Source organism: Indicator indicator, chromosome 2 (assembly GCF_027791375.1).
Source record: "Indicator indicator isolate 239-I01 chromosome 2, UM_Iind_1.1, whole genome shotgun sequence".
In the NCBI taxonomy this organism is placed as follows: Eukaryota; Metazoa; Chordata; class Aves; order Piciformes; family Indicatoridae; genus Indicator; species Indicator indicator.
Window position 1 is genome coordinate 61,827,938 of NC_072011.1, and position 105,032 is coordinate 61,932,969.

General features: G+C 45.7%; 1 protein-coding gene across 1 annotated transcript; it reads right to left on the reverse strand.

Moving 5' to 3' along the window:
* Positions 1–2,606: 2,606 nt before the first annotated feature.
* Positions 2,607–63,485, reverse strand: XDH (xanthine dehydrogenase). The gene is made up of 37 exons (XM_054397471.1): positions 63,432–63,485; positions 55,149–55,206; positions 52,255–52,351; positions 50,429–50,537; positions 48,612–48,738; positions 47,317–47,378; positions 46,934–47,002; positions 45,144–45,212; positions 44,692–44,778; positions 43,528–43,669; positions 42,621–42,713; positions 41,507–41,658; positions 40,466–40,559; positions 39,537–39,646; positions 36,277–36,461; positions 34,787–34,961; positions 34,257–34,346; positions 33,427–33,596; positions 28,153–28,276; positions 27,002–27,121; positions 23,936–24,032; positions 22,019–22,143; positions 21,176–21,309; positions 18,784–18,871; positions 18,151–18,237; positions 16,812–17,003; positions 15,579–15,724; positions 14,893–14,974; positions 13,652–13,747; positions 11,915–12,043; positions 10,091–10,165; positions 9,242–9,294; positions 8,328–8,442; positions 6,180–6,245; positions 5,513–5,701; positions 3,810–3,977; positions 2,607–2,657 (listed from the first exon to the last, which is right to left on the reverse strand). The coding sequence occupies exons 1-37, from the start codon at positions 63,483–63,485 to the stop codon at positions 2,607–2,609; spliced, it is 4,080 nt and encodes a 1,359-aa protein (XP_054253446.1).
* Between the last annotated feature and the right edge of the window lie 41,547 nt (positions 63,486–105,032).

The window sequence follows — 105,032 nt, forward strand, 5'->3', positions numbered from 1 at the left end:
TCTGAATGAGCATGTCCAGTGATCCCATGAGAGGGGGATGCAGCAGAACCAGTGCTGACACCAGTGTAGCTCACAGAGCTTGTATTGTGCATCCCTCCTGTCTTGGGTTTAAGGAGCAAGACAGAAGCTCTTTTACGCCTCCCAAAAGGGCCGAAAGAAAACGGTCCACACAGGATTGGAAAGAATTGGGAATTTAAATGGAAGGACAATTCACAATTAATACAACAGTACAAAAACCTGCCAAAAAAAAAAACAACCAAAACCCCAAAACATAAAACCACCCAACAATTCATATTCAGCCCAGCTCTCCAGTCTGGGTTTCTCAAAAAACAAACAAACAAACAAAACAAAACAAATAAAACAAACAAAAAAAAAAAAAACCAAAACAAAAAACCCACCCACCAAAACCAAACAAAACTCACCAGATCATCACCTTCCCAAAACCTTCCCCCAAACCAGGCCAAAACCCAGGCCTCCAATGCCCCTAAGGCCTCCAATCCAATGCCCCCTCCCCTCATCATACCTCCCTATACCTCCCTACCCAGGCCTTGAATGATGCAGTAAGAAAAATCAGAACTTGCCTGCACCAGGCCCCACTCCCCCACAATGCAAGAGAGAGAACAGGGAGAGGACAAGGGGACGAACAGCTTGTGCTGTTCCTTTATAAAGGGGAGATAAAGATATGATATTACGGGATGGAATAACATAATCTCCTGTGTCCCACCCACTGGGCTGGACTGTTCAGCTCCTTGTGCCCTCTGGTACTCTGGAGGAACCATCTGCATGGTTAGGACATAGTCCACAACCTATCACACCTCCCTAGACATCCAAGAACATGAGCACACAGGCTCCAATGGCTGCTCCTGCACACAAGTGGTCACATTTTCTCCTCCAAGAGGCTTTCCACATATTGCCAGCTTTCAGAAGGAAACAACAAAGCCCTCTTGCCCAGTACCTCGGAGCTTCAGAAATACCAATATCATCTTTCAATTAATAACAGCAAGCCCAGCAGGCACAGAATGCTCTCTGCAGCTCACATACACAAATGCCCTTCTTCAGGATGGTAGAACCATGATGTTTTTCAGGTGAGAAATACATCTACACATTTCCAAGCTGTATAACCCTGGAGTGTTTCAATAAGGTATTTCAGACTTGGTTGGACTTGATGATCTCCAAGGTCTTTTCCAACCTGCTTAATTCTGTGACTCTTTAAGTCCTGAGATGAAGCCCAGTTTCAAGCAGTTTGTATGTGAGCACAATCTTTTTTTTTATATATATAAGGCAATGGAGTTACATCCTCTTGCACCATATTTTTTTATTTACTTTGATGGCCCTAGGAGTGCAAAAAAAAAATAGGGGGAAAAAAAAAAAGGACCTTTTCATAGAGCTGTGGGCCAGAGAAACAGATAAAAGTTTGCACATGATGAACAGGTACAGTACATGGCTGACATCACCTAGAGATAACAACATGATGCTGCAGTGTTAAAACCTGACAGTGACAAAAACCTGCTCAGCATTAAATCCCACAGGAGAAATGCCTTCAGCTCAGAAGACATGAGGTCATTGCATGGTCAGCATTCTTTTCAGACAAGCAGTCCCTGTGGCAAAACAAGCCCAATTCTCTAACATTCAGAGCTGTCTGGAGAAGGCAAGGCTGTGGTGCGACAGCAAAGCATCAGCCCTAGAGGGCACACAGAGCCAACTAATGCCCAGCTGTGCCCATCCTCCCCTGTCCCTACCTGCACTGGGATGAATTGCCAAGGGAACCACAATGATGAACTGCCTGTTACTCCAAGGTCTCCTCTTTAGAAGATGGGGAAAGGTGTGGAGAGGTGGGGTGGGAAAAGGCAGCATCAGACAAAGCAGCATCTTGCTGGAAGTCCTCTTGGTACCTCTGGTTTTTATGTTTAACCAGAGAAGACAACTAAGAATTCATTCAAGCCCTGGTGCAGACCAAGCAATCATCATCATTTAACTCGGGGTCAGTCAGGAGGTTTGTCACATTGTAGGGTTTTCCTCTGAAACACTTTTGTCACATGGCTAAGGCCATCTTTGTTAGCCCACATCAAAAGTCCTCCTCATCTTCCTCTGGTGTGTATCTGGCTTGGTGTGCAGAAGGGACACAGCATAGTCCAGCCCTCAGTGCCTCTCATGCCTTCCCCCATCTCAGCTAGAGGACTGTTTGGTTAGGTTCAATGCATGTAAGTCCTTCTTGGCACAGCACCACAAGATGATCCATCATTCCTCCACAGCAGAAAAGGAAAAGAAGCAACCAGCCTGCCAGTTCCCATTGGCTGGTGACAAGCATGTCTCCCATCCTTGCAGCAATTTTAAAGGAAAGCTGGAAGATTTTGCTCAGTTACACCTGGATACCACCACCCTCCACTTACTCTTCATTTGAATTTACATCACAGCAGCAATTCCCTCTCCTAGAGAAAACAATGATTGGACAATTAAATATGAAAGCTCCACGAATCAATGGGTGAGCCACATGAACACAGACACTCCCTCTCTGTACATTTTTTTCCATTGCAGTCCTAGTGGCTTGGGGACCTTCTGATGTAAGCTGAGTTTCCTGAGGAGAGTTTGCTCCTCAAACTTCCCTTTTACACACGCACACACCATGGCTTAAAGGTCCCTGGCTCAGCAGAAGGGCACTGTAGAGAGAAGGGGGGAAACATCAGTTAGCAAGAACAAAACTAGAAATGGGTAGATTCAGATTGGATGTCAGGAAGAAATTCTTCATCAGGAGGGTGGTGAGACACTGGAACAGGTTGCCCAGGGAGATGGTAGAAGCCTCATCCCTGGAGGTTTTTAAGGCCAGGCTGGATGTGGCTGTGAGCAACCTGATGTAGTGTGAGGTGTCCCTGCCCATGGCAGTGGGGTTGGAGTGAGATGATCCTTGAGGTCCCTTCCAACCCTGACAGTTCTATGATTCTATGATTCTAACTGAAGGTCCTAGCCTGGGTTCACAGTGCCCCACCATGTTCCTTCTGAGGTGGGTGATTTGGCACCCTTGAAGATCTGAGCTCATGGCTCTTCATTTATCTGCTGGAAGGCCTGATGGATGTGCAGTGTGTGCAAATTCTCAAAACCATGCCCCACTCCTCCTCCCCAGGCAGTGGTTAAGGTGTTAGGTGAGAAGGGCTGAGGTACCCAGGTTTTGCTGCTAACCACAGCTGGGTTCCAGTTGACAAAGCCTGGAGGATGCCCACATGGACAGGCAGCTGTGGTTTTTAAGTCACACAGGAATCAGCAGGACTCTCTGTAAGGACCCACTTCTGTGCAGCACTGTCACAGCACTGAGGAACCCATGGAGAGAGTGAAAGGTTTGACTGCTTCACTACTTCCTATCAAGCCCACAGCCATGAAGGAGACTACTGTGGCCTTAACATTTAGGAGATGAAAGCATTTTCTCTCCATCCCTCCCTCCCTGAGGGTCACCACTAAATCACAGGGTGGATCTGCAAGGTCAGTGGTGGTGATTCCCTGAGATGATAGGAGCGTTAGGCCAACAAGATAGTGCCTTTGTTCAACAGGCAGCACTTGGAGGATGGAGGGATGAGCAGCGACTTCATGGCAGCCCCTCCTGCAGTGGGAGCCCTAGCAGTGTGGGCCTGTAGGTTTGCCTCTCGTTTGGGGGCATGTTAGAGGAAGGATAACACTCATAAAATCAAAACATCTGCTTAAGCAGGGCCACAGCCTCCCCATCCTGCTCTAGACCCAGACCTGGGCCACTGTGGCCAGCACACAGGCTCCCTGGGGTGGAGGCTGGCTAGGGAGCAGGCTGTGAGAGCAGGAGCTGTTACCATTTTGGTGAAGGTGTCCACACAAGCATTGCGGATCCTCTCGGGGGTAGCAGGGCTGTCCAGCCTGAAGGGTTCAGTCACACCAGAGTCCTGCCTTGCTGCATAGATGGCATCTTTGATGGCATAAAACACTGAGGCAGACAGGAACAGAGGTGGCTCTCCCACAGCCTAGACAGAGCAACAAGCAAAGAGTGAGGCTGGAGCCCAAAACAGTCCTGGCCCTGGAAAGGCTTAAAGAGGTTAACAGAAAGCTGAGCAAGCCCTGTGAGAGAACTGGGAATTGTTTGTGTTCCTGGAAATTGTTTGCATTCCCCATTCCTTCTTCTTTGCAACTTCTCAGCGAGGAAACACAACTCTAAAACAGACTCCAGTTTCCCAGGTGTGAACAGTGAGGAAAGCCTGAGGTAAAACAACCTCCAGCCTAGACACAGCAACAAGCAAAGAGTGAGGCTGGAGCCCAAAACAGTCCTGGCCCTGGAAAGTCTTAATGAGGCTAACAGAAAGCTGAGCAAGCCCTGTGAGAGAACTGGGAATTGTTGGCATTCCCCATTCCTTGTTCTTTGTAACTTCTCAGTGAGGAAACACAACTCTAAAACAGACTCCAGTTTGCCAGGTGTGAACAGTGAGGAAAGCCTGAGGTGAAACAACCTCCAGCCAGTCTAAGAAGAAACAGCAGGAAAACACAAGCTGTCTGACATAGTGAGGCTGTTATGGAGGAGAAAGGGACCAACCCATTCCCATAACCTTTTGAGTGGTGCTGGAATTGCAGCGAGGGGAATTCAGAGAAGGCAGTGGTGAGCTGTCTGGGCAGAGAGCATGATGCACCATCACTGGAGGTCCCTGCAAACCAGCAGGAATGCCTTCCTCAGGGATGACACAAGTATTATCCTGTCCTGAGGTCCCTGGCAGCCCCTTTTTTCTTAATTCTGTCATCAGCACTAATCATCAAAAAGTTCTCCTCATTTACAAAGATGCCTCTGTGGATGGAAGGGAAATGGAGATTGTAAAGAGGCTGGCCAGACATACTCAGAAAAGGGTGTTGGCTGTTGAATCATAATCACTGATGCTGTCCTCACAAACAGCACTGACTGCAGTGGAAGCAGCTGAAGGACAAGTGGACCTTTAAGGGTGACAGGAGCACTGTGAAACAGTAAAGAAAGTGAGACGTGAAAATTCAGGCACAAGGTCTTTATACATCAGATGTGGGGAAATGGCACTGCTGGAAAGGTGAAGCACTGCAGCATGATGCCCAGGCAGGAGGGCATCAGCCCTGGAATAGTTCAAAAAAAGAGTAGGTGTGGCACTTGAAGACATGGTCTAGTGGTCATGGAGATGCTGGGTAGAAGGTTGGACTTGATGATCTTAGAGTGATTCTATGGTTCTGTTAAATGTTATCTGGTGCCAGCAAGGGCAACCAGGGAGCTGACACACAGAGGGAGGTTGGCACTTTCAGCAGAACTGCCACAGCAAAACCACTTCAGTTCTCTCTAGTGGACACTCGGGGCAGCAATACAGGGGTTGGTTTGGTTCTTCCTAGCTGCAAAGGATAGTAGATATATTTCTGGTAAGTAATGAGGAAATATCCTGACCCCAGAATGAAGCCAGCAGAAAAAAAAGATGAATTATTTAGACACAGGCATCATTATCACATTCAGCTATACAGAACTAGAGAGCAGTGAGAGCTGCAGGTCTCCCAGGCATACCTTGGATGAATAAACTGCCTTGCTGTTTGGGCAGTCACGCAGAAGGGACACATAGAATTCCGTTGGGATGTCTCCAAAAGCTGGGATCTTGTACATGCCAGGCCCTCGAGTGTACAAGTTCCCTTCAGGAGAGTAGCGCAGCTCCTCCATGGTGAACAGCCCAAGGCCTTGGACAAACGCTCCTTCTATCTACAAACACACCCAAACAAGGTTACACCCAGGGGTTTGTTGTTCTTCCTCTTCCCTGCACAAGAATAAACATGGATGATTTTGCCCTCCCCTCCTGATTTCACAGAATCACAGAACTGTCAGGGTTGGAAGGGACCTCAAGGATCATCCAGTTCCACCCCGCCCTGCCATGGGCAGGGACACCTCACACTAGAGCAGGTCGCTCACAGCCACATCCAGCCTGGCCTTAAAAACCTCCAGGGATGAGGCTTCCACCACCTCCCTGGGCAACCTGTTCCAGTGTCTCACCACCCTCACAGTGAAGAATTTCTTCCTAACATCCAGTCTGAATCTACCCACTTCTAGTTTTGCTCCATTCCCCCAAGCCCTATCACTACCCAACATCCTAAAAGCTCCCTCCCCAGCTTTCTTGTAGGCTCTCTTCAGCTACTGGAAAGCCCTCCCAACCCCTAACATTCTGTGAAACAGCAACACTTACCTGTCCTATATCTATGGCTGGGTTCAGACTGGTACCAACATCCATAACAATGTCCGTTCGAACGTTCTGAGGGGCAGAAATAAGGAACAGATCAGCACAGAACACTGAAACTGGCACACCATGGGCTTGGAGGAGGAGGAGTAATGCAGCCAACCACTACCCTCACTTGGCCAGTGTTCAACAACCTATTTCAGCTCAACTCTTCATACTGATTTACAATCTGAGTTCATCCCAGCAGTAAATCAAAAGAACTCACTGCAGTTTTCCCTAGGGATCTAACAGACCAAACTTCTATTAGCTCCAAGCTGCTGGTATAACCAACTAGGCCACATCCTGATGGTTTCCTTTCTTTTTATTCCTTTTCCTTTCCATTTTATTCTTTTCCTTTCCTTTTTTTTCTTTTCCGTTCACTTTTTATTCTTTTCCTTTCCTTTTTATTCCTTTTCCTTTCCTTTTTATTCTATCTTTCCTTTTTTATTCCCTTTTCCTATTTCTTTTTATACCTTTCCTTTCCTTTTTATTCCTTTTCCTTTCTTTTTATTCTTTTCTTTCCTTTTTTTTCCTTTACCTTTTTTTATTTTTTTCTTTCTTTTTATTCCTTTTCCTTCCTTTTTATTCCTTTTTCTTCCTTGTTATTCTTTTCCTTTCCTTCTTATTCTTTCCTTTCTTTTATTCCTTTTCTTTCCTTTTTATTCCGTTTCCTTCCTTGTTATTCCTTATCCTTTCTTTTTCTTCTTTTCCTTTCCTTTTTATTCCTTTTCTTCCTTTTTTACCTTTTCTTTCCTTTTTATTCCTTTTCTTTCCTTATTATTCCTTTTCCTTTCTTTTTTTCCTTTTCCTTTCCTTTTAATCCTTTTTTTTTTTAATTCCTTTATCCTTTCCTTTTTATTCCTTTTCCTTTCCTTTTTATTCCTTTTCCTTTCCTTTTTATTCCTTTTCCTTTCCTTTTATTCTTTTCTTTCCTTTTTATTCCTTTTCCTTTCTTTTTATTCCTTTTCCCTTTCTTTTTATTCTTTTCCTTTCTTTTTCTCCTTTTTCCTTTCCTTTTTTCTTTTCCTTTCTTTTTATTCCTTTTCCTTTCCTTTTTATTCCTTTTCCTTTCCTTTTTATTCCTTTTCTTTCCTTTTTATTCCTTTTCCTTTCCTTTTTTATCCTTTTTCCTTTCCCTTTTTATTCTTTTCTTTCCTTTTTATTCTTTTCCTTTCCTTTTTATTCCTTTTCCTTTCCTTTTATTCCTTTTCCTTTCCTTTTTATTCCTTTTCCTTTCCTTTTTATTCCTTTTCCTTTCCTTTTTATTCCTTTTCCTTCTTTTTATTCTTTTCCTTTCTTTTTTATTCCTTTTCCTTCCTTTTATTCCTTTTCCTTTCCTTTTTTATTCTTTTCCTTTCCTTTTTATTCCTTTTCCTTTCCTTTTTTACTTCCTTTTCTTTCTTTTATTCTTTTCCTTTCCTTTTTTCCTTTTCGTTCTTTTATATTCTCTTTTCTTTCCTTTTTTCCTTTTCTTTCTTTTTTTTCCTTTTCCTTTCCTTTTTTCCTTGTCCTTTCTTTTTTATTCTTTTCCTTTCCTTTTTTCTTTCTTTCTTTTTTATTCCTTTTACTTTCTTTTTTCCTTTTTTTCTTTTTTATTCCTTTTTCCTTTCCTTTTTTCTTTTCCTTTCTTTTTATTCCTTTTCCTTTCCTTTTTTCCTTTTCCTTTCTTTTTTATTCCTTTTCCTTTCCTTTTTTCTTTTCCTTTCTTTTTATTCCTTTTCCTTTCCTTTTCCCTTTCCTTTTTTTCTTTTCCTTTCCTTTTATTCTTTTCCTTTCCCTTTCCTTTTCTCTTTCTAAAAGTGCTATTTTTAATGATTAACTCAATTCCAGTAAGTTTCTGTTCTTTTCTGCTAACACAGTGCTGCTATCTCATACTTAAGCCAACCCAGTATCTCCTCCAATCATTCACTAAGCCTCCTAATATCCCTGCAGGGCAGATAATTATCATTTTATTGTGCTTTATGGATTGTTGCACTGTAAACAGAGGAATTAAGAAACTTACTGAAGGTCACACCAGACCAATGGCAGAGCTGAGAACAGGCTGACACCCACCACTTGTTTGTGAGTGTTTCCTTGCCTTGAACACAGAGGACAATTTCAGCTGCTGTCCCTCCTCACCTTGTGGTCACCTGTCAGGCAATCTATCTCGACCTCGGAGCAGGCCACACCATAGCTGAAGTAGCAGAATGGTTTCCCTTCGTTCTTCTCAAAGTCATAGCCAAGGTCAGGAATTCTTGATACAAAGGAAAACAAAACCAGGTTTGTTTCCATGAACACTCAAAATGAACACAAACACATCCCAGCTCACAGACCCCTGTGACTGAGTCGCTTTCGTTTCCTTCCTTCCACTGAGCCCTTGAGGCAATGTAAAGTGTAAACAGCTGTCAACAGAAATCTGCTAAAGCTCCTCCGTGTTCCAAAGCCTCACTGGAACTACCAAACTATTTTGGCCATCTCTGTTTTTCCCAGGAATGTCAGGGCTTCTGATGACTGTTGTCTGGAATATTGTGTACAGTTCTGGGCTTCCCACTTCAAGAGGGACAGGAAAATGCTTGAGAGAATTTGAGACACAAGGATGAGTCAAGGAATAGAAGAACTGCCTTGTGAGGAAAGCTGAGGCAAGGAACAGTGGATACAAACTTGAACAAAGAAGGTTTCACCTCAACATGAGGAGAAGCTTCTTACAGTGAGCGTGATGGAACACTGGAACAGGCTGCCCAGAGAGGTTGTGGAATCTCCTTTGTAGACTTTCAAAACCCACCTGGATGCATTCCTGTGTGGACTACCCTAGATGATCCTGCTTTGGCAAGGGGGTTGGACCTGATGATCTCTGGATCCCCTTCCAACCTCTAATGTTCTATGATTCTGTGATGATTCTAACCTCAACTCAACATTTCTAGGTGGGGAAAGGAATGCAGCCCTAAGTCAGTGAGAAGGGGATAAGGGGTTGTAAATCCTCCCAGAATTTTTCTGGGTGCCAAATCCATGCCATAGAGTAAGAGCTGTGCTCTGCAGTATGGCTACTCACTCACCTATAAAACCCTGTGGCCGACAGGCTGACACAGTCCTCATATGCAGCTTTGATCTGGCAAGGTAAAACAAGAGTTTGAAAACATTAACTGTCCAACTAGTCCCTGAAAAATAGCTGCCCAAGACAGATTTCCAGGAGAACAGGAACAGAGGGTGTCCAGTGACAGACACCTGGCACACTACCCAGCCCCAGCAGTGCCAAGGGAAACATCGTGATGCAGCTGCTACCCCAAACTGCCCAGTCAGCAGTGACCAGGAACACTGGCAGAGGGGTAAGACTTGCTCTTGTTTGCTCAGCTTTCAGCTACAAGTTAGACTTTCAGAGACAAAGGTTAAACTGACAGTCATCTTGGCTTCAGTGAGGCATGAGGAAATCCTCTCCTGACTTCCAAATGAAGAGAAGAACTTGGGTCTGAAAATGGCCTGAGAGCCTTAGAGCAAACCAGTCTCTCATTACTGAGGGGGCAGAGATGCTGCAGCCAAGTAGCATTACAAGAGGTGGATGGCAGCTCAACAAAGAGTCATCTTTGTCACAGAAGCCCTTCATTTTAAGTCAGTTTTCTTCCTGCCCAAGACTGTAGGCTGACTAGAAGGACATAAGGAACCAATCCAGACTTTTATTTGGTCAAGTTTGTCATAGGTAGGTCCCAGGATCTGGAGAAATTTCAGTATCAAACTCATAAATTATGTTTTGCTTACTTCCCTTGCTGGGTTTTTGTTTCAGCTCTGCTCTCAGAACTTTGTTAGTGAGATGCAGAAGGTCTGAAGGGTACAGCTGCATACAGGGTGTCCCAGTAAAGACAGTCTCTGATCATGCCCACTTGTCTCATGACAGATAACAACCGGCTTACCCAGTCTTCCCAGGATCCTTTGGGATTAGACTGTTGGATTGGCTCAAGCCTTTTTAAGATAGTCTGGCAAGCATGCTAAAAACAAAGAGAGAGAGAAGCAACATTTTAAGGTTTGCAAAGTCAGTTGATAGTATTGAGAGCCCTGTAAGAGTCTCAAAGAACCTTCTCTTTAAATCAGTGTTGCCTTCAGGACTTCGGCATAGTATAAAGAGGAACAAAGTTCACTAACAGAGGTCTTGCTATATAGGAAGAAATCTTGACTACAAAGGATCTGAAAGCAGATTGACTATGTTGATAGCAGAAGGGAATCACAAATACAGTACAGAACTTTCCAGACCATGACACACAACCTCAGAAATCCACCCATTGATACAGGAACTTTATCTGCACTGAGTCATAGCAGGACTGCTTGGCATATCTAGAAAGACGATCCCATCACACTGAAAAAAAAAAAATTAATATTCTTGCCAGTAATCAACCTCCTCAAACAAGCTCTGCAGAGACTAAAAACAGCCTGATGTTTTTACTTCTCAGGGGGCATTTCCCTTTGTCTTCAAACCTGAGGATCACCACTACTAAATGACTCATTTTCAGTCACATACCTTGCAAAGGCATGCATTGGTGACTCCACCAGGGCATAGAATTGTGACCATGTCATTGCTACAGAAGGATGATTTGCTCTCAGTGTATCTACACTTCAAGGTCTTTGGTGCTGGAGCACAGCCCACAAACCATCTGCTATTAATACTTGCAGCACAGCACATTTGTTATATAATCAGAGAGCTGTTTGGGCTGGAAAAGTCTTCTATGGTCCTTGAGTCCAGCCATCAACCTAACACCATCTCCCCAGGTGCCATATCCACACATTTCTTGAACACCTCCAGGGATGATGACTCCACCACCTCCCGGGCAGCCTGTTCCAATGCCTGACCACTCTTGCAGCAAAGACATTTTCCCTAATCTCCAACCTAAACCTCCCCTGGCACAACTTAAGCCCAATTCCTCTCATTCTATCACTAGTTAACTGGGAGCAGAGACCAATGCCAGCCTCACTCCAAACTCCTTTCAGGGAGTTGTAGAGAGCAATGAGGTCTCCCCTCAGCCTTCTCTTCTCCACACTAAACAATCTCAGTTCCCTCAGCTGCTCCTCACCAGCCCTGTTCTCCAGACCCTTCACCAGCTGTGTTGCCCTTCCCTGGACCTGCTCCAGCACCTCAATGTCTTTCTTGCAGTGGGGGGCCCAAAACTGCACCCAGTATTTGAGGTGCAGCCTCACCAGCACCCAGTACAGGGGCACAATCACTGCCCTGCTCCTGCTGGCCACACTATTCCTGATCCAGGCCAGGATGCTGGTGGCCTTCTTGGCCACCTGAGCACACACTGGCTCACATTCAGTCACCTCTCAAGGAGCACGCCCAGGTCCTTTTCCTGCCAGGCAACTTTCCAGCCACTCTGCCCCAAGCCTGTAGCGCTGCATGGGATTGGTGTGAGCCAAGGGCAGGACAAGGGCACATTAATTACTAAGAAGCTACTTATTTAAATGGATGTTTTGTTCTGTTAATTTGGAGCAATCACAAGCACTCCATGTTGGAACTACAAAAGGACTGAAGGAGCACTTCAGTCAGCTTGAAAACAAACATGGTCATTCATCTTCTAACACCAGCAGTGGTTATGGCAGATAAAAGAGCTCTGAGTCATTCTTAGCCTTGGAACTGCCTTTTGATGGCCATGTTTTCCTTGAGCAATAGATAAATTCCCATCAACCTGTCACGTTGTGGAGCCCCAGCTCACAGCCCCCTAGTTGGAGTAACTTGGTTTCCATACATGCACGGCCATGCCGTTGATGTCGGCGCTGACGGACGCAGCTGTGGGGGAGGTGTTTGGGACGGTGTTTGTGCTGGTCTCACTGATGTAAATCTTGGAGGTGGGGACTCCCAGGGATCTGCTAGCCACCTGCAGAGCAAAGGGAAACAGGTAGTAAGCAGCTCTTCTTATACATGGGCATTATCACAGAATCACAGAACGTTAGGGGCTGGAAGGGACCTCCAGAGATCATCCAGTCCAACCCTCCTGCCAGAGCAGGAGCACCGAGGGCAGCTCACACAGGAACACATCCAGGCAGGTCTTGAATATCTCCAGAGAGGGAGACTCCACAACCCCCTTGGGCAGCCTGTTCCAGTGCCACCCTCACAGTGAACTAATTCTTCCTCCTGTTTCCATGGAACTTCCTCTGCCTCAGCTTCCACTCATTGCCCCTTGTGCTGTCATTGCGCATCGCTGAGCAGAGCCTGGCTCCATCCTCTTGGCACTCACCCTTTATGCATTTATAAACATGAATGAGGTCACTCCTTAGTCTCTCTGGTCCAAGCTGAAGAGCCCCAGCTCCCTCAGTCTCTCTTCATAATTATCATTCATTGCTTATACTGCTGGGATCTGCACTGCAACCTCCACCCTCATTTCCATCCTAAATTTAACTTTTCTTGCAGGCTCAGCTGATGTGGTGGCTGAGAGCTAGCCAGAACATTGGTACACTTGCCCTTCACAGCTTGAGTGTGTGTGAGGCACATATACATTGCCACTGAGCTACTGTCAGGCTAGAATCATAGAAGTCATAGAATCATAGAAGTCATAGAATCATAGAAGTCATAGAATCATAGAATCATTAAGGTTGGAAAAGACCCCCAAGATCATCCAGTCCAACCATCAACCCAACACCACCATGGCTGCTAAACCATGCCCCAAAGTGCCACCTCCACAGGTTTCTTGAAGACCTCTGGGGATGATGACTCCACCACCTCCCTGGGCAGCCTGTTCCAATGCCTGGCCACTCTTGCAGCAAAGAAATTTTCCCTAATCTCCAACCTAAACCTCCCCTGGCACAACTTAAGCCCAATTCCTCTCATCCTATCAGTGGTTACCTGGGAGAAGAGGCTAACACCAGTCTCACTCCAATCTCCTTTCAGGTAGAGAGCAATGAGTTCTTCCCTCAGCCTTCTCTTCACCAGGCTAAACAACCCCAGCTCCCTCAGCCACCATGCCCTAACCAAACCCCCTCACCAGGCTCACTGCTCTTCTCTGGCCACCCTCCAGGCCCTCAATGTTCTCTCTCAACAGTTACAAGAATCAGAGAATGAAGAGTGCTATTAGGCTTTCCTTTCATTTCCCTGCCAAAGCAATGTTGTTCCCTTAGGCTTTCTTAACTACAAAGGTGTTAGCATAGGCAGAAAAATGTTTACAACAGGATTAATTTTTGTACAAAATAGGTGTGAACTGTGGTTTTATGGGATGAGATTATATAGCCAGAGTAGCTATATTGCAAGTATGACCTGCATTATCTACATAATAAGGGTGAAGATGAAGAAGAATCTAATTCTCACACTCAGTTGTGATAATTCCCTTGAAATGTAGCACTGCTGCTAAAACAATTAAGGGGAATTAGGCAGGATTTGTTCCCTGGGCATGCACACAGAGGAAGTGTCAAGCTTCCTGAGGCACTTTGCAGACTGAGTGTAATTTTCCTGGAAGGATGTCTCATTCCTTGAAGCCCAAGCTCATTATTACCTGAATCATTTTGGTGTGAAGCCCTTGACCCATCTCGGTCCCACCGTGTGTGATTAACACAGATCCATCTGTATACACGTGGACCAGAGCTCCAGCCTGTAAGAGTCAGCATTAATCCCAGAGTCATCACAAATGAACTGCTGAAGTACTTAAAAGATTTCAGTCGCAAACGACAGAGATAAATCATTTGGAAGCAGACCAGTGTGGTTCTTTGATGGAATTGAGGCCACCTCGTTTACACTTGAGGTGAGTTTGGTTTAAGTCTCATCAGCTCACTTAGGAAATTCTAATGACAGAACAAACCTCAGATTGTATTTTCAGCTCAGAAAGCAAGTGAAGAAACCCAGACCTGGCCCTGTGAAAACGATGCAGCCTTCACCTTGTCGTGGCTTAACGAGCAGCCAGATTGCTCTTTTGCACCAACAGGGGCAGAAGAAAACCAAAATCTCTCACACAAAGGATTGGAAAATTTAAATGGAAAGGCGATGCACAACTACATACAACAGGACAAAGCATATGATACACAAAGATCCATAGCCTGGGTTTAACACAGAAGCTCATTAAGCCAAAGCTTCACACAAACCTCCCTTGAAACCAGGCTAACAAAACCCAAACCTTCCTGCCCCCCTCACCATTGTGATGCAGCACAAAATTCAGCTAGGCAACTCCAGGTCCCAATTAGACAGCTCCAGGCCTAATTGGCAGCGTTGCCAAGGCTGACACCAGACCTTACTCCCCCACCAAGAGAGATGAGAGCCTGGGCGTCCTTCCCGGGAGGAGAGAGGGAGGGAAAAGAGAAGGGAATTGATTTTGCAGCCAGATTGATATGGATGCAGGCCTTATGGGTATGAAATACATCTTCCAGTCCACCTCCTGGACACTCTGGCCCTTCTGGAGGTCTGTGACTTTGTGGTTCTTGGAGGCACCCACAGCCTCAAACTGCCACACAGCTGAACTTGGCTACCACCACTGGCAAGTCAGACATGGGAACAGCGTTTTGGCTGTGGAGAAAGAGGGACTAGGCAGGGAAATGGACAGAACACAGTACCATGGAAACACAGCTGCACTGAGGTGTCTGTGGGACACTCTAAAATGTGGTGTTGCTCATTTTGGTGTGAAAAAAAAAGGAGGCTCTCTCTTAACTATTTCACTCCTTCTCTGAAAAGCCCCAGTTCGGCTCAAATGGGGGAGGCAGCACAGATCTAACTTCCCAGCTGAAAGGATGAAGGACACTCACAGACCTGGTTGAGAAATGGGACAGTGAAACTGATGCCAAATTTGGTAGGAGTGATGCACATCCCTCTCTTCTTCCAGCGATTTTGCCTGCAAGGAGAGAACATGATTCATATGCCCATGAAGATTTCATCACAACTCAGTTCTTTCCCTCTGACAGCTTGGGAGTCAAAGCAGATATGAAATACCTGAGTGGGATACAGATGGAGTTAATCAGTAGATTTTATGAAAGGCTGCTTTTGTTTATGGGTCCCAACATGAAGAAATCCAACCTGAACACACTCCCTCAGGCATTATGAAAGCAATTATCTGCACTATTAACTATTCAGTTGCATATACAAGGAAACTGGGGGGGGGGAAATAAAGACTCTAAGGTGGTGTAAAGCCTCAACAAATTGTCTTGGCAGTCATTTGAAAAGGCTAGGTAGCCTTAAGAGCTTTCCTTTTCCTTTTCCTTTTCCTTTTCCTTTTCCTTTCACAAACCATGTCATGCTAGGTCTGATCCCTGCCTTATTTAAGCTATCAGCTCACTGATGGAAAGAAGGAATTCATGAAGGAATTTCAAAAGGAGACATTTTTAGAAGTCACTCTGCAGCTATAAGGTCTGACTTCACATCACTCAAGTTGCTAAGAGAACTTCACAAGTTAGCAGGCAACAAGTGCACTAGTGCCAAGACAGCTCCAGAACACCTACTTGTTGAATTCTTCAATCAGTTTCTTCCTGTCATGATAGCGGGAGCTTAACAAGCACTCATCCCAGCATCTTCGTAGAGTAAATCCCTCCAGCTTTTGGTTAAAATGAGTCAGGTCTCCTTCATGGTAGAGATTGAGCTTCCTCACCTTCCCAGAGAGACACAGACAGGACATGCCAAGTTTAGTGCTTCAGAATAGGTCTTTGCAATGGATGACATCAAAAGTATGTCGAGTCCCAGTTTTATTTCTCTGCTTACTCCACAGAGCAACAGAATTAACAGACACATATCCATGGGCCACAAAGATGAGGGCCACAAAGATGATCCAAGGGCTGGAACACCTCTGCTATGAGGATAGGCTGAGCAAGCTGGGGGTGTTCTGCCTGGACAAGACTCCAGGAGGACCTTAGAGCTGCCTTCCAATACTTGAAGGGATACTACAGGAGGGCTGCAGTGGGACTTTTCGTACCAGTGTCTAGAGACAGGACAAGAGGGAATGGTTTTAAGGTGAGGGAGAGTAGGTTTAGACTGGATCTTAGAAAGAAGTTCTTCAGTATAAGGGTGGTGAGACTCTGGAACAGGTTGCCCAGGGAGGTTGTGGATGCCTCCTCCCCGAGGGTGCTCAAGGCCAGGTTGGATGAGGCCTTGAGCAGCCGAGTCTAGTTGAGAGGCATCCCTGCCGACGGTGTGGAAGTTGGAGGTCTCTTCCAACATAAGTCATCCTATGATTCTATGGTTTATGGGAAAATGGAGCTAAGACATCAAGGCTGGGGATTTTCAAGAGAGATTGGGAATTAAGCACATTGTTAGTAAGATTAAGAGTGGTCAGGCATTGGAATGGGTTGCCCAGGAAGGTTGTTGAGTCACCAAGCCTGGGTGTGTTTAAAGGTGGTTTGGATGTGGTGCTTGGGGATATGGTTTAGGGCTGAACTTTGTAGAGTAGGGTTATTGGTTGGACTTGGTGATGCTGAGGGTCTTTTCCAACCTGAATGTTTCTGTGATTCAGGCATCTGGTGCCTTTTTAATTTTATTTATACCTATCTGTAGTGGGTTGAAAAAAATCCCCCCACCATTAAAACTACCATGCTATCCTTTAAGCAGGAGTTACTCATGGAGGCTACTGTGGGAGTTCAATGAAGCAGAAGGTAACCCATGCTATAACATGGCTGTCATGTCCAGTTCCCAGAGCTTGTTCAAGGATAGCAGCACCCTGAAAAGTGTGGGTGGAACTGTACCTCCTCAGGCGGCAGGCCACACTTCCGAGCGATGTCGCTCATCCAGCACTCAGCAATCATCATTCCCTGCGGCCCCCCAAAGCCACGGAAAGCTGTGTTGGAAGGCAGGTTGGTCTTGCAAACAAAGCCTGTGCTGCTGACATTAGGGATATTGTAGGAGTTATCCAAATGTAAGAGGGCTCTGTCCAAAACCTGGCGAAGAGAAGGAGTGGAGATGGATGCTTTTTACATCACTCACATATCAGACTTCTCCCCAGCTGCCCAGGCCAGGCTGGAAAGCTCTGAAGCTGATTTGCAATCAGCACTTCCTTGCACCACAGCCAACACTGCCGGGTGAGCACTGAGGTGCAGCCAGTAATCCCCCATTTGCAAGGCAGTGTTCAGTGGTATCCTCCTGAGGGACAGGACAATAAGCACTCTCCTATTAACAGGAAGGATCTGGACATGCTGGAGCAATGTCCAGAGAAGGGCCATGAGGATGATCAGAGGGCTGGAGCTCTTCTCCTATGAGGACAGACTGAGAGAGTTGGGATTGTTCAGTCTGGAGAAGAGAAGGCTCCAAGGAGACCTTAGTGTGGCCTTCCAGTATCTGAAGGGGCTACAGGAAAGCTGCTGAGGGACTTCTCAGGGTGTCAGGTAGAGATAGGACTAGGGGGAATGGAACAAAACCAGAAATGGGTAGATTCAGATTGGATGTTAGGAAGAAGTTTTTCATCATGAGGGTGGTGAGACACTGGAAGAGGTTGCCCAGGGAGGTGGTGGAAGCCTCATCCCTGGAGGTTTTTCATACCAGGTTGGATGTGGCTGTGAGCAACCTGATGTAGTGTGAGGTGTCCCTGCCCATGGCAGGGGGGTTGGAGCTAGATGATCCTTGAGGTCCCTTCCAACCGTAACAATTCTATGATTCTATGATTCTTGTCTTAGTGCTTGTGAACCCAGGCTTCAACCAAGCTTAACAAGCTTGTTGATTTAGGCACTCTGCCGTCATCAACCTGTTGACTTAGCCTTCCTCAAAACTGGGAAACTCTCAGTCATCCTGCATTGTGCAACCAGTTTCCCATCACAGCCCTCTGTAGCGCAAAGCGAAATCTCTTGACCTTTTTTGCCTAATCCAGGTTATTGCATTATTAATAGGAATTAAGTGACACATGTCGAGGCAGGTCACTTGGCTCAGAAGGCAATTGTAGAAGATGCAAAAAAACCATCAAGGTCTGTTTTGAGTCACATTGGAGAGCAGGATGTGCAAAAAATGCTGTAGGCAACAGCTCTCTGGAGTCAGAGCAAAAGGTTGCACAGGTAAATGTCTTTGCCTAGTTAGCCATCAGAAAATTTTACTTACACCGTAAGAGAGGTCTACAGAGTTGCCCCCATTGCAGTAGTATGACACCTCCAGACTCTTGACTTTCCCATTCTTCATGAAACCAACCTGGCAAGACAGACTCCTCAGTAATCAGTTTTCTATCAAATGTTCTGTTTAATGCTTCCCTCCCAAAGCTGAATGGCCTTCAGAGAGGGCAAAAAGCTGCCTGTCCTCTGCTGCAGCATAGCACAAGCACAGGCAGCACTGAGGAAGTAAAGTGCCATTCGTGCACCTTGGTGTTCCCTACTTGTGACAGCTACATCTTCCTGAAGAGGTTGTAGCTTTGAAAAGCAGAGGAAGTTGGATGGGGATGGAAGAGAAATGAGAGTTAAGGAAACAGTGGCACAAGACTAAAGAAGTGAGGGAGCATCTAAGAGCAATTCAACTGCCTAGAGGGGCAGTCTCAGTTCCAAGGGAAAGAGAAGTATTTGTGCTGAGGTCACAAGGAGGGAACCATGCAAACCAAAGAACTTTTGCAAGACTTTAACACCTGGCCCGATCCATTTGCAGGAGGGAAGATCAGCAGTTAAACAACAGTGATTTTTTTCAGGGTATTTGTGTTTCAGGTGACAACACTGAGGCACCATGCACCCATTTCCTCTGTTTGCCTACCTTGTACCTCCCCAGGAAGGGATGTCTCCCACCACTTATCAGCATGTCCTCATCTCGATCCAGCATACACCTGACTGGGCGCCCAGTTCTGTCGAAGGACACATTGATCAGGCAACACCACAGTTCCTACACAGAGCAAGCCACTCCTCCTCTTTTTGGTGGGCATTGGCTTTCCAGACTGACAATGGAGAGTTAGGGGTAAGGTGCTTGGTTTATATATCTTTCTCTTAAGAAAATGGCAAGAATGAGCAAAAAAATATTTAAGATCTTAGAAGTTGGGACCTGTTTGTGACAACTCTCGCAGAGACTCAGATATTAAAAAGGATAGAATCACAGAACCATAGAATTGTTAGGGATTGGAAAGGACCCTTTAAAGATCACCTAAGGCAGGCACATAGGAACACATCCAGGTGGGTTTTGAAAGTCTGCAGAGCAGGAAACTCCACAGCCTCTCTGAGCAGCCTGCCCCAGTGCTTTGTCACTCTCAATGTAAAGAAGTTGCTCATGTTGAGGTTGAACCTCCTGTGTTCCAGCTGTACCTGTTGTTGCTTGTCCTATCACTGGGCACCACCAAAAAGAGCTTAGCACCTTCATCTTGACACCCATCCCTCAGATATTGATAGACAGATCCCCTCTCAGCCTTCTCTTCTCCAGACTAAATACCCCCAGGGCTCCTCAGTCTTTTTTCACAGGAGAGTTTCTTACAGAGATAGATACTAACAACTGAGCAATCACTGTTTTCCAAGCTATTTTTCAGGGCATCCCCTTGTAATAGAGAATGAGATGTGAATTATGTAATCATGCTAAGTACAGTACTAACTAACCTTCAATTTCGCCTTGAGTCAAGGAGGAGAGGAGGAGTTGATCTTCAATTTCTAGCAATTCTGCCTTCCTAGTGCCTCACTTTGGGTGGTAAAACTATCTAAGGAATGCCATAGATGTTATTTCATAACCTCTGGGATATAAAATAGTGATTTGGCTGGCAAAGATCAAGAGAAGAAAATGCACATGTATTACTGATTAGTTAGAGAAAGGAGGTGGTTTGCTCACAATAGGGCAAACTAAGCTGCTTTAAGTACAGGAGATTAATTCTGGCTGCTTTCTCCCAGAGGTATTTTATCAAAATGGGCCTCTGCTGCAAGATGCATCCAGCACTGCCAGCAGCTTTTAGGGGTTTGCAAAGTATGAGTTTCTGTTCAGTGGCCTGCCACCTTTCCTAAGATGCTATAGAGATTTTAATCTCTTTTTTTTTTTTTTGTTTTTTTCTCCTGGGTATATTAGTACAGCTTCTTTGCATTGCTGTTTCTAGAAATCGTGAGAAACAGCTACCAGGAAAGGTGAGGGATCAGTGAGAGGGATATTAAAATCTAATCATAATGAATTACATCATCCCATCATTAATTAATAGACTCATAGAATCTCTGCCCTGGTGAGACCACACCTGCAATACTGTGTCCAATTTTGGGCTCCCCTCTTCAAGAGAGACAGGAATCTGCTGGAGAGAGTCCAATGGAGAGCCATGAGGATGATTAGGGGACTTGAGCATCTTCCCTGTGAAGAGAGACTGAGAGCCCTGAGGCTGTTTAGTCTGGAGAGGAGAAGACTGAGAGGAGATCTGATCAATGTCTATCAATATCTGAGGGATGGGTGTCAAGTGGAGGGGGCCAGGCTCTTTTTGGTGGTGCACAGTAGTAAGACAAGAAACAACAGATACAAATTTGAACAGAGAAGGTTTCACCTCAACAGGAGAAACTTCTCTACAGTGAGGGTGACAGAGCACTGGACCAGGCTGCCCAGAGAGGTTGTGGAGTCTCCTCTCTGGAGACTTTCAAAACCCACCTGGATGCATCCCTGTGCAGACTACCCTACGTGATCCTGCTTTTGGCAGGGGGGTTGGACTTGATGGTCTCTGGAGATCCCTTCCAACCTCTAATGTTCTGTGATTCTAAGGAAAAAATCCAAGGAAGAGCAGGGAAATATTGGTGCAAAGCTGGTGTAGTAGAGTTTTGAGCAAGCAAGAGACTCTCATACCTCTATTATACAAACCAAGTGTGGCTAGTGCGGAATTTTTAAAGGATGTGGGGTGCAGGGCAGAGGCAGATGATTTGAGATAGGAGAGCTGCCAGAGAGCAACAAAGGAGCAGCAAAGTAAAAGGGTTTTCCCCTCTTTCCTACTAAAAGCTGACACTCCCACATAAGCCTAGCCCCTCTGAGCATGTTCAATTCCTCCTACCAGCTAAAAGCCCATTAGACATCTCTTTTGAGAAATCCCAGGCTTGCTATAAGCTGTACAGTAACTAGGCATGAGTCTTGAACGTGTTCCACAGCAAATGGGGCTCCAGAAAGAGGCAGTCTGAAAGGAAAAAGCCCTGTGCCCCACACCCAGACTTACTTGAAGGCTGAGACAGCCACTGCAGTTGTCAAAATTGTGCTCCTAGTCTCTTTCCCTCCAAAACCTCCTCCCATTCTTTTCACTCGAACCACAATCCGGTTTGAAGGGACTCCCAGTGCATTAGCAGTGAACTCCTACAGCAAAAGAGAGCAGCAGAACATCTGCAGAGCTCAGCTGGGTGTTAGGAACCAGGTTATCAGCACATGGCCTTCCTGCAACCACTGCAACAGTGCAAATACTCTGTAGTGGTGCAGGTTTTATTGGTTCTGCAATTGAAACCATGGAGCCCAGTATTTCACCTCCAGTGTGGGAAGACACACAGTGGTTCAGGAGGCAGCACCAGATTCAGGAAGAGACTGACAGGAGAAGAAGCCACCAAAGACATAGGTCTCCTTTAGCATAGGGTCTGATGTTGGTATCACTCCATCCATTCTGCTCACCTTTGGACAGTCTTGGTGAGGCAGTAAATAGGTCAAAGACCACCCATAGTGCCAGTGGCCTCTCTCACAAGAGGTCAGGTTTGGTATACACAGTCAGTGTTCACACTGCCTCTCTTTTTGACCTGCCATTCAACAGCCATGTCTGCTGAGCAGCTGGCACCCTCTCCAGAAAGGGTTAAGGACAAAATCCCTGGTGGCAAAGATGTGCCACCAACAGAAACATCTCTGTCACCCAGAAGCAGATTCAGGACACCAGTTGGATGGGTATGAACTATAGATCCCATCCCTAACTCTAAACCTTTTTAAATCAAGAGAAGGTAGGACCAGTCATAGAAAAAGCATTTATCTGGTCTGAAACTGAGAAACTAAATGCCTTTTAGCTATCAGGGCACAGATATGGTACCTGTGTCTTCGCTGGGTTTTGGGTTGACACAAAGAGCTCCATCTCACCATCTTCCCCTTTTGGCACAGCCAGAGTACTGTGAGTTTCCAGATAGAAATGCTCCTGGCCTCCAAGGTACATCTCTCCTAGAAAAGTGAAAGAGGTGACACAGAGGTAGGGTGGCCCTGGTGTTAGAAGGTGACTCACATTATGTGCTGCCTGCAAGCTGCTGCCCAGCTGAGATGTGTTAAATGACAACACTTTGCACTGCCCAGCACTGAATATCCCTAGATAAGGTCTCCTTGGAGCCTTCTCCTCTCCAGACTGAATAGTCCCAACTCTCTCGGTCTGTCTCCATAGGAGGGATGGAGCAAGAGGAGTGTGGGCAGCAGGGCAAGAGAGAGAATTCTGCCTCTTGATTATGCTCTGTTGAAACCCCACCTTGAGTACTGCATCCAATTCTGATGTCCTCATCATAAGAAGGACATAGCGCTCTCAGACCAGGTCCAGAGCAGGGCCATAAGATGATCCAAGGGCTGGAGCACCTCTGCTATAAGCATAGGCTGAGGGAGCTGAGGTTGTTCAGCCCAGAGAAGAGAAGACTCCAAGGGAACCTTTGAGCTGCATTCCAACACCTGAAGAGATCCTACAGGAAGGCTGGAGAGGGACTTTTCATAATGGTGATTAGCAATAGGACAAGGAGGAATGGTTTGAAGCTGAGGGAGAGCAGGGTTAGACTGGATCTGAGAAAGAAGTTCTTCAATACAAGACTCTGGAACAGGTTGCCCAGGGAGGTTGTGGATGCCTCCTCCCTAGAAGTGTTCAAGGCCAGGTTGGATGAGGCCTTGAGCAGCTGTGTCCGGTCAAGAGGCATCCCTGGCCATGGCAGGGGGTTGGAGTAGATGAACTCTGAGGTCCCTTCCATCCTGAGCCATTCTATAAGGAAGCTAACAAGATTTATGGCACCTTTGAAGTGCCAGTTGAGGAATGCATATCAAAAGATAACAACTGAGAGATCTGGAATTAGGAATTTTGGTTAATTAACTACCCCCTTCCCCTCTGGGGAGGTAAAGGGGGAATGCTTCTCTGTGATCTTTGAGCATTATCCCTTCACACCAGGCTTTGTGTCTGTACCTGACTTCATTTCCTTCTCTGTTCTGTAAGAGGGGTACAACATTCTCTTACCAATAAATACATAGTTCCCCAAAGCTCTGGTTTTTGAAACTCTTCCTCCCAGGAGCTACTGATCAGTGAAACATACACCAAGCAATGATATGGATCTGACAGATATTCCAGTTCACAGCTCTGGCACTGTCCCTTCCTAACTCCCAGAGGTTTTAAACAGTTGTTGATAATTGCTATGGTTATCTATGTCTCTGCAAACTGCTTGGAAGATTTCAATTGAAAGAAAACAAGCAACACACCAAAAAACCCCAAAGAAACCCAAAACCCAAGCAACCCCAAAGGCAGACCAACAATCAATGTTGAGAAAGCGTTACAGGGCAGTGCCACATTCTTCATGACACCCACAGCCACCAGTGTTGGTGGATCTGGTTTTCAGATGCCCCATTTTCATAATATACAGTACTATCCCAGCTTAAAGGAAACTGACTCTATATAAGATTCAGCCAAGGCTAGGTCTGGATAGGGAAAAACTTCTTCATGGACACATTTCAATTTGGAGAATAGTTGCTTGAGAAAAATGTGTCCTTACAGGGCAAAGCTGGGAGCATCCAAGTCTGTTTGATACTGAAATTATACATAAGTAGCTCATGAAAGATGTAAACAGTTGGCTGAAACTTAATGTGAAGTCAATTCAGTCCCACAAGCCTTACTTTCATCAGTTCAGTGTCTTATGCATGAAAAGGAAGCTGCTAGCTTGACTTCTTTTGTCACAAACTATCCTATTTTAAAAGAGGCATAAATGCTCATGCTCACCTTCCAAAACGTGATCAGATTCTTCAAATCCTTTCTTCACATCTCCCTTCTTAATCCTCTTTATAGGCTTAAAAAAGGATTGTTTCTCAGTAGCTTCCTAGGAGACAAAGTCATACAGTGAAATGTTTGTGGAAGCAGAGAGCAAACAAAGCTTCCTCTGACAGAAGCAGAAATACCCAAGAGAAGTAACACAAGAATTTATCAAACACTAACAATGATAACAGACAAATGACTTCACTCAAGGCCATACAAAGTGATTTTTGGCAACACAGCAATCTCATTATAAACACCAAAGCTGGACAATCTCAGATTGCTCTGTGACCCATTTTACATTACAGACCCAGAACTTCGAGGTCTGTAGCCACAGCTGTGACTTGCAACTTACATGAACTGTGGTCTGTGCACAGAAGGGGGAGGAAAAGAAAAAAAAAAGGAAAGAAGAAAAAGGAGGAAAAAAAAGGGAAAGGAGGGAAAAAAGGGAAAGGAGGGAAAAAAGGGAAAGGAGGGAAAAAAGGGAAAGGAGTCAAAAAGGGAAAGGAGTCAAAAAGGGAAAGGAGTCAAAAAGGGAAAGGAGGAAAAAAGGGAAAGGAGAAAAAAAGGGAAAGAAAAAAAGGGAAAGAAAAAAAGGGAAAGAAAAAAAGGGAAAGAAAAAAAGGGAAAGAAAAAAGGGAAAGGAAAAAAAGGGAAAGGGAAAAAAGGGAAAGGGAAAAAAGGGAAAGGGAAAAAAGGGAAAGGGAAAAAAGGGAAAGGGAAAAAAGGGAAAGGAAAATAAAAGGGAAAGGAAAAAAAAAAAAGAAAAGGGAAAAAAAAAAAAAAGGAAAAAGGAAAAAAGACCAGAAGGAGAAAACTAAATCTGTCAGAGAAGAGGAGAACTTCTGCAGAAATCACTTGCTTCTGATCTAATGCACAATAATCTTTCTTGGGAATGTTTTAGAAATGCATTTCACTTTTGCCAAAGTAGAAGCTTTCCATAATGAATAAACAAGCCACATGGTGATCAAACAACAACGACAACAAACAACTTTAAGGGCATGCACATTTTTGGCTCCACTCTCAGCTTCCCTGGTTGAATAAAAACCTCAAAGCCTCAAAAAAGGCAAAGTTCTCACACATCATTTGTGAAGCCACAAACCATGCAAAGAACACAGAGCCTCTGCCCTCAGATGACAGCACCAATATCAGTCTGGACTAGACAAGGCACAGCCTCCTCATACTTGCTGGATACAATTCACACTGCACAACACATGGGATGAAACACCGACCAGCAAACAAATGAATCTGCCTTGCATGCTTCTCATTTTTTCCCATTAAGAACAGCTTCATAGCTGAGTCGTAGAACCAAAGAATGGTTTGGGGACCGTAAAGATCATCTAGTTCCAACCCCCCAACCTTCCACTAGCCCAGGTTGCTCAAACCCTCATCCAGCCTGGCCTTGAACACCTCCAGGGAGGGGGCATCCATAATCTCCCTGGGCAACCTGTTCCAGTGTCTCACCACCCTCACTGAAAAGAATTTCTTAGCAATCTCCAGTCTCAATCCTCCTCAAGCTTCAGTCCATTTCCTCTCATCCTGTCACTACAAGCCCTTGTGGAAAGTCCCTCCCCAGCTTTCTTCTAGGTCCCCTTCAGGTTCTGGAAGGCTGCTCTAAGGTCTCCCTGGAGCCTTTTCTTCTCCAGGCTGAACAGCCCCAGCTCTTGTAGCCTGTTTCCATAGGGGAAGTTCTCCAGCCCTCTGATCATCTTTGTGGCCTCTTCTGCCCCCACTCCAGCAGTTTCATGTCCTTTTTGTGCTGGGGGCACCAGAACTGGACACAGTGCTCCAGGTGGGGTCTCAGCAGAGCAGAGTGCCTCACTGTCAAGAATTTTTTCCTAATTTCCAGTCTAAATCTGCCCTCCTCAAGCTTCAGTCCATTCCCCCTCATCCTTGTAAAAGGTTCTTTGTAAGGAAGTCCTTGTGAGAGATGTGAATCCTGCACTGGGTACTGTCATTTGCCTTTGTTCTCACATAAGGCAATTGTGTCACCAAGCCTTCTGGTTAAAATTAAAAAGGCATGAAATGATCACCAATTGTTGGCATTGATTTCTTCAGCTTCGAGAAAAGCCACTTAAAGGCTGTGTCCATACAGTCAGTGGAAAGGTTCAGAGTTGGAGAGTGAACTGAAAAGTAATTTCATCAGCTTAGAAACTAGACAAGAGGTCTGCAGAAAAGTAATGCAGTGGCACAGCTCAAAGAGGCTTTTTTACAACTTGTTACTGAGTGTTATAAACCAGAGAGTGAAGAATGATGAACAATGAAGGCAGTGGGATCATACCAGAGAATATTGACAGCACACTCTGGGTAAGAATGTAAGTGACAGCAACCTTGTTAATTTAAACAAATTTGAGGCAATGTATCTATCAAGGCTTAGTTTGTTTGGTTTAGCTTTAAATAGCACAGAAGAAATTAATGAACTCCCAATAAGTACCACATCAAATACACAGAATCATAGAATTGTTAGGGTTGAAAGGGACCTCAAGGATCATCCAGTTCCAACCCCCCTGCCATGGGCAGGGACACCTCACACCAGAGCAGGTTGCTCACAGCCACATCCAGCCTGCCCTTCAAAACCTCCAGGGATGAGGCTTCTACCACCTCCCTGGGCAACCTGTTCCAGTGTCTCACAACCCTCATGGGGAAGAATTTCTTCCTAACATCCAATCTGAATCTACCCCTTCCTATTTTTGCTCCATTCCCCCTAGTCCTACCACTCCCTGACACCCTAAAAAGTCCCTCCCCAGCTTTCTTCTAGGCACCCTTCAGATACTGGGAGGCCACAATAAGGTCTCCTCAGAGCCTTCTCTTCTCCAGACTGAACACCACCAACTCTCTCAGCCTGTCCCCACAGGAGAGGTGCTCCAGCCCTCTGATCAAGTTCTATACAAATCATTCCTTTGTTCCATATCCTGCTGGACCTCTAAAGACTAATAGCACCTGTAGCTAAATAACCTCCTCCTGTGTGAGAAGGGAAGTTAGCAAGACATCAGAGAGTCCCAACCTAACTGCAGAAGTAGATCTGAGGCATCTTACCTGAATTGTGACAATAGGTTTGAGCTCTTCATACTTAATCTTCACAGCTCTAGCTGCTCTTCTGGAATGTTCTTGTGTGTCTGCAAGAACTGCACCAATGATATGGCCAACACAAGTGACCTACAGGCAAGATTAGGACCCATCATCATCATCATTTGGTGTGTGTATCTATGTGCTGAGAGGCTCTTGATAATTCTCATCACCTATTCCTTTTGTGCAGTTTTTCATCTGTTTGTTCAGACCAGTCTGCTTAAAACCAATCAAGGGAAGACTATGACAAATAACTTTGGGCAGTAACTGAGTGAGGGAGCCTGTCCCAATGACCTGCAGCTAGGAGGGGGATAGTGTAAATAAGCCAGGGCAGAGGGGCATGGGGCAAAGATTCAGAGGATTTTAGGGGTTGGAAGGGACCTCTGGAGATTGTTGAGTCCAACCCCCTTGCCAGAGCAGGACCACAGAATCTAGCACAGGTCATACAACCTCTCTGGGGAGCCTGTTCCAGTGCTCTGTGACCCTCACAGTGAAGAAGTTCCTCCTCACAGAAGGTGGAACCTCCTGTGCTGTAGCTTACATCCATTGCCTCTTGTCCTATCATAGGGTGCAATTGAGAAGAGGCTTGCCCCTCCCTCTTGACCCCCAGCCCTCAGGTATTTATAAACATTTATTAAATCTCCTCTCAGTCTTCTTTTCTCTAGACTAAAAAGCCCCAGTCTCACCAGGGCAGAGTAGAGGGGGAGGAGAACCTCCCTGGATCTGCTGGACACACTCCTCTTAATGCACCCCAGGATCCCACTGGCCTTCCTGGCCACAAGGGCACATTGCTGACCCATGGAGAACTTCTTATCCACCAGGACTCCCAGGTCCTTCTCCACAGGGCTGCTCTCCAGCAGATCACCTCCTAACCTGTATTGCTGCAGTTTATTATTCCTTCTCAGATGTAGGACTCTGCACTTATCCTTGTTGAACCTCATGTCACTGATGAAGGAACTCAGGCCTTATTGAATTTGGCAACAAGATTTCTCTTGACTCGAGTGCAGTTGGGATTTATCTCTGTGTTAGGTAGAGGATTTCACTAGGCAATAGGAGAAATCTTATCTCCTGAGCTGTCTGATTGGAAAAAAAAAAAAAAAGGAGCTATTTTAAGCACATACCACATCCTCAGCAAAGACAGTCTCATCATTAGCAATGCCAGTGATGTTACTGCCAGGAACATCCTCAGCTGAGACAAAACACACAAAGCCAGGAACGCTCTGGGCCTCAGAAGCATCGACAGAACTAAAGAGAGAAAGGAGGAAAGGCAGTGTCAGTATTTCTCATTTTGCTTTTGGTCAGTGTGTATGAGATACCAACACATTTTCATGGTTCCCTGGATCTGGCTGTGCAAAAGAGGAGCAGTTTGTTACAAGAATGTGAGCCTCCCCTGAAAGGAGGTTGTAGCCAGGAGGGGGTTGGTCTCTTCTCCCAGGCAACCAGTACCAGAACAAGGGGACAGAGTCTCAAGCTGCACCAGGGGAGGTTTAGGCTTGAGGTGAGGAGAAAGTTCTTCACAGAAAGAGTAATTGGCCAGTGGAATGTGCTGCCCAGGGAGGTGGTGGAGTCACTGTCCCTGGAGGTGTGGTGGTTTTAAGACTGTCTTTTTAATTTTTCTTTACAAAAAAAACTTGGCTGTGGCACTTGGAGCCATGGTTTTGTTGTCAGGAGGTGTTAGGTACTGGGTAATAGGTGGGACTTGATGATCTCTGAGGTCTTTTCCAGCCTGACTGAATCTGTGATTCTGTGAGCCCAAGGCAGAAAGGGCAACAAATTAGACTAAAACCATCTGGGATCTGACTCCTGACTGGTGGTCTGATCACCACTCCGCTTCTTTGGACTATATGGTGTCATATACCTTTTATCTTTTTACATATCTGAACTTGGACCAATCACCACATGTACTAAAGATCCCTCAGCACCCTTTGGTGTTAGTGATGTGTCCACTGTCACCTTAGGTGCCATGATTTCTCACAGATTCACAGAATGCATCAGGTGGGAAGGGATCCTCAAAGGTCATCTTGTCCAACACCCTTGCACTCAGCAGCGACACCTCCAACTAGATCAGGCTGCCCAGGGACACATCAAAGCTGATTTTGAATGTCTCCAGGGATGGGGCCTCAACCACTACTGTTCCAATATTTCACCACTCTCACTGTGCAGAACTTCCTCCTGATGTCCAACCTAAATCTCCCCTGCTCCAGTTTCAAACCATTGACCATCATCCACTACAAGCCCTTCTAAACAGTCCTTCCCCAGCCTTCCTGTAGGTCCCCTTCAGGTACTGGAAAGCTGCTGTAAGGTCTCCCTGGAGCCTTCTGTTCTCCAGGCTGAACATCTCCAACTCTCTCAGCCTGTCCTCACAGGAGAGGTGCTCCAGCCCTCTGATTATTTTTGTGGCCCTCCTCTGGACATGCTCCAGCACGTCCATATCTCTCTTATGTTGAGAGCCCCATACCTGCACACAGTATTGCAGGAGAGGTCTCACCAAAGCAGAGAGGCAGAATCACCTCTCTTGATCTGCTGGCCACACTTCTTTTCATGCAGCCCAGGCTGCCATTGTCTTTCCAGGCGCAAACTCCCTGCCTGTTGACAAACATGAAACTGTACTGCAGACATAGAATCACAGAATTGTTAGGGTTGGAAGGGACCTCAAGGATCATCTAGTGATGTATCTGCTGTGGGTTCACCCTTGTCTGTCACCCTGTAAGTCAGGGAGAACTTGATGAATATCAATCACAAGAAAGCTGCTGGGTGTTTAAAAGGACACTAATGATGTTCCCAAAACCAAAAAGGTTCATGAAAGGTTTTCTTTAGTAGTCAGTGAAAAGGGTATTTAACTAAAGTGTTGTCTGCTTGACTCATACACAGATTTAAAATAAGATAACAAGCAGGCCAGAAAGTAACTTAAAAAGTGCAATATAGTTTAATTTTTATGCAGAGCACTTCATAAGAGACACTGGAACAGGTTGCCCAGGGAGGTAGTAGAAGCTCCATCCCTGGAGCGTTTTTAAGGCCAGGCTGGATGTGGCTGTGAACAACCTGATGTAGTGTGAGGTGCCCCTGTCCATGGCAGGGGTCTTGGAACTAGATGATCCTTGAGGTTCCTTCCAACCCTAACAATTCTATGATTCTATGATAAGATATTGCAGAAGATTGTCAAACTCCTTTTGCAGTATTGTGGACAGTGGCTCTGCAAGTGGCTTGCTTCACAAGGGGGCTGTTGGGAGCAGCAGAGCTGTGGCTTTGTTTTTGCTAGCTGAATGATTTCTTGTCTTCTGTATATTGCTGCAATGTTTTCAGCATGCTTGTTTAGATTCCTGAAACCCCAATACAAACTGTTCCTGAAAGTGGCTGTTACAGACCTGTTTAAAAAGACCTTAAATGTATGGATGATCTTTCCCTCTTGAACTCTTAGAGAGCAGGAACTGAAGACAATGGTGGTGTTCCTTGGAATGTTCACTTCCCCATGTTTCTGCAGTGCTGCCTCAGAAACACTCCCCTGACAGCTTCTCTTAGTCAGAAATAGAGGCAGATGACTTCTAATTGGCACTTGGTGGCCAAAACCAGACTCATGTGAAGTGCAAGTTCTGAGAGCCAGATGTTGACTGCCAAAATCACAGACTGAGATACTTCCTCTGTGGCAGAACACAAGCTCACAGCTTGAAACCTGAGTGCACACCACAAATGCGAGAGAATTTGTACAGCAACCTCTAGAAAATCACAGACTCAACCAGGTTGGAAGAGATCTCCAACATCATCAATTCCAACCAATCACCCAACCCTAACTAATCAACCAGACCGTGGCACTAAGTGTCTCATTCAGTCTTTTCCTAAACACCTCCAGGGACCTCGACCCCACCACCTCTCTGGGCAGCACATTCCAGTGGCCAATCTCTCTTTCTGTGAAGAACTTCTTTCTAAAATCAAGCCTAAACTTCCCCCTGCACAGCTTCAGACTGTGTCCTCTTGTTCTGCTGCTGGTTACCTGGGAGAAGAGACCAACCCCCACCTGGCTACAACCTCCCTTCAGGTAGTTGTAGAGAGCAATGAGGTCACCCCTGAGCCTCCTCTTCTCCAGGCTAAACACCCCCAGCTCCCTCAGCCTCTCCTCACAGGGCTGTGCTCCAGACCCCTCACCAGCCTTGTTGCCCTTCTCTGGACACATTTGACTAACTCAACATCTTTCTTGAATTGAATACTGCACACTGTGGTCATCAGCACAGATCTGATACTTCCTCTGTGTCCCCATCTTCACTGGCAGCAGTAAGAATGCCCAGGAGTTTGCAGCACTCATCAATGGCCATCTTGCAACACCTACAATTTAATGATGATGACAGAACAGTTTCTTTCACAATCTGGGAGTCAACTACTACATCTGTGCATCCATCACCAGCATGCTGCCCATCTCTTGTGTCAAACCACTGTGGGAAACCTCTGGACAGGAAGCCTAACTGGGCAGGAAGTATTGCCTAAGGAACAAACAGCACATCACAAGGGTATCGAGGGTGATAGGAGGAGATGCCATGCAGAGCATGACCACATCAAAGAAGCTGAGGGCAGCTGAGAGCCTGCAGAACCACCACAACATAGGCACAGCCACCACAATGTAGGCACAACTGCATTGCTGTGGGGGATCAGTCAGCCTCACAATACAACAGCATTAAAACTCACAAGCAGAATGTGGCTGGCATTAGCTGCCAGGAGAGGTGCTTTGGAGCTGGTTAGTCTCTATTGTTATGAGTGATGTCACCAGCCACGCCTTGCATGGACAAGATGTTTCCAGAGATGGATGCACCTCCAAACACTGACCTACCCACCCTGCTACAGCCAAGCATAGACAGGTCTGCACCTAATAGCTGCAGCTAACTCACACAGGACTGCTATGCAGAGGGCCTGAGGGTAGCCAGTGCAAGTAGCACCTAAATCTTAGGGCAGACAGGAATCATTGAAACTCAGAATCTTTTCTGGATCCTAACACAGGCAGTAGATTCATAGATTCATAGAATTGTTAGGGTTGAAAGGGACCTCAAGGATCATCCAGTTCCAACCCCCCTGCCATGGGCAGGGACACCTCACACTACATCAGCTTGCTCACAGCCACATCCAGCCTGGCCTTAAAAACCTCCAGGGATGAGGCTTCCACCACCTCGCTGGGCAACCTGTTCCAGTGTCTCACCACCCTCATGGGGAAGAATTTCTTCCTAACATCCAATCTGAATCTACCCTTTTCTAGTTTTGCTCCATTCCCCCCAGTCCTATCACTCCCTGACACCCTAAAAAGTCCCTCCCCAGCTTTCTTGTAGCCCCTTTCAGATACTGGAAGGCCACAATAAAGTCTCCTCAGAGCCTTCTCTTCTCCAGACTGACTAGCCCCAACTCTCTCAGTCTGTCCCCATAGCAGAGGAGCTCCAGCCCTCTGATCATCCTCGTGGCCCTTCTCTGGACATGTTCCTGCATGTCCAGATCCTTCCTGTAATAGGGGCTCCAGAATTGGACACAGTACTCCAGCTTTGGTTAGTGGTTAAAATGACATCTCCTCAGATATTGGAGTGCTCTCCTACTCTTCTCCTTTTGAATCCTGTGTGAGTATAGGAGGTGGGACATGCACAAAGGGCTGTGGGCTTTATGCTTCAGCAGAGCTCCATATTTAGCATTACTTCCCTCATACTCCCCCTGAAGCAGACCCAAGAGGCAGCTGTAACACACACAGCTCACCTCCCTCTGACAGTGTGCAGTGGAGTTCCCACTCATGCTGAAACCTTTCCATCACCCTCAACTCGACCATCAGCATTTTCAAATACACGAGGCAGTGGATCATAGGTTGTTCGGGACCTTCAAAGATCATCAAGTCCAACCCCCCTGCAGAGCAGCAACATAGAATCTAGCACAGGTCACACAGGAACACATCCAGATGGGGCTGGAAAGTCTCCAGGGAAGGAGGCTCCACAACCTCTCTGGGGAGCCTGTTCCAGTGCTCTGTGACCTTCACAGTGAAGAAGTTCCTCCTCATGTTGAGGTGGAACCTCCTGTGCTGTAGTTTATATCCATTGCCCCTATCCCAGGGTGCAACTGAGCAGGGCCTATCCCCTCCCTCTTGACCCTCAGCCCTCAAATATTTATAATCATTTCTTAAATCCCCTCTCAGTCTTCTTTTCTCCAGACTAACCAGCTCCAGGGCTCTCAGCCTCTCCTCATAAGGCAGTGCTCCAGTCCCTCAATCATCCTCATAGCTCTCCATTGGACTCTCTGCAGCATATCCCTGTCCCTCTTGAACTGGGGAGCCCAAAACTGGACACAGTATTCCAGGAGAGGTCTCACCAGGGCAGAGTAGAGGGGGAGGAGAACCTCCCTGGATCTGCTTCCAACATCTGAAGCTCATGTGCAACACTTACAGGATCTTAGCATGGGCTTTGGTGCTGGTCACCAGTGTGAGATAGAGCTCATTCTCATAGTGAGGGATGTCATCACAATAAACAGCTTCTCCACAAGCTTGCTTGGCTGCTGAAACATGCACCAGAGGCCGGCCGACCATATCTTCAACTGCCTGTCCCTTGGGCACTTCCTGCAGTAAAACACACAACTGACTACTACTGCTTGACTCGCAGGACTCAGAAGCATTGATTGCAGACCAAAAGGCACTGTGAGACATTTTAGTGAGACTGGGGAATGGCATGAGGGATCAGACCCCAGGGAAAGGAAGGTAAACAAGATAGATTGACTACAGAAAGGGAGCTGTAGAGAATGAAGCAAAAGGGATTCAGGTTTTGAAACTGCTATGGAAGAAGTAGGTTTGATACGACAGCTTACATAAGGGTTCAAGTTCAGAACCTAGCTTCCACTCTCACAGCAGAAGAGAACAGGACATCAATGGAGAAATCAGGAAGAGGATATATCCCAAATCTGAAGACTGAGAAATGCAAAGAAAGGCAGGCTGTGAATGGGGAAAGGAGAAGAGCAATTTCAGTTTGGATATGGAGCTGGCTGCAGGAAGAAAGTGCTACCCAGCACGATTTTAATGAAGTGCACACCAGGAACAATTTTGAGCTATGACAGGGGACAACATTGTGTCCTAAATCAAGGAAGGGACTGAGAGCCCAAGAGAAGCCTTAGCAATGGCATTCTGTAAGTTCACATACTGCTCATGCTGAGTCAGACAAGAAGACAAGCACAGTCTGAGACAGAGAAAAGCCTGGGTCCATGTCATGCAGGCACTGCTACTTACTTGGAAGAGCTGGGCATTTGCAATGGGATCTTTGTGAAACAGCTCTGTAGCACTGACGTAGTTCGAGGGGATGGGCTCACATAGATTTTTCTGCCAGAAACATGTTAAAGAACGGTCATTTTCCCTGCTAGCCCCTTTCTCACATTCCCCAGTAGCCCAGGATATCCTTCCATCCTCCATTCTCCAGTCAGAAAATTCATCTTTGACCGGTTGAAAGGGGAACAGTGCTCAGGCTCTGTGAAAAGAATAGCCACAGACCCACTGAAGCAGTCATAATGCAATGGAGGGAAGAAGTCCAGGAACCCTCCAGCTGAATCCACAGATCAGCATCCTTGCACAGCATGGTGGTGCTGCCGTGGGGCAGCAAGTGGGAAGACACACTAGGCTCTGTCTTACAGGTAAGGAGTAGAGTAGCTCCGGAAGCTATCGCAACACTCTGCTCGAATCTGAACCCTCCCCACGCCTTCCCAAACAAGACAGCACACCCAGGCCCCTTCTCCCCCACATCTGCCTTCCCCAGCAGCACTCACAGTGCCGCTGTGGCTCTTGCTGAGTTTCTGAAGGACCGTCAGGTAGAACTTGAAGAAGAAGCTGAGCGTGAGCGTGCGTCGGAACTCCACCATGCCGCCGGGCGCAGCAGGAGACAGATCCATCTCACCCGCCAGCGAGCGGCAGGCGGCCTGCAGCAGCTTCTCGTTCCAGTCTCTGCCAGGGAGCCAAGGGGATGCACAGCCTCTGCTCAGCACTAAATATCACCAGGGCAGACCAGCCCTTCTGACACAGCAGCCTCACAAGCTCTCTGGCTCTGTTTATAGTCTGTGTGTCAGCTGTGCTCTCAGCTTAGGCTCATGTCACAGAGTCACACAATCACAGAAACATTCAGGTTGGAAAAGACCCTCAGCATCACCAAGTCCAACCAACAACCCTACTCTACAAGGTTCACCCCTAAACCACATCCCCAAGCACCACATCCAAACCACCTTTAAACACATCCAGGCTTGGTGACTCCACCACCTCCCTGGGCAGCACATTCCAATGCCTGACTACTCTTGATGGGAAAAAAAAATTCCTAAACTCCAGTCTAAACCTACCCTGCTGTAACTTGAGGCCATTCCCTCTTTTTCTATCACTAATTACCTATGAGAAGAGACCAGCAGCAGCCTCTCCACAAGGTCCTTTCAGGTAGCTGCAGATAGCAATGAGGTCTCCCTTCAGCCTCCTCTGTTTCAAACTAACCATCCCCAGCTCCTTCAGTTGCTCTTCATAAGATTTATTCTCCAGGCCCTTCCCCATTTTCGTTGCCCTCCTGTGCACTGGCTCCAGCACCTCAATGTCTCCCTTGTATTGAGGTGCCCAAAACTGGATACAACACTCAAGGTGTGGCCTCACCAGAGCTGAGTCCAAGGGGACAATCTCCTCCCTTCTCCTGCTGGACACAGCATTTCTAATCCCAGCCAGGATGCCTTTGGCTTTCTTGGCCTCCTGGGCATACTGCTGGCTCATTTTCAGCTGCTTGTCAATTAGAGCCCCCAGGTCCTTTTCTGCCAGACAGCTTTCCAGCCACACTTCCAAAAGCCTGTAGTGTTGCTTGGGGTTGTTGTGACCCAAGTGGAGGACCTGGCATTTGGCCTTGTTGAAGCTCATCCTATTAACGTTGGCCATGGATCCAATCTATCCAAGTCCCTCTGGAGAGCTTAACGTCATCTTTTGAAGTGATGAGTGTGCAGGTTCCCGAGTCCACTTTGAAAGAAGACCACTTTTGTGGGTCATGCCCATAGCTCTAGCCTCTGCCCACTTAAAGAGATGAGCCAATCTAGCCCTCTGAATGGCAAACTGACACACATCTTTGAAGCTAAGGAGCACTGGAAAAAGCAAAACATCACACAAAAATGCAGACTGCTGCAGTAGTGCAGCTACACTTCTTCCCCTTTCTCCTTCTGTGTGCTGTCAGAGAAGATTGAGGGTGCAATATTCAGCACTGCTCCTCCAGATAGCCTTTCTCTCACAGAATAATTCTTACCTGCCAGTGAGCTCTTTGCAAGTTTTCAGTGCCAGGATGGTTGTAGGAGCCATGCCTCCATAGCTTAGTTTTATCTCCTTCACTTGGCTGGTGCCATCCTGGAACAGGACTCTCATGCCACAGGTCACAATGGCAATGTCATCCTCCCGACGGGAAGCCTGCTTGAAAGCTGAGAAGTATTCACCCTGGAAGACAGGAAAAGGTTGTTGTGTTCTCTGCCTTGGAATGCTCTGCAGTATAAATATGGACAAGCTGTTAACCTCTTGTGGATGTGCTGTGTACAGGTCTGGAGCCCTCAATATAGGAAGGATGTGGACCTGATGGAGAGGATCCAGAGGAGGGCCATGAAAACAATCAGAGGATTGGAGCACCTCTGCTATGAGGACAGGCTGAGGGAGCTGGGGGTGTTCAGCCTGGAGAAGAGAAGGCTCCAGGGAGACCTGATAACAGCCTTCCAGTACCTGAAGGGGGCTATAAGAAGGATGTAGAGAGACTGTTTACAAGGGCCTGCAGTGATAGGACAAGGGACAACGGCTTCAAACTACAAAAGAGCAGATTTAGATTAGATGTTAGGAACAAGTTCTTTACTATGAGGGTGGTGGAACACTGGAACAGGTTGCACAGGGTGAACAGGTTGAGGCCCCATCCCTGGAGATATTCAAGGTAAGGCTCGATGAGGCCCTGGGCAACCTGATCTAGTTGGGGGTGTCCCTGCTGACTGTGGGGAGGTCAGATGGATGACCTTTGGAGGTCCCTTGTGGCCTGGACCATTCTATGATTCTATCCCAGGGAGTTGCATCTTGCAGGGCCAAGCAGGACATGTTCAGGCAGTGCTGGGTGTTTCCACATGATTCAAGGATTAATTCCAGTGTATCAGATCAAATCAGCCTAGAAGCATGTGGGAAATGATGTTTCACAGATATCTGCTCATACCTGTCACATTTTTTTCTGTATCTTGAGAAGAAAAATCAGGATAGATTTTGTTTGTACATAAACAAGTTTATAGCTCCTTGACAACTTTTTCTTTCTCCCAGGCTGCTAAGCTGGAAGGCTAATGGGTAAAAAAATCATATCCTAACCCCCTTTCCTTCAGAAATCTCTGAACTCTGAAAGACCTGCAATAACAAGTATCTTGCAGTTCTAGAATAGAGCAGACTAATTAAATAAGACAATTTTAATCTGTAACTGCAAATACAAGTGCTCAGCAACTACCCTGAATCCTCTGCTGTTTTCCAAAGAAGGAGGAAAACCTTTGAAAAGCACCAGCAGCTACAACTCTCTATGAGGGTCACAGAGCGCTGGAACAAGCACCCCAGAGGGGCTGTGGAGTCTCTTTCTCTGGAGACTTTCAAGACCCATCTGGATGTGTTCCTGTGTGACCTGTGCTAGATTCTATGGTCCTGCTCTGGTAGGGAGGTGGACTGGAAGATCTCCAGAGGTCCCTTCCAACCCCTAATATCCTGTGATCCTGTGGTCCAAACCACCAACCTAGCTGTGTGCTAGCACAGCCCCTGCTTCCAGTTGTGAGGAAATCACAGTTAATGACAATTTTGCCTATCACATGCCAGCACCTTCAGTCCTCCACTGAAGAACTTTAGTCTTCCTGACTTCATGTTTGTGAACAAAGATCAGCCAAGAAACCATGAAGCAGAGAGTTCAAAAGTTGCTTTAGTTTGTCAGATCAGTGAGCAGCATATGACCTAGGGATACACATCTGTTTGTTTACTTTGTGAAACTGTCCTATGATTGTCACATGGGAGGAGGAATATGCTGTTGTCTATTCACTACCTCAAGCATGTTTCTCAGTTTGGCAGAAAGTGATGCTTCCTGCAATTACCACAAGATGAAAGAAGAACCACACAGAAATAGGTGGAAAACCACCTAAAAATATAGCTGTGGTCCTTTACTAGGTTAGATACAAAAAAAAAAAAAAAAAGTGAAGATAAAAGATTCAGTAGTTCTACCCCATAATACAATGGCATTTCAAGTAAATCAGTGTTTTCCTTTTATAAAGAAAATGCATCACAGATTCATAGAATGGTTTGACTTGGCAGGGACCTCCAAAGGTCATCTAGCCCAACACCCCTGCAGTGAGCAGGGACATCCTCCACTAGATCAGGTTGCTCAGAGCCCTGTGGAGCCTGACTGAGTATCTCCAGAGATGGGGCCTCAACTACCTCCCTGGGCAACCTGTTCCAGTGTTCCACCACCCTCCTAGTAAAGAACTTGTTCCTGACATCCAGCCTAAATCCCCTCTTCTCTAAATTCAAACCCTTGCTCCTCATCCTATCCCTACAGGCCTTTGTAAACAGTCCCTCTGCAGCCTTTTTATAGCCCACTTCAGGTACTGGCAGGCTGCTATTAGGGCTCCCTGGAGACTTCTCTTCTCCAGGCTGAACAACCCCAGCTCCCTCAGCCCGTCCTGATAGGAGAGGTCCTCCAGCCCCCCAGATATCTTTGTGGCCCTCCTCTGGACCCACTCCATCAGTACCCTACACTGTGAATCCTTGCATTTTACAACTTGTAACCTCAAACCCTAAAAAAAAACCCCAAAATACCTTGACAGACATAAAATGACAGTCTGCTGTTCTCATCCCTAAAGGCAAAAAGGCCTTGTACCTCACATCTGTGTGAGATGTGCACCTCACATCTATGATTCATGCTGCTGCAGAAGGGGACTGCTCCATTTGAAGGAAGCTTTGCAGCTTCATTTGAAGTTGCAAGTCCACATTGCCAAAAGCCCTAATAAGCAGTTCCTGTGGTTTCAGTCTTGCTAGGCAAGGATGCAGAAACTGAACTTCCTTCTTAGCCATACACATTTTTCCCTATTACCCTCTCCTCCTCCATTTCAGTTCAAATAAATGAAGCAGGAACCTTGGGAACCTTCCCTTCACTTCAGGAACTGCTAGTATCTTTGCTGACTATTTTGGAAACTGAGCTTAGACCTGTGGGAACATCACTTTGACACCTTTCATCATTACTGAATGCACTGAAAAAGCTCCAGACAAGAAAGTAAAATTTGTATTGCTTGCACTAGGAAAAACTCCTGGGCTTACTGGACTTCATCACTGGAGCCCAGCTCCTCTTGCTTGTCAAAAAGTGTATGGTGCTAGGTTTTCTCCAAGTAATGTACTTGCTTCCTGGACCACTTGGGATTACAGAACCTAATGGAGGTCATCAGAAAAAGTGCTTAACATTGAAACTAACACTCAAACAACAGCAGAGTCCAGAGACTTCGAAGTCTTTTCCTCCAAGCTTACCTTCTTGCTGTAGGGGATTTCAACAGAGAGAAGAATTTCTTCAGGCTTAACTATTGTCTTTCTGTAGCCAGTGAAAAACTTCTCATCCATAGTGATGGTCCTTTTGCCCTCTGTAGAGCAAAGAGAGATGAGTAACTTGAGTGAGGAATGGCAATAGCATGTGTGAAAGAGCCTTTAATCTACACAAGCCACACTTGATTTGCTCTCAGTTTTTGTTTTTCCCACCTTCTTTCACCAAATCAGGAAGGATTGTCTCTGATTTACTCGGTCCTTATGGAATGTGAGAGAGCTTCTACCTACACAAAAAATTCTATTTGTTCAGGGACTGATCAGAGAGACCTCCTTCCTGCTTTATCCAATTAAAGCTGAGCCTCCAGGTGAACCAATTTCCATCACCCCAACCTAATTCCTTCTGTCCCCTTTCCTCCACACAAACACAGAAAGGCACTGATCAGACAGCTCACTTACTTCAAGGACCCTGTTTAAAAAAAAAATCTTCCTAAGAGCAAATACAAACTGAGACATTTGGCTTTCTTCATAGTTAAATAAAACCCAAACAACAAAAAAAACAAGTTTCAATCATTAGCTGAGAACTACACAAGGATCAAAATATGACAGAGACAGAAAACATTTCAGGCCTGTTGTTTCTCATGAACAGGTATCTTCACCCAGCTCTTCACAAGGATGTGTCTGTGAGCACATATGGAGTATCAGAGATTCATTAGAAATTCTTTAGGAAGCCAACCTTAGGCATAGCCTTGGGACTCCATCCACAAAAAGGACAAAACCCCTGAGGACTCTAACTAATCCTATTTTACATAGTCTTAACTTCCACTTTCAAGTTCAAGTTCTGATGTGATCTAGCAATCCACAGCAGAAGACTGCTGACTACCCCACTACCCTCACCACCATGGGGAAATATAACTCACCATTTGATACCAGAGTCAGTTTGCTTCCACTTGCCATTAACACAGGATTTAAGTCAGAAATTGGGCTTGCTGTCATTATGTTCCCACCAAGAGCCTGGAGGGATAACACAGGCATCAGGAAAACATTAAAACCCCTGAAGATACAGCTCTAGCATCTTGTAATCCTGCATTACTCCATGCACTAGAGGTTAGCTCTGCATGAGTCTGCTTTGGTAACTTCTCTTTGCTCACTCAACAGTTCTAGGTGTTTGATGAAGTGGGAAAACACAACCCCCATGAAACCAGCTGCTCTCCCAGTCCATCCCAGTGTTTGCCTGAAGCAAGTTTAAGAACAGCCTTTGGGTAATGCATCAGAATTATCTTACACTCAAACCATGTATGCCCAACAGTGCCAAAATTCAATCACTGCAGCTGCCATTAAGGGAAGATCCAGGAAAGCACAGAGCATCTCTTCACTACCATTCAGGACTCCAAAGTTTTTTGGCTGCAATGCAAACATAGGGCACAGCATCTTGTGGAATAAAATTTTTTGCTTGGCAGGCTGATTCACCTGCTTGCTTGATATTTTTATTCCCAGTATATGGAGTTTGAATATACTGAACTCATCTCCTCCTTTCCTTTGAAACTAGAGGAAAATTTGCCAGACCTGATGTATTAACACTACACCGACCTTGTTGTGCTGTCAAAACCTACACACCTGCCTCTTGCAAGTTTGTCCAAGAATCTAAATCAATTTTTATTAAGTTAGAGAAATCTTAGCTGCAGTTTCCCCCACTTATCCTGATAGCAGCAATGAAGGACCTGGACAACTGCATTTTTTCCCTTGCTTGCTAAATCCCTGATACCAGTGTAGCACAGACAGCAGCTGAGATCCCCTTGCTGTGAGTTCCTGAGGTTGGTTTATGTGTGGTAGCTTCTTTGCCTAGGTTTGCAAATGTTCTCATGTGAGAAGCACAAGCACACCAACAACTGAATGAGGCAGGCCAGCTCCTACAGACTCCAGCTTTGAATTCCAGCCCTTGATGCTTCCAAGTCACTTACGGCAACATTCCTGATCTGGGGCCCTGCAAACCACCGCAGCTGCTCGAGGACAGCCCGGAAGATCTCAGTTTTGTAAGGAGGAAGCTCTGCTACCACTTTTTTCAGCACCTCTTCTACTGAGCTCAGGGTACAGGCAGCACCAAAGGCAACCCCTGTGAACAAAGAAGTGAAAAGAGTGGTTGTTCCCATTATTAACCCAGTTAAATCACATACAACATCATGAACAAAATAGATTAAACGTCTACCTTCTAGTGACAACCCTCTTTAATTCTTAGGCTTGGGGCAGGCTTGGGGCAGAGTGGCTGGAAAGTTGCCTGGTGGGAAAGGACCTGGGGATGCTGGTTGAAAGCTGGCTGAACATGAGCCAGCAATGTGCTCAGCTGGCCAAGAAGGCCAACAGTATCCTGGCCTGGATCCACAACGGTACAGCCAGCAGCAGCAGGAAGGGATGTGCCCCTGCACTCAATGGTGGTGAGTTTTGGGTCCCTCACTCCAGGAAGGACACTGAAGGGCTGGAGCATGTCCAGAGAAGGGCAACAAAGCTGGAGAGGTGTTTGGAGAACAGGTCTGGTGAGGAGCAGCTGAGGGAACTGGGGTTGCTTAGTCTGGGGAGGAGGAGGCTGAGGGGAGACATCATTGCTCTCTACAACTCCCTGAAAGGAGGTTGGAGTGAGGTGGGGGTTGATCTCTCCTTCCTAGTATCAGGTGATAGGACAAGAGAAAATGGCCTGAAATTGTGCAATTTGAAGATTAGGAAAATTTTCTTGGCTGCAAGAGTGGTCAGGGATGGGAACAGGCTGCCCAGGGAGGTGGTGGAGTCCCCATCCCTGGAGGTGTTCAAGAAACCTGTGGACATGGCACTTTGGGACATGGTTTAATGGCCACAGTGGTGTTAGGTTGATGGTTGGACTGGATGATCTTAGAGGTGTTTTCCAACCAAAACAATTCTTTTATTCCATGATTATTGTTTTGTCTCACTCACTCATTTCCCTGGATGGGAGAGGCATGCATGCATACAGACATCCGTTTTCAGCTGGGAGGTTTCTTTCATGTCCTCTTTATTGTCCATGGAGGCCTGACTCACTTCAGAGGCATTCTGCCTCTTTTTGCTCACCTGTCTCAGTTTGCTGGACAGCATTCATCTCAGGGATCCACGCTGGTGCTATTATCACTGGATACAACATGTTTTTTAACCTCATCTCAATGCCTTAAGGAAAAGAAAGACTCCTTCAGTTGCACACAGGTGACAGAGAGCCCAGGTTCCCCATTTCTCACTGAAGTGGCAGCAGCTCTGGTGAAGCAGAGTCAGTTCATTTGCCATCTGTCACATAGATTATAAGAGGTCCCAGAGATACCAAACAGCTGTTTTCCACTAACACCAGAATCCTCACAGGGAAGCTTTAGACATTCTTTTCTAGGCTTACAATAACCTTAAAAACACTGTGGCTAATACTTGTGGAACCTGGCTACTGCACATAATACTTCAGGAAAGAACAATGAATGCAATGATCCACACAAAGCTTGGGGGTTGGCTCCTGAACCAATTGCTCAGGATAACAGAATGACTAAGCAAGTCTGAACTCTCTTCTTCAGCACCTATGTTTGCATAAGTATATACTTGGGGCGGGGGGCAACAGTCAGAATGTATGTCTTGGGAGTTTACTCACAGAAAAATCTTTCCAAATGCAGGTTTGACAACTGAATTCATTTGATTGTGAGGACATTTTACTGTGTGCTGCCCCCCTTTTCTCCAAAGTCCACAAAACTAGCAGAAAAGCTCAGAGGTCTAGATGATCTTTGGAGTTTTCTTACCCCACACAGCAAAGAGCAAGGAAAAACATTCACTCTGAGATGAATCTACCTGAGAAGGAAATTTGTTCCAACACAGAGTCTGGAAGACTAAACAGCTACACAACAGCAGTGCCACGAAGGAGCTTTACTTTTGCACTGTTCTTACTAAATACTCCATGGAAAGTTTCTCCAGCTGCTTTTAATGTGAGTCAGCTCTTTCTTTCTCTTACCCACTTCTGTGTTTCCCACAACCAGCTTGGCACCGGGGTGCTGGGATTTGAGAGCAACCAATTCCTCGAGAGTCGTGGGCTGGATCCACGTCACACGCTCGCCTCTGAAGCACAGCTGCTTCTGCCGCGCCTTACCTTGTGTCTGCAAAAGGGAATTCAGGGAGAGCTCAGGCCCTGCACCGAGCCAACAGCTCCTGCTCACATTCCCCCCATGCCTGTGCCAGGCCAGGCTCCATCTCAGGCAAGTTACTGACAGGGTGGCTGTGATATCCACAGCGTTGTTGGCAGTTAGCTGTTCCCCATCCTTCTCCTACAAGTGGCAAGAGTCTTTTTCACACGGACAAAAGTTTCCCCCTCCTGATATTGCCAGGGGCATCCTGCTGCTACATCTCCCTAGCAAGACCTATGACAGCAGGCTCCATCTGAGCAAAGTTCTGGGAAATACTTGTGGCTTCAGCTATTTTCACAGAATCACAGAAATATTCAGGTTGGAAAAGACCCTCAGGATCACCAAGTCCAACTGATAACCGTACTCTACAAGGTTCACCCCTAAACCATATCCCCAAGCTGGGGCACATTTGCTTAGATGAAAAACTACCCCCAAAAATACAGGGATTGAACACTGAGAGAAACTAACCTCACCTAATTTTTTATATAAGTGAGAGCCAGCCAACTTCTACACTGAGTGGAGTAAAGCTGGTACTTTTGGGAAGGCATCTAGTTGAAACATATATTCAGCTACATCCCATAGCTCCTACTTCTTTCCCTACACTATGAAGGGAGCAGAGGGCAAATGGCTCAGACCTGGATGTAATCAGTGCAGAAGTAGTAAACTGAAGTATAGCTGTCAGCAACTGACCCACCCCTGGATAGGCAGTGACCAGAAGGGAAGGCAACCCAAGGGCAGGCATGTATGGTGAGAGACAGAGAGGAAAGCCAGCCAACTGGGGCAAGAACTGCATGTCTTTTAGGTCACTCTGGCTTAGAAGACTTCCCCTTTATAAAACAGGGAAGAATTCATGCCCATGGATCTTCTCAACAGCCACCTTTTGCACTGCCATTTCTATAGGGCAGAGACATAGAATAACTCAGCCCCTGTGCAGAACAATGAAACCAGGGAACAACTGAATAACACTGGGTGCTTTGTTTCTTGAATGAACTTACCATTAACTCTGGTGGGAAGATTGGTTCCTGTGTAGGGTCCAATGGCTGAAACTCAGAAGAGTTGAACAAGCTGGAGGACAGCATTGTCTATGACAGAGAAAATGCAAATGACTGGGAAGCAGAGAAGAAAGTAATCCATACAGAATCCTCATTCCCTTTTCCAGTCAAATCCCTATTACTGTTTCACAGAGTAAAGAATGACAGACAGTGAAAAGATGCCACCTGATCCAGCACTTCAGGTGCTTCAGACATATTTTTCTGATTCTAATGCATGTTGGTCAAAAACCTGAACTCTGAACACACTTAAAGGTTTACATTACATCAAAGGACCTTTTCAGAGGTAAGACCAGCAGAAAATATAAATTAGTCTAATTGGTGTTGCACAAATGCAGCTAAGTTAAAAGCACTAAGACCTAAAAACATCAGAAAAAAATATTTCAGAGGCACCTTACCACACTGTCTCCCTTTCCATTCATGCAGCAGCCTGGACCATTGGCTTTCCCTCCACAGCAGCCCCCATTCTGAAGCAGAAGGATGCACAGTTCAGTTACTCTACTCAAAATTGGAACATTCCAACTTTTACAGGATACATTCTTTTCCCCTCCCCCTTTTTTTAAAAATCAATCTCTTGATTTCAGAAATTTGCAGTAACATTTTTCCCTTACTAAATTACTTTGACAAAAGAACTCCAAGCAGTCTTAATTGGTGGAGTATTCCATGCAATACCGGATGCTTCCTAACAAAAGATCCACAGGAATCTACTGGAATTTCCTGGCAAAGAATTTCATTATATTCTCTCTTTCCTAAATTCATTTTATACTCACATTAGTTTATGCCTTAACTCCTTGTTTTTATCCCTCCACTGTTTTTACCTCACTTGGTACACAAAATGTGATTAACTCTTTTTTTTTTTTTCTCTCCAGGCATTCCAAGAAGTTCCAATTGTACAATTTATTGGAATGCTCATTAAGTTACCTCATTTGTCATTGGGCTGCAAAGTTTGGGAAAGATGATAGTGAGGAATTAAGTAGGGTTTCTATCTGTTCTCACAGAAAGATGGATTGCTTCAACATATCAGGAGATGGTAACACATTGCTCACAGCTGTAACAAAACTGTTCACAGGATCACAGGATGTTAGGGATTGGAAGGAACCTTCTAAGGTCATCGAGTCCAAACCCCCCTGCCAGAGCAGGACCACAGAACCTAGCGCAGGAACACATCCAGATGCGGCCTGAAAGTTTCCAGAGAAGGAGACTCCACAACCTCTCTGGGCAGCCTGTTCCAGTGCTCTGTGACCCTCACAGTGAAGAAATTCCTCCTCGTATTGAGGTGGAACCTCCTGTGCTGTAGTTTCTATCCATTCCCCTTGTCCTATCACAGGACACAACTGAGCAGAGCCTGTCCCCTCCCTCTTGTACCTCCCAGATTCAGAAGGAAAACTGTGTGGTGGTGGTGGTGATGGTGGACCATGCTAACCAGGACATAGGCAGCTGCAGTGCTTCCCAAGAGATAGACATTCAAACCACCTCAGATGGCTCTGAGTAGATGCACCAGGGAGGTGATTGTCCCCTGTACTCAGCTCTGGTGAGGCCACACCTTGAGCATTGTGTCTGGTTTGGGCACCCCAATACAAGGGAGACATTGAGGTGCTGGAGCCAGTGCAGAGGAGGGCAACAAAGCTGGGGAAGGGCTTGGAGAATAAATCTGATGAAGAGTGACTGAAGGAGCTGGGGCTGATTAGTCTGAAAAAGAAGAGGCTGAGGGGTAACCTCATTGCTGTCTACAGCTACCTGAAAGGACCTTGTGGAGAGGCTGGTGCTGGTCTCTTCTCACAGGTAATTAGAGATAGAACAAGAAGGAATGGCCTCAAGCTGTGACTGGGTAGGTTTAGAATGGATATTAGGAAATTTTTTTTCCCATCAAGAGTAGTCAGGCATTGGAATGTGCTGCCCAGGGAGGTGGTGGAGTCACCAAGCCTGGATGTGTTTAAAGGTGGTTTGGATATGGTGCTTGGGGATGTGGTTTAGGGGTGAACCTTGTAGAGTAGGGTTCTTGGTTGGACTTGGTGATGCTGAGGGTCTTTTCCAACCTGAATGTTTCTGTGATTCTATGGCCTATGATTCTATGGCAGGGGGCACCCAGCCTAAACTGCCACACCATAGTAGAGCCAGAGAGGTGACTAAGATCAAAACTAAAACTATATTGCAGATTTGAGGTTATGGCTTTGAAAATCCAGCTTACCATGCTATTTTCCCTCCCACCATGACAGCATCCAGTGCCATTGGCTACTCTGCCACAGCAATTTGAGTCCTGCAGGGACAAAAACCGTTCTGAGAAACACCTGCAGACTTCAAGGAAATTAATCAAGGTTGTTTGCCTTTTTGAGAGAAACTGATCCCACATTTATTATATTCAAAGCTGAAAGAGGAGACAGGACATGGCAAGCAAGTAGGTGTTTCCCTTGTTAGTGGCATGCAGTATCCTGCAGTGTGATGGCCAGCTTGGAGCTGGGTTGTTGCAGCATTTTCCTTCCTTCCCCTTTCAGCTCATAAGGTGCTTCAGTAACAGAGGGAAAAAACAGTCAGCTTTCCAGATTGTTTGAAACATCATTTGAAGCCACTTACTTTAGCAAATGTCCTGTATCCTTCCAGAATGGGTCTGTACCCTGTGCACCGACACAAGTTTCCTGCATTGCCAGAGTGAAAAGGGTAAAACTTTAGTGCCATTTGGCTGAAAACTTCTCTTCTATTAGAACTTTTTATTGTTTCTCCCCAAAGCTTGTCACATCTAGATAAAGCTACTGGGAAAAAAAAAACAAAAAACAAACAAACAAAAAAAAAAACCTGGCACAAGGAAAATTTCATTAGTAATCTTGCAACAGCTCTACCATCACTTTTTGTTGAAATTTTAAATTGAAATTAATTTAGGGGAAAACAAAACATATACAAACAACACCCTCAAAATGAAACAAAACCAACCAAACAACCAGAAAAAAACAACCCAACAACACAATCTGCCTCATTCAGCATTCATTTACCTCAGCTGTGTAAGTCTAATCTGTACACTCTCCTGAGTTAAAGAGGTTGATTTCTTGGAGGCCAAGGAGACCTTATTGTGGTCTTCCAGCATCTTAAGGGGGCTACAGGAAAGCTGGGGAGCGACTTTTTAGGGTGTCAGGTAGTGATAGGACTAGGGGGAATGGAGCAAAACTAGAAGTGGGTAGATTCAGATTGGATGTTAGGAAGAAATTCTTCCCCATGAGAGTGGTGAGACACAGGAACAGGTTGCCCAGGGAGGTGGTGGAAGCCTCATCCCTGGAGGTTTTGAATGCCAGGCTGGATGTGGCTGTGAGGTGTCCCTGCCCATGGCAGGGGGACTGGAACTGGATGACCCTTGAGGTCCCTTTCAACCCTAACAATTCTATGATTCTGTATGTGCTTTTCTCTCAAGACATTGCCAGAAGCATGGTAATAGCCCTAACCTCAGCAATAGCAACAGCCTCTCTCAGATGATTTCTGCAGCTGTATTCTGCCCCACTCCAACTCTCTTGGTCCTTCACTTGAGGCTGACTGGCTTAGATGCTCTTTGTCACCTCTGCATGTTCTTGTGACAGCAATGAATAAACAAGGAGGTGTGGAGGCTCTTGAAGGACCCTCAGAAACAAGCTACTTGTTCTGTGTTAAGCTTAGTGGGATCCTGATCTAAGATTGAAGCTACTTGCCCCTGCTTCACTGAGGGTTTCCACAGGCCATTTTCGTTCACGTCATAGCACCAGGCCAGTCTCCTAGTGGAAAAGTTAGTTTCTTAACCTCTACCTTTAACAAAATACATCCAGAAAAGGTACACCTCCATCCCACTTGGTGAAACAGATGTAATGAAAGGAGAACAGGCTGCATCTCAGCAGGTCTAAGAGTATTACCTTGGAAAGCATCTTCTATGTCCTCCATTTCGGGCTCAGGCTTGTTCCGAAGCAGTGTGTACATGGACATGACAATGCCTGGAGTGCAAAAGCCACATTGGGACCCATGGCTTTTTGCTATTCTCTCCTGAGAAAAAGTAACAACAGCCATCAGCTCACAGTGTCAAGGCGAGTTGGATGTTGTGCTTGTTTCTGTAACATCTCTGGAGCTCCTCTCCTATGAGGACAGACTGAGAGAGTTGGGGCTGTTCAGTCTGGAGAAGAGAAGGCTCCGAGGAGACCTTATTGTGGTCTTCCAGCATCTTAAGGGGGCTGGTAAAGGACTTTTTAAGATATCAGGTAGTGATAGGATTAGGGGGAATGGAGCAAAAATAGAAATGGGTAGATTCAGATTGGATGTTAGGAAGAAGTTTTACACCATGAGGGTGGTGAGACACTGGAACAGGTTGCCCAGGGAGGTGGTAGAAGTCTCATCCCTGGAGGTTTTTAAGGCCAGGCTGGATGTGGCCCTGGGCAACCTGCTCTGGTGTGAGGTGTCCCTGCCCATGGCAGGGGGTTTTGAACTAGATGATTCTTGAAGTCCCTTCCAACCCTGACCTAGGTTTGGATTTCAAAGCTTAGCTGTTAACAATCTGCAGAAGTAGGGAAGAGAAAACAAGCAAGCAAAGGTCTGACAAGCTGTCATCCAGTCATGTATGTCTAACTGATTTTTCACCTTGTTGTTCACCGGCACAAATCCGACCCGCTGGACACACTGGGATGAATCAGTATCTCTTAAAGGAGCAGTACAAGGCTGAAGTAAGTTTTCTTCTGTGAGAAGTGTATTATCACACCTTGCTAGAAGAGCAAAGCTTCACATTCTTGTCACTCCTCCCCACCAAGAATATCTTTGGACTCCATAAGCATTGCTGAATCAAACCTCAATGAACTACTGCAGAGAAGGGCCTTAACTGTCCCTATGGGATGCAAGAGTTGGGGCTGTTCAACCTGGAGAAAAGAAGGCTCCAGGGAGACCTCAGAGCAGCCTTCCAGTACCTGAAGGGGGCTACAAGAAAGATGGGAAGAGACTTTTTACAAGTGCTTGTAGTGATAGAACGAGGGGGAATGGATTGAAGCTTGAGAAGGGCAGATTTAGACTGGAGATTGGGAAGAAATTCTTTATGCTGGAACAAGTTGCTCAGGGAAGTCACGGATCTCCCCTTCCTGGGGGTGTTCAAGGCCAGGTTGGATGAAGCCCTGAGCAAGCTGGTCTAGTGGAAAATGTCCCTGCCCATGGCAGGGGGATTGGAACTAGATGATCTTTCAGGTCCCTTCCGACCTAAACCATTCTATGAATCAATGAACTGTGCAGGACAAGAAATCCAGGTCATTCATGGAAGACCACAGGAAACCAGAACCAAACTCAAAGTCGTAAATTCATAGAATCACAGAATGGTTTGGGTTGGAAGGGATCTTAAAGATCATCTAGTTCCAACTCTCCTGCCATGGGCAGGGACACCCTCTACTAGACCCTAAACAGGCTTTCAACACATTAGCCATTTCAGTTCCCAGGATTTGGTCCAGGACATGGACCAAGCATCAGCAACTCAGCCAGGATAGCACCAGTTAGTTTGTCAGGGCACAGCAGAGCTTGCAGCACTGGCTCAGGACTTGGATTCTGTCACTCAGCCATTCCTGCATGTAAAGGCCACTCACGTGCCAAGTCAAACTCCCAGCTTTAACATGATGATGAAGGTCCCAACATCTCATAGTAGGTTTACTAAAAACAAGAAGAAAACATGGACAAAGATCTAAAGTTAGCAGCATTCACAGCTTACCTGAGCTGGGTGCAGCCTGGATTTTGTGTTTCCTATGCCTTCAACGGTAGTCACAGCTACATGATGCAGGGCACAGACAGGGAAGAGGCAGGCATTAGCAGTATGGTGGCTACAACAATAAATTAAGGTCATTTCATTTGGCAGGGCTGAGCGACAGAGGAAAAGAGGAACAGGAGGACTGAAGAGTACTCAGAAACTGGATCAAGTGGACAGAAGAGGAGCACTTAGATGTGATTTGTTAGAAGCCAAATCCTACAGCACCTCCTCAGGCAAATTTCCCTTCAACTTCACTTGAAGTTTAAATTGAGTATGCACCATAGCATTTGACCTAGAAAGAACAACTGTGAGCATCCACATTGCATGTTAAGCTGCAGAACCCATGTGAGCATGGGTTACAAACACCAAGATGTTAGTCACTGGCCTGGCCCACTTGCACTTAGATCCTAGATCTTAGAGTCTAGATCTCCTGGCCTTTTACCTAGGAACCCATCTCTAGCAGCTACACATGGGGGGAAAGTCCAGGCTGATGGTAAAAGAGAACAGTGCTGCAAAAATTTTTATAGACTAGCCACTTTATTTCCATCAGCTGAGAAAATAATGACCCTAAAGATACCCTGTTCAAAGCCAAGTTAAAGTATCTCCAAGTATTATTCCACATACATCCAAGATTTCAGAGCTTTCCACTCATCACAATAAAAATAAAATGGGGCCTCTGCCTCATCCTCCCTTTCCATTCCCCTTTTTTCACAGAATCATGGAATCATAGAATCATTAAGGTTGGAGAGGACCTTTAAGATCATTGAGTCTAACCATAACCCAACTACCATGACTAGTAAACTATATTCTGAAGGGCCACAGCTTCTTGAACACCTCCAGGGATGGTGACTCCACCACCTCCCTTGACAGCCTGTTTCAGTCCCTGACCATTCTTGCAGCAAAGAAACGTTTCCTAATATCCAACCTGACCTCCTCCTGGCACAACTCAAAGCCATTTCCTCTCGGCCTATTGCTGGTTACCTGGGGGAAGAGACCAACATCAGCCTCACTGCAGCTGATGTGAGCCTCACAGCCTCACTCCTCCTTTCAGGGAGTTGTAGAGAGCAATGAGGTCTCCCCTCAGCCTTCTCTTCTCCAGATCAAACAACCCCAGCTCCCTCAATCACTCCTCATACACCGTGCCCTCCAGACCCCTCACTGGCTTCATTGCTCTTCTCTGGACACCCTCCAACACCTCAATGTCTTTCTTACACTGTGGTGCCCAGAACTGAACACAGAACTCAGGACCAAGTACAGGTGATTCCACTGCTTCAGTCCTCAATTAATTATAAACAGACCATGAGGAACATTCGTGTCTCAGATAATAAGAGTCATTCTGAAGGTTGCAAGAGAAAGAAAGTTACTATCTGCTGGTGTACAGAAACCAGATTATTGTAGTAATAGAACAGCAATAAAGATTTTATCACAGTAACCATCATTTGGGTTACCACAGCAAGAAGTCATGTTAGGATGAAAGAGAGGAAGAGGAAGGTTTTATGAGTTGGAAAAAAGGTAGATAATCTGTGTGCTAAAGTCAGTGCAGATAGTTCAGGGCATGAAGAAATAGTTCCCTGTCAGCACTGTGCAATGCTGTAAGGAAAAACACCTTGTCTTAGCCTTCTGAGTTTACGTTCTGAAAGTGGAAAATCATATTTTGGCAGAAACACACATTATAGAACTTGGGGATTGTTTGTTTGTTTGTTTGTTTGTTTAATAGAACCACCTCTGAAATGTCTGAAATCTGCCCCCATTTCACTTCTCTGCTGAAGAGTCCATATTGCAAAGGATACAGGATTTTCTTCCGAAAGGGATCGTACTTGGATATCATAACAGTGCAAGCACCACATCCACCTTCTCCACAGCCTAGTTTTGTCCCACATAGGCCCACTGAGAGAACAAGAATCAAGGAAAAACGCAAAGAGTTTGGGCAGAAGCCTGCTCATAGAGTTGTCAATCAAGGTTTAGCAACAAGTTCTTGCTGGAAACTGAGCACTGATTTTTTTTTTTCTGCTTAATAATCTAACACAAGCAAAGCTTCAAATGCTGGCATGTGAGCTTTGAGATCATGACTCAAAAGCCCTAATATGGAGTCAAGTCCACATTCCAGTAGACTCTCAGAATAAACAAGATTTCTGAGCTTCAACAGTTCCCACTTTCCTTTAAACTCAGAAAAGGAAATGACATAAGGGAGACAAAGCACTCAGTAATTGCTGAGCAGGAGCTGTTCAGGCACACAGCCAGATCCCTGAGACACATGGTGACATCTCCTTCAGCACCTCTTACCAGTGGTGGTTGGTTTCTTCCTACACTTGGTGATTCTCACCACCTAGAAGGCACCCAGGCAGGGCAGTCAGGCAGTGCTACAACTAGTTTAAGCACTGACATGGCAGTTAACATTTGAACTGCTCACAAACTACCTGCATCTCAAGAGTCATAGCCAGGCCACTCTAGCTTCTTTCTGGGCCCCATTAATGATGGCTTCCCCATTGCTAAGGACAAAAAAACAGCCAAGAATACTCCTCAGCAGCCTGATTCCTGCAAAACCAGAGGAGGGAAGCTCTGAGATCCAGAACTGAGATGCAGAGAGCCACTGCACAGACATTTGGGAACTCACTAAGTGTATGGATTGGCCTAAACTCATGTCTGTACTGATGTCTGTTAAGGGATTTCAGGAGACAGTTCCTTGAGTCACTTCTCCTTTAGATTCTTTTGCTCATTAGAAGGTAATTACACACTGTTATTTATGGTCAAGAGGATTAGCCAGCACTGAGAGACTCTTGGTGGGAACAGAAGAGCTGCTTTCATTGGCAATGTGCACGTGCCCAGGCTGAGGTTAGTCACCTTAGGTGTGAGGAAAAGCAACAGGCATCATGGCAGAGGGAACTCAAATCATCTTTGCCTTCACTGCAAAGGTTCTGTAACTGACTATTTTCACCTTATCACAGAAATCACGGAATCATTTAGGCTGGAAAAGTCCAGCCATAAACCTAACTCTGCCAAGTCCACCACTGAATCATGTGCCTAAACACCATGCCTGTTTCTCCCAGAACCATGTGCATGCTTCCACAGAAACACAGCTCTCCTGTGCCATCCAACGTTTCTCTTGACAGCAGTGTTAATCTGCCTCAAAAAAAAAAAAAAAACAAAACCTCAACACACGTTCCTCAAAGTATTTGTCTGACCTTAACCAGGTAACTACAAAATAAGTTCATCAGAACGTTCATGTAGAAGATCAGAAGGTTTGGAAGAGCTCCAATTACCTCTTTACAAAGCTATTTGCTTTAGATATTAACAAGCTCAGACATAAAAGGTCTCTAGAGGTGAGGTGTGATCGTGGGCACAAAAGTCATGCCACTTATCTTCCCTCTTGAACATTAGCCACCCAAGGAACAGTCAGGCAAAATTAAGGCTGATGATAGTTCTGCTGGAAACCCCAAAGAGGAGTCACAAAGTCACAGAATGGCTACGGTTGGAAGGGACCTCAGAGACCATCCAGTCCAACCTCCCAGTCATGGGCAGAGACACCTCACATCTGCATTTGGCTGCTCAAGGCCTCATCCAACCTGGCCTTGAACACCCCAGGGAGGAGGCATCCACAACCTCTCTGGGCAGCCTGTTCCAGAGTCTCACCACACTCATACTGAAGGAGTGTGATTTCTATCTCCACCCTGCTTTCAGAAGTCAGACAAACAAAAGATGGTAGCATGGTGAAATAAGCGTGCACGATTCTTTTTAAGGAGTACAACAACAGGGATGTGAACAGTTTGGCAAAGCTACACACCCAGCTGGCCAGGCAAAACTCAGAACACAGGGAATGACGCTACCTACCGAACCAGACCTAGCAGAGCCAGCCTGGGCATCACAGTAATAGCTACCCATCTCCTGAAACTCATCTGACTCATGTGCTGACCAGTTCCAAACAGGAGTGAAACGTGACTGCTTGCATATATGCTCATGCAAACGTGCCCACAGTATGTGGTGGCAACCCTGCCTCTTGGGTTTGCATCCCTCTGTCATCTGACAAACAAGCCACAGGATAATCAAGTTATTGGATATTAGCTCTCCAGTAGTATCCAAATTATTTACAGCAAGCAGCTCCAGTGGCTGGAGAGTTTTGGCCAGAAAATTCTTTACAAGTTGTGTGGAACACATACAAATTTACTTCAATTTTATTGTCACCTCAGTATTGCTTTCTTTCCATCATGTGATCTCTAAGGTCCTTTCCAACCTCAGTCATTCTATGATTCCAGCAGTTCTGAGCATTTTCCCCTTTAAAGTATTAATGAGTTATTTAAAGTATATTATTCAAAATTTGCTGCTGCTTAAGCTTGGAATAGCAGCTGTAACCACTTTTTCACTGTGAGGGTGCCAGAGCCCTGGAGCAGGCTGGCCAGAGAGGTTGTGAAGTCTCCTTCCCTGGAGACATTCAAAACCCACCTGGATGTGTTCCTGTGTGACCTGCTCTAGGTGATGCTGCTCTGCCAGGGGCGTTGGACAGAACGATCTCCAGTGGTCCCTTCCAACCCCTAACACTGTGTGATTCTGTGACACCAGACCATGCAGGGCACTACCTCTTACACTCTGTGCACAAGCTCTGCCTAGCACTCAAATGACAGAACAGCAAAAAATTCTGAAACGCTGCAGGCATTTGAAGCCTTCTGCAGGTTCCTCTGACACTGGATACGTTTTCTTCGGAGATAGGTTAGCAGAGTTGTCTCTGGATCCACATCTCTTTCCACAACCTGCAAGAAGGGAAAGGTATTGTTACAGAGTGCTTTACAACACACATTGGAAGGAGAAAGTTTACTCTTTCTGCAACTTCTTTTCCCAAGCAAGAAGCAGATCCAGTGGTTAACTCCTCTTGCTAGGTTCATCAATGCTGGTCGCTTATCCAGACATAATCTGGTCTAGTTGAGGATGTCCCTGCTGACTGCAGAGGGGGTTGGACTAGATGACCTTTGGAGGTCCCTTCCAACCCAGACCATTCTATGATTCCATGATTTCCTTGAATTTATTGTGGCAGAAATAAAAGTACATACGTTACATAAGCCAGGGTTTTTCAGACAAACCAGAATGAGGCAAATCTAAAAATAAAGTAAAATAAAATGAAGTAAAATAAAATGAAGTAAAATAAAATGAAGTAAAATAAAATGAAGTAAAATAAAATGAAGTAAAATAAAATGAAGTAAAATAAAATGAAGTAAAATAAAATGAAGTAAAATAAAATGAAGTAAAATAAAATGAAGTAAAATAAAATGAAGTAAAATAAAATGAAGTAAAATAAAATGAAGTAAAATAAAATGAAGTAAAATAAAATGAAGTAAAATAAAATGAAGTAAAATAAAATGAAGTAAAATAAAATGAAGTAAAATAAAATGAAGTAAAATAAAATGAAGTAAAATAAAATGAAGTAAAATAAAATGAAGTAAAATAAAATGAAGTAAAATAAAATGAAGTAAAATAAAATGAAGTAAAATAAAATGAAGTAAAATAAAATGAAGTAAAATAAAATGAAGTAAAATAAAATGAAGTAAAATAAAATGAAGTAAAATAAAATGAAGTAAAATAAAATGAAGTAAAATAAAATGAAGTAAAATAAAATGAAGTAAAAATGAGTAAAATAAATGAAGTAAAATAAAATGAAGTAAAATAAAATGAAGTAAAATAAAATGAAGTAAAATAAAATGAAGTAAAATAAAATGAAGTAAAATAAAAAGTAGTAAAATAAAGTAAAAGTAAAATAAATTAAAATGAGGTAAAATAAAGTAAAATAAAATAAAATTAAGTAAAATAAATAAAATAAAATAAAATAAAATGAAATAAAAACCAAGCAGAATTAGTAGCAGAGAAAGAACTGTTTTGTGTATTCAAATTTTGAATTCCTGACATCTTCTCAAGCTGCATCTCATCCTTACTGACCACACACAACGGACCTCTGCCCCTTCTCGTTCATACAATTAGAGGAATAAGACAAAATGAGCAGGTAATCACAGAATCATGGAATTGTCAGGCTTGCAAGGGACCTCAAGGACATAGTTCCAACCCTCCCTGCCATGAACAGGATGACAGAACCAGCATCAGGGACAGACTTTGCATACAACAAAAAAGCCAACAGTGGAAACTCTAATGTGACCAACACAGGTGCTGCAAGACAGCCAGCAAGCACCAATCACTACTTTGAAGTTTCTTGTCCCTCCCTAAATATAGCATTAAAAACCAACCAGTGTTCAATTAGCAGCCATCCTAAATGTGGCAATGGGAAATGCCAACCAGGAGAGATTTTCCTCTGCACATTGTGAGTCAGTGAAAAACAGTTTTGGCAGTTATCTATTAGACATAAAATCAGACTCGACTACAACCTCTGCCCCGTGCTCAGGAAGCAAAGTTCTGCCCTCACCTCCAAAAGGCTGCAGAGCTTGTCTTTCGTTTTTCTGTTATTGATTGAGCACCAAGAAACTTGTTCCAAGCTCACCGTGTGCCAGAACAGAATCCTGTGCTCCTGGCTCTTACAGCGTGCAAGTCCTAAGTACAATAGTTATAGTTTATTTAAATGAATCTCTCCTAGTTTGAAGGGCAAACTGAAAGAGAGGCCATTTGGGTGAGACACTTTTCTTACTGATAAGAAACCTTCACAACACCTGCACTACTTCTGGTTTATGCCTTTGACACGTGATGAGGTTATTCTAAAGAGGCAAGGTTCATTGCTGCTTCTTTCAGACCCTGTTTTTAGAGCTGTCCAATAAAGCTGCTGCTGCAAAACACAACTGGTCATTTTTTGCACATCTCATTCCTGCACTGAAGGTCCTCCTCCCCCTCTACTCAGCCCTAGTTAGATCACACCTGGAATATTATGTACAGTTCTGGGCTCCCCAGTTCAAGAAGGACAGGGAACTGTTTGGGAGAGTTCAACAGAGAGCTCTGAGGGTGGTTAAGGGACTGGAGCATCTCTCCTACAAGGAAAGACTGAGAGACCTGGGGTTGTTTAGTCTGGAGAAGAGAAGGCTGAGAAGGGATCTAATGAATGTCTACAAATATCTGAAGGGTGGCAGTCAGGAGGATGGAGCCAGGCTCTTTTCAGTGACACCCAGTGATAGGATAAAGGGCAATGGACATAAATGCATTCCATCTCAGCAAAAGGAAAAAAGACTTCTTTACTGTGAGGGTGCCAGAGCCCTGGAGCAGGCTGCCCAGAGGGGTTGTGGAGTCTCCTTCACTGGAGACATTCAAAACCTACCTGGATGTGTTCCTGTGTTCCTATGTGACCTGCCCTATGTGATCCTGGTCTGGCAGTGGGGCTGGACTGGATGATCTTTCAAGGTCCCTCCCAACCCCTAACATTCTGTGATTCTGTGAGCTCATACTCAAATTGTCAAGCTGAGTTTCTTCCTCAGGACTGTGCCAGTGGACATTGCAAACCCTTCCAAAGCAGCTTCTAAGATAGCCAGGCACAGAAAACACTTCAGGACAGTTTTCCAGACAGTTAAAGACTGTTTGAATTATTCTTTCCTTAGATCAAAGGAAATGCCTCAAGAAGTTTTCTTGAAAGAATCCAAGAAGCACTCCACTATGTACTCAAATTAATCATCTGGCACAATGGCTCCTTTTCAAGAAATAGGAAATAAAACACAGGCCTCAACCTTCATTCAGCCACTCAGCTCCACACATCTGTTAAGCCCCAAAGTCAATCCTTTGCCCAACTTTATAAGAAAGTTGTTCCCACTACATAGTAGAACATGTCCTGCACAACCCACACTCTGATCCTGTTCAAACCAGCATGCCCAATTCCTGCTGGAGGCACTTCAAACCACTGCACTGTAGCTGTGTATCTGCAGGGCTTGCAGAGACTTGGGATGAGAGGGAGATAAGGGGTAAGAGTTTGGAACACATTCTGGATTAAAGCAAGTCTCACACATCAGAGATTAAGGAGCCCTTTCTTTGCATTCAGATTCCTGGTGGGGAGATGCTTGCTCAGCAGTGTCTCTTGTTGGCCACAGCAGAAGAATTTTGTCCTGTTCCTGCCTTTTGTTCTGTGTCATTGATCTGGTTTTGTCCTCCAACGTGTCATTCCTCCAGTGGCTTCTCGTAGTCACCTGTTGTGATTTGTTCTTCAAATATTTTACAACCCTGTGGGTGGGGATAACATCTTCTCTTGCCTGATGCCCAGAACAACATGATTCACAGCTCAATATCTTAAGATCTTACCCATCACAACAATTCTTGCCACCGCTTCCCCCAGTGTTTTTGTACAGGAGGAAACTAGATTCTATCCACTGCCTTCAATGAGTAGGATCAGCCTAATTGTCTATCACCATTGAAGGAATATTTCCTTTTTGCACAGTTACTGGGGTTTAGCTATTATGGGGGGGGTTTAACCCAAATGTCATATTGCCAGACACTCAGTGGCTCAGAGGCTACATTTTGACAGGTTCAAAACTGTGGATTTTACCGCATGTGGTAGCTTAAATATTAAACAAATGCACAAAGAAACTGTGTTGGAAACGTTAGGGTGGCACTGACAGAGAAAATGACTCCCAGTAAATTTGCTCTGTACTACACATCTGCTTGTCTGGTGAGTCTAAGAATCTTAAATACTCAGATCAGCTCAGCAGGGAGCTCAGCAGGGCCCTACAGTTCTTCAAACTTCAAGTACAACATGAAAGAACTTCCTAAGCAGTGCTCTACACTCATAGAACCTGTGGGCTGGTCCAGAGAGGTACTGAGCTCACTTCCCCATGATTTCAGGTCCACAACTTGGATCTCAGGTATGTTGTTTGCTGCCTTTCACTAACTCAGATAATAATAAAAAGGATCAAATTTAAATTGGTGTTCCCAGAAAGTTAAGGAAAGGATTTTGCAATTTAAAATAATACTAGTTAAACAAGGTAAAGAGAAGAAAAGGAAAGAAAACAGATTCTTTTCTAGTTTTCCAAAGGACATACTAAGCTTTCCATCACCTAGGGTGCTTAATTGAGAAACAGATGCTTTTCTGAGCAACTCAGGCTACTCAATGGTAAAGGTCCCCTAGGGCCTTAAAGTATGAAAGTGACTTCCTCAGGTCAGTGAGAGATGCCAAATTCGCTCACTAGTGAAAAGGATTAGAACACAGATGAACGAAGCGAATACAACCACACAGTGTAAATCTGTTGTTGGTCAGGAGAATGTTTTGTTCTGCTTTAAACTGGCACAATGAAAACTTACAATTCACTCTTATGCAGGACCCACAGGGTCCCAAGGCTCAAAAAAATCCTGTATTTTGACTGGTCTCATCTTAAATCAAAGATCCTGGTGGACAACAAGTTCTCCATGGGACAGCAATGTGCCCTTGTTGCCAAGAAGGTAAATGGGATCCTGGGCTGCATTAAGAAGAGTGTGTCCAGCAAATCAAGGGACATTTTCCTCCTCCTCTGCTCTGCCCTAGCAGAATATTGCATTCAGTTCTGGGCTCCTCAGTTCAAGAGGGACAGGAATCTACTTGAGAGAGTCCAGCAGAGGGCTACAGGGATGATTAAGGAACTGGAGCAATGCCTTATGAGGAGAGGCTGAGAGACCTGGGGCTGGTTAGTCTGCAGAAAAGAAGACTGAGAGAGGATCTAATAAATGTCTATAAATATCTGAGGGGTGGATGTCAGGAAGGAAGGGACAGGCTCTGCTAACTTGCACCCTGGGATAGGACAAGGGGCAGTGGATGTAAACTACAGCACAGGAGGTTCCATCTCAACATGAGGAGGAACTTCTTCACTCTGAGGGTCACAGAGCACTGGAACAGGCTGCCCAGAGAAGTTGTGGAGTCTCCTTCTCTGGAGACTTTCAAGCCCCATCTGGATGTGTTCCTGTGCAACCTGTGCTAGATTCTACGGTCCTGCCCTGGCAGGGGGAGTTGGACTCAAAGATCTCCAGAGGACCCCTTCCAACCCCTAACATCTGTGAGCCTGTGATGCACATGCCACATATGCATGAGACAGACTTGTCAGCTGAGGAAAACAAAATTGCCACTCTTTGAAACTGTGTGTGTTGTTTTGCATTCTAGCCTAGGCAGCCTATGGAGATAACCTTGTGTTAGTTACGTGGCAGCTTTATGCCCAGTGAAGTAAGCAGGTGCCCAAAACAAACAATCCTGAATGTGAAGTGTGCTCAGCTCTTCTGGGGAGACTTCTTCTTGATAGCACTGCAGACCTGGCTAATAATGTGAGACAGAAGGATATGCTGCCATGAAAGTTTCTATCTCACCAGCCACCTCTCATCCCCCAGCTTTGTGCCATGACAGAATATCAGCAGCTATTACCAGTGCCACATTGTCACAAATTCACAGAGCAGTAATCTTTCCCACTGGCCATGCTATCATATCCTTTGCAAGGAACAGAATGGAATATTTAACCAGGAACAAACCTCAGTCAGAGGGACCCATATCCTAACTTGCCACCTGCTGTTTCAGCAGTGTTGCCCAGGCACTTTGCACCACCCTTTCCACCACAAAACCCCCCAAGTGCAGAAATTTCCCAACAAACTCCACTTTGGTTGCCAGGAATTGGTTTGCCCTATGAGTCTGGTTCTCTCTTTTAAACCTGCATTTGGTGGGAGTGTAACTCTATCCACTTTGGCAGCACACTCAAAAAGGAAATAGGAAAAACAAAACAAAAAAGCTCTGGGTTGCATATAACCCAGGAAGCCTTCTCTGTTCTGATCAAGTGGACCTGCTTCTTTGCTAGCACTGCTGGTTCCATGAGCCAGCAGAGAAGGATGATGAGATAGCCTTGACAGGTTTAAAGAGTTGGTACCATTAGCTGCACCCAACATCCCCTGGTGTGTTTCTTTTAGCCCACAGCTGCCAAGATCACAGCATGACAAAGCCCTTCACAGGAGCAGCAGCTCAGCTCTGAGACATGCCCTTTGTAAGCAGGAACTGCAGTGCCATTAAAACTGCTGAAATGCACCAAGGGCAATGCCATTCACAGGACACTCCTCAGCTCCAGGGTATCAGAAGAGCAGACAGTTGATACAAAAGCATCTGGCTGCTTTCTGCTGTTAACCTTCAGAATCTAGGCTGCTCTCCCTCTCCTTCTGTGCCTCACTCCACGTGCATAAAAGAACCACTTCTGTGCAGCTCAGGCTATTCTCTTTTGCTTTGGCTAGTACATATTTTGCTGTGTTAGCCAAGAGTCTCCTCCAGAAAGGGATGTTCTAATGATTCACACAGAACAAGGCTCCTGTAATACCTCAGCACCAACCAGTGCTGCAGCACCAGCACACATAAAGAAATTTGTTTATTAATTCTTCATGCCTACTGTGAGTAGCAGATTGGTTTTGACCTGCGATTCTTTTATTTGAGCACAGCAGAAAAAGAAAGCAAAACTGTACTCTTGGCCATGGCCTTGGCCTGTATCAGGGTCTGGATTTCCCAAGATATTTGTGGCAACCTCCTGCTGCAAAAAGCTCCCAGGTCACCCTCCAAAGAATGAGGTTCTCAGAAGAAGGGTTTGAAGTCTCTAGAACCTTCACAGAGCAAGAAGACAAGTTAATCATATACCACCTGTGCCCATCATAGCAGAAAATTCATCAGATGCTGCTCACAGGTCATCCTGGGCCTCTCAGTTACCAGACTCATGTCATGATTAACTTGGAGCTTCAAGTTTTCACCTCCACTTTTAAACAATGAATGGCTCAGTATGTCAGTTAAAGTTGATATGAACCATTGCTGTCTGTCAGAAAAGTTTTCATTTTCATCCTTCTTCATAAAACCTCAGAACCAGGGCTGGGTCCTATGTCAGTAATACATTCAAGAGCTCCTTGACTGATTTATAATCCACTCTAGATAAATTTCATTCTTCACCTAACCATTAGTCAAGAAAACTTTGACATCAAATGCTCTAGCACCTTGGAAAGTTCAAATTCCAATCCAGTTTGGGATCTGAATTCCGAAGTAAAACATCCTAATTGTAGCAAGAATCTTATCCACATTTATACTTGAATAAATTATCAGGAAAGATCAACAAAAGCAAAACCAATGGTACTCCTGTGCCAGTCTATAGGGCAGGGCATGGAGCTTTTCCATCAGCTAAGAATATTATGCAAGGGGTTAAAAAAAATGAATTCTCCATCCCAAAGTTAGTGCTGCCTGTGATTCACCCCCGAGCAGTGCACAGGGAAGGCCCAAAAAGTCTCAGCTGCACACCTCACAGTGGATATGAAACCCTCTCCCCTCCTCAACTTTCCCAGCTGCAAGCTCCTTTGGCACAAGTTTCCCTGTCCGAGTACCTCGGCAAGGAGGAGGTGGTGAGGCAAGATTAGCATTGAGCTGAGCTCAGAAACAGAACTAACTTGGTACTCATAATCTAAAACTGAGGCAGCCTTGACTTGATAAGCTTTTGAAGAATCAAGGGTAGTCCAAACTGAGAAAGGGGGCTCTGGGATCAAATATTCAAAGGTGTCCCACAGGTGCAAGGAACAGCCCAGCCTCCTCTGAGACAGCCACTTCCCAGCAGCTGCTCTAGAGAAGAGGATCAGTTTGTGGGCTTAGGTTGTAAAGAGTTTTCTAACTTCTTAAATGGGATTGGAATGAATATTTCACTTCAATTCCCTTTAAAAATCAAATGCCAGAACGACTTACTGAGTATAGAAATTCTGTATGGATGACTAAATATTCCAGATCTGTGGTAATTATTCCTCATGGCAATGCCTACACTTAATCAATGCATCTTCATTTAAAGGCAGTTACGGCAGAACTGCAGTAAATCATTGCTGACAAATCTAGAATGCAAAAGGAGCATTCTGTAGTTGTGCCACTCTTTGAATAAATCACAAGGTAAAGTCGAAAAAAAGAGCAAAAGCCAATAAATAGCCTTCACAATTTCATATTTAAAAGTCATGGCAAGTAGAAAGCTCCAGAGGAGGAAAACGATGACTAGAAAAAAAGAAATAATCAAACCACGGTGCAGGAGCAAGCTGGACAGAAAGCTGGAATCTTCCTTACCTTTTTACCATTCACAAAGAAAACCAGTTCATCCCTTGTCTCGTTGGAAGCCATCCTGCACACCTCCCAAAAGTCACTCGACCAGGGCCACAGAGCCCCCTCCTGAGAGCAGCTCTACACCCCTCAGCCAAGGGAGCACCAGCGAGAGGACAAGAAATACGAGTCTGCCTCAAGAGTGTTTGACTTTGTTTCTACATCAGTGCCCTCTGCAACCCCACATTATATAAGAGCCAAGGAAGAGGCGTGCCAGCTGCCTTTGGTTGGTGCTCCTGCAGCAGCAGTCATGACAGAAAGGGAGCTGGGACAGCAAGAGTGGCCCGCCCTCTTTTGTACAGCAAGAGATCACAATTCAGCTGCATTTCCCTTGAGATTACACTGTCAGGCTTGGGGCACCCAGAGTGTGCCACTGCAAGGGCTGCCAGGAATTCACAGTGTTTTGCAATCCAATGCAATCTCCAGGGGAAGAGAGGTTCTCCCAACTGTCCCTCACCCAATATTGACAAGAGAGAGCTGCGCTTCCCTTGCTCTGTGCAGAGCCATCCACGTGGCATTCCCTACGCAGAGGTCTATGGGGAGACCACCAGTTTGCTCCAATCCTGCTCCATCCATGCACATCAGCTACCTGACTGACTGCAGGACTGTTTCACTACTTTTTTTTTTCCTTACAGCACCTTCCACCTGCCAGGACATGATTTAAACAGATGTGTATTTGCCCAGATCAAAGCAGTTCCACAATGCTGACACTCAAACACAGCACCTCTTCTGAGGCTAGGAAAGAGGATCAGTTTGTGGGCTTAGCTTTCAAAGAGTTTTCTAGGTTCTTAAATGGAAATGGAATGAACATTTTACTTCAATCCCCTTTAAAAAATCAGATGTCAGAATGACTTACTGAGCATACAAATTCTATATGGATGCCTAGCACCTCAAAAGAGGTGCTGGGCTAGGACCACAATGGTTTCACTGGGTTCTTAAAATATTCAGGCTTACCTTTTTTGGCTGAATCCTCACATCCTGGATCTTAGGTGCACATTGTCAGTGAAACACAGAGGTAAAACAGTTCGCTGAAGAATTTGTCTTCCATTTCCTTGGTGCTGGTTTCTTCTGGTTCCTCCATTACACAATGATATATTTAGCATTGTTTTAGCCTTCCAGAGTTGCCACAGAATTAATTGTCCACAGACCCCTAGCTATGACACTGGTTAGTTTCATGAACAAAATACCTTAACCTTTAATTCCAGTTTAAAATTTCTCCACAAAACAGCACAATTTCAAAGTCTCCTAGAAGTTTCCTAGCACTGTACATCACCTGATCTGCTCTGATGTTTGTGACTCTGTTTCCCCCTTCTCCAGCATCCCAGGCTTGTTAGTTTCTGTCAGGTCCTTTGGTTTTCTTTAAAATCCCTGGGAATGCACTACATCAAAAATCTCCCTCCCAGGAACCTCTCTGAAACAAGTCACAAACCAGCAAACCCTGCTGGAAGTGCCATTTTGAGAGGCAGTCTTCCTCTCAGTGTTCCAGCAATATGCCAGAGCAAACACAATGCACACAGCATTTTTTTTCCCCAGCTTTTTATCTTCTGACTCACAGGATTCTATTGCCCGGTTTATCCCCTAGAAAAGCTGTTTTGTAACAGCTGTCAAACACTGCCTCAGCACTTCTTCACAGGCCTTCTGTTTGCTGAAAGTGTAGCTCGTGGCAAACTTGTGCTTAATACCAGCTGCCTCCCTCTGCACTTGCGGTGAAGCCGTGCGGTGCTGACGCCTATTGCCTGCCACCTCCCGCTCTGCAGTGGAAAAGGTGCAGGAATAAACAACACTTTTCCCCGAGAAATCTTCAGCTCTGTCGCTTTGTGTTGCAAATTTACACAAAGCACTGCCCTCCTGGAGCAAGCATCAGTCTCGAAATTAGTGTACACAAGCTTAGCACTTGTAAATGGTTTTGTAATAGTTTAAATGGCCATGATTACTTCATAACCACAGGTAACATGTCACAGCTACGTTGGAGCACCCAGCCATTACAGCATTAACAGCAGAATCACACAAGCTTAGCCTCCTAATCCCTGTTTTCCACAATGCACCACAATGTTCTTAGCTATAAAGAATATTTGTAAGCATGGCAGAGCTTCTTTAAGGAATCTCACATGCAAATTTTCAGTGATAACTTACAGGTAAAGAGAATCACAGAATTGTCAAGGTTGGCAGGGACCCCAAGGATCATCCATTTCCAACCCCCCTGCCATGGGCAGGGACACCTCACACTAGAGCAGGTTGCTCACAGCCACATCCAGCCTGCCCTTCAAAACCTCCAGGGATGAGGCTTCTACCACCTCCCTGGGCAACCTGTTCCTGTGTCTCACCACCCTCATGGGGAAGAATTTCATCCTAACATCCAATCTGAATCTACCCATTTCTAGTTTTGTTCCATTTCGCCTAGTCCTATCACTACCTGACATCCTAAAAAGTCCCTCCCCAGCTTTCTTGTAGGCCCCCTTCAGATACTGGAAGGCCACAATAAAGTCTCCTTGGAGCCTTCTCTTCTCCAAACTGAACAACCTCAACTCTTTCAGTCTGTCTCCACAGGAGAGCAGCTCCAGCCCTTTGATCATCCTCATGGCCCTTCTCTGGACACATTCCATTTCTGCTAAACCAGTAAACAGCATCCTATGATATTCCATCATAATGTTTATTTTTGACCCACCAACTGATTATGTATGTATAGATATGCTCATGCAGCCCAGAAGGCAAATCATATTCTGGGCGGCATCAAAAGCAGTGTGGTCAGCAGGGCAAGAGAGGGGATTCTGACCCTTGGCTCTGCTCTGCTGAGACCCCACCTCCAATACTGTGTCCAGTTCTAATGTCTCCATCATAAGGAGGACACAGAGCTGTTGGAGTGAGTCCAGAGGAAGGCCACAAAGATGATTCAAGGGCTGGAACACCTCTGCTATGAGGACATGCTGAGGGAGCTGGGGTTGTTCAGCCTGGAGAAGAGAAGACTCCAGGTGGGGGGGGGGGAGGGGGCTAGAGCTGCCTTTCAATATCCAAAGGCATCCTACAGGAAAGCTGGAGAGGGACTTTTCATAAAAGTCATCCTGTCCCTCTTGTGGGAAACGGGAGGGGAAAAATTACAGGCAGGATTCTGTGGAGGGCTTTACAAGGAGCAGTTTGGTGAGGAAGGTAGCACAGAAAACAAAGTCCCAAGCCAGTGCTTTAATGCAGTACCCCACAAACTATTGGTGGTTGTGTTGCTTTGTTGTGAATGTAAGGGTTGGTCTCTTCTCCCTTGTATCAGCTGATAGGATGAGAAGAAATGGCCTGAAGCTGTGCCAGGGGAGGTTTAGGTTGGAGATTAGGAAAAACTTCTTTACTGAAGGAGTGGTCAGGCATTGGAACAGGCTGCCCAGGGAGGTGGTGCCCGTTGTCCCCAGATGTGTTCAAGAAACATGTAAAGATGGTTTAATGGTCATGGTGGTGACAGTTGGACTTGATGATCTTAAGAGGGCTTTTCCAACCAAAACAATTCTGTGATTCTATCATCTCTGTATATGCCTTTTAGAATAAATAAATAATCACCCAGCATTGATTACAGACAGTGCAAGTGAAGGCAGAGAATGTTGCCTGAGGATATCTGCTCTTCTCCTTGGCATCACCTATTGACCACTCTTGAAGACAGGCTCCTGAAAGACCTGGACCTTTTATCTGACTTGATAGGGACATTCATAGTTTACTAGGAGAGTCTCCTAAAAGATCTCAGAATCTTTTCTGGCTCCCAACACAGGCAGTAGATTCATAGCTTCATAGAATGGTTTGGGTTGGAAGGGACCTTAAAGATCACCTAGTTCCACACACCCCCCCCTGCCATGGGCAGGGACACCTCCCACTAGCCCAAGTTGCTCAAGGCCTCATCTAACCTGGCCTTGAACACTTCCAGGGAGGGGGCATCCACAACCTCCCTGGGCAACCTGTTCCAGTGTCTCACCACCTTCACTGGAAAGAATTTCTTCCTAATCTCCAGCCTAAGCCTGCCATCCTCAAGCTTCAATCCATTCCCTCTTGTCCTATCACTACAAGCCCTTGTGAAAACTTACTACTTTGCAATAACAAATGAAAAATCTAATCCATCAAACTGCCAAATAAGTATGAAATTAAGGGCATTTGCTTATTTTTTTCAATGGGATTTCTCCAAGTAATAAAAATCTTTTTTTAAAAAAATCTCATGTTTCATTCACTTCCTCATGAGGTATCCAAATTCCTTTCTGGTTACAGATACAGGTTTGAAAAACCTCCTGGTCACAAAGCAACTACGAATTGGATCTCCTCATTGAGGTTTGTGAGTGGGTACTTGCTCATTATTCATGAATCACTTAATCATTCCATGCTCAGCTTATAATTGTATGAATATTGTATAATTGTATGGATTCATTTCATTAATTACAATCTCTTCACCTGCTTTTAGAGATGGGTGGAGTTTAATTATAATTCTTTGTCCTAGTGCTAGCATCTGGCTTCCTCTGGCAGGAGTGAATTGTGCCTTCTGTTGAGAAGCACTGGGTGACAGCAGCCTTCAGAACAAGTAGCAAAGCAGGATTTCTGTGGCTTTTCTTTCATTACCCAGTTCCTGTGGACCAAACAAAAAGATGTTTCAGATAGTTGACTTGGAAAACAACTTGTCTTCAAGCAGGTTTTTTTTAGTATACATTCCTTGTCTTCAGCAGCAGCTACCTTGACACCTATCAGTTGCCTGTTACCATGAGAGAGAAACTTCAGCCTCCTGTCCTGGCATCCTAACTTAACAAAATAAGTAAGGTATTTTAATCTTCCCTCTTGGCCTTTCTTTATCTTCATCTGCTGATATTCCTGGTGTTATCTTTTGTATTAAGTCAACATAATTCTGCCCCAGGATGCACAAGAAGGAAGCAGAGTCCCCTTGCAGAGACTGTCTGCTGTCTTTGTCACAATTGGAAGCATTGTCTCCAGCAGATGTTTCAGAGAGGAAAGGGGAGGAAGGTAACAACTTCACTCTCCTGAACAGCTGCTAAAGCATCCCCTCTCTGGCATCAAATACCATCCTGATATTACAGCACCCCTGAGCAGGCAAGTAGGAGCTTCTGGGCCACTTAAAGTCAAAGCCAGTGCCCATACCTATCTTGCACAGCACAATTTTCCATTGCTTTTCTTCACAGAAGACAGCCTCTACACAAAATTCTGCCTTGCATGTTTTCTTCTGCCCCTGTGAAGGTATGGATGAATTTCTCTCAGAAGATCATTAAATTTAGTTTTCTCTTGTCTGTATAGCAGATGGCTCACTGTCAAACTTCTGATATCAGCTACAGAATCACAGAATGTTAGGAGTTGGAAGGAACCTCTCAGGATCATCCAGTCCAAGACCCCTGCCAAAGCAGCATCACCTAGGGCAGGTCACACAGGAACACATCCAGGCAGGTTTGGAATGTCTCCAGAGAGGGAGATCCCACAACCTCTCTGGGCAGCCTGCTCCAATGCTCCAGCACCCTCACGGAAAAGAAGTTTCTGCTCATGTTGATGTGGACCATCCTTTGTTCCAGCTTAGTATGTGGTAATAAGGTCTCCCCTAAGCTTTCTCTTCTCAAGGCTGAAGAAACCCAGTTCTCTCAGCCCTTCCTCATGTGGTAGAACTTCCAGTCCTCTGACAGGACTGTCCTTTGTACCACCTGATGACAAATGTGCCAGTTTTCCTCTCCCTTTTGAACTGGAGGGGCTTCCTTTTCGTAACAGATCTGGTTTCCCCCACTGTAGTTACTTTGTATCCTGTATTAGTTTATATCCCAACACAAAAGACAAAGCTGAGAATTTTCACAACTTGGCAGGAGGATGCTTTGCAGAATTCAAGCAGGCCAAATGAGGCTGAGATATCTGCCAACAAAATAATTACAGGGCTGTTGCAATAAAATGTGCAGCATGACTAATGCAGGCACCTAAGCGGGATACAGACATACCTGCACTTGCAGGGGAATGCTGCTGATGTATCTTCATGGGAACATGATTAACAACCTTGTTAAGGAAGATTGTAAGATGGGATTTAACCAAACAGCTTGGAAAAATACTTGAGTAAAAAATGATGAAAGACTAAGACTAAAGATCCCCTTCCATCCCTGGAAATTCAGGCCAGGTTGGATGTGGTTGTGAGCAACCTGATGTAGTGTGAGGTGTCCCTGCCCATGGCAGGGGGGTTGGAATTAGATGATCCTTGAGGTCCCTTCCAGGTCCCAACCCTGACAATTCTATGATTCTATGTGTGAACACCAGGGACAAGTGTGCCCTAATGGTTAACAAGGTTGGGTCTGTAGATATTGATAACAGCCTGATAGTTGTTTTCTGCTCTCTGTTATCTCTATTGCTAGCAATAGAGGAATGTCCAATCACACCTCTGGCTGGCTTCTGTTAGGTAAACCCAGGTTTCTTTGCAATGTTTTTGCAGTGATCCTTTTAGGAGATAAATCAGAGCCAGACAAAGCATCTCCAGTTAAGTGGTCAGAGTAGCCAACAATATTCATTAAAGACAACACAAAAAAGCTTTTACCTCCTTGAACAAAGCAGAAGCACTTCTGTCTAAATAAAACACAGTGGAGTTGGATTCAGAATTTCAGATCCATTTCCCGTGAAGATTGTGATGGTTCTAGTCCTGAAGTGAATTCTGTATGTACAAGATCTGACATTTCTGCCCCAGGAGAGTTGCAGAAATAGTGCTATAACATGATTTGGTTTGTTACCACAAAAGAATAATTCCAATAAGAGGGAGAGGTTTCAGTTTCTGTGCCACAAAGCTTGCAATCTAAAACAAAAGCCTCTCAAGAAAAGAAGGAAAAAAACTGAGAGAGGCCAGTGGAAGGACATAGAACTGCTAGACTGAGTCCAGAGGAGGGTCTTAAAGATGGTCCAAAGGCTGGAACACCTCTGCTCTGAGGATAGGCTGAGGGATCTGGGGGTGTTCAGCCTGGAGAAGACTAGGGGGGAATCTTAGAGCTGCCTTCCAATACCTGAAAGGAGCCTGCAGGAAGGCTGGAGAGGGACGTTTCATAAGGGTGTCTAGAGACAAGGCAAGGGGGAATGGTTTGAAGCTGAGGCAGAACAGGGTTAGACTGGAGCTTAGGAAGAAGTTCTTCAGTAAGAGGGTGGTGAGACTCTGGAATGGGTTGCCCAGGGAGGTTGTGGGTGCCCCCTCCATGGGGGTGTTCAATGCCAGGTTGGATGAAGCCTTGAGCAGCTAAGTCTAGTTGAGAAACATCCTGCCCTTGGTGGGGAGGTTGGAGCAGATGACCTCTGAGGTCCCTTCCAACCTAAGTTACAAGCCAATCTGAGTCTCTCATCTTACAGAAGAACTTATTGCAGTACAGAGAAGTTAGATGACCCGACCAAACAGCAGGACAAACAGTGACGACACCAAGGGTGGAATTTTCAAGAGTACTCAGTGAGACAGAAGTTAAATAAACATCAGGTGCTTTCTGAATAATTCCACCTAGTGAGAACCCACCCACTGTTTTCTCTGAGACTAGAATCTGAATCCAAGCCTATCCCTTGTTGACTGAAACATTACAGTGACAGATCTTTGCTTTATTTACAGTTCCCAGTGCTGATGCCCCAGCAAAAGGATGCAAAGTCAAAGTAAGATCAATTAAAACAAAAGTAAACAGACCAGACTGTTTTCCCACACTGACCTGAAAGGCTTGAAAGCAACATAAGCCTGAAGAACACAAGTACTACCAGTTTTCCAGGAAGGGTTGTTTTTTTGGTTTTTGGGTTTTTTTTTTTTATGTGGAATATGAAGCAGCTATAGAGTTGCTTATTCCACAGTGCCTAATCCAGTGAATTTCCAAGAGCAGGATTGTTTAGAGAGGTGGATGAGAAGCTGGACATGAGCCAACAATGGGCACTTGCAACCCAGAAAGCCAATGGCAGCCTGGGCTGCATCAAAAGGAATGTGGCCAGCAGACCAAGAGAGGTGATTCTGCCACTCTGCAGTACTGTGTCCAGCTGTGGGTCCCCCAAAATAAGAGAGACATGGACTGGTTGGTGCAGGTCCAGAGGAGGGCCACAAAGGTAATTAGATGGCCAGAGCACTTCTCCTATCAAGGCAGACTGAAAGAATTTGGATATTCAGCCTGGAGGAGAGAAGGCTCTGGGGAGACCTTAGAGCTGCACTTCAATATTTGAAGAGGACCTAGAGGAAGGCTGGGGAGGGACTGTTCAGAAGGGCTTGTGGTGGTAGGATGAAGGACAGTGGTTTGAACCTGGGGCAGGGGAGATTTAGGTTGGACATCAGGGGGAAGTTCATCACAATGAGAATGGAGAAATACTGGCACAGGTTACTCAGGGATGTGGTTGAGGCCCTGTCCCTGAAGATAATTAGGATGTGTCCCTGGGCCGCCTGATCTCATTGGAGGTGTCCCTGCTGAGTGCAGGGGGGTTGGACAAGATGACCTTTGAGGTTCCCTTCCAACCCAATGCAACCTGTGAATCTGTTGTCCCACCTCCTAGATGTCCACTACATCTTATATGTGTCAAGGTCTGTATTGAGCACAGCCACTCAGCTTGAGTAATGTTGCAGTTTCCCAAGACATAAACAGAATGGTTTCATGGATAGCTGTTCACACTTCTTCCTTCTCTCTCAGGACAATCTCTTTAGCACAAGAAATATTTTGGACATTAAAACCACTAATAAAAAAACCAAAACAAAACAAAAAACGAAACCCAACCAAAAATACACGCAGACAAACCTGAGTACCCTCCACTTTTGTGGCACCATTGGCTGTATCTTTGATTTTATGAGACTTATGTGGTGGTTTCTTTTTTTTCCCACACTTCAAGTTTCTTAGGTGTCCCAACCTGACAGGTGTTCACATCAGCATTTCTTGCAAGGAAAACCATAATTGTCCTTGATCCCTCACCTCCACTGACGCAAGAGGAGGTTTGGATACAAAAAGGTGACACAATGTTCAGGATAAACTTAAAGGGAAAGAAAAACACAGCTTTCATGGTCAGTGTCTGCCTGACTGAGCAGCAGTTAGCAAAGAGCAGGCCCCTATTGGCTGAGCAGAGGGAGAGGATCCCAGAGCTGGTCAGCTGGAGAGGACAGCAGCAGTACCAGAGAGAAGGTCAAGGGCCTGGCAGACAGTGCCCAGGCCCTGCAGCCACTGAGGGCATGCAGGGATAGCCAGAGGGGCACCAGCAAGATAATTCTCTTGCCTGCCCTGCTCTGGTCCCTTCAGAGCCCTCAGCAGGACCCTAGCAGTGGGCTGTGGCTCACTATCCACTGATGGCAGCCCCTCCAGACTAAGACTTTGTGAGACCAGCTTCGATGCAGCAACCCTTCTTATAAGCAGACACTGACAACAGTATCCTGGGCTGCATCAGTAGATGCAAGACCACCAGGTCAATGGATGTGATTCTCCCTCCTCACTCTGCTCTGGCAAGACCCCACCTGGAACAGTTCATTCAGTTCTGGGGGTCACAACATACAGAGGACATGGACATGTTGGAGCAAATCCAGAGAAGGGCCACAAAGACGTTCCGAGGGCTGGAGCATCTCTCATACAAAGGCAGGCTGAGAGAGCTGGGGTTGTTCAGCCTGGAGAAGGCTCCAGGGAAACCTTACAGCAGCTTTCCAGTAGTGAAAGGGGGCCTACAGGAGAGCTGGAAAGTGATTACTTATAATGGCACAGTGACAAGACAAGAGGTAATGGCTTTAAACTGAAAGAGGGTAGACTTAAATTAGATATAAGAAAGAAATTGTCTGCTCTGAGTGGGGTGAGACACTCAAAACAGGTTGCCCAGAGAAGTCCCCTCCCTGGAAACATCCAAGGCCAGGCTGGACAGGACATTGAGTAACCCAGTCTAGGTTGAGGAGAGTTTCAACACATGGCAGGGATGATGGAACTAAATGATCTTTAAGGACCTTTCCACCCAAACCATTCTGTGATTCTGTGAGTAAAAGAAGAAAGAGGATCTGCAAAAAAACCCAAACCAAAACAAAACAAAAGCCGAAAGAACAACAACAACAAAACACCAAAAACCAACAACAAACTAGAGAGCTTATATGGATGATTAAGGTGAGCAAGTATCTGTGCTCGGTGAGCCTTAGTGGATCATCAGCTTGCTCTTCCCCGTCTGGGCCGTGCCATCTAGTGGCTGCTCTGCACAACTTGAGATGGTCACAAACCATAGTCCATGGCTTTTCTAGAAGGGCCACGAGGCAGAGGTGTAACCACTCAAAGCTGGAAAAGCCAATATCTAGAGAGAGGGAAGGGCAGAGACACTTCTAAGGCAGATTTAAAAAACAATTGTGAGCACAGACAAATTAATGCCCAGGACTAATGTGATATCTTTGTTTATCAGGCAAAAAATTAAGAAGGTTTCTGGCCATACCCAGCCTGACAAAGCACAGTAATGTGATTTCCTGTAAGATTCAACTCCTCCTGCATTGCATAGGATACTTCAACAGCTGTCCTGACAAGCTATAAATAATTAACTTAATCCACATTGTGCAAGCAATAGGTCAAAAGATTACAAAATCCATATATGCAATTGGGACATGTTACATTGGGACACCCAGAATACACCTCAGCAAGCAGACTGTTCTCTCCTAGTTTTTAGACATAAGATGGAAAACATTGAGGAAAACAGACAGAGCAGAACCTAGATTTAAAATATGAAACCCCTAGGCTGAAAGAAAAGAAAAACATTTTTAAAAATACCCAATGAGACTGTCAACAGCATAACTAATCACAGAATTAGAGAGTGTTAGGGGTTGGAAGGGATCTCAAAAGGTCATCAAGTCAAACCCCCCCTGCCACAGCAGCATCACCTAGGGCAGGTCACACAAGAACACACCCAGGCAGGTTTTGAAAGTCTCCAGAGAAGGAGACTCCACAACCTCTCTGGGCAGCCTGCTCCAGGGCTCTGCCACCCTCACAGTGAAAAAGTTTTTCCTTCTGTTCATGTGGGACTTCCTCTTCTCCACTCCCTTCAACATCTTGGGGGCTGAGCTTCAACAACAACAACAAAAGAATGACAATAAAAGTAGTGTTTATTCTATTTCACAGACTGCATCAGGTTGGAAGGGACCCTCAAAGGTTAAAATCACATTCTGGAAAAAGAGTGTCTCAGGCATGCAGGTCTGTTGTGGACACACAGAAAGGATTCTTTGTTCTACCAACAAGGCTGACTGCAGAAGCAGCTCTTTGATGAGCACATTTAAATATCCAGACCCAAGTGTCAATAGCCAAGTAATCAGGTATCTACATTTAATATCTTATACAGACATCTGATTTTTACCCTCCATCTTGTTCCTAAACCACTGAGCTCTCTTCAGGGAATGTTTCATGACTACATTCACCAGAACTACCTTCCATTCTTTTTTTTTTGTCAGCTGGTTCCTCCTCTATGGAGGAAATCAAACCAAAATACACACTCCATAACAGGTTCTGAAATCAGAAGTGCCACTGACATAGCCAGCACTATGACAAATTCTCCAGCTTCTTTACTCAGCTGGCAACTTTAGTCCCAATAACTTCTTAGTTCCAAGAAAGCACTTCCATTTGGTGCAAAATGAACCTTACTATGTTATCTATTCACCACTTCCCCATTTCCCATCCCCTAATAAGTTTACTGTTTTCCTCCTGTGGTTCTCAGTCTTCATCATCCAGAAAAACTGATGTAAACCTTCCTTTGTGCCTGTGCTTTTCTCCCCAAACAGTTGAAGTCTTCCTGTTGCCACCTTCAAGGTACTTGTTCCCACAACCACAAAGGTTAGAGCCCTCAAGTCAGCTTCTCTGGCACAGCGAGGCATTCCTCATCTAGGCTTCTATGCTTAGCTTGGAAGAATTACCTGAACACTTCCACTCTAATTGGGTGAGCCTGTAGTACTGCCTAAGCAGATTAGCAACCTAGGAAGCTGGCTGAGAACACAATCATAGGATGAAGGATCCACAGGTATGTCCATATGGCAGAATAACACCCCAGGCCTCATTAGGACAAAGTCTTAAACCTTTGACTTCCTTGAAGATGAGGGCAGTGGACCTCCATCCCTGCTCCTCTGCACCTTGTTTCTTACCTCTGGCCTCAGTGGAGGGGAGACATGGTTGCAGAAAAGACCACCAAGTGTCTGGCTTCTTGGTGTGGAGCTACGGATTCTCCTCCTCACATCAGTTCTTGTGCATTCCAGGATCAAGCCAGCTGGCTTCTTCCAGCCTGAGTGTCCTGCAGTTGAAAACCATGCACTCCTACTTTTGGAATTCCACCACCTCCTCCAGTAGCTGCTGTAGCTCATTTGGCAGCTGGCACGTTTCACCTTGGGTGGCACCTCCTATGCTGGCACTCTTTAACACAAGTATCAGAACTACATTCCCAACAAGTCAGGACCAGAAACAAGGTGCAGAGCTCTGGAGACAGAGGCTGAAACAGTGATAGAGGCAGTAGGGTGCCTGGTTTTCCCCTTTGAGAGGTAGAAAATGGGCACATGCTGTCCTCTCTCACCTGAAGAAGTCAGATGGCCTCTGCTTGAAGCAAGCTTCTCAGGCGTAAGATACCAGCAGACCCTAAATGAGCTTCTGCCTTTTCACCCATCTTAGCCTTCATGATCTCCATGTTTGAGGTCCCTGCTCTGCCAGACAGGAAAACCCAAAGTGAAGCATCCCCACCTGCTTCACCCAGCCTTTGTAACTTTTCCAATATGCACAAAATTCTTGCAGAGGAGCAGTTTAGACCTAGGTGTGAGTTCCCTAATTCCAGACAACTTCTTCTAGGAAAGAACTCCTTTGTCAGTTACACCTTTCCCCTTCTGTCCCACTCCATATCACATGATGCATCAGTTAAAGCAGCACAGTGGGAGTCCAAAGAGCACAGCAAGCTCTTCCTGCCAGAATTTTTGGACACCTCCCTTCAGTGTCCCTCTACCTGGGCATCATTTAGTCTACCACAGCTATTTCCAGCTCCTTCATACAAGGGCTCCATCCTGATGAGGAGTATGGCAGCACCTTCAGGGAGGCACTGACTTTGTTTAAAGCACTGAAGTGGTACCAGAGCAATCAGCACAGTGGGGAAGGATCTGCCCTGTTGCTTGATTAGGAGAACTTCCATAAGGCTCAGTTACCAACCTTAGGACATTAGGAGGAAGTTTTCCACAGCAAGAGTGGTCAGGCATTGGAATGTGCTGCCCAGGGAGGTGGTTGAGTCACCAAGCCTGGATGTGTTTAAAGGAGGTTTGGATATGGAGCCTGGGGATACCGGTTAGGGGTGAACTTTGTAGAGTAGGGTTCTGGGTTGGACTTGGTGATCCTGAGGGTCTTTTCCAACCCGAATGTTTCTGTGATTCTGTGATTACAACATCTCCAGGCACATTAAAGAATGCCCAGCTACCTGTTTGCTAGTCAAGCAAGTATTAAGTATTGACAGAACCCTGAAATGAAAGCTGTGCTTCACTCACAGCAAACCCTTTACAACCAACCACACTTCATAGAATCATAGAATGGTCTGGGCCAGAAGGGACCTCCAAAGGTCATCCAGTCTGACCTCCCCGCAGTCAGGAGGGACATCCCCAACTAGATCAGGTTGCCCAGGGCCTCGTTGAGTCTTACCTTGAACATCTCCAGGGATGGGACCTCAACCACCTCCCTGGGCAACCTGTTCCAGTGTTCTACCACCCCCACAGTGAAGAACTTGCTCCTAAAATCCAATCTAAATCTGCTCTTCTCCAGCTTAAAGCCATTGCCCCTTGTCCTGTCACTGCAGGCCTTTGCAAACAGTTTCTCCCTATCCTTCTTGTAACCCCCTTCAGGTACTGGCAGGCTGCTATTAGGTCTCCACAGAGCCTCCTCTTCTCCAGGCTGAACACAACACAACACCACTTGGTTGTAATGAGCATGTGTGAGGTATGTGGATTGCCAGGATGGCCCAAGTCCAATATTGACAAATAGAATCTCAATGAACCAGGCTAGCTACCCTGCTGCTAGAAAGCAGGGGACTGAAGTATTGTCTCATCATCCACTGGAATGGAGAGACAGATGCTCCAGAGCCCACCTGGAGATGCAAGGAGAGATGAACTTTTGGAAATGCCACATTGCTCTTCCAAAGTAAGTTATGCAATCCTGCAGTGGCAAAACCTAGCTGAGAAACGGAGGTGGCAAAGGAACTCTGCAGTCAGGCATGGGATATACCACACGTCACAGGCTGCACCTTCAAAGAGTGTACCAGAAACAAAGCAAATCAGATCTCTGTTCTGACTCATTCATGTTATAGGAGGCCTTGAGCGACTCAAAGGTACATTGCCAATGATGTCATTCTGGGAAGTTTATCCAAGTGCTCATAATTGCCAGGAACAGTTTATAAATTGGCAAACCAATGGAGACATCCCAGAAATTACATAATCCTGTTGTATCCTCCTAGTAGTGTGGCTCCAAAATTACCAGAATATGAACAGCAAACTTAAAACCATTTGACTGGCACCCCAGTCAGACACCTATCAGGTATGAATCAAAAATTACAGGTTACATATGAAATGAAATGAAAATGAAAAGATGAAAATATTGACATTTGGCAAAGAAAACGTTGCAAGGGAAAAAGAAAAGACCACAAGAGCTGCCAAAGAGAACTACAAAATAACAGAGAATGGAAATGCTTCTGTGTATTTATTCATAGATGGTACAGGCTGGGGAATAGGGTTATAGAAAGCAGCCCTGCAACAAAGGACTTAGGAGTTCTGATGGGTGAGAAGCTGGACATGAGCCAGCAATGGGCACTTGCAGCCCAGAAGGCCAATAGCATCCTGGGCTGCATCGAAAGAAGCCTGGCCAGCAGATCAAGAGAGGTGATTCTGCCACTCCGCTCTGGTGAGATCTCACCTGGAGTACTGAATCCATCTCTGGTGTCCTCAACACTGGAAGGACATGGACCTGATGGAGAGGGTCCAGAGGACAGTCACAAAAATGATCAAGGGGCTGGAACACCTCTCCTATGAGGACAGGCTGAGAGAGCTGGGGTTGCTCAGCCTCGAGAAAGGAAGACTCAAGGGAGAGTCTGGGGTCTACAAGAAGGCTACAGAGGGACTGTTTACAAAGGCCTGCAGTGGTAGGACAAGGGGCAAGGATCTGAAATTAGAGAAGTGCAGATTTACATTGGATGTTAGGAATAAATTCTGCACCATGAGGGCGGTGGAACACTGGGACAGGTTGCCCAGGGAGGTGGTTGAGGCCCCATCCCTGGAGATATTCAAGGCTAGGCTTGACAGGGCTTTGGGCAGCCCAATGTAATGGAGGATGTCCCTGCTCACTGCAGGGAAGTTGGACCAGACAACCTTTGGAGGTCCCTGCCAACCCAAACCATTCTATGATTCTATGTTGCTGATGTGCATAAGCCAATTGCAGCAGTGACTTCAAAGCTTTAGCTGTAGAGAGCTGAAGGATGCTGTCAGCACAGAGAAAACATCTTAGGAGAGTGCTGGAAAGGGTAGTTTTGGTCATCTGAACTGCTCACTAAAACACCCTAAAATCCTACAAAAAGAAACTCCCTGCTGTTTCTGTGGCAGAGAGGGCAGCATAGAAGAGATCTCCAGGTCTACATACACCATTCACCTGGCTACATACAGAGATATTTCTACCGCTCTCCCAGCAGACCCAGCAACAGAACAGCTAAAGCTCTTCACCTTCCTTTTTCCTGCAAATTCCTCCTCTTTCCCCTTGTCCTTGCAACCTGTGATAGGATAAGGGGCAATGGACAGAAACTACAGCACAGGAGGTTCCACCTCAACATGAGGAGGAACTTCTTCATTGTGAGGATCACAGAGCACTGGAACAGGCTGCCCAGAGGGGTTGTGGAAACTCCTTCTCTGGAAACTTTCAAGACCCATCTGGATGTGCTCCTGTGTGACCTGTGCTAGGTTCTATGGCCCTGCTCTGGCAGGGGGGTTTGGACTCGATGATCTCCAGAGGTGATTTCCAACCCCTAACATCCTGTGAGCCTGTAACAATTACATTGTCCCAGTGTTACCCAAGGTCATCTAGTACTTTTGGGTACAGCTTCCCACACATCACTAAGACCATTTGCTGTAGCATTTTCAGAGCAGAGCACCAGTTATCAGCTTTGGAGCCCTCCTCAGAAGAGCAGCCAGCTCAGGGAAAAGTGACACCCAGGTCTCACCCTACACCACAAGGTTTTGAGAGTCAAGGAACACCCTCCTCAAATAAACAAGGCCATTCAGGAAGAATTTTCCTGCAGAGACATATCCAATCTACTGGAACAGGCTGGCCAGGGAGGTAGTTGAGGCCCCATCCATAGAGGTATTCAAGGTCAGTCTCAACACAGCTCTGAGCAGCCTGGTCTAGTGGTGAATGTCCCTGCTTACTGCAGGGGAGTTAGCCTAGATGGCTTTTGGAGGTCCCCTCCAACACAAACCATTCCATGATTCTAGGATTCTATATCAGTTCAAGCACTCTCATCATGTTTAAGAATCACTTCCAGATGTGTTTACAACTCTTTTGAAGGTTTAATTTCGGACTATTAGAAGTCCACCCAACCAAAAAATAATTGCAAAAAGCTTGGTGTCCTTCACCAAGAGACACAAAACTGAGCAGCTAATGCAAATTGCTCCAGGGGACTACCAATTGCACAAGCTTTGCAGAACCTTATTTGTTGTTTTATCTTGCCAATTTGTTTGCATCAACGCTGGAAAGTGGTGCTGATTAAGTTTCTCCTGCAATTTGATGGGCCAGTGCTAACTTGCCTCTGGTTCAAAGACAAAGCATGGAATAAAGTGAAACTAAAGTATTTGTTAAAAAAAAAAAAGAAAACAAACAGCATCTTGTACTCAATCAGGCTTTTAAGATTTCTCTTCTATTTAGGAAGCTGCATCCTAGTTGGTGTATTATTAATTCCTCTAAGGCAACCAGAGCCATTATCAACAGTTACACTGACTCTATTGCAATCAAATCTTACCTTTTATTTCTCCAATTTCCAGCAGTTGTGCCTCTTAAGTTTTTTTTTTTCCCTTTTAAATAGAGGACACAGCCAACCCAAAGCGATCTTCATTGGTTTATGCCAATTAAGGATCTGAAAAGGTTTGCTGCTGCCTGAAAGAGATATGTACTTCTAGATTAATATCCAGGGTTACTAAGTGATACAGTTTTCCTGTGTATTCAGCAAGATGTTGCAATTAGCAAGATGCTACCCAAGATTTTGATTGAATTTTAACATTCAGGAGTTCTACATTGAGCTTTATGCTGCTGGCTCGGGCAATTAACACAGCTTGAGTCATAGCAGTGAGGCTCAGAATTAATTCCCCATATGGCTGTAACAAGATAGACACCCTGAAGTTCACTAATCCTGGTAATCACATAATCAATACAGTACTTATGTTCATTCCAGAGCTAGTAGTGTGAGATTGAGCACCTGAAGCAAAGTCTGCAGATGGCACTAACCCCTAGTTGGAATGAAGACGATTACAAGCAGCATCTAGCCAGAGATGATGATTTTACAGGGAACAGTGTCCTCCACTCAATTTCACAAAATCATAGAATAGCTTAGGTTGGAAGGGACCTCAGAGACCATCTGCTCCAACTTCCCTCCCAGACTCTTAACTAGATTTGGCTGCTCAAGGCCTCATCCACCCTGGCCCTGAGCACCCCCAAGAAGGAGGCATCCACAGCCTCCCTGGGCAACCTACTCCAGAGTCTCACCACCCTCCTACTGAAGAACTTCTTCCCAAGATCCAGTCTAACCCTGCCCTCCCTCAGTTTCAAACCATTCCCCCTTGTCCTGTCTCTAGACCTCTTTATACAATGTCCCTCTGCAACCTTCCTGCAGGATTCCTTCAGGCATTGGAAGACAGCTCTAAGGTTCCCCCCAATGTATAGAGCTCCAGCTCCCTCAGCCTTTCCTCAGCAGGGAGTTGTTCCACTTCCTTCAGCATCTTTGTGGCCCTGCACTTCTTTTTAGGAGTGCTCCCAAAGGTGAAGATTTTGTCCAGAGGCAGTGAGAGCCTCAGAAGCACATTCTGATGAAACACAGCAACCTTACCTTTCAGTTACAACCACCACAGTCACTCTATCTTATGCCTTCAGGCAAGAGTTTCTTAGGAACAATGCTATCATCTGGCCTCTCCCTAGATTTGCATTCCTTGCAACACTTAATTTAACGACAGCTGGGGAAATGTCTGCCTGTGCCCTCCTCTTCTGCAAAGCATTGGATATGTTTTTCATGTCAGTGATGAGGAGAACAGGTGGAGGAAAGCCACATAATGCCTTTAAAAAGAGGACAAAGCTCATGTTGATTATTTTCCTAGTTCAGGTCAGCTTTGGTAGTTTCATGAGGGAAGTGTATTCAACCATGCAGACCTTCTTAAATCTTCTGATGAAATTGAACAGGACAAGTGTAGAGTCCTGCACCAGGGGAGGAATAATCCCCTGCACCAGTATAGGTTTCAAACCTCCTGCACACACTAGTAGCTGCCACAGAGCTGCTTGCCCACCAGGCAGGAGGGGGTCAGCAGTTGGGACCAAAGGCAGGGCTGACAAATTCCTGACAGTGCTGTGGCAAGTACTCTAGGTGTCCAGGGCAGGGCATTAGGAAGAAATTCTTCCCCATGAGGGTGGTGAGACACTGGAACAGGTTGCCCAGGGAAGTGGTGGAAGCTTCATCCCTGGAGGTTTTTAAGGCCAGGATGGATGCGGCTGTGAGTAACCTGCTCTAGTGTGAGGTGTCCCTGCCCATGGCAGGGGGGTTGGAACTGGATGATCCTTGAGGTCCCTTCCAACCCTGACAATTCTACGATCCTATGATACTGTGATTTCTGATGGCATTACCTGGTTAGACAAAACAAAAGACTGGCTGATGGTATGCAGGAGTGTGAAAACAAACTTGTCACATTGAAGATACTCACTCAGAAGTCACACCAAGCCACACTGACTCTTTCCACTCTCCCACAGTGACAACATAGGAGCACTCACCTGGCTCCACCACTGGTATTCAAGCCTTGCCATGCTTCTAGCAGCTCTGTAGGGCAGTGTGTGGTTCACGGGCTGGCAGTAGCTCTTGCTTTATTTACACAGAGCAAAGCTGTTCCTCCTTGCAGTGGGAAGCTTTAAGAAAGGACAAACATGGGATTATCACTCAGAAACTGCTGGCTTCCTTCTCTGTGCTCAGAGCCTTGTGTGAGGCCACCCACACAAGGTGGGGTAAGCTGGGGTTGCAGGCAAGAGTTCTTGGTTTCTAACCCCATGCCCACTTACTCAAACTGCCTGCCAACTCTGCTGGATATAGAGGAACTCTTGTTGCAGATTTTCCTCAGCAGGCACCATGGGAATCCCCCAAGATGGTCAAGAGCAAGAGAAACTCCTACATACTTCAATCTCTTCTTCTAATAATGACTACCCCCCTTGGACACAGAAGGGGCAAAAGAAAGAGCAGAGAAGTTGTTAACATCAGTGTGCTGGGGCACACCCAGCCCCAGGTGGACAAAAGAAATTTAATCTGGGGAGGGCTTTGTCCCCTCCCCTGCTGGGAGAAGGTGGTCCCCTGACTCAGAGGTGGTCTATTCCACTTCCCCTTCCTGTCCAGCAAGCCTATAAAAGGGGGGATATCCTGCTGCTCTTCCCTTTTTCCTGCCTCGTCTGCTCAAGAGGACTTCCTGCTGCTGTTGCTGTCACTGTCTCCTGCACCGGACCACGTGGCTGGGGCCCTTTCTCTCTCTCAACTGAATCCACCGACATCCAGGGGAACACAAGGCCATCCAGGCTTGGTTTTGTATATTTTCCTTCCCACTTACCCTCATCCCTCACCTCTGTGAACCCCCCCTGTTACTGATATATATATATATATATATATATATGTAAAAATTTTTTTTTCCTTTCCCTTTTGTGAAAAAAGAAAAAAATTTACTCCTCCTACTTCCAAACCGACTTCAGAATATTTCTTTCATGAGTTTTTTTTTTTTTAATTCTTCTCTCGCTCTCCACCCTGCCGAGAAAAAAGGGAGAAGGGCTGGGGGAGGAATTTATATCTATTATCATTTGAGCTCCTAAACTCAGAGCTCAAACCACCACAATCAGTCACAACAAAAGCAATGCAGCCCAGGTCAGTAAAGCCAGGAGAAGCATCAGCCAGAGCCAAAGAAGCAAAAAGAGAAAAAAACTGTTTTCATTGCTAGCTGATGTTTGTTATCTGTCCAATTCATTGTTCAGAATTCATCATTATTTTACTTTTTACACCCAATAGTGATTTATTTACATTCTACAACCTTCTGATCATGATCTGTGGTAAATTTTTAAAGGCATAACCTAAAGATACCACAATCTATAATTGGGCAGCCTGGGCACAGGCATACTGGCATGCTTAGAGATAGCTGTAACTGGTGTTAGCCCCCAATGCTTTTCTTTGTCTCTGTGCGGCTTCTAAAGCAATGCTTTTTCCACATACACAGACATGGCTGTAACTGGTGACAGGAAAGAGCTAGCCCAGAATTGTAAGCTCCATTTAGACTCTCTCCTCAAAATACACCAAATGGAAAAAGAAGTTTCGTGCTAGGAGGTTCCCTTCATGTGTTAGCCCCCAATGCTTTTCTTTGCCTCTGTGCGCCTTGTAAAGCAACTTTTTTCCACATGCTTAGACATGGCTGTAACTGGTTACAACAAAGAGCTAGCCCAGAATTACAAGCTCCATTTAGACTCTCTCCTCAAAATAGACCAAATGGAAAAAGAAATTTGGTGCTAGGAGGTTCTCTTCATGTGTTAGCCCCCAATGCTTTTGTTTGTGCGGCTTGGAAAGCAACGTTTTACCACATGCTTAGACATGGCTGTAACTGGTGACAGGAAAGAGCTAGGCCAGAATTTCAAGCTCCATTTAGTCTCTCTGCAAGCTCCATATCGAATCTCTCTCCTCAAAAGAGAGCAAATGGAAAAAGAAATTTGGTGCTAGGAGGTTCCCTTCATGTGTTAGCCCCCAATGATTTTCTTTGTCTCTGTGCGGCTTGTAAAGCAACCTTTTTCCACATGCTTAGACATGGCTGTAACTGGTGACAACAAAGAGCTAGCCCAGAATTGCAAGCTCCATTTAGTCTCTCTCCTCAAAATACACCAAATGGCAAAAGAAATTTGGTGCTAGGAGGTTCCCTTCATGTGTTAGCCCCCATGCTTTTGTCTGTCTATGTCGGCTTGTAAAGTAACGTTTTTCCACATGCTTAGACATGGCTGTAACTGGTGACAGGAAAGAGCTAGCCCAGAACTGCAAGCTCCATTTATTCTCTCTCCTCAAAAGAGAGCAAATGGAAAAAGAAATTTGGTTCTAGGAGGTTCCCTTCATGTGTTATCCCCCAATGCTTTTCTTTGTCTCTGTGTGGCTTGTAAAGCCACTTTTTTCCACATGCTTAGACATGGCTGTAACTGGTGACAACAAAGAGCTAGCCCAGAATTGCAAGCTCCATTTAGACTCTCTCCTCAAAAGAGAGCAAATGGAAAAAGAAATTTGGTGCTAGGTGGTTCTCTTCATGTGTTATCCCCCAATGCTTTTTTTTGTCTCTGTGCGGCTTGTAAAGCAACTTTTTTCCACATGCTTAGACATGGCTGTAACTGGTGACAGGAAAGAGCTAGGCCAGAATTGCAAGCTCCATTTAGTCTCTCTCCTCAAAAGAGAGCAAATGGAAAAAGAAATTTGGTGCTAGGAGGTTCCCTTCATGTGACAGGCCCCAATGCTTTTCTTTGTCTCTGTGCAGCTTGTAAAGCAACTTATTTCCCATGCTTAGACATGGCTGTAACTGGTGACAGGGAAGAGCTAGCCAAGAATTGCAAGCTCCATTTAGTCTCTCTCCTCAAAATAGTCCAAATGGAAAAATAAATTTGGTGCTAGGAGGTTCCCTTCATGTGATAGCTCCCAATGCTTTTCTTTGTCTCTGTGCGGCTTGTAAAGCCACTTTTTTCCACATGCTTAGACATGGCTGTAACTGCTGCCAGGAAAGAGCTAGCCCAGAATTGGTGCCTGTAAGGTCAGCAGGTTTCCCTCGAGCTGCTTCTACTGAAGAGGGTGCACTGCCGTGCTCAGGGTGTTGGTTGATTGCTAGTCAGTGGGGGCCATTGGAAAAGCTTTGATGCCAACACAAGAGAGACATGGACCTGCTGGAGCAAGTCCAGAGGAGGGTCACCAAGATAATCAGAGGGATGGAGCACCTCTATCAAGACAGGCTGGAAGAATTGAAGCTGTTCAACCTGGAGAAGAGAAGGCTCCAGGGAGACCTTTGAGCTGCATTTTAATATTTGAAGAGGACCTAGAGGAAGGCTGGGGAGGGACTGTTCAGAAAGGCTTATGGTGATAGGATGAGGGGCAATGGTTTGAAACTGGAGCAGGGCAGATTTAGGTTGGACATCAGGAGGAAGTTCTGCACAATGAGAGTGGTGAAATACTGGAAGAGGTTGCCCAGGGATTTGGTTGAGGCCCTGTCCCTGAAGTCATTCAAGATCAGCCTTGCTGTGTCCCTGGGCAGCCTGATCTGTTTGGAGGTCTCCCTGCTAACTGCAGAGGGGTTGGACAAGAGGACCTTTGTGGGTCCCCTTCCAACCCAATGCAATCTGTGAATCTCAGCTCTCAATAAGCAAGGTGAATGTTTTCTCCAGTCCCACAAGATGGCAGAAAATGCACAAAAATTCACCCTTGTCAGCTGGAAGAGCTTTGCAAGCTCTTGTAGTTCTCCTCTGACAACGCCTTGCTCTGTGAGGAGTTAAATGAAACCATATTTTTTAATAAGACAGGAGACTCCTGGCAAAGACACATCAGTGGCTGCTCATGGATCTCTTAGGAGCAGTGGGATGTCATGTCAGGGACTCAGCAGCACTGACAGACCCATGTGGAGGAGTGTTTCATGTGGGAACAATCTCCAGAACTTGCTTTCTTGTAAGGAAGGAAGGAAAAAAAAAAAAAAAAAAGAAGAAGAGAATGAGCAAATGAAAAGTGGACAGAGGAAACTGCAACTGGCTTTTATTTTTAATATCAGGGTTTGCAGACACTGCAGCATTCCTTACATTACTCACAGCATGAAGACATGAGAAAGCCACGAAAATTCAGACAGTTTGTCAAGAAAGGTCAATTTTTATTCCCTTTGGTTTGCAGCTGAATTCTCCCCCTGCTAAGGTTTGGTTTGGTTTGGTTTTGGGTTTGTTGGTTTTTTGGTATCCAAGGACATAAATAAAACCAAGTTCCTGCACCAGATCATATTCCATCCTTATGATGGTAATAACCCAAAATGATCCAAAAGGACTGAATTCAGTACTAATTAATAGCCCCATGAATGAATTGGGAACTTCATGAAACCATTATAAAGAAAAGGTCACTGAAAACTGAATTAGGTTTCTAGAGTGGTATTTCTGATGTAGGAAGCACTGAGGGTAGTCTTTGTGTGATCAGCTTCAGAAGACAGAGAGAGGAATCCGAATGGATTCATCCAATCACTCTGAAATCAGCTATCTCAATGAATGAGCTTTGCTGTTGCTACACAAGTGAGTAACCATTCAGAGGTCAGAACAGACCAATTTCAGTGATGAGGGAGATGGAGCCCTGACCTGGTGAATTTCTTTGCCTGCAGAGATCCCAGTCAAGGATCTCTTCTCCAGGCTAAACAAGCCCAGCTCCCTCAGCCTGTCCTGAGGGAGAGGTGCTCCTGATCCCTGATCATCCTCAGGGCCTCCTGTGGACCTGCTCCATCAGCTCCATGTCTCTCTTGTGTTGGGAGCCCCACATCTGGACACAGTACTCCAGGTGAGGTCTCACCAGAGCAGAGTGGCAGAATCTCCTCTCTCAACCTGCTGGCCACACTTCTTTTGGTGCAGCCCAGGATGCCATTGGCCTTCTGACACAAGAGGTCCTAAAATCACATTCTTTATCCCTGATCTATCAAATCTTCCCCTTCATCCCTTCTCCTCCAAATGTTTCTGTAGGGCTAAAGCCTCTGGCATGCACTGTATGTCACTTCATATGTTGCTTCAGTCTCCTCACTCAAAGTGTATTTTTTAATTATAAAACCTTAAATATTTATGGCATTTTTTAACCCTGTGCTGCATCTGGAATGTATCTGTGCTTCATTTCTCTGCTCTCTGCTTGCTTAGCAGATGTATTTTTGTATCTGGTTTGTACTGGCTAAGATACATTTTTCTGTGGTCTTTCCAGAAGCAGTTAATACTGTGGCACTGACTGTCTTTGATGAACATATTCCACCTAGGACCCAGCTCCATCTTATTTGACTGTTACTGTGTGTCCTCTTGTGGGCAGAAACCAGACTCAACCCAGCCTACACATTTAACAGCTCATTTGCCTTGAGTAAGAAGGACCAGCTTGTTCTGCTGAAGAACGACGCTCTGGCATAGCATACTAGTCCTGAGACAAGCCTGAGCTTTAATTGTGATGGAAGCAGTATTCATCTCCAAAATTCAGATTCCCTTTTCAAATATCCTGAAAACTGGTCATGTTCAGGGAATCACAGAGTGACTTAGATTGGAAGGGACCTCAGAGATCATCTACTCCAACCCCCTCCTGCCATGGGCAGGGATGTCTTCTGACTAGACTCAGCTGCTCAAAGCCTCATCCAACCTGGCCTCGAAAACCCCCAGGGAGGAAGGATCCACAACCTCCCTGGGCAGCCTATTCCAGAGTGTCACCACCCTCCTACTGAAGAACTTCTTCCTGAGATCCAGTCTAACCCTGCTGTCCCTCAGCTGCAAACCATTCCCCCTTGTCCTGTCTCTAGACACTCTCATGAAAAGTCCCTCTCCAGCCTGCCTGTAGGATACTGTCAGGTATTGGAAGGCATCTGAACTCTGGGGTCTGCTATTACCCATTTGAATTCAGGCCTGACTTTCAGATGACTTTGGTGGTTGAATCACTACAGATCAATGAGCAAAGTCAGAAATAATGATTTCATTTCACAAATTCTCATTCACAGCACAAGATAACACAAAATCTGGGGCTACATGTGTGCAACCTTTGCACAAATGACAGTAACTACCCTGTAAGCAGAGAGCAACCTTAGATTCCATCCCCAAATCCCAAAATCAGAGAATTGCCTATCTCAGAAAAGACCCTTAGGATCACCAAGTCAAATCACTGACAAGTCCTTGTCTAAACCATATCTTAAATACCTCCAGGGATGGGGACTCCACCACCTCCCTGGACACAATGTTCCAACATCTGATAAACTTTTCAGTGAAGAAATGCTTCCTAATATCCACCCTAAACTGGAGGCCATTTCCTCTTGTCCTATCACTTATTTGGTTGGACAGGCCCACAGGTGGCCATCTCTACAACCTCCTTTCAGGTCATTGTAGAGAGCAGTAAGAGCCCTCAGGCCTCAAGCTGAAATGACTATCAGTTTTACTCAGACAAGTGCAATTAAGTCTTTTCTTTGGGTAGTTAATACTAGAAATTCATAGAATCACAGAATGCTAGGGGTTGGAAAGGACCTCCAGAGATTATCAAGTCCAACCCCCTGGCAAAGCAGGATCATCTAGGGCAGTTGACACAGAAACATATCCAGGCAGGTTTTGAATGTCTCTAGAGAAGGAGACTGCACAACCTCTCTGGGCAGCCTGCTCCAGGGCTCCAGCACCCTCACAGTAAAGAAAGTCTCCTTCTCCTGTTGAGATGGAATTTCCTGTGATTGAATTTACATCCATTGCTCCTCATCCTGTCACTGGGTGTCACTGAAAAGAGCCTGGCTCTAACCTCCTGACAGCCACCCTGCAGATATTTGTAGACACTGACAAGGTCTCCTCTCAGCCTTCTCTTCTCCAGACTAAACAGCCTCAGGTCTCTCAGCCTTTCTTTGTAAGAGAGATGCTCCAGTCCCTTCATCATCCTCATAGGTCTCCAAAAGGTAATTAGCTTCAAAAGGTAATTACCTTTTGAAATTCAGTTCACTTTTCCTAACTTTTAAGTTGAGCAGCAGCTATAACAACAGATACACTAAGCACAGGGGTTTGGGAAGAACGAGGCTCTTCTGAGTGAGGTTAGAAGCACAGAAAGATGAACAGGTGGCGGGGCACCAGGGACTGTGGAGTGGGAGCTGCAGGAGAAGACTCATACCACCCTAACAGCAAAGGAACTGCCCAGAGCTGAGAAGCCAGAGTGAAATGTTGTGCAGGAGAGCACCAAACACAGAAATGAAGGATCCTGGATGTGAGACTACAAAGAGGGCAACAGATTCATGGATTGATTTAGAATCTGCACTCACTTGGCAAACCTTCCTCTCTTCCTTTGTTTTACTCCTTCTGTGCTTTTAGTCACCTCTGAGCAGAAGGAGGGTTCTCAGAAGCAAGCCCATCTCACAAGATGGAGGTACCACATGCACAGAGGCTCCCTGCCTCCTGATGCCTCTTCCCAAGAGCTGCTCCTGGCAGCCCTGATGCTAATCCCTTTCAGTGACAGGGTTTCCTGAAGCACCAAGCATATTCTTGGCAGGCAAACTGTTTGTGCATCTGGATGTAATAAGGAGCTAGACTCTGGCTGATGTGGTGGCTCAGCACAGTGAACCACTTGCAAAGGACAAGCAGGGTTTTTTTTCCTTCTAGCCAAGTTCAAATTGCAGCAGCATCTTGGAAGCAGGTTGTAGTCCAAGTGTCTTGGTAACAGCAGCCAGATCATAGAGAGGGAAGGGAAAGGAAGGTTGCTGGGAGTCAGCTGAACAGCTGGTTTCCAGCTAGAGGACTCTGAAGGGTGTGACAGCATCTCCCATCAGCAAGAGTAGCCAAGGATATCCTCAAGAAGAAGGGAGCAGGACAGAAAGCATTCCAGTCCCTGAGTGTGAGGAAGGAAGATTGAAGTATGCACCAAGGAGGGTATGAGAAGAGGCTCAGCAGGGACTGCTAACAAAGAGAAGGTTGGCACAGCACCCCAGTGGCACTCCAGTGGAGCACTGTGCACTACTGCACTTCCCTGGAAGCTTTTAGTTTACTTTTTATCACTGCAGGAGGACCCCAGTGTTGCACTAGCTGGGCTGCTGCCACTTCCCTGCAGGAGAAGGGTGTCACTGGTGTAACACAAGATGTCTCTGCCAACAGAATGTGCTGACAGGACAGTCCTTTGTAAGGTACAGCTGGTCTCAGGAAATGTGGAGCAGCAGCAGCAGAGAGGATTTTAACAGGCAAGGAAGGACCTCTGGGACTACTCTGAAACACACTGGGCCCAAATCAGCTCACACCAGCCTGCAAGATCTCAGCTGTAACCTTTGCCCTTCCCTCCAGTCCTGCACCAAGGTAAGGCATATCCTCATGATTCTGCATCATCCCTGCACACAGAGAAATAAAGGAGAGCAGAAGTGATCTTGCAGTTAAGTCACACTGAAGAGCAAGCTCCCTTTCCTACAGCTGAATTGGCTCTGCAGGCCAACCAAAAAAACAGACCAAAAAAAAAAAACCCACAGTAAAACTTGAATTTCAGTATTATTTAAGCAGATCTGAAAGATACACTCAAGAAACAGATGTGCAGAACAGAGCAGTGCCATTTTTATGGAGTGGTTCTTCAGTGTTTGAGCCACACTGGATTGCACTGGGAGTGCAAAGCTCCTCAGCTACACCATGTAATATATATCACAGGTTACAGCACATGGCCAAGTTGTTCTGCCAGTGGGGCCCTGTGCCTCTCTATCAGCCTCAGCTCAAGGTGGCAATAAACCAAAACAAATGGGATATTAATACCTCCTTGCCCTACACTTTCCAGATATCCCACACTTCACTATGCATTAGATTTACTTCTCTCTCTGCTGCTGTTCATGCAATGGGTTACTTCTCCCTTACTTTTTATGTCCTGGGGGGTAAAAGGTTTGGAAGGCATAGCATATGAGGAGCAGCTGAGGGAGCTGAGGTTGTTTTGTCTGCAGAAGAGGAGGCTGAGGGGAGACCTCATTGCTCTCTACAGCTACCTGAAAGGAGGATGGAGTGAGGCTGACGTTGGTCTCTTCTCCTAAGTAACCAGCAATAGGACAAGAGGAAATGGGTTTGAGTTGTGCCAGGGAAAGTTCAGGTTGGATATTAGGAAAAATTTCTTTGCTGCAAGAGTGGTCAGGCATTGGAACAGGCTGCCCAGGGAGGTGGTGGAGTCCCCATCCCTGGAGGTGTTCAAGAAGTGTGTAGATGCTTCAGGATATAGTTTGGCAGTCATTGCAGTTGGGTTATGGTTGGAATTGATGATCTTAAAGGTCTTTCCCAACCTTAATGACTCTATGATTCCACAATTCTGTGTGAGTTCACAAGTCAGTGTAAGCTTTTTATCAGGCAGAAGCAGAGCCTGTACAGTTGTCAAGTCTCTGAATCCTTCATGTTAGTGCTTTTCTCTGACACTTTGCCCCATATTTGGACTTTGGGTAAGCTGACAGGAATGTAATTTCTATTTAAAGATACCCTGTCTGTTACATTTCTACTCAGTAATAAATGTGGGATTCAAAGAACCAATACCAAGAAAAAGCAGTTGGCCAATCTATACTTTGAGTCACCTCTAATAAAACACTATTACAAAAAAAAAAAAACAACAAAAACCTAAAAAAACCCACAACCAACAACAAAAAAAAAAAAAAAAAAAAAAAAAACATTCTTATGCAATTCCTCATAATCTTTTCCCCCCAAAAAAAATTCCCTTGGCCTGATGTTTCCCATGTTTGGTCTCTGCCCAAATGTGAATATTTCAATCCCTGCCAATTGTTTTCAGTCAGTTTTCAATTACATGAGGACAAAAAAAAAATAGACATTCCTTCCTATTGCTACAACCAGGGGCCTATTTTCCCATAGCTGTGCTGAAGCAATCTGAACACTGAAACCTAAGTCAAGTTGTAAAAAGCTATCAGTAGAGCACAACACCTTCTGCTAGCCGTGGGAATCCTTTTTAAGTTTTACCAACGTGTTTTTGCCAAGGACAAGAGTCCTATACTTGCACTTCCTTCCACATCTGTGCTGCATGTGTATATTCAGTCATAGATAATTACTTATTGTTGAAAGCCAACCAATTCCTCCTCAGCCCCATTACTCTTCCTGAACATGCTCTTTGACAAAAGAGAAAACTGGATGCTGTTATCTCAGTTTCTGCAGATGGCTTTCAGAAGTACTTAGGAGGGTGTAATCATTTTATTCGCAGCGCTTTTCAGCCATCACTCATGTATCTCTTTAACGTCCTCACCCACATCCAAAATTCCCATTGGAGCTGAGGAATAAGCCAGAAAGGATCCAGCAGGCCACTCAGGTTGCAGACAGCACTGAGAATGGGCAGTGAAGAGCAGCTATGAGACAGAAGATTCCACAACACGACGTTGGAAATGCAGCACCTCACCTTTGCAGAAGCAAAACCCCACCTGCTGTTGAACCACCGAGTTAAGGCTATTTGCTCTCTTTAAGCCTTGATTTAAAGCACTGACAGTGACCTCCCACCATACTGACTACTACAATTACCTCTTCACTTCCCAGTTTCCCGGCCAGTGAAGCACCATGCTGCTCCTCAGAATTTACTGCCTTCTTAGCTCACCCAGCAAGAGCATTTGTGCACTCAAGTGCTGCTCGGTGCAGCTAGGCGTGACAGATTCAGCATCCTGCCTCTAGCAAGCTTTGCAACATCTAAAGCCAAATGAAGGAAGAATCAACACAATGAAAACATGTTGCTTGTAATTACAGAATCACAGAATGAGCCAGGTTGAAAAAGACCTCTGAGATCATCAAGTCCAATCTATCACCCAACACCATCTAATCAACTAAACTATGGCACTGAGTGCCTCATCCAGTCTTTTTTAAACACTTCCAGGGAGGGTGACTCCACCACCTCCCTGAGCAGCACATTCCAAAGGCCAATCTCTCTTTCTGTGAAGAATTTCTTCCTAAAATCCATCCTAAACCTCCCCTGGTGCAGCTTGAGACTGTGTCCTCTCCTTCTCTCACTGGTTGCCTGGGAGAAGAGACCAACCCCCACCTGGCTACAACCTCCCTTCAGGTAGTTGTAGACAGCAGTAAGGTCTCCCCTGAGCCTCCTCTTCTCCAGGCTAAACAATCCCAACTCCCTCAGCTGCTCCTCATAGGACTTGTGCTCCAGACCCCTCACCCTCACCAGCCTTGTTGTCCTTTTCTGGACACATTCCAGCATCTCAACACCTTTCTTCAATTGAAGGTCCTAGAACTGGACACAGTACTCAAGCTGTGGCCTAACCAGTGCTGAGTACAGGGGAAAAATGACTTTTCCTCACTGTTTATAATTCAGACACTAGTTTGGGGAAGATGACATGAAGCAGGTATCAATTATTGATGCAGAAAACATATTCACTGCTTCTTTCAAGTCCTTAGTCATGGCTTAAGGTTATGATTTAGGAACTATTCCTGATACCCTCCCTCCTCATCCTCAATGACACCTTCCTGTCCAATTAGTCCCACTAACTTCAGTAGTGCCACTCCTGTAGGGAAAAGCCACAGTCACATTAAAACTGCACATCTTTTGAGAGCAGAAGAAAAGTAAAGGAGTCAGAATCCACCCTCAGAAATCAGGGAAGTGAGGTTCTAGCAAGAATAAATTCCTGGAGAGGAAAGAAAAAGGAATGAACAAAAAAGGTAAAGACAGGAGAGGAGAATTTCATGTTGGTCCATCTGTCCATGACACAAGCACTAAGGAGGCTGCCCATTCACAGAGGCCTCAGAGAAACATACAGATGGCCATTTAAACCACCACAATGGAGTGTGGGTACTACACTCATGGGCCAGTGTTTCCTACTTGGAGAGGGTAGAGAGGAAAAGACACAGGGCTGGAGATGATATCGATAACAGACCAGGGTTATCGGGCTTTTCCTATGCCTCAGCCTTTGTAAGTCCTTCGATGAAATGCTTGTAAAGAGCTAGACTATAAAAATTCCAGACTTTACTGTTGGCATAATTGATCTCAGATATGTCACCACAGAAGGAGACAGAGGAGTATTCATGTAAGACATGCAAACCTTGGAAAGAAACCAAGTGTAATATATAATCTTTCCTTCCCAGAAAACCATTCATGGTGGTTTTGGAACAGGTCTAGACTTTTAAAACCTATTCTTTGACCTGCAGAGAAAAATCTCTCAAGATCACAATAAAGAACACTTGAATTCATCCAGTTTTGAAATAATTCCTTGATCATTGAATCATAGAATGGTCTGGGTTGGAAGGGACCTCCAAGGGTCACTAGTCCAACCCTCCCCCTGCAGTAAGCAGGGGTATCCTCCTCCAGATCAGGTTGCCTAGCCTCACTTTGAGTATCTCCAGGGATGGGGCCCCAACCACCTCCCTGGGCAACCTGTCCCAGGGTTCCACCACCCTCATGGTAAAGAACCTGTACCTAACATCCAATCTAAATCTACTTTTCTCTAATTTCAAACCATTGCCCCTCATCCTATCACTGGAGGCCTTTGGAAACAGTCCCTCTGCAGCCTTCTTGTAACCCCCTTCAGGTACTGGAAGGCTGCTATTAGGTCTCCCCAGATCCTTCTCTTCTCCAGGCTGAACAACTGCAGCTTCCTCAGCCTGTCTTCATAGCAGGCTGATCATTCTTGTGGCCCTCCTCTGGACCCACTCCATCATGACACTTTATATCACAGAAAGGGATATAAACTTCCTTCCTTCTTTAAAGCTCCTTCAAAGGATCTGAAATTTTACCCAAAAAAACCCACAAACAAAACAAAGAAACAAAGCCAGAGACTAAATGCACAGCAGGCACAAAGTAGGCACTGTCCCATTTGAATATGTGATCTGGGACTTAGAGGAGAAACATTTTTGCTCTGCTTAGAGGTGTTTGCCAACACCCTATAATTATTACAGTACCACTGCAATCATTTTTAGAAGTCTGGCTTTATTTACACACCATGCTGTATGCTTCTTGAAAAAAATATGTTGTTATTTGTTTTTGTTGGCATTTTACCTCTGAGGTGGTTGGGAGAACTTGGTTTCCATTCCTAGTCATTTTTTCCTTTGCAGCTTCCTCAGATTCCTCTTCACCTTCCTTCATAAATGGGGATCAACAAGCATCCAAGTTGCTCTCTACAACTCTCTGAAAGGAGGGTGGAGTGAGGTGGGGGTTTGTCTTTTCTCCCCAGTATCAGGTGACAGAATGAGAGGAGATGGCCTGAAGAGGCTTAGGTCAGATATTAGGGAAAATTTCTGGACTGAAAGAGTGGTCAGGCATTGGAACAGGCTGCCCAGGGAGGTGGTGGAGTCACCATCCCTGGAAGCGTTCAAGAAATGTGGGGACATGGCACTTTGGGACATGGTTTAATGGCCGTGTTGGCCTTAGGTTGATGATTGGACTTGATGATCCCAGGTCTTTTCCAACCAAGGCAATTCTATGGTTCTATGATCTTCAGTCCTCCTGCCCCTTCTTTTTGAACACTCTGCTGACTCTCATCTTCCTTGTCTAAGGAGTTCTTCCCCCCTCTTCTTCTAAGCTGTTGCCACATCAGTAGTAGCTGTGATGCACCTAGAGACCACAGCTGACAGCAGGAGCTGTCATACAGCATCCAGCACAAATAGTCACTCCCTTTGTATGCCTCCTCTGCTATTGTTTTACACTGTCAGCATCCACCTCATAAGCCACCAGTATATGCCCCAAACTAACTCCTAAGGTCTTGATCTGTCTCTTGATTGAACATCAAAGAGCAACTCACAAGGGGTTCGGCAGCCTGCAAATCAGACCCCAAGACACCATCAGAAATCTCCATCAGGGGATGGGAGCTGAAGGAAAGCAAAATCTATTTTCCTCTGGAAATAAAACCTTAGGCACAAGCTGCTTACAAAGTTAGTCTTGAGAGCATGTTTGTGTGTGGGGGGGGAGAACTTCTTGTCTAAACTTTGTGTGTCTGTGAGTGAAAGAGCAGGAGACATCCTGTGTGCCTTTCAGAAGTGGTTCCTTGTAGCTGCTTTGTGGCCCAGTGTCTAGGAGCTGTGACTCACTGAGCAACTAGCTGCCTTAACATCTTGTTTCATTGGCTTTTTCTCATCATGAAGGTTTGGCTTCACCCCCACCCGAGGTGTCAAGAACAGTGATTCCAGAAGTAAGCCTGGGGAGGAGTGGCTGGAAAGCTGCTCAGCTGAGAGGGATCCTGGAGCTGTTGATTGACAGCTGGCTGAACATGAGCCAGCAGTGTGCCCAGGTGGACAAGAGGGCCAATAGCATCCTGGTCTGTACCAGGAGTAGTGTGACCAGCAGGAGTAGGGGTGAGATTTTACCCCTGTACTCAGCACTGGTGAAGCTGCATCTCAAATACACATTTGGGCCCCTCACTACAGGAAGGACATTGAGGTGCTGTAGCATGCCCAGAGAAGGGCAAGGAAGCCATCAAAGGGTCTAGAGGAGTCTTACAAAGAGCAGCTGAGAGAGCTGAGGTTGTTTAGTCTGGAGAAAAGAAGACTGAGAGGACACCTCATTGCTTTCCACAACTACATGAAAGGAGGTTGGAGTCAGATGGAGGTCGGTCTGTTCAACAAAGTGACAAGTGATGGGACAAGAGGAAAGGGCCTCAAGTTGCACCAAGGGACATTTGGGTTGGATATTAGGAAGAATTTCTTCACTGAAAGGTTTATCAGACATTGGAACATTGTGCCCAGGGAGGTGGTGGAGTCCCCATCCCTGGAGGTATTTAAGAGTCATGTAGATGTGATGCTTAGGGATATGGTTTAGATTAGGACTTGTCAGTGTTAGGCTAATGATTGGACTGGATGATCTCAAAGGTCTTTTTTGAGCTAGGCAATTCTATAAGCACACTACAGCACCTGCAGACATGTCTTGAATGGAGACTGCAAATGAAGTGGATGCTGCTCAGCTGCTGAACACCTTGAGAGCAATACCAACTGACAAAAGCGAATGCTCCAGGCTGTCTGCCTTGTTATGTGGCCTCCAGGTGAATGAAAGATTTAGCTGGTAAGATGTTTCAGATGTGCCTGTGCAGAGCTCAGGAAGCAAATCTGAGTGCCTCATGAAACATGAAGAGGTGTGTGTGATTTGAGGAATACATGTGAATACGGAGGGGAAGGAAACAGGGATATTCTGAAGAAATTCTGGCCATCCCAGCCCAAAAAGGACAAAGAACTACTGGAGAGAGTCCAGTGCAGGGCCACTAAGATGATGAGAGGACTGAACATCTCTCACATGAGGAAAGGCTGAGGGAGCTGGGGCAGTTTAGCTTGGAGAAGAGAAGGCTGAGGGGGGATCTTATTAATGCTTACTAGTATCTAAGGGGTGGGTGTCAAGAAGGTGAGGCCAGACTCTTCTCAATGGTCCATAGTGACAGGACAAGAGGTAATGGGCATAAACTTGAACACAGGAAGTTCCATCTAAAGGTGAGAAAGAACTTCTTTACTTTGAAGGTGGCAGAGCACTGGACCAGGCTGCCAGGAGAGGTGGTGGAGTCTCTGCCTCTGTAAACTTTCAAAACCCTTCTGGACATGTTTCTGTACAACCCGCTCTAGGTGAACCTGCTTAAGCAGGAGGGTTGGGCTAGATGATCTCCAGATGTCCCTTCTAACCCCTACCACTCTGTGATTCCTTGTTTGAATCAGCATGTGCTACCATCAGCTGTAGACATCAGAACATATGAACTAAATCTTCAGCTCTCTACAGCGCTTCCAAAGTGGTACCAACCCCATCTGGGTGAGCTGATAGTCTTCAGCACTCGTGCAGAGTTGTTTGACCCCTTGCAGCATTGAGTTCCCCACCTGAGGATATTGGGAAGCCAGCTGGAGAACCCATCCCTGGAAATGCTGAAGGCCAGAGAGGTGGTGACTAATAGACCCTGGGCAGAGTTTGAACCAGCAGCACCAAGTGCTGTGGATGCTGGAGAAGCAGAAGAGCAGCACTGAGTGCTGTGGACAACGGAAGCACAGAACAGCAGCACCGAGTGCTGTGGATGCTGGAGGAGCAGAAGAGCAGCACTGAGTGCTGTGGATGCTGGAGCAGCAGAAGAGCAGCACTGAGTGCTGTGGACAATGGAAGGGCAGAACAGCAGCACCGAGTGCTGTGGATGCTGGAGGAGCAGAAGAGCAGCACTGAGTGCTGTGGATGCTGGAGCAGCAGAAGAGCAGCACTGAGTGCTGTGGACAATGGAAGGGCAGAACAGCAGCACTGAGTGCTGTGGACAATGGGAGGGCAGAACAGCAGCCCCGAGTGCTTTGGCTATTTAAACCTTTTGAGCTGCTTCTTCTCTGTTTGACTCTCCCTAGGCAGGAAATTGCTAATCACCTTCCCATGGCAGAAGCAGCTCAGCTCCTCCAGAGCAGAGCAGTGAGAATTGGCCATAATTATAGGAGGAGCCCCAGAACACTCCCTCCCTGGCACGGGGGTTGCTGAGCTGCAGCCAGCAGTTAAAAGCTGATTAATCTCACTGCTTACAGTCAGTATTTACAGCCACTTCTCATTTGCCCTTACACTGGCAAAAATGAGATGCTGTCAGCATAAAAGTTAAGAAAAAGAATAACAGGCATAAAATTATCTGTTTTCTTTTGATATTAAGTCAATAATAATTTAAACAATTATATTAACAACATGATTTTGTTATTTTTATTTTTTCCTAGCCCTGTAGTGCTGCTTTTGAATTTCCCCCCCACAGTTTGGAAAATTTGGTTTCAAAATGAGTGAACTACACAATCCTGGCTTGAATGAGGGGTGGGTGGAGTGCACTGTTCCTAAAAAGAGCATTTTTAATATTAATATATGTAAATATTTCAAGTTATTGAGTAGGAGGGGTGGTAACAAGAACAATGGAAGAACTAAATTATTGTTATGTCATCTTTTCTAGACCTCAGTGCTGTCACACATTTGCTCTTTCTCCTCAAGCAGGAGTTGTCTCTCTAATGGGCTCTTCTGGGAAGCTGTCTGAGCCAACACAATTATTGTGTCAAACTCTTCTCTCAGGGACCAAATAATGGAAGCAGGCTTTGACTGACTGTCTCCTGTGATTTTTAATGAACTGCTCACTGCAATTAGCTCTTTTAGCTGGGCTGGTGGAGGAGTGTGTTTAGAAAGCTCTTAGGGAAGAAGAAACTGGGTAAGAAGCCGATGGTTAAAAGAAAATAAATAAACTATAAACAAACAATACAAAGGGGGATGGGGGAAAAAAACAGAAGGAATGTTGGGAAGGTGGAAATTGACAGATTTCACAGATTGCATTGGGTTAGAAAGGACTCTCCATGGTCTTCTTGTCCAATCCCCCCATGCACTCACCAGGGACACCTCCAATTAGATCAAGCTGCCCAGGGACACATCGAGGCTGATCTTGAATGTCTCCTGGGACAGGGACTCAACCACATCCCTGCACAACCTGTTCCAGTATTTCACCACTCTCTCACTGTGCAGAACTTCCTCCTGATGTCCAACCTAAATCTGCCCTGCTCCAGTTTCAAACCATTGCCCCTCATCCTATCACCACAAGCCCTTCTGAACAGTCCTTCCCCAGCCTTCCTGTAGGTCCCCTTCTGATATTGAAATGCAGCTCTAAGGTCTCCCTGGAGCCTTTTCTTCTCCAGGCTGAAAAGCCCCAACTCTCTCACCCTGTCTGGATAGGAGACATGCTGCAGCCCTGTGATCATCTTGGTGGCACTCCAAATACCAAGGAATAGAATTTGAAAGAACATTTCCGTGGCAAACTATTTGTGCAGACCTAAAAAGACTGCTAAGAGTGCCAAAAAAAAGGTTGACCCCTTCCTCTGGCTACCATTTAGCTCTATGGGGAGGGAACGAACACCTAAGTTAGTCCTGCGGTGCTCGCTTAGGAGCAGATCACTCAGGGCGGGAGCGAACACGAGAGGGCAGCATGGCTTTAAACTTAACACTGACGTGCTCGGGAAGCTGCACACGCACCAAGAGATCCCCGTGGGTCACCAGGCGATAGAGTGATGAGATTGAGGCAGGTACCGCACTGGAAGAAATGTCTGTATGGGCAGAGGATGGAAAAGAGCAGAGGTGAAGTGCAGAGGGGAAAGCAACGCCACTGTGCTATTTCAGCAGCGATTTTGGCTTGTTCCCCTAAGAGTAATACATCCAAAGCTCAGTGTGAGGCAGCATGTGCCCAGGGGAAGAGACTTCTAGCAGTTCATCTACACAGATTCACAGATTGCATTGGGTTGGAAGGGACCCTCAAAGGTCATCTTCTCCCTGCCCTCAGCATGGACACCTCCAACTAGATCAGGCCGTGCAGGGACACATCCAGTTTGATCATGAACACCTCCAGGGAGGGGGCATCCAATATCTCCCTGGGCAACCTGTTCCAGTGTTTCACCACCCTCACTGGAAAGAATTTCTTCATAATATCCAATCTAAATCTGCCCTCCTCAAGCTTCAATCCATTACCCCTTATCCTACCACTATGACCCCTACTAAAGAGTCCCTCCTCAGCTTTCTCGTAGGACCCCTTCAGTACTGAAAGGCTGATGTAAGGTCTCCTTGGAACCTTCTCTTCTCCAGGCTGAACAGCCCCAATTCCTTCAGCCTGTCCCCATAGGAAAGGTTCTTCAGCTCTATGATCATCTTTGTGGTCCTCCTCTGGACCCCCTCCATCAGGTCCATGTCTCTCTTGTGTTGGAGGGCCCACAGCTGGACACAGTACTCCAGGTCTCACCAGAGCAGAGTGGCAGAATCCCCTCTCTCCATCTGCTGGCCAGGCTGCTTTTGATGCAGCTCAGGATGCCTTTGGCCTTCTGGGCTACAAGTGCCCATTGCTGGCTCATACCCAGCTTCTCACCCACCAGCACCCCCAAGTCCTTTCTGCAGGGCTGCTCTCAATCTCCCAGCACAAACTGATATCAAGAGTTGCAGGACCTCACACTTTGCCTTATTGAACCTCATGAGCTTCTCCTCAGCTCATCTCTCCCTCCAGCCTTGATCCACCTCTCCATCCGGTCCCTCTGGATGGCACCATCTCATCCTTCAGTCTTATCAACCACATCACTCAGCTTGGTGTCATCTGCAGACTTGCTGAGCATGCCTTCAGTCTTGCTGTCTATAGCATTGCTGAAGATACTGAACAGCACTAGTCCCAGTACAGACCCTTGAGGGACACCACTTGTCACCTGTCTCCATCTGGACATCTAGTTACATTCCATCTCAGAGAGAGATTATTATACTCCAACAGGACAAGGAAACATATTTTGGAGATACACAAAAGGTGGTAAGGACCCTGCCCAGTGTGGCACATGGCATCAGACCAGCAGCTGGATGGCCAGCTGCCCTGCTACCCATTGAAGCACACCAAGCACGTCCATTGCACGAGTGCAGGGCACTATTTTAACAATACAATGGATGTCCAAGGTGTAATCAGCACAGCAGAACTGCTGATTCAGCTTCAGCTGAATGCTCTGCTCTCGTGTGTTGTTTCAAATCAGTGTGTTTGGATCTATGAATACATAAAACATCTTACACAGGAGCCATGCTTACCTCACTGGAAACCCCAACGTAGTGACTTTTAACAGAGCACAAAACTTGGTCCATTAACTTTTATTTGTCTTCTCTGACAGCACTTATTAAGAGGCAGTTGTGGATTAATGAACCACTCTGGGTAAGGTTTCTCTCTTTGACATTTAAAGTTATGCAGCGTGCAAAATCACATGGCAGAGAAATTCCCCCCCACAAAAAATAGCCATACCTATCAGCTGCAGGCTTGGCTCTGCTCCCTCTCTGCTGCTGTGTCCTGCCTGCTTCAGTGAGGAGAGAGTCATTCTTTCTACAATGGTTCTCTACTACTCCATTACATCTGCAGAGCCCCACAGGGTTTGCTGCACTGCACCCTTGCAAGTCAGGCTCACAACCCAGAGAAGAAGACAAGCACCAGTTCAGAAGAGGGTAATGGTACAGTCTGCATTTAGCCCTCATCTGGGACTAAACTACAGCAGTTGTTCTATCACCCAGTGACTCCTCATCAGCAGGAATGGGGAATCAGGAAAAGGAGAGGAGACCCACAGAGTGAAATGAAAATGGATGTAATAAAATAGCTAAACACTACCAATACAAGAGATACGGAAATTTATACTCAGCCCAGCAAATCTAGGGACACAATATCCAGGACAGCAGTCTCTGAGAGCAAGAAGAGGAACACAGTGAGGAGAAACCCTATCAGGAGGCTTCTCTCTCCTCAGCAAACTCCCTCCTTACACTGGTTGTGATGTTCACGAGCTGGGACACACCTGCACCCAACTCCAGTCAGCTGCTGATGGCCTGAAGCCCATGGCTGGCCTGGGAGTCTGTCCCAGCAACACCAGGACAGGTAGATTGACTCCAAAGGAGTTATTTTGTTCAATCCTCTTGCAATACAGGTGAATCACAGGAATCTTTTTCATTTCATAAACAATGTTTTAATATCTGCTCTAGTGAGACCCCACATGGAGCACTGTCTCCAGTTCTGGGGCCTCCACATGAAAGAGAGATGGACCTGGTGGAATGGATCCTGGGGAGGGCCACAAAGGTGGTCAGAGGACTGAAGATCCTCTGCTATGAAGACAGGCTGTGAGAGTTGGGGCTGTTCAGCCTGGAGAAGAGAAGGTCTCCAAGGAGACCTTGGAGCTACATTTCAACATCTGAAGGAGACCTACAGGAAGGCTGGGGAGGGGTTGCTTAAAAGGGCTTGTGATGATAGGACAAGGGGCAATCGTTTGAAAGTGGAGCAGGGCAAATTTAGGTTGAAAATCAGGAGGAAGTTCTGCACAATGAGAGTGGTGAAATACTGGAAAAGGTTGCCCAGGGATGTGGTTGAGTCCCTATCCCAGGAGACATGCAAGATCAGCCCTCATGTGTCCCTGGGCAGCTTGATCTAATTGGAGGTGTCCCTGGTGAGTGCAGGGGGCATTGGACAAGAAGACCTTTGAGGGTCCCTTCCAACTCACTGCAATCTGTGAATGAGTGAATTTCTGTTCTGTTCCCAAGGTACAGAATTGAGCTTTTTACTGGAGTTCAATGGTTTGTATTTCAACATCCATGTAAACTGAGTGTTTGATTATTGTGTGGAAATTATCAATAAAATACCAATACTGAAAGAGGTGACTGTGTGGGAAGTCTGTGAAAGAGAACAAATACACATTAACACCAAAGATCTGGTTGGGCATGGACAGAATTCCAGAAATGAATGAATGACTGCCTGAGCCTTTCCTCAAAACAGGCATTTCAAATAACATTTTCTAAATATAAAAGTGTTTTTGATCCACTGTTTGGTTACATCTGAAGTTGCATCTTGGGATTTCCAGGGAAACGTTGAAATGGATGGGATTTTGCCTTGGCAGTTTTTAAAACTTGATCTCAGTAAGAACATCTTCTTCTCTTTCTGCATTCCAATAGCTGTGCTAGAGCAAATGAGCCATCACTGCTGGCATGGTATCATCTGACTGAGGGACTGCATACAACTGAGGATAACTGAAAGATGTTATTTCAACACATTTCACAGTAGTACTGTCAGATGCTCTTCAGTACTGAATGAATTTGGTTGACAGTCAACTGAACATGAGTCAGCAGTGTCCCCAGGTGGCCAAGAAGGCCAATGGCATCCTGGCTTGGATTAGAAACACAGGGGCCAGCAGCAACAGGGAGGTGATCATCCCCCTGAGCTCAGCACTGGTGAAGCTATACCTCAAGTGTTGTGTTCGGTTCTGGGCCCCTCACTCCAGGAAGGACATTGAGGAGCTGGAGCATGCCCAGAGAAGGGCAACAAAGCTTGTGAAGGGCTTGGAGCACATGGCCTACAAGGAAGGGCTGAGAGAGCTGGCGGTGTTCAGTCTGGAGAAGAGAAGGCTGCAGTAGTTGCTCTCTACAAATGTCTGAAGGGAGGTTGGAGAGAGGAGAGGGCAGCCTCTTCTCCTTGGTGGCAAGAGACTGGACCAGAGGAAATGGTTTCAAGCTGTGCCAGGGGAGGTTCAGGCTGGATGCTAGGAAATATTTCTTCCCAGAGAGGGTTCTCAAACATTGGAATGGTCTGCCCAGGGCAGTGGTGGAGTCACCATCCCTGGAGGTGTTTAAGCAGTGTGTGGACCTGGTGCTTAGGGACATGGTTTAGTGTTAACCCTTCAGTGCTGGGTTGAGGGTTGGACTGGATGACCTTCAAGGTCTCTTCCAACCAGATATATTCTGTGATTCTGTGATTCTGTAATTCTCTTTTCTAGCCCAGTCCATAGGAGTGGCATTCAATGACTTAGAAGCAAGTTTCCATCAGTAGTCTCATGAGTTAATGAAAACTAAAAATACTGTGAAAGAAACACTAAGCCTTCAATTTTCCAAATAAAAAGAATCATAGAATTATAGAATTGTTAGGGTTGGAAGGAACCTCAAGGATCAAGACAGTTCCAACCCCCCAGCCATGGGCAGGAACACCTCACACTAGAGCAGGTTGCTCACAGCCACATCCAGCCTGGCCTTCAAAACCTCCAGGGATGAGACTTCCACCACCTCCCTGGGCAACCTGTGCCAGTGTTTCACCACCCTTAGATGTTTCTTCCTAACATCTAGTCTGAATCTACCCATTTCTAGTTTTGCTTCATTCCCCCTAGTCCTATCATTACCTGACACCCTAAAAAGTCCCTCCCCAGCCTTCTTGTAGGCACACTTCAGATACTGGAAGGCCACAGTAAGGTCTCCTCAGAGCCTTCTCTT

Excerpts from the sequence above, each read along its gene's own strand:
- XDH (XM_054397471.1), bottom strand. The coding sequence starts at position 63,485 with ATGGCTTCCAACGAGACAAGGGATGAACTGGTTTTCTTTGTGAATGGT. Across the intron at positions 39,647-40,465 it reads ACTGACTCTGGTATCAAATG|AGGGCAAAAGGACCATCACT; the intron begins GTGAGTTATATT and ends TTTGCTCTACAG. Across the intron at positions 27,122-28,152 it reads CTGTCTTTGCTGAGGATGTG|GTCACTTGTGTTGGCCATAT; the intron begins GTATGTGCTTAA and ends TCTTGCCTGTAG.